Here is a 144,179-nt window from a genome sequence, read left to right on the forward strand (position 1 = left end):
TATCACTAAACTTTTTTAATTTTATTAATAACAAATTAGCCTGTATTCCTCAATAATCACCCATCTATTCATTCAACTTTACATGTGATTTTAATATTGTATCAGTCTATTCCCCCAGTGATGAAATTTTTCTACCATCCCTTTTTGAATTAGTCTATCCATGCATGAAACCATTTAGCAAGCCACCCTGAAACCATGAGTGAGGCTGTTATCCACTCACACAATCCAACCATCTATGCATCAATCCCTACATTCATCCATGATCCTAGCCAGTCACACCTGCATCTGTCAATCTAAAATACCCATATATCTGTACATGATCCACATATCCAATGTTGCATCCTGGAATCCACTCAAATTCTAACATTAGGTATCCAGCTAATTACACCTTCACTCAATGTTGAACCCATCAATCCATATGCACAACCAGTTTTTTTCCCTAAAACATTAACTGATTACAGATTCCTGCCATTTGCTCATATATATTTGCTTCCATCCGGTCTTAACATTCAGGAAATTTTGCATTCATGCATCCATTATTGTACCCTGAATTCCATAAAGCAATAAATCCTTGCATTCATCTCTCTGAATCTTCTTTCCAAATATCTGATCTTGCACTTTTAATCACTAATTCTTACAATCACATAATCTTAAATTATTATGTAGAAAATATTTACACCCTTCCATCTATCCACTCCTTCAACCAAGTTTTAAACCATCGATCCAAGTCTCCATTCTATGCATTCATCCACCAGTCCTTGAATTCTTGCATGTAATTTATCCATCTATATTAGTCAGAAGTCAAAGCAACTTTAAAACCTTACTAGCATAACAAAAACAATTATTTTTCACCCATGAAGACATCTGAGGCAAAATCACCTCCTTACCCCTTAAATAGGAATAACATATTATCTCCAAACTTCCAACAAAAATGTCAAAAGTAACACATTCATAAATTGTTTGAAAGCTAAATGTCAACTTTTTTAAGTATATAAGCTATGTTGCATAAAAAATATGATGCATCTTTCCAAAAACAAGATAGTGAAAATAAAGGTAACAAATGGAAACATTTTGTAAAAGGGAAAGAAAGGAAATATGAAAAGGTATATAAAATGTATTTAGAAGGCAAATAATAGCCAAACATTTTGTATACACACAAATAGAATGAAAATGAATTTAAGGATGAAAAAAACATTCTAGCTACAAGCTACACAGGTGACTTGTGTAAACTGAATATGCATTTGAATAGTCAGAATTATCCTGTAGCTGTTATGACATTGGGTTTCCCAACTGCAATACCAGCATTATTACACTAGCAATACACCTTTAAATACTCATTTCTTTGAAAGTTCTTTCTGTCTTTAGACTAGTACATTGATATATACTAATAATCTTTGGAAACTGATGGGACATTAAACTCATTTTTCTATAACTGATAATTAAAGGGAAAGAATCAAACATTCATCCCATGTTTTCTTTTGAATTAAGAATTTAACATAGTTGAAGAAGAAAGTTCTTATTTAAATTAAGAAACTCCTTATCAATTAAAGTAATTTTGCTCTTATTTAGAACAAATGTGCATCTATGAATGAAATAATGGATAGAGGCCACTGACTTTTTTAGGTGAAAAGCTGATGCCAAAATTAAACACTGAATGCACAAATATTCAATTGCTGAGTTGAACATTACAACTATTTTAAAAACACATTAAAAGTTTGACTAAGCATTTTTATCAAGACATATTTCATAGGTGGAACTAGGTATCCCACTGTAATGTAAGGAATTACCACATTTTCTATGTTTCAGATTATTAAAAAGATTGGTGTCCCCAAATCTTTAGGTAACAAAATACAATCAAAGGAAATTATATTAAAAAAAAAAACAACACTAGATTTTAGTTACTTCTACAATGAGAAGATGGAAAACGGAAGATGCATTATCTGGTTCTATTTGGAACATATTTTTAAGAAATCCCATGGGACAAAATCTCATGGAAAACTTAAAGCATGGTCAAACATTCTACATGAAATGAAACAAAATCAAGGTCAGGACATTGACAGCAAGTCAATTTAATAAGACTAAAGTGGTCTCTAATAGAATAATAGATACAGATCTCTAACAATCTTATAGTGAAAAGTAGTTAACAATTACTTATAGACCTCTGCACACTGGAGAATATGCATCTTTCCAAGCACCCCCCAACACATTAACAAATATAACATGTACTTCTCCTTGGTCTATATAAACATATATGCATTTATATATAGATTACAAAGGTATTTATATAGTCTTTTATATACATACACATACATATACACACACACACACACACACACACACGAGACAGAAACAGACATAGAGGTAGAGAAAATTTCAAAGCAGAAATAAATTAAACCCACTAGCTCACCAAAATGCATTCAACCCGCTAGAAATAGTGGGTAAAATAAGAATGTAACATGAAAATTAAATTCCTCCTAAATGGAATAAATTACAAAATATCAAATATTTTTAAAATGTTTAACACACATATATATAAAAGCAAGGAAAATGTTCTATATTAAAGTAAATTAAAAGAGAAGACTGGTAATAAATTAACACAAACAGCCAAAACTAAGATAAAAATGGCCTTGATAAAAATGCATGGTCCCAGGTAGGATTCAGATTTCTTCAAACTATCATGGATATCTTTGGAACAACTAACAAATTTATAAAATAATTTATTTTAAAATATATTAAGGGATTTTTAGTTAATAATAATCATAGGGATAAGATATTATAGTTACTTAAAATGTGATGTGTACATATGCAAATTCAGGATTAAAATATGGTATTCCTAATTTTCAAAATAATGGCAAAATATTGACGAGCTGTTCTAGTTGCTACATATATGTAAGTTCATTACTATGTTCTAATCTGTGTCTATGAAACTTTCCATAATGAAAATTGAACAGTTGCTCAAAAAGTTAAACATGGAATTACCATGACTCCTAGCAATTTTACTGCTAGATATACACCCAAAGAATATGAAAACACATCAGACATCTGTACACCAATATTCAGTGTAATTGTTCAGTGTGGATAGCCATAGTCATACTATTCAAACTAAAAAAGTGGCAACCTCTAAGTGTTCATCAACAGATAAAATGTGGCATATACACAAAATGAGATATTATTTAGCCATTAAAAGGAAAATAAAGTTCTGATACTTATCTTGCTTTCCAAATACTATTCCCCAAAAGAAACCAGGGATCCTAGGAGAAATGGCTGGTTTCATAACTGGAGCGAAGAAAGAATGAAATGAACCTGGATACTGTTATGTTACCAGAAAGTTAGGTGCTCGAGAAAGGATAGGGTCACAGAGGCCAATTTAAGAGACCTGAATGGCCCAATGGGTGGTAACTTAAGAGAAAAAAAAAGAGCAATGAATTTTAACCAAAAGAAAATATCCATAAGTCTACATTTAAATGAATAATTGAAAAACTGAATGGGAGATAAGGGACAACTCCAATTAATAAAATGGGAGATTGAGAATTTAAAAAAAAAAATCACGATTTGGCAAGAAACCTCAATATATGCGAAAATAGTATACAGAAGTATGATAAGACACAGTATTTGCAGTATCACCCCCAAAAGATACTTATTATTAATTACAACAGTAAGTAACAAAGTTACCATCACTAGTCATAAGACTATCAGCACTATGTGACTCCTAATGACGAACTGAGAACTACATCATTTCTATAGTGTTCTTGTCAAAAAATGTATAACCCCAAACTCAAAAAAAAAAAAAAAAAAAGACAAGCCCATACTGGGAGACAAGAATGGTTAGAGAGTTTATAGATTTTTTAAGTGTCAAAATCATGAAAGTCAAAGAAAGCTGGGCAATTGTCCCAAACAGGAGATTAAGGAGATATTGACAGCTATATGCAATGTTGGATCCCACTTTATGTCACTGGATATATAAAAGAAACAGCTACTAGTGTATCAATGGTAATTTCCTGGTTTTGGTAACTGTATCCTGCATATGAAAGATGTTAATTTAAGAAGCTGGCAAACAGCATTTAAAAACCCAAACGAACAGCAACAAAAACTACGTACTTCTTTGCAACATTTTTGTAGGCCAGAAGTTATATCAAAATAGAATTAAGAAATAAATAATTCCAATACTTAACTGTTTACAGTCTGCATTAAAAATACTCAAAACAGTTTCAATCTTGACAAAAATAGAACAAAATAAAGTTGTTTGCTTAGGAATATCATCCCAGAAGTTGCAAATAAAATTATAATGACTATAACAGGGGAGATAATAATAGAAAAATGAAGAAAATTTACTTTACTCACTGGGTGCAAAAGTATTCATTTTTAGCCTAATCAATAATTATAATGACAAGTATAATTAACTGTAATATACAAGACATTTTATTAAAATTCTCACAAAATTTGATAGAAAATTCTCAACAAAAGGAAGAAAAAATTTCCTAAAATGACTCATAAGCACTTATAAATTGTGGAAATAGAAAACCATTAATTTTGGAATTTCAGTGAAATTGCATTTAAAAAGTACACAAAAAAAGACTTTCATATATCAACAAGAAAATAAACAAGGTGTACAATTCCCATCACTACATTAACAAAACTATGAAATGTTTGGGAATGAATCAAAAATAAACTTAACTAGCAGTATCCCAACATAACAATTTCATAAAAAAAATAGAAAGACATACCTTTCTGTTGGACAGGAAGACTCAATTTTAAAGAGATCTATTCTCTCCTAATTAATCTATTAAAATTGGTGCAAATGAAATTAAAACTGAATTATTTTTTCCAACTTGCAAAGTAATTTTAAGCATCAATTGAGAGAAAAAAATGCGAGTATAGACAGGGAATATTCTGAAAAAGAAGAGAAATGAGAGAACTCAATGGAATAGGTAAGACTAAAACTCAGTTATTTCAAAGTATCAGCAGAAGGTAAGGCAAACAAATAGAAATGTAGTCAGTTATATGTCAGAAATTCTACATGGTTATGGAAGAAATGAAGAAAAGTTGTAACTGCTTAAGCCAAGGTGAAATGACTTGGATATGTGATGCTTTAAAATCACAGTCATGATTAATGGAAAGAGAAATAAAATGACAAAATATTTGGTGAAAAAAAGAAGAAAATACAAAGAATTACAATACTAATGCAACCATTTTTAAAGAAAAACACTAAATCAAAAGGGACAACGCAACATGATTATATTTCAATAAACAACCAAAATATAAAACACTATTGTAAACTGATGGTAAAAAACATGGTATTTCATTTACAACACATGACAAATGGTTAACATCCTTAGTCATAAATGAGTTCTTACAAGCCAGTAACAAAGACATCAATATTCCAAGCAAAATGAAAAAAAAAAAAAAGGAAAATGAAGTAACGCAAGTGACTAGTAAGGATTAAGCACATATGAAGATGACTGAGCTGAATAATAACAAAACAAAAGCAATTTCTTTGCATTATCATACTGCCAAAGATTAAAAATATATTAATTGTTCAGTTTTAGGGAACAGTTTCTCATCCCTAAAGACTGATGAGGACTCATCTATATAATTAGAGGGAAATCTACAGTTTGGACTCAAAACATAACTTTTCAACACCCTTACTCCTGGCAGGTCCAATTAACTGGAATTATTTCAACAAATGGTAGTCGGACAAATTACAACAATTTATATATAAACCATGTTTACTGCATAGAAAATTTGAAGCTAATGTAGGGACCCCCCCCCAAACACACTTACATATTAATTTGTTTACCAACAGACCCAAAAAGATGTGCACAAAATCTCTGTTAATAGAAGATAACATCAGGAGGAGGGGCAGGTAGAATTAGGAGGGAAAAAGGCTTTTAAGTAAAAACATTATACTTCACAAATTTCCACGATCCCTGAAATCTTGAAAAAGATGACTTTTCAGCAATTGATTTTAAATTTCCCTATGGTAAGTTAAAACTTTAAATATATGCACTTAACACTTATGGGAGCACTGAAATGAGGCAAGCCTTGCAATTACACCATCCTTGGCTTCTCTGTTGATTAATGCCTCCACCATTCAAGCTTGAGGTTTAGTCCAACAGCAACAATGAAAACAGTCAACATGCCTGGTTACAATTCTCTCCAATAAAACCCTTTAGGTCACTCTCAAACTTGAACCTTCTCAGTCCACTCTTTCTGATCTACATTGAGTGTCCACGGCAACACATCAATGAGGAGCCTCCAGACATTAAGAAGACCGTCTTTTGGTTTTGATGAAGATGGTGGCAGAAGCAATGACATCAGTTTCCTATTCAGCCATCACCTGAAAGGATACACTGGGGGGAAATGGGAAAAGGTCAGACAGGCAGGTCATGAACTCATTAGCAGGAGCTAACAAAACCTTTACGTAAAATGAAATGCAACAGCTTTTCTATTGTGAAGAACAGGTGGATTGAAATTTCTTCTGAAATTTTCTAACAAGAAGAAAGCCAGATATTGGTAATCTTTCCTCTCATGTTTTGCTTAAGGACTGATCCTTCCAACTTTCTCCTTGTGTTCAACTATGTGGTTTCTTGTACCTCTGTATCACCCTCTCATTCATGTAAGTTACTGTGCAATCTACGTAATACACCTGTACAAGAAACATAACAATGCCTCACACTGCAATGAAAATAACAAAGATCTCAGTTCATCTGACAAGAAAAACACTAACTGTACTAAAGACACAGAGGCTACGATGGAACTTAGGAAAGACTTAACTGCTAGGTAGGCACCTCCCCCCAAACCATTAATCTTCTATTTAGCTAAAATGGTTCCTAAGGAAAAAAGAAACATGTTCTGATTAAAACCTTGACTTTCAAGGTTATTCCGTGGGTAACAGGTAGGCAGGTGCCTCACGTAAGGTTCTCTGAGAAAGAATGTTTAAGGAATTTGTTAGCATTCACTCCTGGCAGCACATGCCATGAATTAACCTTCCAGAGGGTTGTAATGGGAAATGAAGGAAAAACTCTTCATGAGTTAAGAGAGGGGATTCACTATTTATAACATTATTGTCTCATCAACAACTATTCCCTCTCATTCTTTTCAGTTCCACAGCCTAAGTAGTTCTAAGACTGTACATTTCAGAATCAGCACGTTGCACCTGGGCTTTTTCTCTTTTGCATTTACCAAACTGACTTAATCCCAAGAACCATGCAATTTTTCCTTTCTCTGAACTTCTAATCTATTGCCTAATTTACTTCCAAAGTCACAAAAACAATTCAGTAGGACTTTATTCTATGCCAGGTGATGAGTAACGTGTTTGAGAACTATCTGCAAAAGATTAAGAGCATGAGAAGTGGAATACTGAAAATCAGTTTAGTAATGGAAACATTGTGAAAGAAACTGCCCCACGCCCTGCCACCAAAGAAACAAAATAAAACACTTTCTTAAGTTCCACACCTGAAGTTCTTAATTACTGCACCTTCCTTCATCTGGTCTTTCTTACAGTCTGGGTCTATAGTCACCCTGGCACTATCCCACCATGAGATGGGTTCTGGGTTAGCCATGACACTGCCTGCCAACAGAATATGGCAGAAATGATGCCACATGACTTCTGAAACTAGATGGGAAAGGCCATGCCAGTTTCACAAGTCTCTCTTCTACCACTTGTCTTTATGATTCATGTGGGAACCAGGCTGCAAGAAGGCACTCTAAACTCAGCCTTCCAAGTCATCTATGAGTGAAGAGGTATCCAGAACACTCCAGCCTTGAATCACTCCACTGGACTGTGTCTTCCCAGTTGACCCCACAGACGTTCTGGCACTGCCAGAAATCTTTACCCACAGAATGCATGAAAACTACACATTAATGCTTTATACGTTACTGAGTTTTAGGAAAATTTGTAACTCAGCGATATGTATCCTGATCAAGACCTACTAGGTGCCACCAAACATCCAACAAGCTTAAAAAAAGGCACACGATCAATTCCTGCCTAACCAAAGTGCCCCTTCCCTGAATAAAATAAGCACTCAAACTGTCCTTACAATCATTATCGCCAAGGGGTTCTCCTGGGACCAGACGGGCGTGAAGAACACCTGGAATGAGGAATCCTGCTGCTAGGATTCCTGCGATTAAAAACAAAGATGGCAAAAAGTATTTCCTCTTGGAACTATCATCTCCTGACAGGGAGAAAGAAGAAACATTATACAGTAAAATAAATGGCATTCTGACCAAAGAGCTGAAGCAGCGTGTAAGTGGAGCTCACGTTGAACTTGGTTACAAATTGCAGGTAAGGCTTAGAAACAACCCCTCACTAATCAATCCTGTCATTGATTCAACTCTCAGCTTTGAAGTGGCTTTACTCCTACTACGATTTTTCAGTATCACACCTTTTGTAAGTTTCCATGAACTTCTCCCTTTATCATATCACAAAACTATATGTGCAAAAATTTAATAAACTCAGGTCTGATATACCACTAACATCCCCCATAAAAACATGTAAGTTGCCTATGCCAACTAGAAAAAAGTATTTTAAAACAACAAAAATAGCTGGTCTATTTCCTAATTTCCAATAATTAAACTGCTAATCATTTCCTTTATAGTATTAGTTATATTGTCATGTTTTGGTCATAAATAAGTAAATTAACTGAAGGAAGATACAAATAATCACCAACATTCTTCAGGCCCTAGAAAAGCTACGTACCAGTGCTATTTTCTGAGTCTAGCAAAAACCTTCTCCTGAAACAGCATTTCTTGATCAAGAATCTTCACACCTGTGGTTTACATTTGAGACTTGTAAGTTAAGGAACTCCATAGGAAGAAGAATGTCTCTGATAATCTCAGGTATCCTCAGATTATCTGCAAGTACGTCTTCCATGTTCACCTGAGAAGTATACAAACATAGACCAGATTTAGATATAAATGAGACACCAGCAGATAGCGATTAGGGTGACTTCAGCAAGTCAGGAATAGTGAATGGAAGTAATTAAACAAGCAAATATTAACTGCCCAAAGAGATGACTTTTTAAAAAACTTTTTCACCTTTTTCAGAGCCCATTTAGCATGAATGTTGAGAATACTGAAACACTTCTCATGCTAATTCTGAATAATCTAAAAACTCATAAAGATCTATTTGAAATCCTTCTGACAGACTCAACTACTATATAAGAAAACAATCCATTCCCCAACTCTGTCCATTAAGAGTAACTCCCAACCTATCCTCTCCAACAACTTGAAGGCAGTAACCACAAAGATGGCACTGCCTTATAAAAGTACACTTTATGGACAATGTCAGCAACTCCTCATCATTCATCTGTTTGCCAACCCAAACAGAAGTGTTTAACACCTACCTCAAATCCCATGTTCTCCCTTCTTCTTTCACTGGGCAATCCAGTACTGTTTCAATGTGCAAACTCTCTGCTGCACTTGTCTCTCAATCACATGCTCTTCAGAGTCACTCAAAAACTATCCACAACAGCCACTGGGAATAAAGCTGGATACAGCATCACAACACTCCCAAGATGCTAACAGGCAGGGATGCAGACAGGCACAAACTGGTGGTATCTTTTAAATTCCCTCTGTTGTTTATATGCTGCTTTTGAAATCTCCAAAATTCCAAAGGCAGAAAGTAGCAGCAGTACCCTCTCTTCACCTCTCATTTGTACAGTAATATTAAAACTTTGCCATGTTTTTCCAGACAACTTCCTATTCAATTGATACATTCATTTTAGATTGTCATCTAGCAATATACAAATAAAATACTTAAACAGTATGTTTCAGTACTTAACTTACACATGTATAAAATTTCAAGAAGAATCCTAAAACAATCATTATCACTACTGTAACACTGGTGAGTAAACATGACTTAACTCTATTATCAGCTCAGTATCATCTCTTCCCCCAGAAACAGTAACCATTAATATTTCTGTTAGAAAAACAAGAGGCATGTGGACACACCTCTGTAAACATGAGTTATTCATTCAAAATGAGATATTTGTTCAAAAATGACATAATTTAAAAAATCAACTTAAAACATCTTTAAATACCATACATAATACTTTTTCAGCATTTGAATATTCACATGATGAATAAGCTATCATTACAATCTTTCTTTTTACTGATGTGCATTTCATACATTCAAGTTATTTGTTAAACTCAATCTATAACATACTTTTTTATGAATCTAAAAACAGGAATAGATAAAATCCCATCAGCAAGCTACTTCATTTTAAAAGTTTTACACACACAATTTGATTGTCATGACCCAACTGCTGTTCAAAAAGATAAACTGATTTATACTTCGATCGATGCTGGATAGGATCCTAAGAAATTTTCGTAGTTTATACCATAGGCAACTGAAATATAATTTTGGCATTTGTTTCTGATTATATCATAGAAATTAACTATTCACCAGAAAGTTTTAAAAATCTCTCAGAAAAGTATTCATAAGCACAGAAATTTGTTATCATATAGATGTATATGTGGAAACAGATAAAAACACAGACATGGAGCTGCTTAATCACTTTATATAAGAATTAACATTAACTTAGATAGAACGTGAAGCAGGCTTCTGTATGTTTAGGCTTACAATCAAAATATTTCCATAATTTTCAAAATCAAAAATAGAAGGTCAAGCAATAAGCTAATAAATGAGAAAGACCATCCTATCTTTACCTCTAAGACTAATTTTACATATGTATGTGTGTATATGTTTATAGTATGCATTTAAATGAATATAAATACATAAATTTGCAAATAGGTTCATATAGATAGCAGAGTAGTAATTACTTTAGCCATGTTACATAACTATGAATATATCTGTGATTTAAAGTGACAACTCCCTTCTTGTATCTTTCTTCTTCCTAGAGATAAAAATAAATCCTGGGAGCATTTTTCTCTGTTAAAAGTATACAATCTAATCTTTTCTTACACATGAGATCAATGATCTGAAGATACGGCAACAATGTGTACACTTCTTCCCCAAAACCCACTGAGAATAAACAACAAAATGTCACAAAGCCCTAAAAAGCCAACTATTAATTACCTATTTCACTACCAAAACATTCCTAGAAGCCCATTTATGATATTTTACAATGAGATTATTTACAAATTTATACTTCATGAAATCCCATGCATCTAGAAAAATTAGACTTTAAATGATGTATTTACTGTTATTTACAAAGTTGTCTTGAATATTGTCATGCAGTCCAACTACACAAATACATAATTCAAAGAGAGAATACAGTCTTACAGAATGCATTTCTTATGATTTAAATATATAATGCCCTATCAGCAATACAACTACAAATTATGACTTCCGGTTTTTTTTAATGTATAATTATCCAAGCACTAAACAATGATTAAAATGTAAAATTTTATTTTAGATGAGAATGCAAAAGTGAAAAAAATACCTTTTTAACTTTTGCTTTCCAGTAGCAACTCAATAAACAGGATCCCAATTAACTCAAGAAATCTACAACTATATGAATTTCATTGCTAACATTTGAAGAAAACAAAGAAACCATGAAATTTTACAATGAGTTATTTACAAAATTATACTTTGTGAGACTCTATGCATCTAGAAAGACTAGATGTTATTTTAAAAGCTTGTCTCTGCCTATTTACAAAGTTGTCTTGAATATTGTCATGCAACGAAGGGAACACATACAGAACTGTGTGTAGTTCCAAGAGGTAGTGTAAATCTCTTTAACAAAATCATTTAACTTGAATGTTTAAAAAAAAGAAAGAAATATAAGGGGAGGAATGAATAACCAACAGTTACAACAGTTAACCATAGTGTCAACTATGGACACTGGGTGACTTATGATGTGGTAAGTCAACATAGGTCATCAATTGTAACAAATGTACACTCTGATGAGGGATGCTGATAATAGGGTTGGATCATGTATGCGTTGGGGCGGGGGGTATATGGGAAACCTCTGTACCTTCCCCTCAACTTTGCTGTGAACCTGAAACTGCTCTCAAAAAAAGCCTTAATTAAAATAACAATATAAAAGAAACATATCGGGACTCTTGGTACACCCAGAAACACCAAACGAATTACATGGTGTAAGTTTTTTAGATATATTCACTTAATATAATGGCAAAGTCTTCTATATGTTAACAAAGTAAATGTATAACCTTGTAAATGTTTCCTCTTAAAAACCAAACCAATATATGATAAATTTTCTATAGCTACAAGAGACTATCAATGAATTTCATTGCCATGTTAATTTTAAAAGACAATGGTACTAACACATTTACAATAGAATATTTACAAAATTATACTTTTTGAGACTCTCAATATATCTAGAAATACTAGATGTTTAAAACTATTTCTCTTACTCATTATTTGCAGGAGTTTCTTGGTTATTGCCATGTAACAAGTGAACACAGAAACGTGTAGAGATATAAGATGTTTAGAAAAATGAATTGCATCATGAACCTCAGCACATGTGGAAAAATAAGTTATACCCATGTCCCCAAAATAGAAGTAAAATTCTATGTATATCAGAAATGTCTATACTGAGAAATAATGTTTATAATGTAACTATGCACAGCAGTCTAAAATCACCCTCAACAATAGTGAGTCTTAGTGTACCATTTCATTTCTACAAGTGTAAAAAAGTTTATATGTTATTAATCTTAGGTAAGCTTATGTTCAAAACTATGACAGAAATTTCTGTACACCTACAGTTATATAGTATAAAAACAAAAATCTGATCACATGCACAACTAAATATTACCACTCCTCCATACACACTAGGTGAAAACACACAGAGGTCATGTAACACTTCTATTTGTTAATAATATAAATATTATTAATTCCGGTGTGTGTGTGTGTGAGCATGCATGCATGGCAAAAGTGTTTAGTCATAAATACCTAAGAAGTTGTTATAAAAGAGCTTATCTGCTATACAGTCAAATGTGTCCTTGCTCTGTCCCGACATTTTAAAACTCCAAATTAGACTAGAGTACGAAAAATCATACAAGTTTACTATTTAAAAATATGAATGGCAGTGATTTCTAAACTTTAACAAAGAATGTCTAATTAAAAACCTCAAGAACATAAAAATGAATAAAAGGCCTCAAAAATCAAGACTAATTCATGAACAAGCTGACTCTGCTGTATCTGTGATCAAACAACTGTAACTTTAACATTTCAATGAAAAGATATTTCCAACATTACTGACAGAAATCACAAACCCAAAAAGACTATTAATAACATTTATCTTCCACATAAAAAACAAAGTAGTGGTATAATCCCCAGCAACCAACCACATCCCAAATAGCCGTGTTTTAGAAACTCAATTTACCGAAACAGTGTTTTCATCATTGTCTCAGTTTAGTACTCACAAAATATATTGCCTAATCAGCAAATCATATAAAAACTAGTATTTGTCTACCACATATCTAGCAGCCTCACAGTATCCTCCATCAACCTAAGTTTATAAACCAAAACTTCCTATATATCATCTGCCCTCACACAACCCAAAGAACATAGACTAAAGCCAAGTGATAACTGAGCCAAAAAATATTTCTACTCTATGACTTTTAGTGAACACTAGTTTTATACACACATGTGCATGTATGTATACAGATACATAAGAAATCCATATAAACCAAAGACTAAAAGACTAAAGCAAAAACTATTATGTATTCTATGTTATACACAATGATCTAACAAAACACCCCTTCAGCTGCCCAATTATTTACTCAGAGATAATCTGACAATCATTAGGGAAATTTTTCACTCTATGTATAGGTTTTTACAAAAGACGCACAAATAGTTCCTATGCTTTAAAAAATAGTATCTATTATATACACATAATACAAAAACATTCCTTTGATCAGCCACTATTTAATGAACTCAGGGCTGATATACCACTGCTAACACCCCCCCCATAAAAATGTATTAATTGCCTATGTCAACTAGAAAAAAGTATTTTAAAACAATTCATCAGTTTCATTAAAAGCTAACTTCCACTGGCAAATGAAAAATTTTCTAACACATGCTATTTTACCGCATGTAGAGATTTCTCTAAGTTACCCAAAAAGCTGCATTCTATTTGCATAAATTCACGTGAAAACCATAAACAAAGGCAGCTCAGTGGTGTTTCCACCATGATGAATCCTGTCACAAAATGACGATATATTTATCTTAGATACTATACAATATATTTCTCAAAATCTAAAAATTGAGGCTAATGATCCAATTAACATGCTGAAAGTCCAGATGGAACATCTTTGGCAAACATAAATATCGCTATCCTACTAGGTTGGCATGTACTTACAAGGATGTTTATATATGTAGAAAATTAGAGGTTAAACAAAAAATAGAATGTATAAAAATTTCCACCAGAAATGAGTTAATATTGAGAGGCAACTTAACAGTTCCACTGGAAAAAGAAAAGAATGTCTACCTCTGTTTAACACTAGAATATGTATAAAACATATGTAGATTCCAAACATCTGAGCATGGAGTAAAGCCTGCAGGATGTTCAAAAACTGTCTCTGCATATGCATAGACACACACAACCCTCCAAACTCCCTATTCTTTATCTCCTAAATTCAGCTTTTATTTGCCTAATACGAAGAGGTCCAGAAACTCCTCAGTGACCAACATTATATTCTAATAATTGAAAACTGAAATGCCCAAAATGTCAGTCATCTCTATGCTTGATAGGATGGTGTAACACAGTAGTTTTTCTATTATATAAAAAGCAATTTAAAAAAGCCCATTCAACCCTGAACATGCAAGTGTTCAGAGGTTGGTCTCTTGTGCAAAAATCCCATCATGATAAGGCAATCTCGTACTATACAAATTTTAACATAAAGAAACATTTACAAGATAAGACCTACATCTACCTAGAGCAGCCTAAATTAAAATTTCTTATGACAGCTGTATACAGAACAATCTCCTCCCTTCAAAAAGACCACAGCAATAATCCAATCAAATGATTTCAAATGTACATCATTTTCAGAGGTATTCTCAATTGTTTTCTATAACCATGTATTAAAAATAATTCTTCTACATATTTTAGCAAACTATTTGTTAGCATTTGCCAACACACTAATGTCACAAAGCAATTATATTTGGTTATTTCATACAGTATTCTCAAAATGCATTTAAACAATAACAGTGCCTTCTTTGCCTTTCTTATTGATGTTTTAAACATTCTGTGTCCATCTCTTTTCTGCTATTTGTAGACAATACCGAATTGTGTAAAGTTTACAAAATGTCCTCTGTCCTCAGAATTCCTTTCTAAGTTTCCCAGAAGACAACTTTCCCAAACATATTTTTAGAAACTTCTTTAGGAAATCAGTTCTATTATCACAACACTCATCTTTAACAGTTATCTAAGAATAGTATTTTTAAAAAAATAAACCTAGGCTTCTTTACTTGAGTGGTAGATTCCAAAACATTAAGCAAAGAATACAAAACAATAAAATTATTACATTTTGAATTTCATTCTCTTCATCTCCTAACATCCAATGAGTAGTTCACGCATATTTATCATTCACTGAGTATTTTACATTTACATTTCAGTACCACTACCCAAACACAATTTTCCTATGTATTTAAATAAATGTGTAAGCTACATATGTCCAGTAAATTAGTTAATAGGATTAGATTCTGAGTTGTTTTAAAATGTTCAAGGAAGGATAAAATCTGTTTTATCACATATGCATACAAATACCATACATATAGGGCTTTTACTGGTAAATCTTTTGAAGACCAGTTGATATTCCACAGCAAAGAAATTATTTTTTTCCTCCAAAATTCAAAGATTGCCAATGAAATGTAAACATTTGAAAGTCAAGAAGTTTAGGCCAGTATAAATCTGTATTTTGTCTGTAATTCTGTAGCTGGTGAAGCTTCTAGCTGAATTCAAGATGTGTTTTCCTTCCCTTTCTATCCACACATTCCTGTACGGTTGGGCTCATGTTTACCTGAACTCATCCACACTAGCCCAATACTTCAAGCTTTATCCAGCTGAAGTAATTTTTTCAATTCAGTAGATACCCTTCGCACACTTGCATCTGGGGGAGAAATCTGGAATGAGATGCTGTTGGACCAGGTGTGAATGAATTCTTAGTAAAAGATCTAAAGATTGTCTCTACAGGAGAGCCTTGGCCAAAGACCCATTAAACTGGCATGAAGTGGACACGTCCATGGCAGTCCATTAGCAAAACTGCTCAGGATATTCCAGAAACATCTGTGTATCTATGTTAATAGAAAAAAGGTTTGCAAAACTACCCTAAATCGTCCTGCATTGCTGTCACATTGTATCTTGCTGTGCAAATTTCTTGAGATTCTTACAGATCAAAAGGGTAAAGGAATGTCTGAAATTTATGAATCCATAAGTGCAGTGACTAAATTTCCAATTCTGACAGCAGCAAAAGATGCTCTGAGTATCAACAGTTTGTATCATCTTTGTCCTCTTCTCTGATTATTGCTTATTTCTAACACGTTAACAACACGTCAACTGTAGATTTATGGAGAACGTGATGCTGGTTGGTCATCTTTCCCAAAGACTGCTCTGGTAGACAGATGAATTCGAGACTCTGAAGCTGGAAGTAAGGGGACTGGTTAGATGTTTCATTATGAAAGGTAGATGCACACAGCCATCTAATGGAGTCTGATCAGTATCTTATTGTGTAAAACAGATTTTGCTTCTGGATGAAATACTTGTCCTTGTCCATCTTTCTTAGGCTCCATTCATGTCCATGAATGACAGCCATTTCCTCACCTTCTAGTTGGCATCATGTTTCAAATCTCTAGAAAACTGATAGTCAAATATATATTTATTATACAATGATTTAAAAAGGATGTTTATGAATTAATTTTAAAGATTTTATGCTTACTTGCCATTATCTTCTTTGAATTATCTGTACATGCATTTGTCATTTTAAAGACAATTGTTCAAAATCATTTCTTTTACAATGAATTGTAGAAAGATGTTTATAGTACATTAAAAAAAAACCCAAGTAGTAACTTATGGTGAAAAATATGAAAACAAATATATGTATGATGAAGCTTTATGTTGCACACCAGAAATTGACATACCGTAAACTTACTATACTTCAATAAAATATGTATATACAAAAAAATCCCAAAAGAAAAATAACCAATATATTTTGTCAACCTAAATAGTATCATAGATGCATTTTCATGTGCCCAAAACCCTGTCAGCCATAAACAAGTAAACTCTGTCATATGGGTCTCAATAACCATGCCCTCTGGATTTCTACGAGATTCACTCTTGGAGTAAGTTCAAATACACTTTTTTTTTTTTTAATATGGAAGATTTATTCTCCAGAGAACTAGAATCAAACAGGTAGAGGCATCCAGGTAAGAACAGACAACCTTAAGGGACACCCATTCTCTTTCCACCAAAGCCTCAGATTGAAATTTGGAACTCTCACTCCCTTAAGTAGCACCCAACTCCATGCACCCACATCGTGGCACAGTAACCTTCCTTGTGTCTTGATTCAAACCCTTACCAAAAAAAATCAGAAAACAGAGGGTTAAACTGGAAGCCAAATTTTGCCTACACTGTAAGGCAAATTTCTTGTACCTTTTATTCATTCACATACTGATTCTACCAGTAACTGTGACAACAATCAAACAGTGTAACAAAAAATTACTCCCTATCCATCAAACATCTAGTAGATGTCAATTTTCATGGTGAGCCTTGGACAGAGAATAGTTAACAGTGACACCAGGGCATCTGGTGAACCATTAACGTTTCATTCCCCTAATAAAGTCTCTCTCTCTCTCTCTCTCTATATATATATATTTATGTATAACTGAAAAATTGTGCTCTACACTGGAATTTGACACATTGTAAAATGATTATAAATCATTAAAGAATGTTAAAAAAATTTTAAAAAAAAGTCCATGTATCCTTGTAACCATTTTCCCCAAAACCTGCCACGTTATAATCTTAGACAAACAAAGATATTATTCAGTAACTTAAGGCTCTACAAAAGCTTCTTTATTGTGACTTCAGCAATTTTGGGGGGAGGTATTAATATTCCATTGTTACTTTGACAACACTTAGTGCCATTAATTTACTCAGTCAAGAAAACATCCAGTCTACCTAAAATTCAAAGCCAGTGTCCAGTCAAGTTCACTAGAGAAGGTTGCACAGTATGCAAAAGATAATCAGAAAAATGTAATGCCAGAATCTTCTGACATCCTACAAGAATAAGAAAAATCAGTATCCTTGTTATAACTTATTCTCATAATAATTATGTCACAATTTTTTAAAATACTCTGATTTCTTATTTTATTCAGTTCAAGTCACAGGAAAGAAGTCTCTCTGTTTCAAGTCTGGGTTCAGTCTTCAGTTGCTACAGCATGGGGAGTGATTGTTTTGACTTACATGTTTATATTCTTCAGCACTCACAAAACTGGAGGAATCCCAACTGATGTGATTAATTTTCAGAGTTCATAAGTAAAAGTGGATAGTCCATTATAACACTCACTCTAGAGAACCATCATTAGACAGGACTAGATTTTGATAACCAATACGCCAGAGTATTTATTTACTGCCAAGCTGTAACATATTTGATGGATTTCCCCAGAAAACAGGATTTTCTAAACTTAAAACACCCAAAAATCTGTTTGTATTGCCAGTTTATGACTCACTTAAAATGACCCAGAAGTGGATGCTTAAAAAAAAAACCATATAGGCCAAAATGCAAAGTTATTCAAGTTATGCATAGGTCAGTGACTAAAACAGAACATAAACTGTATAAAACATACCCTGAAAGTAATAGGTAGAAATTACCATGTCTAGGAAATCAACACATTATTCACTAAGATCACATCTAATCTTAAAATCTGTTTAAAACATCTATTTCCTGGGAACTTTTGTTTATTGTTCATTTTTATCCAAAGTTAATGAAAACTTGCATAGTTGATTCATTATTAGGAAAATTATCAAAAATACATGTGTTGCCTCAAAATGAGAAACACAATTTAAATGTATATTGGCAATCTGTTCTTATAAGATATATGAATTCATATTCTCAAAGAATTACAGGCATGCTTCTGTCCCCAACACATTAGATCCCAATGATTACCACTCACTTCTACTTTGTTAAAACCTGGCAAGAAAAAATACAGTATTCTGCAATGATTATTATATAAGATAACCACTTTTTTCAAAATTCCCCGCTCATTTCCGTATTTGTAAACATTCTGTAACATTGTATTTCATCATGTTACCCATATACACTAGCAGTCACATAACAGCACTTTCAGAAAATGAGTATTTTCATTTTCGACAAAACCCAACCATCCTCTATGTGTGGTGCCTAAACCAGCAGCTTCTGCCAACTTCTCAGACACAGACCTACTAAATCAGAAACACTGACTCGTACTCCAGGAGATCCTGACGTGTACCTAAGTTTGAGAGAGTTTATTTAAGTTACTTAGAAATATATAACTCTCTACCCATTCCAATAACCACAGCAGGAACAGACAGCTGATCAGTACATCTTGCCAGTCACAATAATCTCAAGACAATATGGCCTAAATAGTTGTCTCAGGACAGGGCAAAAAACTCACAATGGCAAACCTGGCTGAGACCCACACACTGAAGTTAAAAGTAGCAGGTAAATGGTAATTCTGACTCCTAACCTACCCGCACTGTTTTAATATTCAAACAGGACAGCTTTCAGATCACGAACAACTGAAACAGTCCAGACAATGTGGTCAATTTACATATCCCCCTTCACACTTCGGCAACACAAGGACATGTTACAATCACTTTATACCCTGTCTTTTTCATTGTATCTTCCTTTCATCCACCACTGCACTCGCCATCTACTGCTAACTAATTCCTTCCACTACTCTTCTCACCAAATTGATCCCATTGTAAGGTCGCTTGGCTGGACCTTGGATTCTGCTCACAGGAATAAAGCTGTCATCAGGTTCAAGAAATAATGAGTCTGATCATCAAGCCAACCCTCCCACCTTCAAAACAAAAACAAAACCCCCAAAACCTGATTGTCTTCCAGGGATTTATATTTACAAGGAATTTTCTTGAGGTCATCTATAAAGAAGCATCACTTCAAGAATAAGGACTATTCGGATGGGGCTGAACCAGTAACTACCCCTGCATCTTTTCACCCTGTAATAACTGACAACGCTCAGTTGCACCAAACATCCAAGGTGAAATGGTCCTCAGTCAGCACTACACCTCAACAGACCCCAAACTCATTCTTTCCCTTTCTCACTCAGCTATGCTTCTAATCTAATTAAGTCTGTAGGAAAGGTAGCTCATTCCTCTCAATTCACACAGCATATTCCATCCCTACAAGCCAGGATCAGGACACCAAGGGAAACCAATCTGAGGTTATAAATCTACTAAAATTTCTGGCAGGGAATCAGGGACTTGATAAGGGAGGAAACTTTAAAGGGACTTGTCTACCTCACTTTAAGAAGAATGTAAATTAATTATTTTGAATCCCAACAGCCTTTCACTACAAACTATTCACCTGCCACAGTGTCAACACCCACATCATTTATTCATACACACATACCCTCAACAAATTAACAAATTAAGATGACTGTTAACAGATAAGATCTTGGTATATTCAACTGTCCACGGTACCTCTTTTGTATAGTTATTTTTTTCTACGTTACTTGTTAAATTACTACTCAACCCGCATTATAGCTACTATAAACAAAGCACATGGACCTAATCACAGATAACGGAAGATTCATTAATCATAAAGTAAATATAAATATCAAAGAATAATGACATTAAAAGTGATTAAATGCATTGTTTAGTAAATCAGCTCCTCTCTAGGGCCCAGCATCAGCAACTGCAAAAGGCCAAGTTCATTTCCTTGAATTACGAGGGTCAGAACTTAGAAATTTCCATCTGTGTCTTTCCAAGATACAGAAAGTGGTAATTTATTGGGAAGAATTGGAATAACTAAACTAAACAAGAGAGGTACTCTCACCCCTATGAACTCAAACAACACTTTTTTATTTTCAGTTTTGACCAATAATGACTAAAATGTGTCCCTATAAATACCTGTAGACCTCATGATAAGGCATTTAGCTTCCCTAAAACAAGCCCTGGTGTACATGAAATAGCTATTCCTACGTAGGGGCCAAGCTCACTACGGTAAAGTATTAAGAGTATGAAATTAAACAGCCTTAGTTCTAATCACAGACATTCCACTAAAAGAAGTAACTGTAAAGTATCTAATATCATTAAAAAAAAATCAGCAACGCCCTATTTTTTTAACCATCCCCCTGGTATTGCCGTACTTCTTAAACATCACTGTGTGATAGGTTCTATACCCACTGATCAACTGCAGACAACTAAGGAAAAAAATTGTCCTTAAACACCAACAGTGTCTGTGAGGACACTTACCACACTCACTGTGCTTCATAAAGTACGTTCCCATTCTTTCTGGACATCACTCAGACACATACAACTGTGTCACTCAACGTTTGATCCAAGATGTGGCAGTCCCCTTCACACACATCCTTGTTTCCATCTCACCACCTGTGTGCCTTCTGAGATCCAAGCCAGAGCTTCCGTTGTGGGGTTGAACAGTGTGTGTGTGAGTACACACACACACACACACACACACACACATACACACATATTTATATAGAGAGAAAGAGTAAAACAGAAAGAAAAAAATTAGCTCACAAAATCTATGGAAAAAAACAAAGAAAACTGGAGGAACTGGCAAAGTGTACTACCACACCTGCCATTTCTAACTACTCAGTTTTCACAGATCAAGCCAACATATTCAGTCAAGAATGTTCTCTGCAAAGTATAGTGAGGCACATTGACTGGATTTCAGTGTCATTTCAAGCTCCAACTTTGAAATCAGCATGTTCAGACAAGGTCCCGTGTCATCATAAACCTAGCCAAGGCCTCTGTAATACACTATTATTTTCTTTTTCTTACAAGGTTTTACTTTTACCTTGAGTAGTTTGTTTGTCTTAATTGCAGCTAATACGATTTTCTGCCTCCTGGCAACACTACTGGTAGAATCCACACTGACATTTCAGAAAATCCAGTGATCAAATTCTCTCTTCCTTTCAGAGTCATCAACTATGTGGGCAAAAATGCATTGCGTAAGACTGATAAAATTTCAAGACAGAAAAACAACATGCATCGCTTTACTTAAGAAAATTCAAATACTGAGCATTATTACATGTGTGACCAGTTCCAAGGGAATGAGCAAAACAGAATCTGGTAATGATTTATAAACTGAGTAACATATATCTGAAAATTTCATGATGGATCAGAAACTTGGAACTGACTACTTGCCAAAATCAGTAAAAGATTTTTTTTAAATTTTCAAATTTTTATTTATTTTTAGGAGGAGTAATTAGGTTTTTATTTATTTATTTTTATTGGAGGTACTGGGGATTGAACCCAGGACCTTGTGTATGTTAAGCATGCACTCTACCGCTGAGCTATACCCTCCTCCCCAGTAAAATATTTATTTGAAATCAACACAATTGTGTTTTTATTCTCATCTTTGAAACAAGATTTTGAAAACTCTAGACAAGTATTACCATTTTCACATAATTCCATAAATTACTTCTACAAGCAAAGACCCAGAAGAAACAAAACATCAGTTCTGTTTACAAAAGACTGAAGACTTCTGATTTCAGTTTTATGTGGAATCTAAAAAGCCTGAACTCATAGATACAGAACAGAATGGGGGTTGTTGCCAGGGGGGAGGGTATGGGAAAATGGGGAGATGCTGATTTAAGGGTATAAACTTTCAATTACAAGATTAGTAAGTTCTAAGGATCTAACGTACTATAGTTAACAATATACTGTACACTTAATATCTGCTAAGACAGTAGATTTTTAAATATTTTCACCACATTAAAAAAACAAATGGGGGTAAACGGTATAGCTCAAGTGGTAGAATGCATGCTTAGCATGCATGGGGTACTGGGTTCAATCCCCAGTACTTCCTCCAAATATAATAAATACATCTAATTACCTCCCCCTCATAAAACAAACAAACAAAACAAATGATAACTCCATAAAGTGATGGACACGTCAACTAACCTTATCGTGGTAACCTTTTCACAATACACACACCTGACATCATGTTGTACATCTTAAAATTAAATAATGTTATTTATCACTTACATACCAATGAACATGGAAAAATTACAGGGCTTCTAAAATTTGATGTGATTACATGATTAACCACCAGCGAGTTTATGAGGGCAGGGAGCTACGACATGCTTTTATACCAAGCCCAGTTTACCAATCACATAAACACAGAATACCACAAACAACTCAAAACTGTAAGTGCTTATTTAAGGTAGCACAACTATTAAATCCCAGAATTCTACCTTCAATTAAAAAAACCATAAAGAAAATGTATGCTACTAAGTAATATGGATGTATTTATGGAGTCATAGTTAAGAAGTGTGACCAGGAAACCAGGAAGTTCTTCAACCATGCTTTAGATGAAACACGTATTCATTTGAATACAGGAATGTAGGAAAAATTCTTAGGTAAGTATTTCTATGAATGTCTGAAAACTGACATGTCGGTATGTGTCCCAAATGGAACTCCATAAAAGCTCAGATCTAGCAATCCATAACAAAATAGCCACACATTATCTTACACCCTTCTACACACACCTTATACCTTACATGCCATTATATGAATTATTTGTCCCAAGTTGTCTGTGTTCCACAATTAGAGTTCTCAAAAACTTCAAGGAAGTCCTAGGCAGAGAAAAATAGTATCATCACCAATGAAAAATAGCCATTAGAAAAAAGCATTCTGCAGAATCTTAAAGTTGTTGCCACTCACCTTTAACTTGCAAAGAGGCCATCTTTACTTATGAAAATATTAGAGAACAAGCCTTCTTCAAATATGCTGCATAACCATTCATGACAAATCTGAAGGCCATCCTAACCAGCAGATCGCATTTCCCTCCAAAAGCAGAAGTACCACGAATTATTCTCAGTTGATCCAGATAGCACACTGCTCAGAAAATAAGGCTACTTACATATCCATCTCCGCTTTTAGAGAAAAAGTATCCATTATCTATCAGAGTCAGTTTTACCCTAACAGAATGTCTTTGCCTGTAGACCTCACATAAAGGACTTTCCCTGGGGCTCTGGTAACTACAAAGTTTCATTCACAAACTCTGAACAGAAGTATCACATCAGCATTATAAAAATCTCCCAAACCAAGGAAGCCTTGGCTGCTGCATGTCCCTTACCAGACAGTGGTCGTTAAGCTTAGAAACTACTTTGGCGTAAACCCTGTCAAGTCAGTGCCAGGAACTGTAGTCATTCTGAAGGCCCCTTTGCTTTGGGAGGCTATTACTTGAAAGGTCATGATTTGAAAACTGGACAAAGTGACAGGCACACCTCTGCTGATAAAATCACAGGAGAAGACACCATCTACCAGCTTTAAGTTATTAAGGAGCTATCACCAGTCCAACTGTGGTACTTTACAAGGTAGCTCCTACAACCAATTTAAGGACTCGGTTACTGTCTAGTTGATGCCTTAGCCATTTAACCTAAAGCCTCCTCCCTCTTCCTTTTAAAAATGATTTCATCCTCCCATAACTAATTGAAACTGGACTTAGACACATGGGCATCCCTTAACTGGGAGAGATTGTCTACTCCTCCGAACACTACCAGTCCATCACTAAGTGATGCTGTTGGACATAATCACAATTTGTATGTAAGAGTGTCAACTATATTTAAGAATGTTGTTATCTTTAAGTAACTCAAATTGTCTCAAATATGCAATTACCCCCATCTCCCAGGACCCAGGCTGTGCCATTCATTCAAAAATGTGTAACACTTACTCATTGGTAGGGGACGATGAGTATTCCAGGGTCGCACCATCTCTGATCACACAGACACAAGGGCACTGTAAAAAGCTGATCAACTGAGGTAACCTTGGAAGGAAAAGGAGCACCCTCCTATTGAAAATGCTTTGATTTAATGAACAAAGTGATTCAGTACCTGTTTCCTTCTATAGGTGGCCTTACAAGGTCATTCATCACAACCCCACTTTCTTTCGAGTATGTGTGGCATAGTAGAGGGGCCACGTGTGAGTCTCAGGTCAACCACTCAACCCCCATGACCTGGTCAGAAGTTTCCTGATGTGTAAAGTTTATTAACTGACATGAGTCAGGGCGCAAAGTCAATGTTAGGAAGCTGAAACAAGTATCACAACCATTTATCCAAAGAATTAAAGAGAATTATTAGATGAGCTGCTTAACAGGATTTACTTCATCCACAGTAACTTCAAGACCAGAAAAATCCCAGTCTTAACTCTGACCTCAAAAATATCAGTAGGCAAAAAAAAATGTACAACAGTACCCTCACAGTTTAATTGCTCTATGCATTTATTAGCTAATATTAATGCAGCAAAGAGGGGACAAAAGCTCACGAACACTGCACACATTTCACAAGACGCATTGCAGGAAAAAAGTGACTTAAGAAGGATCAACAGTATCCTAGGGCCTTGGTGGACGCATTCCTGGGGGAGGTGGACCTGGAAAAGAAAAAGCAAAATTCCATAAGGCCATAGAGGGGGAAAAAAAAACATGTAACTATTCAGGGCCTTGGTTAGCACCATTGGGAACACATGTACCCACTCACCTCTAATTCCTGGTGGAGGGGGTCTCATCCCTGGAGGGGGCATGCCTATTGGTGTCCCTCGACTAGGGGGAAGCCCAATTGGTGGGCCCATGGGTGGTCTCATACCAGGTGGAGGAGCCATAATTCCTAGAAAGGTAAATGGCAGAAACAAGGCCTCATAAATCAGCTCAGCTATGATGGTAGCATTAAACATGGTAGTATTTTAAAAAATAAGCCCAGCAGAGAGTTGAAAATCTTCTCCTTGATCACTGACATGTAGGTCATCCTGAACTCAAAAAAAAAAAAAAAGAGTCCACAGTGTTTCATTAAATCAGTGTCTAAAGTGAAAAACATACTGAGTTCCTAGTTAGACAGTTAGGCTGAGTCTTAATTCATCTTAATTCAATCTTCTTAAGAGTAATTTTAGTCATTACTTCCTATAGATGATGCGATTCCTTCATAGACCCACAACTATATCTAAGATTCAACCCTTTACCTCTAGTTCATCAATCCCTTACCTGGAGGTGGGGTTGCTCGACCAACAGGAGTGGGTGGGGTCCCCCGCCCCGGCGGGTACTGAGTCGGGGCTCCAGCGATGCTGGCCGTAGCAGCAACAGCAGCAGCAGCCACAGTGCCTCTTCCTTGTGGGGTCATCACCTGGGAGGGAAGGGTCAGACCACGGGAGAGGTAAGGCATGCCCTCACCTCCCCAAATACAGAAAGTAAAAGGTGGATCATGGCCTATTAAACACAAAATAATTAAAGCAATTCTGCGCTTCTGCCATTATTCTCATTTAAAAAGAAATTCAGCACTCTTGCATTCCCCTTTAAACGGAATATGCCCCCACCTTTAAACCTAGTAAGCCCCTCTGCGTTTCCTCAACTCTAGTTTTTCCATCCACCTTTCTCTTCACTCACCAGTGGTGGTGAGTTACTCTTACCTTGGTGGCTTTAATCTGTTCCCTTCCTAGTGGACACCTGTCCCTCATGTCCCTCTACAGCATATGCTACTTACACAGAAAAGGATGTACACCCAGGTTTTTAAATCTCCTCAGCCTCAGGCTCTAGGCACTTTCTCCCAACAATACAGAGTCTTCTCCTGGTTCCTCACCTGTTGGGATGGCCCCCCAACCCCTCGGACAGGGCCTGCTAAGCCGGCAGGAGCCTGGGGAATTGGAACACCAGCGGGTACACCTCTGCCAGCTGCCCTGCCAACCCCAGGGCCTCCTGCAGCTCCGGCAAGTGGTACCCGGGCAATGCCAGTCTGAAAGAAGAAAAATTATAGCTTGAAATAAATGATCCAACGTTACCAATAACCCTATTCCTAAAAGTAGATTACCCCTTCCCACCAACTTCCCACATCACCTATCTTGTATTAGTTCTGAATGCCAAAGAATAAAGGGACCAGTGCACCACAGAGGCATCCTGCAAATTAAATGTACATTTGTCAAACAGTGAGTGCGTGTGTCTTCATGACCCTACCAAGAGAAAATAAATCAGCAATCCCTTCCCTCATCTAGGTGTACTCAGAACATGGCATAACCCAACACGAAACCCTTAACCTCTAAGTACAGACAAGCAAGAACTGACACCAAGGGCCGGGCACATCTCACTTGACAAAGGTATACTATCCTGTGCCTCTGGTGCACCCTGATTCAGCAAATCTCTCAAATAACGTGATGTCCTTCCACATCAGTGTTCCGCCCTGTCCTACACCTTCCTTACATCTTTGGGGGGTGGTCCCTCCACAGTCATGGAAACCAAGTTCTCCCCACGCAGCAACACCAGACCCAAAACCCGCTTTTCTTCACGCTCAGGCTGCTTTGCATTCTTTGGCCTATAAATTAGAAAAAAAAAATTAAGCTATGGCTCATTCACTCGCTAGAATATTACAGGACATTAAGTATCAATTAAGACAACAACTGATGCCAAGATGCTCTGTTCACACAGTTAATGAGTTGTGACAAAAACAAAACTACATTTAGCTGTTGAAAGGGTGAAAGGCAAAGCTCTTTTCCAATCCTCAATCTGTCAGAACGTTTCCTTAATGTTATACTACAGCAAAACTAACTTCTCTCTGAAACACAGATACAAACAACATTGCTAAGAACTTTTTTTAAAATAGTACTGATTTTAAAGCTTGTATTTTTCCTCCCAGTTGTATTGAGATATAACAGACACACAGCACTATATACATTTTAGGTGGAAAGCATTATGATTTGACTTATATACTCATGATTATCACAATTAAGTTTAGTGGACATCCAACATGGCTTACAGATACAAAAGAAAAAGAAAAAAATGTTTTGCCATATAATGAAAACTCCCATGATTTAGTTTCTTAGCAACTTTTATATATAACATACAGGAGCATTTATCACGTTCATCCTGTTGTACATTACATCCCTAGTACCTTTTTCTCTTTTAACTGGAAGTTCATACCTTTGACCCTTTCATTCAACTCATCTTCCCCCACCTCGTGCCTCTGGAAGCCACAAATCTGATCTCTTTCTGTGAGTTTGTGTCTGAAGTGTAAGTGACCTACAACACTTTTAGTTGTGGGTGTACAATACTGATGCAGTATTTCTGTACGTTATAAAATGATCACCACTGACTAAGACTCTGAAGACAGGCAAAACTGAAACCTCAAGTTTTCATGTTAAGATGGGATGTAAATCATTATTTAGGTTAAATTATCCTATTAACTTAGTGAAGAGTGAAGCAGAATTAAATATGCCTAAAGCTCTCATCATATGCCATTAGTATTCATCAACATCCTAAAGTTTTTTTATTCTTTTCAGAAATAGATGATATATACAAAAAAATAAGACTGAAGCATTCATCATCCTAGAATTTCTGAAATGATCCAAACTGGTATGCAGAAAGAAGACTAATAAAGGAAGAGGGAAGGACTATGTTATGAATTCTATTCAGATTTAAGAACAGACTTAAGACCATAGCAGACAGGAGAAGCTGCTTATCATCTTTCTCTTCATATTTGAAATCCCTAAGTGAAGCGTTCAAATTAAACTTCTGAACAGTAAAGCATTAACTGTGGTAAGAGAAGATATCAAGCCAAGAGTCAAGGGTGAAGCCTTGTAAATTCTGCTTCAAGGTAAGAGACTGAAGCAAAATCTTGAACCTCTAGAGAGATTACAAGCACCGATCTAAATACTCTTCTGAATGAAAAGTCATCTGAGTGGGAGCAGAACGCTACTAGGATCCACCAGCTGGTGTGTGCCCTTGCTGTGGGCAGTCCAACAGTGCCCTGCCAAAGGAAGCTCCCCAAAGTCAGGTAGATAGAGGGTGGCCGCATATGGGAAGGCACAACCACATGGGGTTATTCTGGAAGAAGGGCCAAGGGCAAGTCACAGAGAAATAAGCAAGGGAGGTTAGGGACTGATGCCAGATCAACACTGATCATGATGATTCACACACAAAACAAGGGGCATAACAGAGGCTGGCTGAACACATGCTAGACCTGGCCTGGAGAGTTCTATTCACATCCCAATTCCTAGACCATTAAGAGTAACTGTTATTCTTAAGAGTTCTTCAATCTGAAGGAATGTTACAGAAGCCAACCTATCAACATTTCTCAAGTTTTCCAAATAAATATAACTTGGTCTTTTGATCACACTATATACAGTTTTATTCCTAGTTAAGTTCATAACTGTATTTCCGAACATAAAACAGTAGTGTGAATACATAAGGTTGGGTGATCTGTCCTATTCAGAGATGAGGCCAGGTCATTAGACAAGAGGCCAGTCCTGGCTCATTTTCCCTACCTCCTTCAGTCACCCTCTGTAAACCATTACTGGTGGCCAGATGCTCCCTCATATCCTAGTACCCAAACCCAAAGTGGTCTCCTTACTTGATCTTCCTGAACTCATCACAGTCACAGAGGATCAAGTTCATATGCTTGTCAAAAGCCTTAAAGGTGCCGATGAAGATCCGGCCATCTTGCAGGATGCATCTCATCCTATAGTCAATGTGCTGCAGCATCTTGCTGCTCTTTCCCACCGTCTGGAAGGAGTAAGAGAAGACCCAGTCATTAGCCTTCCTGCAGCTACTTTCTAACCCTCTCTGGCTTCCTCACTCCTTTACCAATCCAAACCTTAACAAAAATAGCACGCCTCCCACCTTTTCTCCATCCCTTTAATACACCAGACCAGGACCACTTACAGTCCCCCTGTGGAACCCTCTACTTCTCAGAATCCACCCCCATACAGTTCCCCTAAATATATTTCTTCCCCAGAAGATCCCCAAACCCAGTTCTTCCTTTTAGTACTCCATCATTCTAATTCCTGCCTTTCCCAATTCTAATCCCAAATTCCACCCTCCTACAGAATACTTGACTGTAGACTGTTTCTTCTACCCCTGACATCTAGGCAAATGGTGGGCGATTCCTACTTCCATCCAAAAGTTTGCAACTCCACCAATACAATGCAAATACAGTGCACTATTTTTCAGTTCCCTAAAGGCCTCTGTCCCAGGTTCCACCACACCCCACATTCCGTATCGTTCAAAACTTGGATCAGTGTTTCCCAAACTTTTTCTATTTCATTTTTGTCCCACTAGGCACCCTTTCAAAAGATTTTCATTCTAATTTGCCCAGTCTTCTGACATTGTAACATGCAGAAATACAATATCTCTATTTACAGACACCCTTTGGAATACCACGAACCCATGGTAAGATTCTCCCTAACTTATCAAGAACTAACTTTTGCCCCCTTGGCATATCCTCCCACTGAGAATACACACTCTTGATCAGCTTAAATGTAAATGGAAACAAAAAACTGAGACGATGCCCTCTGTCCCTCACTACAGACTGCTTTCCTTTGTACTGATCAAACCCCAAAGCCCCAAAGCCCTGCATTTTTTAGGTAGATTTTTTGTCTACTAGAACCTGACCTCAGAGTCCCCCATCTACAGGATGGTCCCTTTCTACTCTAATGATGAACAACTCTCTTCTGTATTTCCTCACAAGATCTCTTTCCAAACCACATTCCCACTGCAGCAGGACGACAGACACAACACAGCTCTCCTCCAGTTACTATTTTCCATGCAGTAAGGTATCATTTCCATACATTAATTCTTTATTTCTAACATGAAGAGCCTCCAAACACCCCACATTCTGGCAATCCATTATACTGGGCCCTCACAGTAGCTTCTCATCCCTCTGCCCCAACACGCATCTTACCATGATTGCTGTTCCACCAAGTCCAATGTCCACAGGAAAAGTTTCAGGATCCTTAAGACCTAAGGGAAGGCTACAGATAAAGGTATGACGCAGGTTCTCCTACAAACAATGCAAGCTGGGGCAGAAGCTTCAGATAGCAGATGGAGCCTGCAGAGGAAAGCACGATCTACTAGCTGCACTGCAATCTACCACGTTGTAAAACAGGCAGACAATTTTGCACGAAAATCACTGTAACAGATATTCAAAAACAGCCCCCCTCAAGCTCTCATACCCACCAAGTAAACACTAAGTTTCACTATTCCCTCATCTTAACCCCTGCTGTCTACATACCTATGGTTATGAGTTTGATGAATTTTATACAGAAATTATTAAACACGTCAAAAATAAGCTTTATTTTTCATTCCCAAAGTGTAGTATTTTCTCTTTCCATTCCTATTTAACATACATTGTGTTTCATTCTCTAGTCCTAAACTAATACCAAGTCATCTCAACTTCAACACTTTGGTATCCTTAAGTTTCTCCATCTGAATTACTCCTGAGTTAGTCCAAACTTTTGCCCCTTGGCTGAACCACATAAATGTTTTCAACCTCAATGTTCCCTTCCCCAAGCCAAAGTCCCTTCAAAATAATGCTAGGAAACTTTTCCTCGCCAAGAACCAAATACATTTTCATGTACCTGCTTAAGATGTCCTTTGTTAAAAGGGGACTTAAAACTACTGAATGCTTTTATAAATATAAGGTTTACTTTCTTAGTAAACAGTGGAATATGGATTAGAACAGTATTATCATTTTCTTGATGTAATTAAGAAAATGATTCTAACAAGTATATGAGAACCAAATCTAGCCAAGTCTGGCAAAGGGTCTCAAACTTCTAATTATATTCATTAAAAAGGAAACACAAATTATGTTACTTTTGAATGGGAATTTGGATTTACACATAAAAGTAACTCAGTATCATAAACAAAATGTGGTATGATTGCACTTTTAACAATGCAAATATTTCCACTAAGAATGTTCTCCACTATTTTCAGTGGAGAAAATTGCCAACAGTAAAATAAACTGGTCAGGTACATTTAAAATCATCTATTTTAGTATGCGAAAATGAACTCACTTGAATGATGGTTATGAACTAAAGCAAAATCAAAATGATAAAGTAAAAGAAACTACAGTCTTCTACATGGACCTGTAACACTAGATCAAAAGGTAACATAATTGTATAAAATAAACAGTTCAGTTAAGTGGGGGCATCATCTTGTCTAAAGAAATACACTCCTGATCGTTACTGTGAATGTCTTGTCTCCTAAGCTTTGTCTTCCATGTGCAAACTGCCACACATCCTTTGCGCAGTTTTCCATGGAGGACAACCTTCCCCCCATAAATACAGTTTCTAACCCAAACTCACGTGAGAAGTTTAAACCCTGTAATTCAGATGTTCTAAATTCTAACAGGATTCTCTATAAGGCAGAGTCTAAATTCAGGAATACTTGGTGTATGTTTGAATCATTAGTGATTTCCTTTTTTATAATAGTGTATCTAAGATTAAGGATCTTCAGCAATCCATAGCGATAGAAAGTAAATTAAGTGGCTGTCTGAAATAGGGTGGTGGAAATGGGGGATGAATTAAATGGGAATGAGGGAGCTTCCTCAGGTAATGGAAAATCCTAAGAGTACACATAGCAATGGCTGCAAAATTCTGTAAATTTACTAAAAATCACTGGTTTATAACTGGGTGAATTCTATGGTATATAAAGTATACACCAAAATAAAGCTGTTTTTAAAAAGAAAAATGTCAGGACCTTCAAATAATGTTCAAAGTTCATAATATAATTACTTTTTATATGGTCATTGGTGCCCCTCAAAACAAAAAGAAAGCTAAACATTCAACAAGACCCTATTATTGGAGAACGCTCCCTTACCAACAATGGAGACATGCTACCAATGAGCCAAAAAACAGTGATTACTAAGGGAAAAAAAGCAGGGCTGCATGCAGCTTTTCAAAATTTCATGTAAAGGAAAAAAGTGTAATCACAAAAAAAGTTTCCGATATAGATTAGCATAATGAGAACTAGGATTAAATGTGCATTAAAGGTGGGAATTTGTAGTCAGTCACCTCTGCAGTGAAAGTTTAAAATTCAGAGACAAAATTTTTCCTTTCAATTGTCAAAAAAGATTATTTAGGGTACAGAGTTCCCAGTCTGGCCTGTTTCAAATATTTTATTCCACGTGGCATTTCTGAACACATATCTTATCAGCCCTAGTTTAGAGTTTAGCTATTAAGAAACCAACAAGTTCAAACAAGATTTCCTGCTGTGGTGAATTAGAACAAAAAAGGAAGGCCAGTCAGTCCTGTGTCTGTCCATCCAACCTATCTGAGGTCCCAAACCCCTCCCACATCCACAATGTTGCTAATTCAGTTATCAAATATAAAAATGCACCTGGGGATTTGAGTCATGAGCTAAAGACCTGGAGATGTACAGAACTAGGGATATAAACATGTAATGTGTGTGTGTATGTTATGTATATGTGTATGTGTATATGTGTGTGTATATATGTGTATATATGTATGTGTACGTGTATATGTGTGTGTATATATATGTACACATATACACACACACACACACACACACACACACATATAATCTAACAGACAATAAATACATTTCACTCAGAATTCAGAACAGGGGTTGACTGAAGAGGTTCGGAAAGGCTTTCCCTTAATGAGATGGATTTGAAATTTAGGAGTAATTATCTCTTCTCTCTAAATTTAGCACACCATCATCATTAACCCTTGTAAGGGAAATGAGGCATCACTTTGTAGAAAGATCAAATGCATCTCTGCAGCAGAGAACAAAATGCTTGATGAAGAAGATGACAGCAGTAGCACATGTCACCCTGTACTAAGGAATCTCTTACCAAAATGCACATAAACCAATGGATGGCCCAGAGTCCAACTCAAACATCCTGGGATCCCTCACAGGAGGAACAGTTCTCAAACTACTGGAAAATGTAGACTTTCAAATTATTAAACTACATAAATACGCAAAGCATCTTTAAACAAGATACGATGGCCAGACTTGGCCAACGTACATATAAGGCACGAGAAGTCACAGAACGGTAATGTATTGGTGCTCATTCATACCTGATAAAGTACCAACCTTCAGGAAAAAAATGTGCAAAAAAGTTTAACAGGAAAAAACATGAGTAAGTGGAAAATATTTATCCACAAAGCAATGCCAGTTAAAACCAGAGGAAAACAATTTCCCCTTCTTGGAACTGTTTGTCAAAGGAAAAAACAGACCCCAAAAGGCGGTACTAAGAAACTGTCACTCTAGTTATTGTTCTTGAGGACAATCACCACTGCTTATGATGCTGTTAGCAACAGAACAAAACATTTATGAGTCACACTAATATTTGTACCCTGCAGCCCAAACTTGGATCCTTATCCTGATACATTTAAAGTACCAATTACATCTTAAAACTAATAGAACTAATATTCATAACAGCACAGCAAACTAGGGGAAAAAACACAAGTACAAGGGAAAAGTGCATCACGAATGGACCATCATTTATTCATTACAAATGATAACTGTGAGGACTGTGTAATAAAATGAAGAAACATTAACGATACACATTTAAGTTGAATAAAATTAAGTAACTTTAAAAGCATGATTACGACTGACTACATTTTCAAAAGAAAATGAAAGAAAATTCAACCTTATGCTATGATTTAAACATGAGTATCTGAAGTCTTTCATTTACTTTCCAATTTTTCTTGGTTATCACTCACATACTTTAGAGTATTATCATGAAAAAAACACCATTATCAATTGTTAAAGGACTTAGAAGAGTATGTGAACTGCACTGAAGAGCCAAAAAATTCTTGATTAAAAAAAATCAATTGTGTGCCCTTACGCATTTTAAAATGCCCTTAACTCAGGGGAACAGCTGAGGACAATGATCAGATTCCACTGTCTGAAATCAATTCCACTGTCTTGCAATCAATTCCAGGCAATTCCTGGACAATGCAGGGTAAAGGTCAGCAGGGGAGGATTTTTCCTGTTTTAAAATTCAAAATGCTGGCCATAAGCAGGTCTAGTTAATGTGAATTGAGGGTAATATTTCAAAACAGAAATCAAAAAAAATCTCGATGAAAACTCATCTATAAACTCCCTTTCTCTCTTAGTTTCTAATAAGTACATATAAAATCCTTTGGATTAAAGTCCTTCTAAAATATAATAAAAGGAAAAATAAATTATTAAATCAAAATCAACTTAATAGCTTTTTCCTTAAAATGCAAGCAACCAACATAAAGACAGACTGTCAATAAATCTATGTCACATTGAAAAATAATGGATAATAGCTTTATTACATTGTCAGAGGATTCAAATACATTGGTAAAAAAGTGAGAAAAAGACAACAAAAAAGGAGTAATTAGTAAATAAGTATGGAGAAATATTAAGCTTCTCATTTGCTAATGGTGTGATGTGTATTTATAATTCAACAGACACAACTGATATGTAATTAAAATAACCAATGCAGATGGAAGTGTATTGTAACTGGCGATATATTTTTTCAAGGTGATAAAGACTGACTAATGTTTTGTAATTAAATTTAAAAAAATTCATATTCCTTGATTCAATTTTTACATTTGCATATCCAAGGAAATTATTCTATCTAATGTCTTATGTAAAGCAATTCACTGAAGCTTTATTTAAACCATCAGCAGAAGAAAATGAAATTTTTCACAATAGGGAATTAGAAAATATATTAGCAGGGTAACTCAACAGCCATTTATAATGAATTATTTTTTCATATATTAGGCTGAAAATTAGTACAAGTTAAGTATGAATAAAACTACCTAGAAAGCAAAGACTACAATGGCTGGAAATACATGACAAGTGTCATCAGGATAAAAGCATTAAGGTCCTGCTTTTACTTTTTTAAACTTTCTGCAATGTGTTTATTTGTATGGAGCCTTTAAGGAAAAAAAAAATCTTTCAACATATCCCAAATAATTACGTGACCTCCAAACACCCTCCTCTTTCACTAGTTCTTTATTCTTGATCATGAATGCATCAGCTCTAACCTGTTATTTCTTTCTGCTTGCAATCAGCTACCTGGCTGCTCCAACACTGGCTTTAACCACCTCTTGGCGTCTCAGCTAAGAATGCCTGTCTCAGCTCCGCCTGGAAGTCCACCACAGGCACTTGCTGGGGCTGCTGCTGCTGTGACCGCCTCGGGTACAGGTGACACCTACGACAAGAGCATGGTACGTAAAACGGAAAGACATTTTGCCCATATAGACAATAATTTATGGAATAAAATGTACAGACTCTTTTGCTTAAGATCGTCATTGAGGGTCAGAGTACACCACTGCCTCATGAAGAAACTACAAAACAAGGAGCCTCTCTGCACACAGGGATGTGCAAGGAACTGGGCCATACTTACCCAAGCTGGGGATACTACCAAGGAATCATTTAAAAAAAAAAAAAAAAAAAAAAAAAAAGCTCTTTTGGCTTAAAATGTCCTGCGAAAGTACCATCAGTACAATATCCATTACTTACTTTCCAATCTGGAAACAATTCTTTAACCCCTAGGGAGGGAGGTGGGCATTTTTAAGGCATTTCCAGTGAGATACTAAGGCTGTGAACCATGCTGTCCTCCCAAGAAATCACTACCTAAAACAAACAACTTCCAGCATACATACACTCAACACTATGTAACTCGACCATCTTTCAGTTAGAAGGGAATTCTGGAGAAAAGCATTCAACACGTCCCTACATGTCAGTCACCTGGCTCTGAATCTGATCCTGAGGATAAGGAAGAGATACAGCAAGTTACACAGGTTACTGGCTAACAAGGTAAGTGTGAAAATTCTGCCCTGTATACATACATAAGAATATTCAACAGCAGTTGGATTTTAAAATGGGTCTTTGTTAAGAGGTTTTTCCAGTATTTTCTGTAGTTTCTAAGTAACATTTTTCAACATTCTGTTATATAATAATGAATTATGCTGGACTTTGTCCATGGTTCCTAGGAGGTAACCTCTAGTCCTTTGCATTTAATAAGTGGTAGAAGTGTCTCTGTTTTTCATGGTGGGCCCCCTGGATCACACCAGAGTTAACTCTAACAGGATGTCTCAGGACAGGGGCTGGGCAGGCCTCATGTAGACCAATCACGTGATTAGAGGGGTGGGGCTTTGAGCCTGACCTCCTGGGAAGGATGGGAGCTGGAAACTGAAACTGAGGTCAATTACATGGCATTGATTCATCAACCATGCCTATTTAATGAAATCCTAATCATTAAAATCTAGACACCTAAAGCTGTGGTGTGCTTCCTGGCTGGTGATATACACTGATGTACTGAGACTAAAATATCCTGAGGACATAGAAGCTTCAGGTCTTGTCCTATCGAGTCCCTCCATGTGGCTTAAAGTATAGTGTTTTTGAGTTCAGAGTCATTCTAACAAATTATGGAACTCGAGGGAGTAGTGGAAACCCTCAATCTGTATCCAGCTATTAAGAAACTACAGGTGGCCCACAAATTCTAGAGCGTGCAGCTGGTATCTCGGCAGAGGGTCATCTTATGGAGGGCCTGTGCCCTTACCCTGTCAGAATCTGCACTAATCCAAGGAGTAAGGATCAGAACTACACTGCTCACACCTCTAAGTTTCCCCATTTCAATCACAGAATAATTAAACCTTTATTTGGGCATTCTCAGTTTCAATCCTTTCATTACCAAACAGCAACTAAGTCTTGACCTAACAAGATTCTAACTCATTTTTAAGCCAAAAAGAAAAAAAAAAAAAAACCTTTTTGTTTTTTGCTTCTTGCAACTCCTACTGTAGTGTTCCTCCTGGGTTTAATGTAAGACTAAGGTAAGAAAAAGAAAATAAGATGCAGTACATACAATATGTGCTTCATAAATGCAAAATATAAATTCAGGAATAATGAATTCAGAAGACTCTCTAGCCCCAATCTCTAATTTCTCTCAAACTCACAATACATCAAGAAATAGGGAAGACATGTACCAGCCCCAAAGAACTAGTTGATTTGGTGACGTATCTATTAGAAGACAGAACAACCATCAATTCTAGGAGTGTAAATCAGTGACATTCTATTAATACTTACTGTTGGTTAGTGGGACGGTGTGTGCATCGTGTTTTGGTTTTTATTCAATTTTGTTTTGTATCTGTTGGATGGAATACTAACAATAATCCTTTACTGATCTTTACAATTGGTATCCACACAATTCCTCAGGAATACTGACTCTCAGTACTTGTGGTTTGGGAAAAGGTGGAAGAGATTGATAGATTGTAATTAAAATGAACACTCAGACTACATCAAGTGTCCCAATCTTGAGAGAATCTTGAGTATATGTATCATTAAGCAGAGGTTAGAGTATCAATACTGCTTACCCATTCCTATAATCTACCTACTCTCAAAGAGGAAAAAGGTGGCTGGCGAAATTACACTGTTCCCCTAACTCAAAACTCCCCTCAGATTCTTCCCTTATTGCTGCACCCTATAATATTTATACATAATATATAAAACAGAGGTCCGGAAAATAGTTATTTCTTCTTTGAAAGCTACGAAATGTTTCTATTGATATGGACAAATTAATGACACCTAAAGCAGGTTTTTACAAGATTAGGATATGATCACCTGTTAAACTGGTCCACAATGATGCTGCATAAGATAAACACTCTAATAAAATATAGCAAATATGATAGAACCTTTACCCACTAATAAAGATCCTCCCCTAAAATATGCCCCCCTACCCATACTTCTACCACGTAGATGAAAAATGTTAACAAGTAATGTTTCGAGCCTATAGCCACTGCAGCTGCCCCAAACTGTGCACCCTGTGGGGATCAGGATGGAGAAAAGCAGGATACTGGCCCTAGATAGATAAGGTGCAGATCAAAGAAACGGTTTCACAGTAATGAGTTCAGTGAGCTCAGACACTTGCATCTTCCTATACATAGAAAAGCACTAAATTCATTAACTTGAGATGTCTGGCTTTCTTTAATTAACAGTAATCTTTTGACATTTTGACTAACTGGTTTTTGTTACAAAACTTCTATGTATCCTGGCTCCTTCCCTACTTCTTTTGAGTAGTCCCTCAAGAGCTACCCGAGAGGCTGTCTTCCCAGCTTAAGTCCTCAGTTTTGTCTACTAAATAAAACATAATTCTCAACCTTTAGGTGGTACGTATTTTTTTCAGTTGACAATCACAATCTGTATACTATCTCAAGATATTTCTAGAGATTCTGGGGGAAAAAATGGCAATTTTGAAAATTCTCAAGTTACAAAAGACTAAAAGGGGAAAAATTATCATATAAAAGAAATTAATAGGCAAATACTTATTATAACAAATTATATAAAATATTCACTCATAAAATTATCCCTTTCAAAGTAATCTCCAAAATAAAAATGTAATAAAGAATAATGAACTCTGAATAAATAGTCTCACTAGTAATTAAAATGTGCAACTACATGGAAATTTTTCCACATATAAAATGAGCAAATAACAAAAATAAGACCCAAAATGCTACCTACTCCTTACAACTTTTTAAAGAAGCTTTAGATGTGAAAAAGTGAAATAAAATGCAAATAAACATTAATAACTACATTTGACCCTTGAACAACATGAGTTTGAATTGTATGGGTCTATTTATATATGGATATTTTTCCAGTAAACATATTGGAAACTTTTTTGGAGATTTGTGACAATTTGAAAAAACAACCTGCAGATAAACCAGAGAGACTAGAAATATGGGAAAAAATTAAGTTATATATAAAATATACGTAATATATATGTAATATAAAAATGTGTTAATTGACTATTGGTTATCAGTGAGGCTTCTGGTCAATACTAGGCTGTTTGCAGTTAAGTCTGGGGGCAGTTAAGTTATTAGGCGGTTTTTGCTGTCTGGGGGGTTGGTGCCCCAACACCCTCATTGCTCAAGGGGTAACTGTAATATTAGCTTCCAGACTGACTGCTTTTATCGTCATTGCATAAGAAATGCAAACAACCTCAATATCCATGAGTAAGCTAATGCTAAGTTATACTGCAGGACCCATACTCTGTAATTTGTAAAATGAGGTAGATTTATAAGCACTGACATGGAAAGATTCCCTACAGCATATTGTTTCAAAATAAATCTCATGTATGTCAATAAACAAATCACAAATATGCCTCCCCTACCCCATATGGGTATACATGTGAATGCACAGGAAAAGGTCTAAAATGATAGCCATCCAAGTGCCTTAGGATTATCTCTGGGGAGGGAAGGGGAATGGACTAGTGGTATCTTAAAGTACATACCTGCTTTTTGAACTCAAAATAACACAAAATTAAATATGTAAATTAACATCCCTTCAATACACAGAACATTTTGCAAGTACAGAAGTGATTTAGCAACAACATAAGAAATAATTGTAATATAAACATTATTTACTTAATTACATATTATATATTATATAATTTATATGTAATTACATGTAATACATTATATTTGTTAAAAGTATGTATAAAAATACATAAAATAATATGAAAAATAAAGTAAAAGTAACTAATTATATGTAACATTTTATATATAGAAAATTCGTATAAATATGTTGAAAGATGTAGAGTTTTATGAAGATAACACCCACCTACATACATATGGAAAAAAAGGAAATACATTTATTAAAATTTTAATAAAAGTTGAGTTAACTTAGGACATGGTTAAGGATGATTATTTGTTTTTTTTTTTACTTCATCTATAGAATATGCATATGCTTCTTGCATTAATTAAATTCAGGTCAATTCCCTGATCCCAGGATACTTTGCTCTCATCTGAAAATGGATTCTGCCCTAAAATGGTTCTCAACCCAGACTGTACTCACTCCTGGTTGCTCAGTGAGGCTGTCCTTCTGCGTTTGACTTGGACTTCCACCTCTGGTACGTGTTGTTCTGTAGTCCGTCTCAGGTGTAAGCGGTCCCTGAAGCAGAAAGAGTATTTGTTTCATAGACTTCAATTTATTAAACAACTACTTATTTAAAGGTTATATTTAGAGCTAGATTTAATATGGAGTTTTTAAAGTGCTCATAATCTAACTAAAATAATGCCAACTATATCTCAATAAATCTGAGAATAAATAGTAGAAGTAAAATGTTAGAAGCTTTTTATCCTGAAGTAGTCAGAATCTATCCTAAAACTACTTTTTCCCTTTAGCATCTCCTTGACATCAGAAAATTTGGGGGGAAATACCAAAAAATTAAGCAAAAATGTGTATGTGTGTGTACTTACACTCAGATACAGATATAAATCTATACACTTACAGAGATGTATTTATACACAAACATATTATCCATATCTACATATCCTTGAAAAAATAGCAATGTTGAGTCTAAAAATAGTTTGAAAAAATCATTATGATAGATCCTTTTGTATAGTGGAATAAAGTATAAAACTTAAATTACGAAATGTCTATACAGGCAACCTCTTGTGCAGATGCTTTCCTAGGATTTGCAAAACAAGAAACAAAAAGAATGTTTAAGAATAATAAAAAAAACAATTACAACCATATTATAATCTTTGGAACAGCTCACAAAATGGCTGCTCAAGGGATGGGAACAGGAAGTCTACTTGGGTCATCAAGATTAGAAATGATAGGAATCACTCACAAAACTGAAAATTTAAAATGTCAAACTAGAAAGGAAAGAAAAAACAATATTCCACGTCATACAATGTAATGTTTCCAGAAGAGGCAGAATTCAAAGGACACATCCCAAAAGATAATTCCCTGAACTCTTGCTATTTTAAAATTCATGTTAGATTATGCAAAGTAACAACCAAAATAGCTTACTGATAACCCTGAATTGTTTTATTGTTTTAAAAACTTTAATGTGACTGGTATACATAAAATAAACAAGTTTATACTGTATAGCACATGGAAATGTATTCAATATCTTGTAGTAGCTAATGGTGAAAAATATGAAAATGCATATATGTATATTCATGTATGACTGAAGCATTATGCTGCACACCAGAAACTGAGACAATATTGTAAACTGACTATAACTCAATAAAATATACAGGAAAAAAACTTTAATGTTCTAATCAAGCAATAGAAAAGACCACTTAAAAATCACACACCAGATTTTTAAATGGTAAAAGTACTGTATATACTTTGCTAATCTCCTTGACCTTTGATTAGGCAATGGTTTCTTAGATATGACACCCAAAGTACCTAATGAGGGAAGAATCCATAAATAGGATTTCATCAAAAGTGAAACAGTCTTTGCTTCAAAAGGTATTAAGTGAAAGACAATTAATTCACAAAATGGGAGAAAACATATGCTAATCATAAAGCTGATAAAAGCCTTGTATACACAATATCTTAACTCCTACAACTCAGTAATAAATAACAAAACTCAGTAAAATGGGTAAAGGATTTGAATAGATTGCTCTCCAAAGCTACACAATTTCCCCTTAAGCACAAGATGCTAAATAAGAGTCATCAGGAAAACACAAATCAAATCACAAACATACCACTTCACACCACAGGAGTAGGATGTGGAGAGACTGCTAGTAGAAATGTAAAGTGGTACAACCTCTGGCACGTCTTAAAAATGTTAACCACGTTGTTAACATGTGACCCAGTATTTCCACTACTAGCTGGAGTAAAATAAAAACACATGAACTTGAGCGTGAATGTTCTTAGCAACATTAACCTTTAGAATCAAAAAAGCAGAAACGACCTAACGTACAACTGAGGATGGATAAACAAAATATAGCATGGTATGGTATATTGGTACAATGAATGCCATTCAATTATAAAAAGGACTGACATACAGATGTATTAGACGGTGGCTTCACAAATAAATATATTTACTAACATATTAATACAATAAAACAGATTATCATGGACCTGTGCTTTGTCATAGTTCATCCATTATGATGGGTCTAATAGTATAATTCAGCACACCCCATAACCTCCCCCCAAAAATAATCTTCTGTTCCTTTATGTAACCTTCATCAGCTGCTCAGGTCTGATTTCAGCTGAGAAAAAAACCAGCATACAAAGATAATTTTTTCCATTTTTGACATCTTTTTTTAATTACATGCAAAATCTTCTATGAGCATCTTTTAAGTTTGTTCTAAACAAACATGTGCAATTATAATGTCCCTAACTGCATTCCCAAACCATAAACCAGTATTTCAGAAAATTTAAGCATTTAAGGGAAAGTTATTATATGTACACAATATTAACTTTTTGCTCCAAAATCACTTTCATTAAAAAGTAATAATAATCTAGAAATACACTAGAAAGCAAAATGTGATGAGATCACACAGTATTTTTCCTAACTGCCTAATATTCTATCAAATATTTAGGGTGCCTTATACTAAATCCCAAAAAAACCTTATTAAAAACTCAATTACACCCACCAGTAAGCAAGGTATTTTCAGTTCCCTATGAAACCATTTATTCTAAATTGTCAAATCTTTCCCCATAGTTCTTTGAGATCATCACTACCCATGTTTTTCAAGCATATTTTTCTGAAAATAAAATGGTTCTGAATTTTAAAAAAAACCTCAATTACTAAGATCACAAGAGTGAAAAATAAAAATAAAAACCACAAAGATAATGTGAGGTAACCCTGTTTGTAATCTTCCCACAAACATAAGAAAATCAGTGTGTCCAAAAACAAAACCTATAGAATCATCAAAGAGAATTCTGAGCCAGCCTGTATTCAGGACCTAGAAAACAAAAGAAATTAACTCCCTTGTCCAATCTTTACTAGCGTGAAGGATGTTGCCTTAACCATCAACAACTCTTATGCAAAGCTCCTGGTCATGGGCCACCAAAGTGGAGGGGACAGACGGGACCAGCAATAAAGTTCTAACTTACAACAAAGAAAGATTACAAACCTCACTGTCCCTGTCATGTGGAGGCAGTACTCACACCGTTCTTACTTCAAGGGTTCTTCCTAAAAGCTAAGTAGCAGAGTGCAGTGTCAAAGAGTTAACTTACAGGCCTTAGCATCTTAAACAAAAAGAAGGGAAAAGGAGGAATAAAGATGTAACATATCCATATACAGGGGAAATACTTAAGCAATGAAACACTGGTCAGACTAGAGAAACCAATATAATAGAAAATAAAACTATGAATAAACGCAAACCTGACAGTACCTTGCCTTAGACAGCAACACAACAGTCCTTTGACTAAGTGCCCTTGCTCTAAACTTCAGGAAGGGCTCCTGTTCCTTCCCCAGTCTCAAAAAGCCTTGGTACTAAGCTAGATATTCATGGGACAGGACAGAGGCCTCCAAACTTGGGAGGTCTTTCCACAGGGCCTGCCACACTGAGATGCTGAGCCTGAGGGAAGGACCACAAAATGGCGACCAGGACGCTGCAGCTCATCTTGCAAAGGGCCAAAGGATCAGAAGTTCATGTTTGAAGCAGTATCTTCCTACAAGCAGGAAAAAATGTACAGATCGTAAGTATCACAAAATACCACACTCCTGCTATTTCTCAAACTACTCGAAAACAAACAATTCCAGAGCAGAGCTTTCCAAGCTCCTGAATTTACATTTTCCTTAATTACATTCCAACTCAGCACACAAGACAGACTGGCTATGACGGATGGGAAAAAGAAAAAAACAGGCAAGCACATCAAAATTCTGCAAAGAAAATACTTAAAAATGCTGCCCCCCCATCAAGCTAGTGGAATATAGAATACAGAAATAGTTACTTTGTTAATTATCCTTTCTCACCAAATATTTACAGCAGCTCCAAATTTTTAAATGATAGATCAAAAGCATTAATTTAAAATCTGACTAAGGACAAGAATTCACTAATCCCATGTATACCCACAAATCTGTTTCTCTCCTCTGTTCCTCTCCTTAAACACAACTTATAGCCCTCAGTTTCTAGGAGCCCTAGAGGAGCCCCCAATTCCCCAACTTTAGAGAAATTATCCATAAAGATGGCATCACCAATGGAATATCCAGGGATTAAGAAATACTACACTTAAAGTTGAGATGCAGCTGTGCAGTTACATAATCTGGAAAACGGAAATCAAAGGTTATATGAAGGGAAGCTGTCTAAAGGGTTACTGGGTCCACTTGAACATGGCAAACAATTAAAATTACTCACAATACAACTTAGGGAGAATCTAAGAAATTAAAAAGCTCCAGGACCACTGCCGGAGGCTGTCTTAAGCAGCACAGGGGATCCTTGAATGTCCTCGCCTTCCTGAGCCTCCAGGCCCCCACCTCTCCCTTCTGCGTAAGAAAACCAAGGGCACAGCACAGGTGCCCTGCCATTCCAGGTAGACAGAGTGAACACATCGCCCCCAGTATGAATCTCTGGCCTCACCACCTTCCCCATCCCACTGCGGCACTGCGGGTAGGGGTTGAACGCAAGGCCGAGAGGCTGAGCAAACCCTTGTCCTTCCTCCTCCCTTCCCGCACTGCAGCCCAGCAGGGGAGGGTCAGTAACTGCGCAAACATGTGAAGAGGGTGGCTGGCAGTCCCACACAATGGAGACTGTGCAAACGCCCAGCCTCAGCCCCACTGCAGGTTGGAGGTGGTGTCATCTCTGCAGCACTTGCGCGCCCCAAACCCACACCTTCCTGACTGCGGCACTAGGGCAGGGGCAGCCGCCCACCCAGGCCTGCCTCCTCCCAGCAGCACTGCGCTCTGGGGAGGGAGGTGCCCATACTCCTGCTAGGCAGCAGCCGCAAGGCCGCCCCCTCCCCCACTGCGGCACTGGGGGAGGGGGCGGCCGCCCCCACCCCGCCGCGCCTGCGCAGACCCGCACCTCTGCGGCAGCAGCCATCTTTGTGGAGCTGCACAATGGCTGTGACGCGGCCGCCAGACCCCCGTGCACTCCCGAGCCGGCCTACAAAAATCTAATTACAAATGCAGAGGAAAATCAGTGCCAACAAGGGACGCCCCTAGACGTCGCATCCCAAAATGCGGCAGGTCTCTCACAAGATGCGTTAAGCAGGCTCAGGACATCACATCCCTAATCTTACACCCAAAGCCACAAGTGCGAGGGATTATAAAGAAGTTAAATGCGTAACGACCCTATACTCCTGCAGCCATCCCTTCGGCTGGGAGGTTCGCCACAACATGCAGACTCTAAGACCACTGTTGGTCACGGAATATTGAACGTTCTCCGCTTTCTGCAAAAATAGACGCGCCCCTCCCCCACCTGCCCGTCGCCTCCGCCCCCGCCCCTCCACCTCCCCCCGTCCGCCTCACAGCCACTCCGCCGAGACCCCCACCCCGTTACGGCCCCCTCTACCATCGCGCTATCCGCTCCCGTCACCGTCATCACGTACCACTCAGGCCCCCTGCCAGTCCCCCTGCCGCTCCTGTGAACCACGCCGCTGCGGTCACCACGCCGCTGCGGTCACCACGGTCACCCGCCTCCCCTCCACTCCGCCATAGTGACCCCCCTCCCCTCAACCACCCCTTCCCACCACAGCCACACCCGACCGCCTCCGCCCCTGTCGCCCACCCCACCGCTGCGGACACTCCTTTGACCCACCCAGTCTTCCTTCACCGCCCTACGCACCAGCTACCGTGCTGTCACCGTGCTCATGGCCTCAGATCCCAGGGACAAAGGGCCACCCAAAAAAGGATCTGATGGGGTACACAGGATGGTGCAGACGGACAAATGCGTCACAAAACGCAGACAGGATACCATCCGAGGGGGGTCAGCTAAGCCCCAAGCCTCCAAAAGGTGTCCCATCTGGTCATCCAGACAAAGAACTGGAACCCCCAGACCCCCACCAAATACTACAATACTCCGAGTTCCGCAACCTTCGACTATCAAAACAAGCAGAAATGTTCCCCACGCTGTCTCTGAGTGAAGACACCGCACCGCTGACCTGGCCCGCTCCATTGCGCCGCTGGCCGCTCCTCAGAACAGAACGTCACGCATCTCCAATGGCTGCTCCACTCTGCGCTGGACTCGCCGCGGCGGCACCAACTAATCGCGGCCGCTCGGCCTGCGCACGCGCGGCAATCTACCGCGCCGCCGCGCGCGCCCCCCAACCTGCCTTGGCCGCGCATGCGCATCCCCTTGCCGCAGTGCCGAGGTGATGCCACAATACCCGCGCCCCTCCAGACCTGAAAAACGGGGGGATGGTATCTACCGGACCCGCAGGGGTTAAGGCACCTGGGCTTTGGGATGGGGACTCCAGGGACCACCATCAGCCTGGGGCTAATGGCTCTTAGTATCACACTAAATAGTACTTGGTACTTCCCAGGGTAGTGGAAATTGGGTATTTTTGTTGTTGTTGTTGTTAACTTTAAAAAGTCCTTATTCAGATTTCCTGTTTTTCCCCTCAGTGTCCTTTTCCTCCTGCAAGATTGCACACATATTATATCAGTGATATGTCTCTTTAAAAATCTTGGCTATGGCAACTTAGATTTTTTTTTTTAAATGTTTACCATGTTTATTTTTTTAGTGATCATTAATTTTAGAATTAAAAAAATAAGTATTAAGATAAAATAATTGTACTTAATTCTAAACTCTAATGGACTTGACTGTCAGTTTCTTGACCCATCTTCCACTCTTTTCTAGCCTGCACTTTTTGACAACTCTGTCCACTCTCATAATTTCCTGGCTGCTCCACAGTATTAAAGAAGCTGGCTTTGGATACCGTAGAAGGCATGATTAAGGCTCCTTGAGACTTACAGACAGTCCACAGAGAGCAGCCATTTTGGCACACTAATCTAAAAGAGACAACATTTTAAATCAGTTTATAAGCCTGAATGAGCATATCCTGCAAATGGGAAGTGAATATACAGAAAGGGAGACTTCACCAGGAAACTACGCTGTAGGGACTTTGCTGCTAGAAACTGATATCTCCCAACCATTCCCTTTTTTCCAAAGTCTAGACTTACCCTCAAGTCAAACACTCAAGGGCTTAAAGGGCTTTAAATAAGCTTAAAGGACACCAAATCTGGACTAAAACAATTCTGTGTGTAACTGAAGCTGCAGAATTTGCAAATAAACTGATTTGAACTCCTACATCACACCATATACAAAAATCAACTCAAAATGGATCAAAGATCTACATGTAAGAGTTGAAAATGTAAATCTCTTAGGAGAAAACGTGGATATAAACCTGTGTGACTTGCCTTAAGCAATACTTTCTTAGTTATGACACTGAATGCACAAGCAACCAAAAAATAAAAGGATAAATTGGACTTCATCACAATTGCTTAAGTTTTTACATCAAATATCACTATTAAGAAAATGAAAAGACAAGCAGCAGAACAGTGAAAAATACTTGTAAATCATATACTATAAAGAAAGTCTTACTTTTCAACAATAAAAAGACAAAAAAATTTAAAAGGGCAGAGGATTTGAATAGACAATTCACCAAAAAATGGCAGACAAATGGCCAATCAGCACATGAAAAGATGCCCAGCATCTTTAGTCATTAAGGAAATGCAAATGAATAGCTCAATGAGATGCCACTTCACACCCACTAATCAAAAAGACAATAACAAGAGTTATGGAGGATATGGAGAAAACGGAGCCTTCCTCCATTGCTTAAAGGAATGCAAAATAGTATAGTGATTTGGGAAAACAGTTTGGGAGTAGCTAAAAATTTAACAGTAAAGTTACCCTACAACCCCCTACAGTTCTGCTTCTAAAAAGTATGTAACACACAATAAATGAAACCATGCATCTATGCAAAGCAGCATTATCGTAACAGTCAAAAAGTGGAAACAACCCAAATGTCTATCAACTGATATGCGGATAAACAAAAATCGTGGTATGACATATCTGTACCATGGAGTAGCATTTGGCCTTAAAAATGAATGAAGTATTGATTCAAGATACAAAATGGACAAACTCTGAAAATATTACGCTACGTGAAAGGCCACATTTTGTATGAGTCCATTTATATGAATTGTTCAAAATAGGCAAATCCATAGAGTCAGAAGCTGATTAGTAATTGTCAGGGAATAGGGGAAAGGCAAATGGAGAGTGACTGCTAATGTGTACAGTGTTTCTTTATAGAATGATGAAATGTTCTGGAATTAGCAGGAATAGTTGTAAAACATTGTGAATATACTAAACAGCACTGATATGTGCAGTTTTTAAAAAGGTAGATTTTTCTGGTATATGCATTGTTAATCAATTTTTTTTTAATCCAAATTGAGGGACATCCTATAAAATACCTGACAAATGATCCCCAAAACTGTCAAGTGCATCAAAAACAAAGTGAGCAACTTTCTAAGTCTTGTCACAACCAACAAAAGCCTTGGGACAGGAGTATTAAATGTAATATATTATCCTGAATGAGATCCTGGAACACAAAAGGGACATTATGGGGAAACTGAGGACATCTGAACAAAGTGTACACTTCTGTTAATAATGTACCAGTATTGGTTCATTAATTGTAACAGATGTACCATACTACGTGAGACATTAATAGGGGAATGTATGTACGAGGTATGGGTGGTTGAACCCAGATTCAAGCCCAGCACTCTGCTTCCCATGCCCCTGACCTTAACCAATATTGTATCTTTTGATGACTGTCTAGTATGGGCAATGACACTCTTTATTATAATTTTAATTCCACAGCGTGTGTGTACAAATCCGTATGTATGAGCCACAACCCAAGCAGAAAGCTGTGTGAAAAGACAAAATGGCGGAAAAGTCCCAAAACTGCCCCTGTAGGCTCCTTACTTAAGGCACTGGGTGGCAGTCTTTCACTACATGCACAGTTGGTTCAGAAGAAAGCTGAATAGGGGAGAGAAATCATTGCTGTAGGCTCCCTCCCCCACCCTGGGGCACAGCAGGAGGAAGATTCTCCTATTAGCAGTCTTCCTAGAAAATCCCAGGGCCAACTCAGGAAGAGGCCGAGCAGGGGAAGAAAGTACCCCCCTCCTCTTGAGAATGGTCATACAGGACGGACACAAGCTACAAAAAAGGCACTCCTCCACCCACAGTTTTAGCGCATTCTCTCTATGTCCCCAGGCTTTGGGGCAAGAATAGTCTAGGCTGTCAGACAACTATACCAAATCCCACCTACAGCCTGTGCATTTTTTTAAATGGTTGGGAGGTAATAAAAGGAAAGACTATTTTATGACACAAGAAAATTATATGAAATTAAAATTGCCATATCCATAAATTAAATATACTTAGAAAACAGCTGACTAGAAAAGCCCAGTTTTTCCCAACTGAGTGGGGAAAACTCCAGGTTGCTAACTTTTGTGTTTCTCCTTTAGCTTCACTCAATTACCACATTCATATAAAATACTTCTGACACTTTCGTCACCAAATGCGGGGGGAGGGAGTTCTCTACACCAAGCAATTATCCATGACACCAGCTGGTTGTCTTACAATTTAACTCAGTTCTAACACTATCTACGTGTATACAGCATCAGATACCACAGGTCAAGGGCATATTCCCACAAGACTGCTCCCACCCCACCTCAGATGCCAAATGCAAGTAGTTAAGTCCCCAGGTTACCCACAACTTCTGTGGAGGAAAATGTCGCCTGCCATATCCGTAAACAAAGGAAGTTGAGGCCATCAAACCATCAGCCGCTGCAGCTGCCCCCAGCTATGCACCCTGAGGGGATTCAGGATGGAGAACAGCAATATACTGGCCCTACGTAGAGAAGGTGCATATCAAAGGAATCATTTCAGTGAGCCCAGATTCTTGTATCTTCCCATACAAAGAAAAGTGGTAAATTCATTAACTTGAGATGTCTGGTTTTTATCTTTTGATGTTCTCACTACCTTTTTTTGTTGTTGTTGTTATTTTTTTTTTTTTTTTTGCAAAAACTCTATATATCCTGGCTCCTCCCTTACCTCTGCAAAACAGAGCTGTCTGATAGCCTGCCTTCTGGACTTAAGGTCTCAGAAAATCCACCAAATAAAACAGAATTCTCAACTTTTATATGTGCATTTTTTTTTTCAGTCGACACTGCTGTCTAGTTTGGCTGTAAATTGGAGGTTTCTATGCCCTCCTCCCACTTTGGGTTCATTTTTACTTACATTTCCAGTTTATTAAAGGATATGGCAGAGAATACAGATGAACAGCCTGATGAAGAGATACTTACGGTGAGGTCTAGGAGGGTCCAAAGTGCAGGAACTTTTGTCCCATGAAGCTGGGGTGCATTACCCTCCCAGTGAGTAGATATGTTCACCAACCCAGAAGCTCTCTGAATCCCATACTTTGGGGATTTTTTAATGGAGGCCTCCTCACGTAGGCATGATCAATAATTAACTCTATTTCCAGCCCTTCTCCCCTCTCTAGAGAAGTGAGGGGCAGGGCTGAAAAATTCCAAGCTTCTAAGCAAAGGTTGGTGTTTCTGGTCACCAGGAGCCATCCAGAATCCTACCCAGAGTTGCCTCATTAAAACAAAAGATGCTTCTAGTGTTCTTACCACCAAGAACATTAAGAAGGTTTTAGGAACTCTGTGCCAGGAACTGGGAGCAGAGACCAATGTATATTTTTATTATCTCACAACAGCCTTGCACATATCTTTACATACTAACTATGGCTACAACTGCACAGTTGAGTAGTTGGAATTGATGAGATTCAGGGCATACTACCACAAAATATGGCACCCTGGCATATTGAATATTTTAAGGTGAAGGAGATTGAGAAAATGGCACAAACAGGAAGGTCACTTTGATCTTCTCCCAACCCTTCTCTTCTGAAATAAGTCATACAGGCCTCAGGTGAGAGGTGCCCTCCCTATATCCAGAGGGCGGGACCATCCTTATTTCCAAAGACAAAAGGATGCCAAGAAGAATCAGAATAGGTTTTGACAAATTTCCCACAGTTTACTACATGAACCCCTTCCTCTCTGACCTATCATATTCCTACATAACTGCCTATTCTTCATCAAACCTATCATAAAAATACTCAAGGTCTGTTCTGATGGGTCACATAAAACTCACATTATGTGAAATTTGAGTTTCACATGAAGGCTCCCATGTCACATGAAACTCATATTAAAATAAATTTACATGCCTTTGCCAGTTTAATTTTCTGACCCAGCCAGGGGGAGGGTTGAGGAAAGCTTTTTCCTCCACTAAACAGCAGAAAACATTTGGTCCTCAAAGCCAAACGTACTTAATATTGGGCTGTGATGGTAATTTCATGTGTCAAATTGACTAGGTCACAGTACTTAGATATTTGGTCAAATACCACTGGTATGTTGCTGTGAAAATATTCTTTAAGTGGGATTAACATTTAAATCAGTAGATTTAGAATAAAAAGCAGGTCACCTGCCATAATATAGCAGACTGCCTTTGGATTCAAGTTGTAACAGCAACACTTCCCTGTGTCTCCAACCTGCTAGCTTAACCTGCAGGTTTTGGATTTGCCAGCCTCCAGAATCACATGAGTCAATTTCTAAAACTAAAAAAACTGTAATAGTTAAAACATGCCACCAGGGCTTCCTGACAGCTCACAAGATATGGAGCTCCAGCCCTGAAGGTGAGACTCTTACTGCTGGGGAACTGGACATCAGTTATATTGTGACTTATAATAAATACACATTTGGTCTTCATCCCCCTTTCTGGAACAGAGCTCCTAAAACCCTTAGAATGTTCTGTGCTGAGATTGAAAAATGTATCTTTTGTTATGTTAATAAGGTGACTTTGGAAGTCAGGGAAGGATGAGGGCTGATTTGGTTGACAGGATAACCAAGTGATAAGAGGGCTGAAACTTTCAGTCCCATCCCCCAGACCTCTGAGGAGGGCGGAATGGCTGAAAATGGAATCAATCTCCAGTGGCCAAAGATTTAATCAATAATGCCCATATAATGAAGCCTCCATAAAAACCATGAAGCCTCCATAAAAACCCAAAAGGACTTTGGGGCTGGTGAACCAGAACACTACCACATGCCACTGTGTTGGGCTCAAACTCCACAGGGATAGGAGTTCCTTTGTTTGGGTCTTTGCTCTAGATATCTGTTCACATCACCATTGATTCTTAAACTTTAACATCCCTCGTAATAAACTGGTAATCTCATGAGTAAACTGGTTTTCTAAGTCCTGTGAGCCACTCTAGCAAATTAATTGAACCCAAGAGGGAATCATAGGAATGTCTGATTTAGAGTCAGTTGGTCAGAAGCACCAGTGACAACCTGAACTTGCAATTGACATCTGAAGGGGGAGAGGGCATTTTCTGTGGGACTGAGCCCTTAACCCATGGAGTCTGAGCTGTCTGAGTAGATAGTGTCAGAATTGAATTGATTTGCAGGACACCTAGCTGGTGTCAGAGCATTGGTTGCTAGTGTGAGGGAAAACTTCCCACATGTTAGAACTGGGTGCAGAAAACTTAATACCTGAAGTCCAGCCAGGCCTCAAGCACCACTCTTATCCAGCTCCTGTAACATAGCCAGCTCCAGAAACCCACTGGATAGGAGGGGAAGCTGAAGGGGTGGGGAATCAAGGAAACTAATTAACTTGTGGGCCTCCCTTCAGGTACTCCAAACATGTCTTCTTGCCTGAGCTTCTTTATTCTCTAGCAAAGTGACAAGGAAATTGAGGAACAGATAATTTAAAGACTTGCCCAAAGTCCAAGACCTATTCAAAATTATCAAAAGGCTAAGAAAATCACAAGGAGAAGCCAATAAATCAGCAAGATCTAGATGCAGACTGTGCTACAGTTGTGGAAGATGCTACAGATGCTGAAGAACTTACTAAAGAATGTGAAGAAATATGGAATGATCTGGAAGAATGTCAGAGTAAATTATCGCTTGTTGGAACTGAGACATTCACTGATTCAAGTGCTCAGTTATTATTAGTTATGCCAGTGAAATGTTTGACTATTGGAGTTAGTCAATGGCAGAAAGAAACTCCTGAATTAATTCCACTGACTGAAGATGTCCTGGTAACTGTAGAAAAGGAAGAGTTCCAAAATTTGAGACATGATCTTGAATGGTACTGTCTACTATTCAAGAAATTAAAAGTTAAAGGAGGACTTAGACATGTAACAACAATAGTTGGAGGAAAAACAAGAAATACTGAAATCTCTTAATGTACTACACAAACATCATGAAATGACTTTTTCTTTTTTTAAAATTGAGAACCTTTAATAAACTGAAAACAGAAATGCTAAATAAGAAGGAATATAAGAATAAATGCTTAATTAACTTGGGTAATTCCTAGAAGACCATTTTCCTGTACCTGATAGAAATTTGAAAAAGAGTAACATTGTATATTCTTGCCTTTTTATTGTAGATTAATTGATCATGACTGTGTGGGTTTATTTTGGGCTCTCCATTCTGTTCCACTGATCTATGGTTTTGTTTCAGTACCATACTGTTTTGATTACTGTAGCTTGATAGTACAGTCTGACATCAGGAAGTGTGATTCCTCCAGCTCTGTTCTTTCTCAAGATAGTTTTGGCTATGTGGGATCTTTTGTGTTTCCATACAAATTTCTAACTTATTTGTTCTATTTCTGAGATTGTACCTTTCCAAGAATTTATCCATTTCTTCTAGGTTGCTCATTTTAGTGGCATAAGTGGTTCTGGGAAAACTGGACAACTATGTGTAAAAGAATTAAATTAGAACATTCTCTAACACCATATACAAAAATAAACTCAAAATGGATACACAAAAACAAACTCAAAATGGATTAAAGACCTAAATTAAGACATAAATGTAAGACAGGATATTATAAAACTCCTAGAGGAAAACATAGGCAGAACACTGTGACACAATTTATACCAATATATTTTTTTGTCTGTCTCCAAAAGTAAAAGAAATAAAAGCAAAATAAATAAATAGGACCTAACTAAACTTAAAAGTTATTACAGAGTAAAGGAGACCATCAACAAGAAGACAATCTACTGAATGGGAGAAAATATTTGCAAAAGATATGACCAATAAGGGATTAATATCCAACATATATAAATGGCTCATACAATTCAACATAAAAAAAAAACTTGATTAAAAATGTAAAGAAGAATTGAATAAACCTTCTTCCAAAGGGGGGAAATGCAGGTGGCCAAGAGACACATGAAAAGATGCTCAACATTGCTACATCATCAGGGAAATGCAAATCAAAAGCAATAAGATATCACCTCCCACCTACCAGAATGGATATCATCAAACACACACACACACACACACACACATACATAACAAATGTTGGCAAGTATGTGGAGAAAAGGGAACCCTCCTACACTGTTGGTGGGAATGTAATTGGTGCAGTACGGAGGTTTCTCAAAAAAACTAAGGACAGAACAACTGTATGACCCAGCAATTTCACTGTGGGTATATATCCAAAAAAACCAAAAACACTAATTTGAAAAGATACATGTGCCCCAGTGTTCATAGCAGCATTACTTACAATAGCAAAGATGTGGATGCAAACTAAGTGTCTATCAACAGATGAACTGATAAAGAAGATATGGTGTATAGATATATATACACATATATGTACATATACATATATACACGTATATATAGAATAGTACTCAGTCACAAAAATAATGAAATTTTGCCATTTGCAGCAACATGGATGGATTTAGAGGACATTATGCTAAGTGAAGCAAGTCAGGGAAAGACAAATACAGTATGCTATCACTTGCATGGAGGAATCTAAAAAATACAACAAACTTGTGAATATAACAAAAAAGAAGCAGACTTACAAACAGAGAACAAACTAATGGTTACGATTGGGGAGAAGGAAGGGGGAGCAATATGGGGTAGGAGATTAAGAGGTAAAAACTATTAAATATAAAATAAGCTACAAGGACACATTATACAATACAGAAATACAGTCAATATTTTATAATAACGATAAATGGAGTATAACCTTTAAACATTGTGAATTACTAAATTGTACACTTATATAATATTGTACAGCAACTATACTTCAATTAAAATAAAAAACAAAAATAAAAGTATGGAGAAAAAGAAAAACACTTAAAAATCAACTGTATAACTGATAGCACTACATGAAATTTTAGAGATTCATATAAATAGGTTATATGATGTCCTACATGATCTGTATGTCAAAATTAGTGATTACTTTTGATCACCTTATAAAGAGCTGCTGTTACTTAATGGAATTGCCTTGAAATATCCAGAAGATCCAACTCAAATAAGTTTAGAATTCTTCAAAATGGATGGTCTTTTTGCAGGGGAGGGTATAGCTCAAGTGGTAGAGTGCATGCCTCGCATGCATGAGGTCCTGGGCTCAATCCCCAGTACTTCCTTAAAGAATAAGTAAATCTAATTATCTACCCCCAACTAGAAAAAAAAAAGGATGGTCTTTTTTCCCTACACAGTACTCAAAGAATCCTGTTTGTTAGTCAAGGATCATGGAAATGCTGAGGACTACTTAAAAGAAGAACAGAAAATCAAAGCACATAGTCCATCTTCCTTTCATTCTTAAAAAGGACATATGCTGCAATCTTACTCATTTTAAAATGGTTCTCTCATTCAAATCAGTGCCACAGTGTTTTAAACTATATGAACAAGAATGCAAGTAAAAAAATTCTAGACTTAATCATTACAAAACGTTTAACGTACCTTCATGCAATAGCCCTTAAAAATATTCTTCATTAATTTATGATATTGGCAATGCAATATTTTCCATTCACATTTATGACTATTATATGTCTTTTGGGTTCTATTTGGTGCTTAATTCATTTATTTAGAAATTATAATGGACAGGCCATTTTATTTGAAGATGGTTCTAAAATTGAAGTAGCATCTGATATAGAAGACAGCAAAATTTTAAACTGTTTAGCAAATCCATTTTATGTATACTGTCTTATTTTTAAATTTGTTAAAAATGGAATATAAATAAATTTATATTAACTAAAATTAGCATGAAAACTATTTGAATGAAGTTAACATGAAAACTATTTTAATGTATATTATATACCAAGTGATATTATATATTAAACTACTATTGATTCTGTTAATTATTAACAAAAAATTGTGTTCATAAAATTGTATTGATCGTCTATGACTTTTATGCAAATAAAATTCTTTCATTTAAAAACAAAAGCAGCACAGAGGAAGCAAAACTAATGGTGCAGTTCCTGGTAATCAAAGCCCATGCAATTTTAATTAAAATAAATTAATAAAATTAAATTTAAAAATTAGCTTGTAGCAATGTACTTTCAGTTACAAAACAACTTTTTAAAATTTGCTCAAACTCAGTTTCAATCATGTACAGATAGAACAGGAAATAGATTCATAGATTTCTGGAGACAATGACCATCTTCTATGAATTTAAACTAAGGACATAGGCACAATAAAATAAAATTGTCTATCTATGCATAAATATCTATTCCTCTCTTAAATAAAATAGTTGGCCATTCCACCATGGAAACTTGAAAAACCAATAAATCACCAGTTCAACATTTACATAGAAACCTGCTTACTTGGAGCCCAACCACAGTGAAAGTCCAATTTTAAAGTAGATGGAAACTTTAAAAAAACCAATAAATCACCTGTTTAATATTTACATAGAAACCTACTTACTCAGAGCCCCAACCACAGTGAAAGTCCAATTTTAAAGTAGATGGAAACTTTAAAAAAAAAAAAACAATAAATCACCTGTTTAATATTTACATAGAAACCTACTTACTTGGAGCCCCAACTATAGTGAAAGTTCAATTTTAAAGTAGACAGAAACTTTAAAACGACCAATAAATCACCTGATTAATATTTACAAGAAACCTACTTACTTGGAGCCCCAACTACAGTGAAAGTTCAATTTTAAAGTAGATGGAAACTTTAAAACGACCAATAAATCACCTGATTAATAATTACATAGAAACCTACTTACTCGGAGCCCCAACTACAGTGAAAGTTCAATTTTAAAGTAGATGGAAACTTTAAAACAACCAATAAATCACCTGTTTAATATTTACATAGAAACCTACCTACTCAGAGCCCCTGAGATTGTCAGCCCATTACCTTCTTTCTGGAGCACAGCCTCTGGGTTAAAACTACTGTAAAGACAATGTCAGGGAGAAGTTTGGGGGTTATTTAGCCCAAAAGCAGTAAGGGAGAGAAAGCACAATGCAGAATTTCTTAGAAAGAATCACCAGTTTTACCACTAGGGAAGTTAGTTCATTTCCCACTTTTTCAAATGTTCAATTTTAAAGTAGGTTTTGGATTTTCTTTTTTAGGCAAACTTGTCATCTCCTTCATTCAATATTACTTGAAAAAAATATGATTTTTCTGCTGTTGCAGAGACTGGTGCTGACAGAAAAATCACCACATGGACCCTGACCTCACGCCCACTATCCAACAAGAAATGTTGGACCCAACTTGGAAGACAAATGCCTACCTGCCTTTCATAGGAAATTGTGTGGCAGCCCCACGGAGGCTGGACTCAGCCCAGGGTCCAAGGCTGCATAGGCCATTCAGCGCTCAGGCAGACAGGCTGCAGGGAGGGAGGTCTAAGGTCCCTGCAGCTTCCCCTGAGCCAAGGTTACTGAGGCCCTGGGTGCCTACAAGTATTCCTCATCCACTTGGATTAAGCCCCTATCACTTTCCAGGAGCATGTTTGCATTTTCTGTGACATTTTTAAAAGTCTGATATTAAATCTGTGATGCCTGCATTGTGCCCCTCTGGTCTGGAAAAGAATGGGAGGGAAGGGGGACAGGTGAGAGGAAAGGGGGAAGAGAGGACAGGAGAGATGACAAACTGGGAAAGAGAGTTGTCAACATGGAAGTGTTAGAGCAGGCAGATTGCTAGATATGAGCAGAGAGCAGATGCAGGCCAAATGGCAGGAATTGGGCAGAAAGGAGGGGCACAGGGCCAAATGCAGGAAACTCTACATTGTGTAAACAACAGGGGTCCTTGGGCACCGAAAGAAAACCAAGAACCTCTGAGATGATAAGAGATCACACATTTTGGGGTGACAAGTGGGGAGGGTGACAAAAAAGGTGGGAAAAGGCAGGAATCTCCAGCGTCTGAATGTAAGCCTTTTGCTCATTATGCCCTCATTACAATAAAATTAGCCTTGCAGATTAGAAGTACCCATCGTGCACCGATGCCATGACACTTCTAATTCAGATTAAATAAGAACAAAAATCCCTCCAGGTGGAGTTGGGATGAAAATCTGAGAATATGACCCCAAACCAGTCCCTCCCCAATGAATATTCTGCCCATTCATTTTTACACTCTGTGTAACCAACTTGCCAAAAAAACCTCAGGGCAGCTGCTCACCTGAGCCTGCCTGCTCTCCCCTTGTGAGCGTACTGTCTATCTCTTAATAAATCCTCACTTCAAGGGGGAAGGGTATAGCTCAAGAGCTAGAGTGCAGGCTTAGCATTCATGAGGTCCTGGGTTCAATACCAAGTACCTCCTCCAAAAATAAATTAAACCTGTTACCTTCCCCCGGCCAAAATAAAAGTTAAATAATACAGTTAAAAAAGACACCAAAAATAAATAGATCTTCACTTTACTTTCTTGATCTTCATGTCTCATCTCTGAATTCTTTCTGCTAAGAGACACGAACCTAGTCACTGGCAACATCAGGTGCTAATACAAACAGGGAATGGAAGGCAAGAAAACAAATCTGTGGGACTGAATTGGAATTGAACACATTACAAATAGATGAAAAAAATCCACACATGCAATTTTATACATCCATATACAGTTACATACAAGTAAATATAGTTATATATACACATAGTTATAGTTTTATACATACTATGTCTATATATCTGAAAGGATCTAAAAGCAGTAATAAATTAGTAGCACTGCGACTGGTTTCTAAATACCTTTCTCCATTATAAGAAATGAGTCGGGGGCGAGATGGCAGGGTAGGTGGAGAAAGGTCCTTTCTTAACAACAGAACGTCAACTACGAAATACTGGAGGAAAGATGTAGTTATAAGGCATCATTCTGGACCAGGATAGTACACAATGTTGTGTCATACTAACCAAAAAGACATCACTGTATTTAATACAGTCTTGAGGATGTTTCAGACAGACCTACAAAGAGGGCATTGTATACAGTAAGTGGCATGTATGCTTCAAAAATAATAACCACATGAAAAGCAAAGAAGACTAAGGAACCATTCCAGATTAAAGACTACTTTAAAAAGGCATAGCAGCATGACAGGGTCTATAGTCCTGAACTAGGAACTAAACTTTAACAGAAAACAAATGCTATAAAGAAAATTATTGGGACAGCTGGAGAAATTCAAATATAGGCTATAGATTAGAAGAACTACATAAAGGTTAAATTTCCTGAATGCATAACTACACTGTGGTTATCTAAATGTATATTCCTGTTCCTAGAAAATACATGTGTAGCATGGTGTCTGCAACCTTCTCTCTAATTGGTCAGAACAAAAAAGTTTACACATAGTGGGAAAGGGGGACATGACAAATCAGATGTGGCAAACTATTTAAAATTAGTGCGTCTGGGTAACAGGTAAATTAGAGTTCTTTTTAATATTATTATAATTTCTATAATTTTAAGTTACTTTCAAAATAAAAGTTAATTAAAAATAGCATGTTTAAAATACGTAATTAAGCCTAATTACCTCCCCTACCAAAAAAAGGGGGGGGTCTTAAAAATTTGGTGAGCAAATGACAAAGAAAGTACAATTTTTTTAAAGTTGATATTATTGATAGCAAGAGCACTGAATGCATCAGACAAAACAGAAAACAAAACCACCACCAAGAGCAACAACAACAAAATGTTTAAGATTAAAATTAAAGCCTATTTGATTTAGGTTTTATATAAATTTCAATGTCATTGAGCAAGCTGACTTACAAATAAATGTATCTAACAAAAAAATAGCATGGTTACAGTACACCCATTTATTTAGTACATGTGCTGCCAAAGTGAATACGACACCCATTTGTTTAAAAAATTTTAAGTACACAGAATATGTATTTAGTTACATATGTATTAAAGTATTTTTATTGTGTAAAAAATTATTTTATGATGGGAAAACGTTGGATTCTGAAACAAGCACAGACATTCAGCTTTATACTTTTGGTTTTCTCATAGAACAGAGCTACCTAATTCTTTCAGTAGCTACTTTATATTCCATGGCAAGGATATTCCAATAATTCAGCCAGTTCTTGATGTTTACTATATTTATGAATATTTAAGTGGTTCCTTATCTAATTATATTTATGTATTTGAATAGTTAATATGTTTACATAGTTAAAAAAAATCAAATGCACAAAATGACATACAGTGAAAAGTCTGCTTTCAACCCCTGATGACCATATATCCCTATTTTTCTGGTAAAGACTGAGTTTACAATGATTGTCTTGGAATGATTACAAATAGCCCCTGCTTTCTCTCAGAATTACGCTAGGTTGAATGATACACTCTACTTAGATCCCTGTTCCCTTACCATGTTGCCACCCTAAGACTTACAGAAGCACCTGTATTATCAGTGTCTGTGTACACTCCTGGAGGAATTTGATGTATATATAAGTTTAAATAATTTTTTTAATTTTTAAACAAATGAATATATTCATGCTATTATTTAACTTTCATTTGAAACAATCCCAACTGCAAGAATATTAAAAACAATTCTCATTTACTCCTTACCTGGATTCACTAATTTTAAATATTTTGCATCATTAGTTGTATCATGGTCCAAGGCACCAGTTTCACCTGGATTACAGCTTCCAGCCCTCATCCTCTGTCAACCCTCCTTCTAAATTATTTGGGAAAATTAATAAGCAAAGGAAGACTCCAGGAGGACGATATTGAAAACTTCACAGGGTACCTCTGCAGAAATGGTGGCACAGGAAAGGGGGTGTGGAGGCAGTGGAGTGTGCAGGTGCATAATTTTGAAAATCAAAGGATCACAAAATCTGCAGGCATATAGTTGCTTTTCCTATGATTTACATAAAACACCTGAAGCCTCCTTTTCCCCAGGAGCCCTTTATAAACGAATAACTAACACATGTACCATATGCTTGGTGGCATATGCGAATAGGAAAAGAAAGGCTGAAATTTTAGCTTTTCCTGCATTAATCTTAAATAATGTCAGCATAAGCCTTCATACACAATTCTCTTTAGGTCAACAAAGAAAATAATCATATGAATTTTGCCCTTATTGTGTTCACAGTCTAATAAAGAGATAGAAGGAACTAACAGAATTTGTATTTAAGTAGCTAGAAAATCCCCACAGCCAATCCATAGGCCCCAATCCCTCAATCTCCACCAAAACCTCCTGCTAGACATGTAGGTATTTACTAACAATTGTCATTTGTCAGTTTTCCCATTGCTAAGTGCAAGAGTCTGGTCTACTCTCTTACATTTAAGTGTCAGGGTCTAAGGATACACATACTTAGACGTTCAAGGCAGCAGTGTTGGTGAAAACTGCAGGCTACACATGACCCAAACCGTCAGGTACAGAAGGGGCACATCCACTGTGGGATGTAGATATAATGCTGTCATTCATACATGCATCTAACATTACTATATATACACAAATAATGTATAAGTGTATACAAGTGTGTATATATATATTTTATATATATACAAATACAGTAGTATTAGATATAGATATGGTGGTGATATAGGTGGATAATGATAGAATACCACCTGGAGATGAAAATGAACAACTGTAGCTACATATAAATGGATAAATACTAAAAACATAATATTAAGTGAAAAGAGACAAAACATACACAGTTAAGAGCAGGCAAAACTATATAAACTGTATTCCTATAGCTTAAATATGTAATCACAAGGGATACATTTGTAAGGAGAAGCATAGAGGATTCATCTCTGTCAGAAGAGGAGGCCCAGATCAGGGAGAGATACCCCGTAGTCTGGGGAGAGACACAGACCTTCTACTTCTTCATTTGAATATGTGCCTGAATAGGGCTTTTAACCACTTTGTATGACATTTTTATCACCCATAAAATGGAATACTCCATGCAAAACAAGGACAACAGTGGCCAATACAAAATGAATACTCAACAGATGCAGGCTGATACTGGTTGCATTCACATATCCTCTGTTATACTCAAGCCCCGACAATCCTAGGTTCTGCTCAAAAATGCAACAGTTTTAACGGGCCAAGGAGGAATACTGTGAGTTGGTATGGACTGCTGTGCCCAACTTCTTTTCAGCCTTGGTTACCTGACCGGAAAATAGAAGCAAGTCCTGAGTCTCAGTTCTGACACAATCACACGCACAGGGCTGAGTATACAGATCATTTACCAGGTCCTAGGCTACTCACTTCCCTTGGAATTCAGCTCACCTCTTTGGCTGGATCCCTTTAACCACAGGCTGACCTGGAAAAACTGACCCTGCATGTTGCCTGGATTTACCGTCAAACCTCATGCTTTCAGATTCTGCATCATTGTTGCTCTTACCTGAATAATCAGTTGGGCTGTCCCTCAACTAGTAGGAGGAAGACTCTTCTTGAGTGCAGCAGACATGATTCCCAGCTTACTCTGCAGTAGTATCCTCCAGGTGGGTCTACAACACCTTCAGGACCTGCGTTTTTGAAGCATATAAAAGCATGCACCTGTTTCTTTACTGACTCCCGAGTAAGCCTCAGGGAAAACTCTGTTCACCTGCTTAATGACCATCTTCTTCAACACCCGGCTTCAGAATACTTCACAAAGCTGAACCTTCAAGTCTAGCTCCAATTCCATTGCCTTTGGGCCAGATCCAGGCATGCATTAAGGTGAATCTGTCAGAAGAGCCTTGGACAGTTGGGATATTGTAACTGTCTTTGGATCTATGCCATTCCCAGAATTTATGAGTATCTCCACCAGGCAAATCATGGGATGTCTCAAACCTGTCAGTTAGAAGTTGTTGAGGGGTAGAAAGGGAAGACAGTATACCTCTAGGGCATGTCCTTTAAACCCCCCACCTACTTGGAGAGGTCCCACACCCGCATAACTCTCCAAAACAAATCTTAACTAGTAGATGACTTAGAACATAACTAAAAAGCATTAGCCACCCAAATGCTCTCTGAGCTGAGCTCTGCTTGAGATTTGGGAGGCAATCTAGTGCTTTCCAAACTATAAAGAACATAGGAATTACTGGAGATCTTGTTATATTTCGATAGTGATTCAGAAGGCCTGGGGTGGGAGCTGAGATTTGCATTTCTAACAAGACCCCAGGTGATGCCAGTGCTACTGGTTCAAGACCTCACTTGAGTAACAAATGTCTATCATACTGCTTAAGGGCTTACTTGTTAGGGAGGTATATATAGATAGAATCTTAATTTTAACTAAACTGTTGTGGGATCTTGAACAACTCTTTCCCTCCAGAGTTGAGTTTATGTCTCTCCTTCCTCCCCTATTTTCCTTGAGGGAGTTTGAGTATGTAAAGCACACTCAATTTTTTTTCAATAAGAATTCCATAACTTATTCTTTTTTTATATAAAAAGTCATCCAAATGCTAACAAAATGTCTTCTAAGAAGAATTATATTATTTCAGATCATAAATAATCAGCAAAGATACAAATGATTCACAACTAAAGAAAAAACCAACACTAGTGCTTTCCATCAGTGCTGAAAACAGACCTGCTTGGGATGTATTAATAAAACATCACAGTATTCAACCACAACAACTGAAGTAGTTGGTTCTTAGAGGAACCAAAGGAGGGATACTAATGTTCGTGAAGGCAGCCCACCTACACAAAATAAATAAGGTATGAGTATGTGTTGTCAATGAATAGTAATACTGGTAGGTATGTCAAATATGAAGTTTCTTTAAAATACAGGGACAAGCAAAAGGATGGGCTTACACACTGAAGCCCAATATTAAACTGGGCTTCAGCTCTGCAGTCTCAGATGTGGCACACTTCAGTGATTTTCTCCAGCACTGGTTGGGCTGTTACTTCTCTCAAAGTGTAGTGCTGAGCTCAACCCTGACACTTGTTAGAAATACAAATTCTCAGGCCCCAGACCAGACCTAGTGAATTAGAAAACCTTGGGTGGGAGATAGCATTGTTTTAAAAAAGCCCTCAGGTGATGCTCATGCACACTCAAGCAGGGGAATCAACTGCTTTGCCAGAAAGATACAGCAGAAGTCAAGCAAAACCACTAGGGAAAAAAGGGAAATATCCAAAAAAGAGGAAAGGGGTAAATAGTGCAATTAAATTTTAACTGAAAATATGATTGCTTTAGCAATGTGAAAAGTGAAAAAAAGTTTTGTAAGCATGTGTAACAGAGAGGAGGTCGTGGACCAGACAGGGTGTGCATACAGATGGAGGGTAATGAGAGGCTAGAGATCTTTAAGGTTTCTACTTAAATCAGAGAAAGTACCTTCCACGACTAGTAGAAGGAGCAGCAAAACCTCGAGAGGAAGTTCTAAGCTCAGCTTCATATGCTGAGTTGAGAATTACAAAGAGAAAAGATATGTATCAGGTCGTTCAAAATACAAGTGTATGAATCTTAAAGTAATGCGAAAATGTGCTGTGTCCCTTGGAAAGAGGAGCTGGAGAGGGAAGTTTATATTTGATTTCCTCCATTTTCACACACACACACACACACACAAGAAACTGAAACAAACAACTATGTATTGATAGGATGTGCAATACCATATGACCTTTCAAGATAAAGCAGGTGGCACTGTGGCTACTTTAAGAAGCCCTTGTCTCTGCCTTATGCAAGTATGAATACTTCCGCGTAAGTGACAGATTGACAGAATCAAACGTAAACTCTGAATACTTCTTTAAATAAAAGGAGTCTTATTAAAACAAAAGAATAAACTACCAAACTTACTGAAAAACTTTTCGGCAAGTACACTAAAAACAGCACAAAATAATATTTTAAAAGGAAGACACAAAAACAAATTTGCTCACAGGTGATTTCTGCAGCAACAGAATCAATGCAAAAATATTTTCATACAGTTCTGTATAAAATCCATAGCTCTCGTTAAACCACATTAGTAAAGCCCGAACCAAAGGAAGAAAGTAAAAGATAAACAGGACAAATCTGACCTTTTAAAATTTGTATTACATAGCATACATTTCTAAGAGTGTAGGGGCGAACTCATGTTTTAAAAAACCAAATCCTAAACAGCATAACAAAAGTAAAAAAAAAAAAAAAAAAACCCAATTATGAAACCTCTTGGTTTCCCCGCGCATTGGAGACGGAAACGAAAAGGACAGAGACGCCGACTGCAGAGCCGCCGCGCCGCGCAGGCGCAAACGGGCTCCACCGGCGCAGATCGCCCCGCACCTTGCCAGCTACGTCACCTTCCCAGAGTGCCCCGCGGACAAGCCAGCCGCGCCGCACATGCGCAGACAGGATTCATCGCCGCAGGCCTCCCCTCACCCTGCCGGCTACGTGACCTTCCCAAGGTGCCCCGCGGGCAACCCAGCCGCGCCGGGTGATGGCGTATTTCCGGCGGGCTGCAGTTCCGGGAGGGCTCGCTGAGACAGGCTCGCGCGGGAAGGGCTTAGTCCGCGCGGAAATTCGAGTGAAACTTTCTGTGATTTTAGTTTTCGAAACCGGCTACCGTGGCCAGAAACAAATGATCGGAATTACCCGTTACTTAAGTTCACTCTGTGAAAATAGTCAAAAAATTTTAAGTTTTAAAGTTAAGACAACACGACCGTAAAGCATATGTCCCTTTAAGAAGTGATTGATTCAGAAGGAATTGAATCATTGACCAAAAGGGGGGAAAAAAAAGGCACCATATATTTCAAAGGAAATTTTCCTTATATTCCTATTTTTCGGAAATGTGCACCTTTCAAACGTTGGTTCATAATTTAAAACCCTAAACTTGGCTTTTACCACATCCTGATCAAATACATGCTGCCGCTGGCTGAATTTGAAAATGTTACCATTATATGATAATATAATTCAAATACACGAATACAATGAAGCATGCTTAGAGACATTCAATGAAGGCGTTTCTTAATTTGAATAGAAATAAAAATGCAGATGCTGAAAGGTGTAACTAAGCAACATAGAAGGCTGATGTGGACTTTAACTCCCTAATTTTTAAATTGGTTATTCTTCAATTTGTAACATCAGCACTTCTTAAAAAATAAAGTCAACATGGCAAGAAAATATATATAGGCATGTCTCTTATTATTTAAAAAAATAGCAAAGACTATAAATATTTGAAGATCATTCCTAAGTCTGACATTAGTAGTTTTATTCCGTTGGAATTGTTTCCTGTCTCCCCCTTAACTTTTCCAATACTCCTAATATTTTCTATGATGACATAAAACATTTTAAAGTCAACTTCCAAATAATTAACAACAAGGAAAAAGGAAATAAGGAATTCATAATTTTGCAGTAGTTTGGAGAATTGATTTATGTTGTGGAATGCAACAGAGAAAAGTTTCTGCCATTGTTTTGTAAAACAAAATGAAGCTGGAAGGAGACCAGCACTGGGGAAATGGATCCATTGGATAAAAATGTTTAGCTGAGGCAGAAAAATGAGCTCCAGAGCAAGCTGGTGAGAGGGAGAAATGGGAGCAGTGATGCATACCGCAGAGGTGAAAATAAAGTTCAGTAGCTACTTTGAAAAGAATCCTGACTTATTTATTTCAGAAGTTTGCAAGGCACACAAAAAGTTGTCAAAGTAAGAACATTTTTAATAGTCAAAATTCACAGCTATTTTTCACATAAATCTTGAAACACAGGTAAAAGTTTGTCCTATCCAAGCAAATACTCTTGAATTAGTTTGACGGGTTTTTTTTTTTTTTAAACAAAGGAAAATACCAAAGAATGCAAGAAAAAACCTAAATCTTAACTGTATTAAAATGGCATTCCCAATTAACATTCTGGAGACCAATGAAATTCGACAAAAGAGAAATAAAAACAATATTATAAATAAGTTTATAAGTGGCTTTGTACAGATAATAATTATAAGACAAAAACATGGCAATAAAAATTGCACTTTATTTTTTTTTTCTAAGTAAAGGCTAATTATATGCTAAAATCCTGAATTCACAACACATGGTGGTCTCAGTCTCCGCGGAGCAAGCTGCTGATGGAAATTTCCCCCAAGATTCCCTCAGAAGCCTAGAAGACAGAGGAGGGAGGCAGAGGGAAGTCTCACCTGGCTCACCCCCCAGCTCCGCTTTCGCTCACGCATCGCCCCAGCCGCCCTCCGGGAGTGTCGCTGGACCTTCTCAGCTGCCCAGCTACCCAGTTTGTAGAACGATGGAGCTTTTCCTTCTTGCGGCAGTGCCAGGTCCAGGCGCTGATGAACCCAGGGCCACAGCTGCTGCCCTTTGTGCTTCGGGACGGTGGCAACATAGTCTCTGGTTTCCCACTCTCCGATATCCTGCAGACCGTTCACAAATAGGAATTTCAAATTAACACAAAATTCAAAATCGAAGTACCATAAATTCGAATCTTCCCAAAAAAGCGTTATGAATTAAAACTCAATATGTACCAACATGCTGAAACCAAATCACGGGTTTCAAGATGGTTTTGTCCTCTTTTAAGTTTTCAAATGCTGTGCAAATTAAGATGGACAGATTTTAATTAAAATCTCAACTAAATCTCTGCATAATAAGCCTATTCAGCTGGTTGAGTGTGTGTGCACGTGCTCGTGTGTGTGTGTGTGTGTGTGTGTAAATACCCAAGACTTATTTCCAAGAGAATAAAATAGCTTAGTTAAATCAAAAGTTATAATTTCAGTACAAAGAATCTTATTTTCATACCCAAGAGTACGTTGTCAAGCATGATAGGAAATCTGATAATTTTGACTCTATAACAAATATTTTGAAAAGCAATAGAGAAAAAGTAGATAAAGAAAAGCCTGGAATAATAAAATGCTAACAAAACTTCAGGTATTAGAATTCTATTCAGAAGAATTCAAATTTGGTAACTAGACCCCTTCAAATGAAATATTAGCAAAATAAGAACATCAATTATGAGAATATAATTCACTTAGAGAAACTGCAACAAGGTGAAAAGAAAGTGATTTTTTTTCTCAGATTGGAATTTTAAAAAAAACAAAACAATTTACCAAGGATTTAGGCTATGAAATTTAATTCCTCTTATGAACTCCTACAACTCATGAGGAAATGACATACATAACACACACACACACACTTACAGAAGGATGAATTTAACACATGACAAACACAGCAGGTTTAATAATAAAATATGACCTATGTATGTGTATCCATGAAAACACATTCCTGTATGCCCATGTTTGTAAATGAAATCAGTTAGCCTAATATGGTTCACACCGACCTTGTCAACAGTTAACTATAGTAGGTGGCATTATGGTTTGGAGCTAGGCTTCCCTGAATTTTTACCGTAATTTATTCTGAATTGTGTGTTTTCCCCCAGAAGCAGAACATAGGATTGTGTTTCAGTTTTGAAATAAAGATAAAAAAAAAAAAGATGCTTGCTCAAATGAACACAGTTATTTTTGGTTCTTATACTCATATTTTCCTTGCTCTGACTATTCCTTCTTTCAGCCTTCTGAGACTTTATTCCTCCCATCATAGCTCAGTATTACCCCCAGCAGCTACTGTTAACCTTCTGTGAGCTTTTTAATGAGGCTGCCTTTGGCTTCTCATTTTCTTGATGCTAGATGGCGCTGGTACTCCTACAAACCAAGTGAAGTTCCCATTTCTGAAACAAGCTATGAAGGCACGAAAATAACTTGTACATGGAATATTCACGGACTGATTTGGGATTCCCCCACAAGAAAGTCTAAGTGAATGAAGAGAATGGTGCAAGCTATAAACCATAATCCCTTGTGACCTCTCCTTTGGCCTTTAGGATTTTTTTTTTTTCCTCTGCCAAACCCTCTACCCTCTTGCCTGCACAGACTCTTTCTCTAAAACAAAGGATTTGCTTTAACAAATTTTCAGACACCAAAAAACCAACATTTTTCAATTTACAGTCACATCAATGGCATTCCTATTAGGAAGATGTCAAATGTGACTAATGAATGCATAAGAGAAGAACCACAAATAAAACCAAGTAATTGAAGTGTCATTAAATGCCCTCAAAATCCAGTCCCAGCATACATGTTCCTGTTGAATCAGGCAGATGAATATTCTCTACCTATAGTAGCTCAGATATTTTGTCATTTGTTCATAACCGGTTACCTGCCTTGAACAGAAATTCTATTTTTGTCTTCCTTAAGTTTCTACTAATTATCCTTTATGTCTCTAGTCATACTTTACTTCCTTCAAGCAGCCTTTGCTGACCACTTAAATCTAGGCTACATGCTCACACATCCCCTTAAATCCTCCACTGCTTTGCACAATTCAAGCCACAGCATTTCTACTGCAGATAAGAAAAAAAATCTTTTTCTGTTCACCCTTTTATGTTTTTTTGACTGGGGTTCTGTAACAAAAGACAGATTAACAAGAGAAAAGTATACAAATGTATTTAAGCTTTTCATGACACAGGAGTATTCGTAGGGAAATAAGGATGCATAGTTAAACCTGAGTGTTTTTATAGGAGGTTTGATGAAGAGTGTAAAGTCGTGGGAGAATGTGATAGGACAAAGGGTATGAGTTAAGTGTGTAAACTGATGGAAAGTTAGCAAGGCCTATTAATTCAGATTCCTCTTGGCGGCGCACTTTCTTCAGAAATGAGGGTGCCCCCTTCCTCTGAGTACAGAGAGGGCAACTCTCACTTGAGACTTCTTATCACTTCCTTCATGGAAGAATGTCAGAGTCCTTCCAGCACCTTCCCCTTCTCAAATCACTTGAGCTTAAAATACTAAATGTGCCAAGGTACCATCATTTGGGGTAGTGTATTCTGAACCCTGTCATTACCCAAAATTTAGTTGCCTATTCATTTATCTGAATTCCCATGCCATTGATGTCAACTACAGGAGGAAATCTTTATTTTTCATACACTCGTCCATCCGCTACATGTAACAAAGTACATACCGCATGGTTACCATTTAATTTTGTTTGTATATGTGCAGGTATTTCCTTATAGCCATCTTCCCTTTCCCAAAGTAAACACAATTTAGCACTTAAGTAGCACCCCCCTAAAGTTCAAAAATATTATTAGACTTTACCCTACATTAGGATTCCTCAGTTTATCCTAATTGCATAGAGATAAAATGACCTCAGTCCACTCTACTTGTTTGGTCTCATCTCCTCCTCCAAGTCTTCATTGACAACTCTATGAAAAGGGCATTTTGATTTCTTTGTAATTTGTCTATGTGCCATGCTCCTCCTGGTTTCCTTACACTCATTCTTCTGATTGGTTGGTGGTGAGATAATCAGGAGTCAACATCATCAACCTTCTGGTCACAACTAGTTTGGGGTCTATGTGCTTATGGTCAGTGTAGAGTTAACTTCTTCCACCTGATGGGAGTTTCAGTCTCTGTAAAACAGCTCAATGGATGTGGCTCAGAATATTATCTATAGCCCTTGAGGAGGGATGAAAGGTCTATGATTTTGTTTAATGGCTAAACCATTATTATTTGGTCTTACTTGACTATTTTCCTTTGTTTCTGCATTTTCTCACTTCTCTGATAAATTTATTCTTTGGAACCCAGGGAAGACCTAAAAGGCTAAAATATTTCTACAAACAAGAAACAGACAGAGGACATGAGAGTGTCTGCCCTGGGAAGGCCCTCTGGGGTTCTGTTCAGTTCCACTTGCAGCTTCAAGACATAGTCAATTCACAGACTCAGAGTGGTATTAAATACCCCATGAAAGGAACACTTGTTTATAGTATGAGAGCTGAAACAAGAAGGCAAATTGTTGCCTTGTTTGACTGTATCTGACAACATGCTCTCAACTGGAGACTCAAATTTTCCCCTGCTCTTCACTTGTATGTAAATGACCACAGAAATGCTACAGTATTGATTTGGGAGTTACAAATAAATTTTAGTGAGTAGGTGGACTTGCAAATACTGAATCCACAAATAATGAGGATCAACTGCCTTTTAAAACAAGATGAGGTATGAACATCAGTGTCTGAAGTAAGATAATGAGTGAGTTAATTCTTAAAAGGTGAATACAGATTTCAATTGTACAGAACAAGGAAAGGAAGAAGGCTATTATCTTCAAATAGTAAAGTGAAACTACTTCACTGGTAAGAAAGGCTCAGAGTGACTTTATGTTTCCAGATTATTAGTTTCAGCTTAGTCCAAGCAGATATCTCCATTCCAAGTCTCAGGATCTCATTCTTTTTTTTAAATTTTATTTTATTGAGTTATAGTCAGTTTACAATGTTGTGTCTATTTCCAGTGAAGAGCACAATTTTCCAGTTATACATGAATATACATATATTCATCATCACATTCTTTTTCAGTGTGAGCTACCACAAGATCTTGTATATATTTCCCTGTGCTATACAGTATAATCTTGTTTATCTATTCTATATATACCTGTCAGCATCCACAAGTTTTGAACTCCCAGTCTGTCCCTTCCCACCCTCCTCCTCCCCGGCAACCACAAGTTTGTATTCTATGTCTATGAGTCTGTTTCGGTTTTATATTTATGTTCATTTGTCTTTTTCTTTTCTTTTCTTTTCTTTTCTTTTCTTTTCTTTTCTTTTCTTTTCTTTTCGATTCCACATATAAGCAATCTCATATGATATTTTTCTTTCTCTCTCTGGCTTACTTCCCTTAGAATGACATTCTCCAGGGACATCCATGTTGCTGCAAATGGCATTATGTTGTCTTTTTTTATTGTTGAGTAGTATTCCATTGTATAAATATGCTACATCTTCTTTATCCAGTCAACTGTCAATGGACATATAGGTTGTTTCCATGCCTTTGCTATCGTAAATAGTGCTGCTATGAATACTGGGGTGCAGGTGTCTTTTTGAAGTAGGGTTTCAAGATCTCATCCTTTATTAATGTTCACATGAAAAAATGTAGTGAAAGTGTGTAATTAAATTTTTTTTGAGCTCATACAGCTCAACATCAAAACAAACAGACAGACAAAAAAACCTGATTAAAAAAAATAAGCAGAACTAAAGAGACATTTTTCCAAAGGGGAAATGCAGATGGCTAAGAGACTCATGAAAAGATGCTCAGCATTGCTAATCATCAAAGAAATGCAAATCCAAACCACAGTGAGATACCACTGCACACCTGCTAGAATGGCTACCACCAAGCAGAATACAAATAACAAATGTTGGTGAGGATGCGGAGAAAAGGGAACCCTCATACACTGTTGGTGGTAATGTAAGTTGGTGCAGTCACTGTCTAAAACAGTAAGGAGTTTTCTCAAAAAACTAAAAATAGAACTACCTTGTGACCCAGCAATTCCAATCCTGGGTGTATATCCAAAAAACAAAAATAAAATAAAAACAGTAATTTGAAAAGATACATGCTCCTCAGTGTTCATAGTGGCATTGTTTACAGTTGCCAAGATACAGAAGCAGCCTAAGTGTCAGTCAACAGATGAATGAATACACACACACACACACACACACACTTGGAATGTACCTCAGCCATAAAAAATAACAAATTTTTGCCATTTTCAGCAACATGGATGGACGTGGAGGGTATTATGTTAAATGAAATAATTCAGACAGAAATACACTGTATGATATTACTTATATGTGGAATATAAAAAAATACAACAAACTAGTGAATATAACAAAAAAAAGCAGACTCACAGATACAGAGAGCAAACTAGTGGTTACCAGTGGGGAGAGGGCAGGGGGAAGAGAAATATAGGCATGGGGATTAAGAGGTACAAATTATTAGGTATAAACTAAGCTACAAAGATATATTGTACAACATGGGGAATATAGCCAATATTATATAATGACTATAAATGTAATATAACCCTTAGAAATTGTGAGTCCCTATATTGTACACCTGAAACTTACATAATATTGTACAACTAACTATAATAAAAATATTTGAAATTGATACATGAAAGAATAACTTCAAGAATTACCTGTGGGGAGGTAGCTAGGTATGTGAAAGATAAACAAGGTTAGATGCTAGGATAAGGACAGAGTTTAGTCATAAATACACTATTGTGATAGAGAAAAGAATCCATTGTTGAACTGAACTCAACTTGAATTTGTTCAGAGGTGACTGGATGTTTTAAAGGGAAAATGAGGAAATAAGGAGGGGCATGAGTGGGGGATCAGTAGAATCAGGGAAGTAAAGAATTACAAAAAGCAGGAAGGGGGGTTGGTCCATGTGAAACCCATCTGAGTTTAACCAGCACTCTTTTTAAAAATTTTTATTTATTTTTTAATTTTTAATTTTTTGAAATTTTCTCTTCTATATTTTTTTATTGAAGTATAGTCAGTTTACAGTGGTGTACAACATAATGTTTCAGTCATACATATACATATATATATTCATTTTCATATTTTTTCATTATAGGTTATGATAAGATATTGAATATAGTTCCCTGTGCTACACAGAAAAAAACTTGTTGTTTGTCTATTTTATATTATAATAGTATCTGCAAATCTCGAACTCCCAATTTATCCCTTCTTGCCCACTTTACCTCTTGGCAACCATAAGTTTTTAACTAGCACTCTTGTCTTCCCATGGAGACTGGGAGGCTGGGACCTTGTCTTCAGGTGTTGGCTGGAACAGACAGTAAATTCTTTTGGTAGACTTGAGGTTTCTCAGGCAGGCACTTTAAGGGGCTTTAGGATCTCACAAGAATGCTGCCTTGACCTGTTAGGAACTATATCTGTAATTTTTCAAGTCTTTGTGGGCCAAGTTCCAGACTTAGTAGAGAAGTGGGTTCAGAGGAACCTGGATAGAGTTTGGTCAGGAGAGAATCTCTGTTAGTAGCTCCTGCTCACTGAGACATTCTTCTTTCTTCTGAATAATATGTCCATTTCTCTTTCATGCACCTTTTGTTTATTAAGGACAAGTTGAACCTTATGTTTACACTTTGTAGTAGAGGATGTTTGATGGATGGTATGAGTGGTCAGACACTGAATGAGAGTGTCTATATGAACATGAAAAGGGAAAAAAGATTAATCTTTGGAGCAGATAATAAACCCAGTATTTGAGTCCAGAGGGCATCCAGTTGAGAAGATTTTTAGACACTGATCTCTAAGCATCTTTAGATGGTGCAGTGAGAACAACACTGGCAATCTGATGGATTTCTCAGTTTATAGTTTGAATGTTTGTGATGATGGCATAAACATCAGTGTCACAGTCATGCTTGCTTGTTTTCTGGAACAGAGTATGGAAGACGTAGAAGTTCAAGTGGACTTTGGAGTGGCCCATGTAGCAGCAGCTTTAGGCATAGAGGTTACCAATACATGATTTGTTGTATTGATGAGTTATTTGAAGTTTATATCAAGATGTTCAGCTTCTGCTTGCAGGACTTTTTCACATCCTGGGGGGAAGAAGAGGTGCAGGACCTCCTGAGTCACAAGAAGGATCTTGGCATAAGGTTTTAGTTCTTGGTGATGCTGAGACAGCAAGGAGGTGGAAAAATTGGAAACATAAATTTTGAGAGCTGTAGCCAAATCTTGAGGGAAAATAGAAAGACAGGATTTGGTAACAACTGAAAAAATGTGTAAGATGGAAGAATTCTGTTCTACTTACAGGTAGATAATAAAACCTCAAATGAAATAAATGGAATTAGAATCTAATTATCCACAAGGGTGTGTTATACATTTTTTAATTTAAATGTAAAGAAAGAAAGAAATGCTCTGATTTGCAACAGCATGGATAAAAGTGTAGGACATTATGCTTGAAATAAGCCACACACCAAAAGACAAATATTGTATACTCTCACTTATATGTTGAATCTAAAAAGTTGACTCAGGAACAGAGAGTAGATTGGTAGTTGTCAGAGGCTGTGGGGTGGGGGAATTGGGGAGATGTTGGTCAAAGGATGCAAACTTTCAGTTATAAGATAAATAAGTTCCAGGAATCTAATGTACACCATAGTGACTACAGTCAGCAATATTGTATTGTATTCTTGAAATTTGGTAAGAGAATAGATCCTAAGTGTTCTCACAACAAAAAAATGGTAACTATGAAAAAACTAAGATTTATCTCCATAGTCACCCATTTTGATCAAATATAATCAAAATAAAAATTTTCTTGATTAAAAAATAATTTTAGTTTCATTAAGCTTGGTGTGATTATTTGCATAAGTTCAGTAAGAATGGTTGCCTATAGAGGCCTTTCAAATTTGCTTTGTGGAACTTTTTATAAGGCATCTCAGATTGGACTTTTAAAGGCCTCTCAAAGCTAGGAAGCCAAGCAAATAATTGTCAGTCAGATTTCACCTGCTGTACCTATAAATCTGAGTGAATTTTCTCTTCCTGAGGTCCCCAAAATATCCTAAATTTCCTGGGCCTGTAAAAGTGATCTCCCTAACTCATTTGTAAAGACAGGGACTCTGCATGCCAAGTAGCAAGCCATATATCTCGAGAAGGCTTTGTAGACATTAGCTCCATAAAGTAAAACCTAATTCTTTTTAAACTGTCTGGTCATATCTGATTTTGCGCATCGTTTTAAAACATGACATGTTAGTCAAAGCCTTGGAAATAAAACCATTGTTTCCAACTGTGTCCTATTACAATAGAGTCTTCTTGAACCTATGAAAGTAACTATATGCTATGAAAATAAGAATATTAATAATAGTTTCTGGATTTTGGAGAAATCAGGCAGGGAGAAAGAGATAAATGTTTCAATCTTATTTACAAAAATATAATTTACTAGATTGTTATGAGTCATAGATAGCTTAAGAGAAACGGAAAAGGGCCTTTTTTATACCCAGAAAATAGAACTTTAAAGAGTCGGTGATATTTCAAACCAAGGTCATAACAAATATAATTATATGGAAACAATAAGTAAAACAAAATGACAACCTACAGAATGGGAGAAAATTTTTGCAAATGATGAAACCAACAAAGGGTTGATCTCCAGAATATATAAGCAGCTCATACAACACAATAAGAAAAGAACAAACAACCCAATCCAAAAATGGACAGAAGACCTAAACAAGCAATTCTCCAAGGAAGACATACAAATGATCAATAGGCACATGGAAAAATGCTGAATATCACTAATTATCAGAGAAGTGCAAATCAAAACTACAATGAGGTATCACCTCACACCAGCCAGAATGACCATCATTCAAAAGTCCACAAATGACAAATGCTGGAAAGGCTGTGGAGAAAAGGGAACCCTGCTACACTGCTGGGAGGCATGCAGTTTGGTGTAGCCACTGTGGAAAACAGTATGGAGATTCCTCAAAAGACTAGGAATAGACTTACCATATGACCCAGGAATCCCACTCCTGGGTATATATCCAGAAGGAACCCTACTTCAAAAAGACACCTGCACCCCAATATTCATAGCAGCACTCTTTACAATAGCCAAGACATGGAAATAGCCTAAATGTCCATCCACAGATGACTGGATAAAGTAGAAGTGGTATATTTATACAATGGAATACTATTCAGCCATAAAATGACAATATAACGCCATTTGCAGCAACATGGATGATCCTGGAGGTTGTCATTCTAAGTGAAGTAAGCCAGAAAGAGAAAGAAAAATACTATATGAGATCACTGTTAAGTGGAATCTAAAAAAAAACAACAAAAAAAACAAAACAACAACAAAAAAGCCCCATAAATATGAAACAGAAACAGACTCATAGACATAGAATACAAACTTGTAGTTGCTAAGGGGGCAGGGGGTGGGAAGGGACAGACTGGGATTTCAAAATTTGTAGATACTGACAGGCATATGCAGAATAGATAAACAAGATTATACTGTATAGCACAGGGAAATATATACAACATCTTGTAGTAGCTCACAGAGAAAAAAATGAATATATGTATGTTCATGTATAATTGAAAAATTGTACTCTTCACTGGAATTTGACACAATATTGTAAAATGACTATAACTCAATAAAGAATATTTTTAAAAAGGACCAGAAAAAATATATTTTGTCAATTTATCTAGTCTCATGTAATTAATTTTCTCTCACTTGATCTTAGGTTAGCAGCTTTATGAATCTATGAGCTGTTTTATATTAGAGTTTTGGAAATTCTGACTTAGCCAATTGCTATGATATCAAATTTATTTAAATAATTCTGTCAAAGCCTGTAAACCAGCATACCTGGTATAGTTCTTTTCCTTTGGTTTCTAGGGCTGTTTCTTTTCTTCTTCTTTTTTTTTTTTTTTTGGATAATTTCTTTTTTTTTTTAACATTTTTTATTGACTTATAATCATTTTACAATATTGTGTCAAATTCCAGTGTAGAGCACAATTTTTCAGTTATACATAAACATATATATATTCATTGTCACATTTTTTTCTCTGTGAGCTACCATAAGATCTTGTATATATTTCCCTGTGCTATACAGTATAATCTTGTTTATCTATTTTACAATTTTGAAATCCCAGTCTATCTCTTCCCACCCCATGCCCCTTGGCAACCAGAAGTTTGTATTCTATGTCTGTGAGTCTATTTCTGTTTTGTATTTATGCTTTGTTTGTTTGTTTGTTTGTTTTAGATTCCACATATGAGTGATCTCATATGGTATTTTTCTTTCTCTTTCTGGCTTACTTCACTTAGAATGACATTCTCCAGGAGCATCCATGTTGCTGCAAATGGCGTTATGTTGTCAGTTTTTATGGCTGAGTAGTATTCCATTGTATAAATATACCACATCTTCTTTATCCAGTCATCTGTTGATGGACATTTAGACTTAATAAGAAAAAAATAAACAACCCAATCCAAAAATGGGCAAAAGACCTAAACAAGCAATCCTCCAAGACATACAAATGATCAATAGGCACATGGAAAAATGCTCAATAACACTACTTATCATAGAAATGCAAATCAAAACTACAATGAGGTATCACCTCACACCATTCAGAATGGCCATCATTCAAAAATACACAAATGACAAATGCTGGAGAGGCTGTGAAAAGGGAACCCTCTTTCACTGCTGGTGGGAATGCAGTTTGGTGCAGCCACTGTGGAAAACAGTATGGAGATTCTTCAAAAGACTAGGAATAGGCTTACCATATGATCCAGGAATCCCGCTCCTGGGCATCTATCCAGAAGGAACCCTACTTCAGGATGACACCTGCACCCCAATGTTCATAGCAGCATTATTTACAATAGCCAAGACATAGGGCAGTTTCTTTTTGTTGAAGTAGTCTAACTTGTAGCTAGGTGACTCTACCAGATGTTGGAAAAGCATCAGATTAGAACAACATACTCTGTGAGAGACAAAAGACTTGAAGTGGCCATAGTTAAAGATCTGATGAGAGTCCATTTTCAAAATAACACAATTGACAAGGAAATTTTATTGTTTTGTGATACATATTTAAATACTTGAAATTATGATTGATAACATTATATGAGGATATATCATAGATAGGACATTGATATATTTATAGGAATTTTATAAAAATTTCAAAAATAGTAACATTTTACCCATATAAATGTAACATAAGAAAGTTTAAGTCTTTCTTTGACACTGCTTCCCATGCAATTTAGTATATCAAATAAATCTAAATAGTTTAATATCTCTCTTATTATAAGATGAGATAACAAACCCTTTGAATTCTTCCACAGGCCCTATAGGAAATCTCAAAGTCAATTAAAGGTAAATAAGACTTTATTTAGAGTTTTATTTTGGAAAGTTGTCTTAAAAATGCCAAAATGTTTGAATATTTAATTAAATAGATTCATAGGTGTGATGTTTAACTTTATGTGTTAATTTGACTGGGCTAAGGAATGCCCAGATAGGTGGTAAAACATTTTTTTCTAAGTAAGTCTGGAGGGTGTTTCTGTAAAAAATTAGCATTTAGTTAAGTAGTCTGCATAAAGACAACTCCTTTCACCAGTGGGCAGATATCATCCAATGCCTTGAGGGCCCGACTAGAGCAAATGGCTAAGGAAGGGTGGCTTTTTTTGAGATGGAACTTCCATATTTTCCTGACTTCATATCAGAGCTCCTGACTATTAGGCCTTCTAACTAGAACTGAATTCAACCACTGACTTTGTTGGTTCTCCATCTTGTCGATGGCAGATTATGGACAACTTGGCCTCCATAACCTCCTGAGACAAACCAAAAATAAATCTCTTTTTTTGGAAATCTCTCTCTCTCTATCTATCTGTGTGTGTGTGTGTGTGTGTGTGTGTGTGTGTATTTCTCTGGAGGAGCCTTACTAATATAGATTTTGGCATGGAGAGTTTTAGAGGCACATAATTTTAAGGAAGAGTTTTCTAAATTTGTTCTAGGACTCTGGAAGTGACTCTATAATTATGATTAGATTTAAAGACACTAGTAATTGTTTTTAGCAGTTAGCAGAACATTGATATTTCATAGTTTGAACATAGTTTACACAAATATTATCATTGGATAATCCTAATCAGCCACTTATAGAAGCAAGGAGTTAAATATCTCTGTATATGACACTTTTGAACATTTTGGAAATCTAAAGAACATGATGACATTTGTTGATTTCTCCTAATGTCTTTGGATAAAGTGGTCAGATAAAAGGATAAGCTCAGAGATTCAAATTCTAAGCCCAAGTAATGCATATGACTTAATGTTGCCGAGTCCAAACTCATTCTGCTCACCACACAACAGGCCAATGAATCAGGAAATGAGGTGTTGGGGCAAGGAATAGTGACTTTATTCGGAAAGCCTGCAGACCGAGAGGATGGCAGACTAATGTCCTGCTCTAGTAAGAATACAGGCTCCTTTTATACAAAAAACAAAAACAAAAACAAAAACAAAAACAAAAACAAGGGAGGGGATTTGGTTGGTTGTTGCAATCTTCTTGCTGCAGGCATTCTTTGTTTCTTGCAGCCATCCCTGTGGGCCAGGTCATGGTGTCCCTGTAAACCTGCAATAAAACAAAGGTTATTCTCTACTACATTAAGAGATTGTCAGTGTGCCCTGTTAGAGACCTTTATTGCTGGCAGGGGTAAAACTGCTAAAAATCAAACTGTAATTGACTGAATTTCAAGACAAGCTGAACTCCCATCCTCTTTGAGTATCTTCTGTTAAAGTGAAGGCATTGACTGGGAAAGGGTGGGATCCTTTAATATGGGATGGGGATGTGTGGAAAGACCCTGAAGAAGCTAGGGACATTAAGCCCCTAAGTTCTGATGAGTTTCCTTTGCCAGTGGAAGCAGTCTCCTCAAACTCAGTGCAGCAGTATGCCAACTCCAAGTGGGTAGCCACATCCCTGTGCAAGAAGAATAGGGCTGTCTACCTCAATTTGAGAGGATTAACCCTGCAAAGCCAGAGAAAATCATAAAGGTCTTCCCTGAGGCAATTGAATTGCCACCAATGACTAAAGTCCCAGAAGCTCCCTAAATGTGAGAAACAAAGTGTAACCCTTGAGAATATGTACTATAATCCAAAGGAACTCCTTGAATTTTCTAATTTTATAAGCAAAAAACTGTGGAGTAAGTGTGGAGATGGTTAACAGTGTAGGATAAAGCTGGGTCAGGTCAGATTTATTGATTTCGGCCAACCAGACAGAGATTCTGCATTTATTGTTGCAGCTCAGGTCATTAGAAAGGGCTCTATCAGTTTGCTGGTATGAATGGCTGAAGCATGGATCAAAAGGTGGCCCACTATGAGTGAAATGTAAATATCACATCTCCTTTGGTTTATGTAGAGAAAAGGATTCAGAGCTTAGGGAGATTAGAATATTAGAGTGGGTTTGTCAATTAAGTTCTACCCATCACTCTGGGAGGGTCCAGAAGACATGCCTTTCACCAATACACTGAGAAATATATTTGTGAGTGGAATGCCAGCATCCTTGAAGAGCTCCATGATTGTTCTTTTCTGTAGGCCAGAACTTACAGTGGGAATTGCAACCACTCACTTGGAAAATCCAAATGTGACAGAAGTAGTCTGATCCAAGGGTAGCAGGGGCCAAGGGCCTTTGCCAAACCATTAAACTCTAGGTAGATATAGTTACTCCATACAAAGTCAAAAGCAAATACAAATTTACTCTGCACAAAGAGCAAAGTCAAAGTAGCAATCAGAATAGCCTGACTTGCACAGATTTATGGTGTTGGAAAGTAAATCATGTTGTCATATTAGGTGAAAAAGATAGCAAGTCTACTGAATTCTTACTTGATTTGTCTAAACAGAAAGCTTCTAAGTCAAATAAATAATGGTGCATTTTGAATCATAAAAATATAAAGCCAGCCCCTTAACCAGAAATCAGACTTGACTCAGTTTACAGACCCAGAATCCCTTGGGTGAAGGGAGGCCAGATCCACTTGAGGAAAGACCCTGAATCTACCAAAAGTTATACTGTTAATCTTACTGCCAGTCTTCCCCCAAAGGACTGATAGCCTTTTACTAGGGTGACTGTGTATTGGGGGAAAGGAAATGATCAGACAGTTCAGGGACTACAGGTCACTGGACCTGAACTGACATCATTTCTGGGAGCCCCAAAATGTGACTGTGGCCCTATACTCAGAGAAGGGGCTTTTGAGAGTCAAGTTATCAATAGAGCTTTAGCTCATGTCTGTCTCACATTGTGTTCAGTTGGTCCCCAGACCCATCCTGTGGTTATTTCCATAGTTCTAGAATGTGTAAGTGTAATAGACATACTTAGCAGTTGAGAAAATCACCACACTGGTTCCCTGACCTGAGAATTTGGGGCTAATATGATGAGAAAGGCTAAATAGAAAGAAGCCATTTGATCCATTTTGAGTTTATTTTTGTGTATGGTGTAAGGGAGTGTTCTAGCTTCATTGTTTTACATGCTGCTGTCCAGTTTTCCCAACACCATTTGCTGAAGAGACTGTCTTTATTCCATTGTATATTCTTGCCTCCTTTGTCAAAAATTAGTTGACCAAACATTTGTGGGTTCACTTCTGGGCTCTCTATTCTGTTCCATTGGTCTATATGTCTGTTTTTGTACCAATACCATGCTGTCTTGATGACTGTAGCTCCATAGTATTGTTTGAAGTCTGGGAGAGTTATTCCACCAGCCTCTTTCTTTCTCTTCAGTAATGCTTTGCCAATTGTAGGTCTTTGATGGTTCCATATAAATTTTATTATGATTTATTCTAGTTCTGTGAAATATGTCCTGGGTAATTTGACAGGGATTGCACTGAATCTGTAGATTGCCTTGGGCAGTGTGACCATTTTAAGAATATTGATTGTTCGAGTCCAAGAGCATGGGATATCTTTCCATTTTTTAAAGTCTTCTTTAATTTCCTTCATCAATGGTTTATAGTTTTCTGTGTATAAGTCTTTCACCTCCTTGGTTAGATTTATTCCTAGGTATTTTATTACTTTGGGTGCTATTTTAAAGGGGATTGTTTGTTTATTTTCTATTTCTGTTGATTAATCATTAGTGTAAAGAAATGCAACTGATTCTTGAACGTTAATCTTGTAACCAGCTACTTTACTGAATTCTTCAATCAGCTCTTGTAGTTTTTATGTGGACCTTTTAGGGTTTTCTATGCATAGTAACATGTCGTTGGCATATAGTGACACTTTTACCTCTTCTTTTCCAATTTGGATCCCTTTTATTTCTCTCTCTTGCCTGATTGCTGTGGCTAGGATTTCCATGACTATATTGAATAGGAGTGGTGATAGTGGGAAGCCTTGTCTTGTCCCGGATTTTAGTGGGAAGCTTTTGCTGGCTGTAGGTTTGTCATATAGAGCTTTTATTATGTTGAGATATGTTCCCTCTATACCCACTTTGGTGAGACTTTTTATCATAAATAGGTGTTGAATTTTATCAAATTCTTTTTCTGCATCTATTGAGATGATCATATGGTTTTGGTCCTTTCTCTTGTTGATGTGATGTATTACATTAATTGATTTGCATATATTGAACAACCCTTATGTCCCTGGGATTAACCCCAGTTGGTTATGATGTATAATCTTTTTATGTGATGTTGGATTCTATTTGCTAATATTTTGGTGAGGATTTTTGCATCCATGTTCATCAGTGATATTGGCCAATAATTCTTTTTTGGTTGTGTCTTTGCCTGGTTTTGGTATCAGGGTGATGGTGGCTTCATAGAATGAGTTTGGGAGTATTCCCTCCTTTTCAATCTTCTGGAAGAGTTTGAGAAGGACTGGTATGAGTTCTTCTTTGTATGTTTGGTAGAATTCCCCAGTGAAGCCATCCAGTCCTGGACTTTTATTTGTAGGGAGGTTTTTTATTGTTATCTCGATTTCATTTCTAGTGATTGGCTTGTTCAAGTTGTCAGTTTCTTCTTGGTTCAGTCTTGGTGGACTGTGTGTTTCCAGAAATTTGTCCATCTCCTCTAGGTTACCCATTTGGTTTCCATATAGTTTTTCATAATATTCTCATATGATATTCTGTATTTCTCTGTTATTTGTTGTAATTTCTCCATTTTCCTGTCTTATCTTGCTTATTTGTGCTCTTTCTCTTTTCTTCTATGTGAGTTTAGCCAGAGGTTTGTCGATTTTATTTACTTTTTCAAAAAACCACCTTTTGGTTTGGTTGATTTTTTCTATGGTTTTTTAAATCTCTATTTTATTTATTTCCTGCTTAATCTTTATAATTTTCTTCCTTCTGCTGCCTTTTGGGTTTTTTTGTTCCTCTTTTTCTAGTTCATTCAGCTGGTGGGTTAAATTGTTTATTTGAGGTTGTTCTTTTTTGAGGAAGGCCTATATTGCTATAAACTTCCCTCTTAGCACTGCCTTTGCTGTGTCCCATTAATTTTGTGTGGTTGTGCTTTCATTGTCATTTATCTCAAGGTATTTTTTAATTTCAGCTTTGATTTCCTCATTGACCCATTGTTTTTTTTAATAACATATTGTTTAATCTCCATGGTTTCCTTTTTGCCCCCTTTGTTTCTCTGTTGTTGAATTCTAGTTTCATGGCATTGTGGTCAGTAAAGATGCTTGAGGTAATTTCTATCTTCTTAAAATTGTTGAGGTTCTTCTGTGCCCAAGTACATGATGAATCCTGGAAAATGTTCCATATGCACTTGAAAAGAATGTATAACCTATTTTTGGTGGGTGTAATGCTCTGAAAATAGCCACCAAATCTAATTTTTCTACTGTATCATTTAATTTCTCTGTTACCTTATTTATTATCTGTCTATAAGATCTGTCTAGTGATGTTAATGCGGTATTGAAATCTCCAGCTATGATTGTATTCCCATCGATATCCCCCTTTATCTCTGTTAGTAATTGTTTTATGTACTTAGGTGCTCCTATATTGGGTGCATATATATTAACGAGTGTAATATCCTCACCTTGTATCACTCCTTTAATCATTACAAAATGTCCTTTATCTTTCTTTATGGCCTTTGTTTCAAAGTCTATTTTGTCTGAAATCAGTACTGCTACATCTGCTTCTTTGGCTTTTCATTTGCATGGAATATCATTTTCCTTCCTTTCACTCTCAATGTATATGTGTTCTTCTCCCGAAAGTGGGTCTCTTGTATGCAGCATATTGAAGGCTTTTGTTTTATTATCCAGTCTGCCATTCTATGGCTTTTGATTGGAGCATTTAGTCCATTAACATTCACAGTAATTAATGATAGGTGTGTGTTTATTGCCACTTTGAACTTATTTTCGCAGTTGATTTGGTATTTCCCCTGTGTTCATTTTTTTTCTTCTTTTTGTGGCTTGGTAATTTTCCTTTGTATTATCGTGTATTTATTTAGTTTTTGTGAGTCACTTGCAAGTTTTTGGCTTGTGGTTACCCTTTTTTGTAAGTCTTTTAACTCATTACTAAAACTGTTTTTATTAGACTGATAGTAATATAATCTCGAAGCCATCCTACTGAGAACAAAACATTTAAAAAAGAAAGAAAAAAAAATACTCTATATTTCCTTGTTACCTTCTCCCACGCTTAATGATTTAGATGTCTTCTTTTACAATTTAGTGTATATTTTATTTAATTCATGAGTTATCACCTTTCCAGTTATGAGTTTCTCATTTCTATAGCATCCTGCTGCTTTTCTATTTAGAGTAGAACTTTCAGTATTTCTTTTAGCATGGGTTTAGTGTTACTAAACTCTTGTAGTTTTTGCTTGTCTGTGAAACTCTTTATGTCTCATTCTATCCTAAAGGATAGCCTTGCTGAATAAAGTATTCTAGGCTGCATCTGTTTTTCATTCAGGACTTTGAATATATCTTGCCACTCCCTTCTGGCCTATACTCTTTGTGTAGAAAAATCAGCGGAGAGCCTCATGGAGGTTCCCTTGTAACTCACTCTTTTCTTTTATCTTGATGCCTTTAAGATCATTTCTTTATCCTTGATTCTGGCCATCTTGATTATGATATGTCTTGGTGTGGGTCTATTTGGGTTCTTCCTGTTTGGGACTCTGTGAGCTTCCTGTACCTGGATATCTGATTCCTTCTTTAAGTTTGGGAGGTTTTCAGTCATCATTTCTTCCAATACCTTTTTAATCCCCTCCAATCTTTCTTCCCCTTCTGGAACCCCTATTATGTGTAGATTGGCACACTTTGTATTATCCCATAGTTCCCTAATGTTGTTTTCATTGGTTTTTGTTTGTTTATCTCATAGCAGTTCTGATTGGGTGCTTTCTGTTGTACTGTCTTCTAGGTCACTTATTCATTCCTCTGCATTATATAGTCTACTTTAGACAGTCTGTAGATCAGTTATCATCACAGCCAATGAGTTTACCACTTCTACTTGGCTCTTTATAGCACCAATTTCATTTTTGACATAGTTTATATCTCTAAACATTATCTCTTTTAGTTCCTTCAGTACTTTGATCACACCTTTTTTGAAATCTTGATCTAGTAGGCTATCAAGGTCTATTTCATTTATCATTCTTTCAGGGGATTTATCTTGTTCTTTTAATTGGGAATGGTTCCTTTGCTTCTTCATCTTGCTCCTATCTCTCTGGCACTGTGGTTTATGAAGTATCAGTTATCTATTGTGGTCCTTAAGGAGTTTATTTATTTATCTATCTAATGCCTATGTAGAAATAAAACTTAATAAGAGAGAGAGAGAGAGAAAGAGAATTTTAAAAGAAGAAAGAAAAAAGTTTTGAAAACAGTGTATAATCAATAGTAGAAGAGCAATTTGAATCAGACTAGCAATCGAGTTGAAATATCTTTTTAAAAACCCTTAAAAGAAAGGAAAAATGATCAAAAAACAATATTTGAAATCTGTGTATAATCAATAACAGGAGATCAAAACCAAAAGAAATGAAAATGAAATCAGGTGGATTTTTAAAAATGAGAATAATGGAAATTCTTTAAAAGAAAAAATTTAAAGGGATTAAAACTAGAAACATATACAATTGTTTGGAAAGTAGAAATTAAAAAGTTAATAGAAAATAGAACAGATAAAAAAGACAAAGAGAGAATTTTAAAAGAAGGGGAAAAAAAGGTTTCAAAACAGTGTCTAATAAATAATAGAAGAACAAGTTGAAGCAAAATGACAATTGGGTTGAGACGTCTTTTAAAAACCTTTAAGAAAGGAGAAAAGAGGAAAAAAAAATTTTGAAACCTGTGTATAATCAATAACAAGAGATCAAAACCAAGAGAAATCAAATGAAATCAGGTGGGTTTTTAACAATAATAATAATAAAAAATATTTTAAAAGGAATATTTAGAAGAGATTAAAACTGAAAGCATATATAATTGTTTTAAAAATAAAATTTAAGAAGATAATAGAAAATAGAACAGGTAAAAACAGATTAAAAAAAGGGGAGGTTGTTCTCCTGGAGACTGTGCACTCTTAATGAGAAGTCTTTCTGTCTTCACCCTATTTCATGAACTCAGCTTGCTGTTTCCAGAGGCCCTCCATTGGCACCCTTGTTTGTGCTGTTCCCAGTACCTGTTGGCAAGCAGATTGTGCCCCCTCCCAACACTGGGTCAGGTGCCTCTCTCCTTCGCTGTGGGCAGGCAAATCATTCTTCCTCCTGATGCTGCAGTCAGATGCTGCAGACTGGCCCGGTAGGTGTGTGGATCGTGCCCCCTTCCAGCGTCGCAGTCAGGTGCTGTGTTCATACCAGGAAGGCAGGTGACCACCCTCCCTCTCCCGGCGCTGGTCGCTCTGCTACTCTGTGCCGTTGCCCGCTCTGCCTCGGGTCTGCACTCTGTAGGCTGGCTTGGGGAAGACCGTGGAAAAGCCCCACCTCTGCTCTGTGCTAAAACCCAGCTCCTTGTTTGTCTTGGTGGTGCTAATTCTCTGAGGGACCAGGGCAGAAGGATCCTATCTGCCTCTGGCTGTAAACAAGCCTCTGTTTGGCCTTTGAGGCTGCTAAGCCCTTATGGCCTTTGAGGCTGCTAAGCCCTTAGTTATGGATTCAGGTTTCCACCCCCCCCCCGCCTGGGTGCTAAGTGCCAGAGGATATGGCAGCTGTGCCTGAGCCCCGTCTCTCTTCACCCAAAAACCTTCCATGGGTTTTCAGAGATGGGGATATGGTACCCTTCCCCCTAGGGCACATCAGCCATGTTGTTTTACGGAGGGCCCCGTTTGTTCTGCACTGTGAACCCACTCATCCACGGCACACAGCACCCGGGGCTGCCTCAGTGCAGCTACCCCAGTCCTCTGCCTGGCTTGGGCAGCCTGTCCTGGCCCCCAGCTGCTGGCTCGTTTCTCTGGCTGTGTGTTGCAGGGACCCTCTGTGCCCGTTTAACTTAGTTCTGTCAGTCAAGAGGTTCTCCATACAGATCTGAGCCTTGGAGGCTCCCCCTCCATCCTGCTGGCCTCTCCGTTGGAGAGGGGAGACCCAGCGAATGAGCACTAGTCCTCCTTTGCTGCTCCCTCCCCATGGCACCAGTCCCGCACTGTTTTGCTTTTTCTTATTTATTTTTTCCTTTTCTCCTATCAGATTTTTGGTGTTTTTGTCTTTTGAAGAGGGTGATGTTCTGTTGGAGTTCTGCAGGTGCTCTGGTTTGCTGACTGGTTCCATGGATATGAGTCTTGGTGTATTTGTGGGAGAGGGTGAGCTGTGATCGTCCTTCTACTCTTCCATCTTGGCCTCTCTCTGTTCTCTATATTGTTGTTGTGGTCTTTGGGCACAGTGTTCTGCTCTATGGGCCAGGGTCCCTGAGACCTAGGGGGTGGAATGTCAGCAGTCTTAAGTGAGTAGGTCATGGGACCAAGGTCAAATTTCACAATAACTTGCATGTGTATGAGGTAAGAAATAAATGTATGCATGCACTTGAGTAAGTATTATGAACAATACACATGCACCAATAGCATGAGTAAGCATTATGAACAATACGCATATGCAGGCATAAGGAAAGGACAAGTGTGTAAACTTGAGTGTGTGCGCCACCCGCTTGTACTGCAATAAAGTACTGTTTTTTCTCCATGTTGTCTCCTCATGCATTATGTCAGCTCCTTGTGCCTTCTTCCATTTGGGCAGCCCTTCTCCTCAAATCCCTCTTCAGCATCTGTCGGCTGATGGCTCTGCAACAGTTCGAGAATTATGGCTGTATATTCCAGCACATCCATGGTTCTTAAAGTTTTATTGGCAAATAGAGATGCTGCTTGGGACTTTGGCAGCCCCTATAAATGAATGACTTCATAAGTATTTAGGATTTTGGAGTAGGTCCTGCTATCATGCAAAGATAGATATACTCACTTTTAAGAAACAACTCTAGGCTTACTGGGCTTATAGGACTGAATACTTGAAAATAAGCTACTAAGTTTCCATATGACCTGTGCTGCTCATTATGACTGAATGTTATCTTACCCATGAAGACATAAAGTTGGTCCTGTACAGCAAATCTCCATCACCTGGAAGATATGACCACCTTCTTCACTCCTTTTCTTATTTTAAAAAACACCTTTTATTTCTTGCATACAGAAGTTTAATTCTTAACTTTATTAGTCACAGTAGTGTCATTACATATATTGATTAGAACTTTTATTTATTATTATTTTTCTATAGAGGTATAGTCAGTTTACAATGTTGTGTCAATTTCTGGCATACAGCACAAAGCTTCAGTCATATATGAATATACATATATTCATTTTCTTATTCTTTTTCACCATGAGCTACTGCAAGGTATTGAATATATTTCCCTGTGCTATACAGTATGAACTTGTTTATCTATTTTACAGTCAGTATCTGCAAATCTCAAACTCCCATTTTATCCCTTCCCAGCCTGCTCCCCCCTGGTAACCACAAGTCTGTATTCTATGTCTGTGAGTCAGTTTCTGTTTTATATATGTTCATTTGTCTTTTTTTTTGTTTTGATTCCACATATGAGTGATGTCATATGGTATATTTCTTTCTCTTTCTGCCTTACTTCACTTAGAATGACATTCTTGAAGACCATCCATGTTGCTGCAAATGGCACTATTTTATCATTTTTATGGCTGCATAGTATTCCATTGTATAAACATATCACAACTTCTTTATCCAGTTATCTGTCAATAGACATTTACATTGTTTTCATGTCCTTGCTATTGTAAATAGTGCTGTTATGAACATTGGGTAATAGGTGTCTTTTTGAATTAGGGTTTCTTCTGGCTACATGCCCAGAGGTGGGGTTTCTGGGTCATATGGTAAGTCTCTTTTAGCCTTTTGAGGTAACTCCATAATGTTTTCCACAATGGCGGCATCAACCTGCATGCCCACCAACTAAAGGCAGGCCCCTCAAGGTGACATACAAAAATGTGACCCATGAGGATTTGCACTACACTCCAAAAGAACTTCTACAGTTTTCTAATTTATACAAGCAGTATAAGTGTGGGGATGGATATTAAAGATGTGGCAATAAATTTGGACCAGTCTGAGTTATTGATAGGGGACCACAATTCACAGATTCCACATTTAATGTTGCTGCACAGGGAATTAGAAAGTATACTAACACTTTCCAAGGATGGTTGGCTTAGACATAGATCAAAAGATGTCCACAATGAGTAAAATAAAAATGCCCAGTCTCCCTTGGTCTAATGTAGAGGAAGGTATTTAAAAGTTTAAATGTTGCTGAGCCCAAACTTATTCTGCTTGCTGCACAACAGGCCACTAAATCAGGACTCAAGGTGTTGGGGCAAGGAATAGTGACTTTATACAAAAACCCAGCAGACTGAGAGGATGGCAGACTACTGTCTTGGAGAACCATCCTACTCTAGTCAGAATACAGGCTTCATTTATATATATACAAAAACAACAAGGGAAAGGGTGTGGTTGGTTTTTGAAAACTTCTTGCTGCAGGCATTTTTTGTTCTTGCAGCTGTCCACATGGGCCAGGTCATGGTATCCCTGTAAACTTCCAACAAAACAAAGGTTATTCTCTACTTCAATTCCCCACTGTCAATGTCCATTCCACAATCTTGTGGGAAAAGGGGTGATGACAGCTCTGGCTGCATCCTGCTGAAAAGGGGTGATGGGGGTTTGTTATGGAATGGAATTGATCAGCCTTGGTCAGGGAACATTCCTGGGCACCATTAGTCAGCAGTATAGTCTCTCTCTTTTTTACTCTTTCTCTTTATTTACAACTATTTGATCCTGATAAAACTCCTTGGTTCTTTGTTGAACTTGGAGTTTTGGTTCCAGTTCCCCATACATATCTATTAATGTTATTTTTTTCCACTGTACCATAATTACACTAGATTCTTGTGCTATTTAGTTCATCTGAAGACTTAGAATGGCATCATGATGCTTCCAGGCTACCAGTTCTATAGAGGCTACAGGTTGTCACTCTTTCCATCTCTTTATCTTATAAGCACCCAAGGTGTGGTCTCCTTGATAATTCAGGCTATTTTGTAAGGTTAAATCCTGTGACCTTCTCCCTGGAGATCAACTCAGAAACCAAGCATGAATATAGCTTTTGATTACTGGAATAAAGTAGAAACAGTAAGATCAATAGCTTTAGTTTTGACAATGGGCCTGGAACTGTGAGTAGCAACCGATAGTCAGGTCAGTTGACCATTTTAATGGCAAGCATAAGAATAAGCAATCTGTTAGCCTAAGTGCAGCCATTTTATTAAGCCTCCTTCAAAATCCCCACTGTCAGTTTTTCTCATTCCATTTCTGTGGAAATAGGGAGATAGGCATCATATTCCTTCTGAATGGGGGCATCATTTGGGAGCCCTTGAAGTGGAATGAGCGAACCTGATCTTGCCATGTAGCTGGGGGTTCAGAAAGAGCCTTGGCTGCTCATTTCCCACATATTAGACTACGGAAAACAGTCTAAATGAGACAGGGGGGAGGGGGCACAGTACAGCCACTCAAAAAATGACAGCAATTTAACACCAAAATGGTGGAAGATTCAACTCCCATTTGGCCTTGAGAATTAAGAATTTTGACTTCTAGTAGACCTTGAGCTTCATTATATGCTCACTGTAACAGCATGGTAAATGACATGTGCCATGACAGTCCGAAGGATAACTGCAAAAGGCCAAAGAATGGGCAGTGGCCCAATTCCTGAGAATCTCAGGCCCTTCCCCAGGGCAGTTGAAATGGTCCCATCTGTAGGCCTGTGAAGCTACTGAGCCCATAAAAACTCACAACACCACGCCTAGTGGCTTTTCCACTCCCTCCCCTTCAGAGATGGCCCACACTCTGTCTTTGGAGTGTGTACCTACTTTTACTTTAACCTCAGCACCCAATTCCCACACCTCTTTCCTTGCCTTTCTCTTGTATCTCTCTAAATAAATCTACATTTACTCAACTGTGGCTCACACTTGAATTCTTTCCTGTGTGAAGCCAAGGACACACACTTGGTGGGGTATGTCCCAGGGGTTCAACTGAAGCCTGGGACATGGTCCTCCTCATGCCCCACATCTGTTTTCCTGCATTATCTCTGGCTCCCAATGTGGGGCATTTACATAAAGAAATAGGGCTCAAAGGGGATAATCTTGATTCGCCTATTGGGCTACAGCTCCCCTCTCTTCAGAGGGTGGCAGGGGATTTCTCCTGCACTGTGCAGATTCAAGTAGCCCTTTAGGTGGTGGCTAAAACTGCCTGAAGGATCTGGCAAAGACCAGCTCTCTAGCTGAGAAGGAGCCCACCGAGCCCAAGGCTTTTCTCCTCTGGATCTTTTCTCACTCTTTCCTCTATTGCTCTATCTCTTTGGACTCAAGAAGATCCACCAAGGCAACCACTCTGACATCCAAATTAAGACTATGTGGCAAGTAATTGGCAAAGTGATTGGGTGAGCTTCCCTTCCATGGCTCTTTTAGCCCAATTTCACCTCTATACACGGTTTTGGTCTGGTTCCTAGATGCCAAAACTGAAAAAGGGGGCCCAAATTAAGAGACTCTGGGAGTTCCCCTTTAGAAATTTTTGTCCCCACCCTCCCCAACTGCCCTCAGGCATAAGACCTCATTGCATCCACAGAAGGGAGTCGCGGGTGGGCAATTTCTTTGCGGATCATGAGTTTTGCATCCCTGAATGAGAGTTGCTGGTGAGTGCTCTGTTCATGGGTCACAGGTTTTCACACCCCTTGGTGAGGTTGCAAGTTTTAGCACCCCTGAGTGAGAGATACCGGCAAGCACTCTCTTCACGGGTCACAGATTTTTGCACCCCTGGGTGGGGTTGCAGGTTACATGGTCTTGGTCCAGTTCCAGGATACCAGAACTGTGAAAGGGGGCACAAATTAGGGGACTCTGGGAGTTCCCACTTAAAAATTTGTGGCCTGGCCCTCCCCAATTACCCTTGGGGCTTACGGCCTCATTGCATCCAGAGGCAGGAGTTGCAGGCAGGAACTCCCCTTGTGGATCACAGGTTTTAGCACCCTTGGGTGGGATCTTGGGTTTAAGCACCCCTTGGTGGGGTCGCAGGTTATAGTACCCCTGAGTGGGAGTCGCAGGCGGACACTCCCTTAGTAAGGCTGCAGATCTCTGGTTTAAGAAGCATTGTGGCTATAGCATTCCCTTTTCATTCTAGATTTCTATCTTTTGATGCTATTTGTTTCTCTTTCACAAAACGTAATTTGCTTAGTTGACTCAGGACCTTGGTCTCCTCCTTCCCTCTAAAGGATTTAGACTCTGGGACTCTAGTTACCTTTGCTCCCTCTGGCCCTTGCTCCTTTTCTTGACTAGTCCAAAGGAGCCACCTCAGGCTTATGGATAGGACATCTTAACCAAAATGGGGACAACTACAAGTATCCCAAAGGACTCTCCATTAGGATGCATATTAATTGGAAAAAGTTCAAAAAAGATAGTTCGAAGAAAAAGGAAATAATTTTCCCTTTTAATACTGCATGGCCCCAATACAAATTAGGGGATGAAGAGTTCTGGCCAAAGAATGGATCATTAAATTACAATACCGTCTTGCAGCTAGGCCTATTTTGTAAAAGAAGAGGTAAATTGGGGAAAGTCCCATGTGTCCAAATATTCCTGACCCTATACCAAAACCCAGGTCTAAGGAAATACTGCTGGATATTCCTGGCCTAAGTCCCCTCAAATCATATCCTCCCACAGGAGCTTGATGTTCTAGATGACCCCCTTATGAGTCCAGCTCCCCAAGGACCACAGCCAGGAATTCCTACTTCCCCCAACTCTGAGGGGGAACAGTCTTCCCCACCATCTTCCTCATTGGAGGAAAGTCCTGTCAGTACAACTCAAAGTGGAACTACCTACCAACCTCCTACTACCAAATTCTGCTCTTTAAGAGAAGTGTCAGCTGGTGGTGGAGGAACAATCAGATTTCCTGTCCCCTTTTCTATGACTGATTTGGCTACTTACAAGGAGAAATTTTGATGTTTCTCTGAGGACCCCAGTAGGTTCATGGAACAATTTGCCAGGCTGACAATGGCCCTTGAGCTTACCTGGATGGAACTACAGGTCCTCCTTTCAACCTGCTGCACTTTTGAGGAAAACAGCTGGATCCTCAGTGCAGCCCAAGTGTATGCTGATGAACTGGCTGCCCACATCCAGGGACACATAATCTACCTTACTGGGGGAGATCAATCCCTGACCAAGACCCCCAGTGGAACTACCAACAGGGAGGTAGAAGGTTGAACACAGAAACTATACGGTAACTTGCCTCATAGAGGGGATGAAAAAGTGTATTGTTAAGCCCATCATCTATGAAAAACTCTGGGAAGTAACACAGGGGAAAGATGAGAATCCAGCCCTCATCCAGGGCTGCTTAGTGGAGGCCTTTAAAAAGTATATTTCAATCAGCTCTAGTAGTTTTTGTGTGGACCTTTTAGGGTTTTCCATATATAGTAACATGCCATTGGCATATAGTGACACTTTTACCACTTCTTTTCCAATTTGGATCCCTTTTATTTCTCTCTCTTGCCTGATTGCTGTGGCTAGGACTTCCAGAACTTAACCAAGGAGGTGAAAGAAATATACACAGAAAACTATAAACCACTGATGAAGGAAATTAAAGAAGACTTTAAAAAATGGTAAGATATCCCATGCTCTTGGATTCGAAGAATCAATATTGTTAAAATGGTCACACTGCCCAAGGCAATCTACAGATTTAATGCAATCCCTATCAAATTACCCAGGACATATTTCACAGAACTAGGATAAATCATAAAATTTATATGGAACCATCAAAGACCTACAATTGGCAAAGCATTACTGAAGAGAAAGAAAGAGGCTGGTGGAATAACTCTCCCAGACTTCAAACAATACTATGGAGCTACAGTCATCAAGACAGCATGGTATTGGTACAAAAACAGACATATAGACTAATGGAACAGAATAGAGAGCCCAGAAGTGAACCCACAAACATTTGGTCAACTAATTTTTGACAAAGGAGGCAAGAATATAGAATGGAATAAAACAGTCTCTTCAGCTAATGGTGTTGGGAAAACTGGACAGCAGCATGTAAAGCAATGAAGCTAGAACACTCCCTTACACCATACACAAACATCAACTGAAAATGGATCAAAGACTTAAACATAAGACAAGATACAATAAACCTCCTAGAAGAAAATATAGGCAAAACATTATCTGACATACATCTCAAAAATGTTCTCCTATGGCAGTCTACCCAAGCAATAGAAATAAAAGCAAGAATAAACAAATGGGACCTAATGAAACTTACAAGCTTCTTCACAGCAAAGGAAACCCATAAGTAAAACAGAAAGATAACCGACAGAATGGGAAAAAGTTTTTGCAAATGAAACCAACAAAGGCTTGATATCCAGAATATATAAGCAGCTCATATGACTCAGTAAGAAGAAAATAAACCACCCAATCCAAAAATGGGCAGAAGGCCTAAACAAGCAATCCTCCAAGGAAGACATACAAATGATCAATAGACACATGAAAAAATGCTCAATTTCACTAATCAGAGAAATGCAAATCAAAACTACAATGAGGTATCACCTCACACCAGTCAGAATGGCCGTCATTCAAAAATCCACAAATGACAAATGCTGGAGAGGCTGTAGAGGAAAGGGAACCATCCTACACTGCCAGTGGGAATTGAGTTTGGTGCAGCCACTGTGGAAAACAGTATGGAGATTCCACAAAAGACTAGGAATAGCCTTACCATATGACCCAGGAATCCTGCTCCTGGGTATTTATCCAGAAGAAACCCTACTTCATGATGACACCTGCACCCCAATGTTCATAGCAGCAGTATTTACAACAGCCAAGATATGGAAATAGTCTAAATGTCCATCAACAAGTGACTGGATAAAGTAGAAGTTGTATATTTATACAATGGAATATTACTGAGCCATAAAAACAGACAACATAACGCCATTTGCAGCAACATGGATGCTCCTGGAGAATGTCATTCTAAGTGAAGTAAGCCAGAAAGAGAAAGAAAAATACCATATGAGATCTCTCATATGTGGAATCTAAAAACAAACAAACAAACACAAACCCCCCAAAAACCCCAACAACAACAACAACAACAACAAAAACAAAGCATAAGTACAGGACAGAAATAGATTCATAGACATAGAATACAGACTTGTGGTTGCCAAGGGGGTGAGGGGTGGGAAGAGATAGACTCGGATTTCAAAACTACAGAATAGATAAAGAAGAGTATACTGTATATCACAGGGAAATATATACAAGATCTTATGGTAACTCACAGAGAAAGGAATGTGACAGTGAATATATATATATGTTCATGTATAATTGAAAAATTGTGCTCTACACTGGAATTTGACAGAACAGTGTAAAATGATTATAAATCAATAAAAAAATGTTAAAAAAAGAAACAAAAAAGTAAAAAGTATACTAATATTAACCCCAAAACCCCCGGGGGGGAAGTCCTGGTAAACACCCATTTTATCACTCAATCAGCCCCAGGCATTAGGAGAAAATTACAAAAGGCAGCTCTGGGACCCCAGATCCCCATGAATCAGCTCATGGATCTGGCGTTTGGAGTATTTAACAATACAGACAGTGTTGAAGAGGCCAGAAGGATTCAGGGAAAACAGTGAAAGGCACAATTCTTAGCAGCAGCCCTAACCCCTGTGCCACCTCAGGGTTTTCCTCTTTCAAGAAGACTCATGGAGAAGACAGGATCCAGATCACCTGGATCAAAGCCACTGTCTTGCCATAAGGAGACCTGCTTAACGTCCAGCCAGGAGGACCACTGGGAGAACAAATGCCCCACATTTGAAAAGGTCCACGGGGACCCTGCCTGATATGCAAACAAAAAGGCCACTTGAAACAGGACTGCCCCCAGTCCTGATGGGGACTTGGGGCTCCCAAACCAATGATGACTGAGATGACTGAAGACCGATGGGGCCCAAGGCCCTCCCTGGTTCCCACAGGACACTTGGTCATTTCTCTGGAGGAGCTTTGGGTAACACTTGACATGGTAGGCAGAAAAGTTGCTTTCTTATTAGTTATGGGAGCCGCCTACCCTATGCTGACTGATTTCCCTGGACGCTTATCCTCCCAATCCTGTGTAATAATGGGGACTGCTCACTGTAACAGCATGGTAAATAACATGCCTGAGGGTGCCATGATAGCCCCAAGGCTAACTGCAAAAGGCCAAAGAATGGGTGGTGGCCCAATTCCTGGGAATCTCAGCCCCTTCCCCAGGGAAGTGGGAATGGTCCCACTGTAGGCTTGTGAAGCTACAGAGCCCATAAAAACTGACAACACCACACCTAGAGGACTTTTTTGCTCCTTCCCCTTTGGAAATGTCCTGCATTCTGGGGAAAGTGTACCTACTTTTACTTTAACCTGAGCACCCAATTCCCACACCTCTTTCCTTGCCTTTATCTTGCCTTACACTATGCAGTACATATCTCTCTAAATAAATCTACCTTTACTCAATGGTGGCTCTCACTTGAATTCTTTTCTGCATGAAGCCAAGGACCCACATTTAGTGGGACACATCCCAGGGGCTCAACCAAGACCTGGGACATGGCCTTTCTTATGCCCCACATCCATTTTCCTGAATCATAAATATTAGATATATACCAACTCCTGTTAACAGATGTGATAACAGAAACTGTAGAATTCCCATAAGAATGGATTTGAGACCTTGGGGTATCCATGAAAAGAGACCAGAAAACCAGCTGTTAACTTGAGTTAAAACTTTTTGCACATATGCATCTGAATCCCCTATATTATGTATTTGTTGTTTTATGTCCTCCAGAGCAGTTATTATGTTCCTGGATTTATCTGGTTGGAAAGTATAACAGGCAGTATGAATCCAGAAACTCAATAACCACAAGAGGAGAACTTAAACTCATGAGGTTGTAGCTACAAATTGCCAGCAGACACTGCTTTGAGAACAGCTGGTGGCATTCTAATTTTGACACCACTCAGAAAACTCAAGTTCTCAGCAATACAGAAACTTGTCTGAAATCACATCTACACTGGTTACCTACTTTTACCTTGGATGTCTGAACTACAGTTATTCCATCTTGATTTTCAAATGCATTTTTCTCCTTAGTGGCCAAAGCAGATGTTACCGTTAATGACTTTTGTGCTTGTTTAGATATGAGGAGATGCAAGTATTTGGGCTCATAAAATATTTTCCTGAAAATGTCTATCTGAAGGCCTGTTCAGCCAGTTTTCCCAGAGCACATAGTGCCTCATTCCTGATCTCCATCCTGAATTCCTTTCAGGGTGTGTTGGAGGTCAGTGGTTGCAGTGGCTCATGATTTAATCCAAGCAGAGGTAGATGGCAAGTGCCAACATGATTCCATCCTTGTAGAGGCTGATGGTGAGTGTCCTCATGGTCATTATTTGACCATGGTTTGTCATGACCATTTCATCCCATGGTGCTAGAAATGCTTATTCCTAGGTCAGGCAAGGATTTTACTGACAAGCCACTTAATGTGCTATTATGGGACTAGGCCTTAACAGTAGTGAAAATGTCTCTGGACCACTTGTCTTACTAGCCTGTTATGATCCAGGAAAATATTCCTTCTTGTTGCTTCTTCCCATATCTAGAGTCAAAGTATTACAATCATTGGTCTCATACAGAAGTATATATCTGGTGTACTGTTTCAAGTTGCCTAGTCATTATTTTACCAGAGGCTCAGCCACATATTTGGTAATACAAGAATCATCAATTTTGTAAAACAGGCAAAATATAAATAATATAGTTAGCAGTATTAGTAAGGTCATAAGTAAGAATTTAAGCCAAGAACTTCATTAGGTGTGGCTCAGTGTATCCCCGGGTCATCTGACTTAGTCTGTTCTGTACCAATCCTTATCTTTAAGGAAAATGTTATACAGGCATTGTTCATAAGTAAAGATATGAGCAATTATCAAAGTAATTGGTATACAGGCCTGGCCCAGTGTCTTATTCCAGCTGTCTACCTCAGACGTCATCTTCTTCTCATCCTGGTCTGGTATCTTCTCCATTTGAGCATTGTTTTAATGTGAGCAGTCCTCTATAGGCCAGTCCAGTGCAAGGGCTCTTTCTGACTGGAAAGTAATCCAAAGGTCAATTTCTTTAGATTTTGCTGTGTACTGTCTAGTTAAAAGTACCTGATAAAGGGTCCTTCCATTCAGGTTGGAGATAGCTCTTTAAGTCATGTCTATTCCAGAATGTATAATCCCCTGATTGCAGGTGATGGGGTATTGGGCCTTCATCCAAGGATAGATTACTGAGCTTCAGAAACAAACCTAGAGTGTCCTTTTAATAATTCAATTAAACTTTGCAACGATGTAACATAACAGCAAGGAATGTTCTGGAAGTGAGTCTTAGTAAATATAGACCTCAATTAACAAAACTAGAATTTAATATCCACTAAAATATAATACTTTTTTTCTCTAAAGTTACCTTCTTTTTTTTAAATATAGCCAAATTAAGGTTAATTGTTTACAAGTTAAGTCTGATTATTTGATCATATAGTCTCTTTTAAATTGGCTGTGTTAGAACTTTTAATAAGGATCCTCAGGCTAGAATTTTAATAAGGTTTCCTAAGGGCAGGAAAGCCACATCAAGGGCTTGTCATAGACTTTTGTCTTACAGATTTAGGTGAATTCTTTCCTCTTTATTGTCCTCAAAATATCTTGAGATTCCTAGGAGGTAATTTTCCTAATTTATCTGATAAAGCCACTGGGAACCTAAAAGTTTCCAGTCTCTGGAGGGATGAGATAGTTACAAAGGTATAGTTTACTAAACTGCTGTAAGTCATAATTAGCTTGAGAAGAAGGACTTCTTTATATCTGGAGAACACAGATTAAAAGCCAGTAATATTTCAGATAAAACCAAAAATTATAGCCATATTCATCAGTTTACTCAGTCCCAAGTAAATAATCCTTTTTTTTGTTAACAGTTTTATGAAATCAGTTTCCATCAGACTTTTAAAATTTCTTACCCAGTTTAGTTCAGTGCTATAGTTTGAAATTTATTAGAAACCAGTAAATCTCCTTGAAGAAGAAGCATTTTGCAAAAGCATCAGAATAAAATAACAATTGTCTATAAATCACAAAAGACTTCAAAGCATTGTTAAGCACATAGTTACACTGTAATTGATAAAGAGACCTGGTCACAATAACCAGAATTATGACTGGTAACATTTCAGACATATCAGATTTTTAGGGATTCCATATAATTTCTAGAATATCTATATTAATATTTTTTTCATACAATATAACCTAGGAAGATTTATTATTCATTTGACAATACTTCCCATGTTGTTTAACACACCAAATGAAACTTACTAGTTTAAAATCTCTCTTTGGGTGTTCCTGAGGCCCTCTGATGCATCTCAGATTTAGCTGGAGGTCAAAATAATTCTGATTATTTTCATGAGTTCTGAAAATTTGGGAAGCTTATTAAAAAGTTTCAAGATACCTGCTCAGATAAAAGTATAGTTCACTGAAACAGTACTTATTCATTAACAATAAAATATTTCAAGGGTAAATACAGAACAGATTACTTTAGGGATAAAAGAAACTTTACAGTCTGTTACTAAAAGCATTTTAAGATAACTCTGTTCTCTCATTAGAGAGAAAGAGTACCAAAACTAGTCATCTTGTGCCAGCTTACTTTTAAGATTTATTTAATCAAATAAATTTATTTTAAGCTTAGCCAATCCCAACCATGTACAAAACCTTTCCCCCCACTTAGGATTCCTCTTTCACAAACCTTCCACAACTTTCTGTATCCATATTATTTTGTCCCTTATTTTCTTCATTCAGAAGCAACTAGCTTTAGGACAAAGTCACTCTTTTTTCATTAACAAAATATAATTTCATTCCTTATACAGTCTTTCACTGAAAACATTCATCTTACTTTCCTAGCATACTGAGATGTTTCCCTTAGTAGTAGAGAATATTTTAGGGTGGCACCAAACAATTGTTAATATTTATTTCTAAATTTCTTTAGTTTCTCTATAAGAGAAAGTCATTATTCAGCAATTAATGTTTTGATATTTTATCTGAAAATAGACTAGCTATTTAATAAACTTCCATCATTTAACTTAATTTAGGAAAACTCTAAAATTTTAAGTTACCAAATATCTGGGGAGATCATTTGAGCAGACATTCCTAAAATATTCATTTCTAAAGAATTTACCCAAAAGCTCTTTCTCATTTGCATTTAAGTTACTTACAAGAATATTATACCAGTTCGTTTTTCTTGCTGACAAATTTGTAACAGATATGAAAATATCTTATTGTGCTTCTATTAAACCTAAGTACAATAGTAGTTTTATGTTTAACATTAAAAAAATCTAAAGACATGTCTATATTAATCATACCGATAGGCTTAAGCTAGCTTCAAATACCAAGTATCAATTAAGTACTGAATTTTTTTAGATCACACAAACCTGATTTTCATTCTGGCCAGTTTTTTTTTTTTTTTAATATTCCCAGTATTTATATAAGCATTTAATTTTCTTTAAGCAAATTAAATAGAGCTCTTTTACAAATTAACTTTGGCAATGCCACATATCTACAACACACGTATAGGTACGTACAAACACACAAATGCAGAGACTTCATAGTTCCCATTTCAAGATTTTAGCCATGAATCAGGTACAACAATATAAGACTCATCAGCTACAAGAGGTTGAATCCAAATTGGGTTTCTGGCAGATGGAACAAATCAAAGTTGCCTGACTAGATAGCTAAACATTTTTCATAACTTCTATGGAAGACATTTAAGATTTCTATTTGTTTCCAAATTACCCTCTTTCTCGAAATTTGCATTCTAGAGGTCATATCAGCTGTTGAGTCATTGGTATTGGGATAGAAGTTTAGAAGTTACAAAGTCCCCTAGTTGAGACCCCATTGTCAGTTGTACCTAAGAATCTTGGGTGGTAATTGTTATAGGGGTCTTTAAAATGGCTAAGAGCCCAGGGCCATGTCAGTCATTACCTTCCTCATTATAGGATTTCATAAAGTCTTGTATATATGGTATTTCTTCCTATTTGCCTTTTATCTGGCAAAATCGTTCTAACTGGAGAATGGTTTACTAATTTAACAACCCATTTTCAGGCCAGTGTTCCCCAGAGCCTAAAGTGTACACTACTCAAGCAGTATTACAGTAAAATACCATCGTTTTCTTTGTCATAGGCTCACAGATATATTTCTCCCATTTATTTAAGATATGACCCAAAGGGCTTTCCTTAGGGACATATGGAGTATTTCCCATATCTATAAGTTTAAGAACAATAAGACACTAAAAGCACAAACCCCAATACCAAAAACACAAACAAAGCATAACATGACTAAACACAAAACTGAAGTCATCTTTCTCTTAGGCATGGGTTCATAACTGTATGTAATCAGACCACTTATTCAAAATGTGCCTCAAAGAAACTTCTTTAGGAATAGTTGAAATGTTCCGTATTTTTTTGTGAGGGCAGGAATACAATACAAACAAAACACAAATGATGCACACAAATGCTAGCATCCAAAGAAACAAATGAACTCGTTTGAAAATCTGGTAAAAGTCCAATAACTATTTCCTCTCATCAACAGTGTACCTCACTAAAACAAATTGGCTTATTCCAGAGAAAAAGCCCAAATGGAGAGGAATAAAGTTCCTGGCTGTACACACCAGAGCGACTTGTTCTACTTTATGGAGCCCATTGGCCCCAAATGTCAATTCCTTGTTCCAACTGCCAAGCATTGGGGCAGCCTGTGCCACTTCAGGGAATTTTGAAAGGAAGATCCTCAGGACAAGTTGTCCTGGATGCTGCTAGGGCCTTACCTGAAAATTCCCCGAATGGGGATGGCTGGCCACGAACAGTCCTGGCTAGTTTCTCCAAAATTGTTGCTGAGTCCAAACTCATTCTGCTAACCACACGACAGGCTAATAAATTGGGAGATGAGGTGTTGGGGCAAAGAATAGTGACTTTATTCAGAAAGCCAGCAGATGGAGGGCATGGCAGACTAATGTCTTGGAGAACCATCCTGCTCTAGTCAGAATACAGGCTCCTTTTATACAAACAAACAAACCAATAAGGGAGTGGGTGTGGTTGGTTTTTGAAAACTTCTTGCTCCAGGCATTCTTTGTTCATGTAGCTGTCCATGTGGGTCAGTTGGAACCCCAGCACTTTTGAGAAGCTCTATGATTCCTCTTCTATTGAGGCAATAACTTACAGTGTGAACCATAGCAACTCAAAGGGAAAATTGAAATGCAGTGGAAATAATGGGATGCTTCCATGTGTGGGCTAACATCTTCCCTCAACCAGAAAGGCAAGGTAGGTGTATTTACTTAATGGGAAGCAGAGTCAAAGCAATGATCAGAATAGTCTAACTTGCACAGACCCACATGGTTGGTTATTTAATCATGTTGTTACTAGAAATGAAAAATATAAATAGCCTATTAAATTCTTATTTTGTCTGTATAAGCAGAAAACTTCTAGATCAAGTGAACAAAAGTCTAACTTGATAATAACAGAGTCACAGACCCTCAATCAATTCACCAACTTGAGCCAGTTTACAGACCCAGAATTCCTTGAATGAAGAGGGAGGCAAGGCATCCTTGAGGAAGGACCCTGACACTATAATTGCAAAGATTAAATGGAGGCCATTAGAACAGCCTGTACTGAGGAAAAAAAAAAAAAAGGAACACAAAATATTACTGCTCTGTTTACTATTGCAAATACAGTTATTAGAATTCTTATATCTAATCAGATTAAAGAACCAATTCCAGAGGATATAATTCAGAAAACTCATCTTTAAAGTATATACTCCTAGAACTACTTTTGGTACTAATATCTACTTTAATTAGTATCTCCAGTAAAATAGAACCAAGAAACAGCTATACATAACTGAGGGGCAGAAAGAGAGGGAAAAAAAGGGAGAGCAAGAAAGAGAAGAAATTTAATATAATAATTTCTTAAGTTATTTATTGAGGACAATAATTCCCACAATGAAGCCTTCACCAAACTTGAGAATAAGAAAGCAGGTACAGGTATTTCAGCTGAAGTTCAAATGTCTAAAACCAAGGGATCCCATGATGTAACTCTAAGCCCACTCATTACTAGTCTTGCTTGGATAAGGCTGTTGTAGCTTTTCATGGTTCTCCATCACAGGGAATGGTAAAACCAAGACAAATCCTAAGGGATACCCTTTATACCAGCCATAGTCTTCCTTACCTCCATTGCAGAGTATTTGTGCAATTTCTCTCTGGTAGTGACATAGATTCTTTGCTTCAGCAACCTTTAGACATGCTTCTGAACCTTCTCCCTGGAACATCTGTGCAGAATGTCCTTAGCAAGAACCCTGCTAAATCAGTTTATCAAGAATCTCTCACTGGAATTTGACAAGACATTGTAAAATTATTATAAATCAATAAAAAATGTTAAAAAACACTAAAACTAAAAAAATCTCTCATCCTCCATATCTGAGATCTCTCAATATCTATTGAGGGTTCTTATCCCCCATCATCCACAGGTGATGTCTGTCAGCCTGCCCTTTCAGCAAGAATCCTGTTGGATCACTGAGAATCCCACTCCTGGGCATATATCCAGAAGGAACCCTACTTCAGGATGACACCTGCACCCCAATGTTCATAGCAGCACTATTTACAATAGCCAAGATATGGAAACAGCCTAAATGTCCATTAACAGATGACTGGATAAAGAAGATGTGGTACATTTATACAATGGAATACTATTCAGCCATAAAAATGACAACATAACACCATTTGCAGCAACATGGATGTCCCTGGAGAATGTCATTCTAAGTGAAGTAAGTCAGAAAGAGAAAGAGAAAGAAAAATACCATATGAGAGTGCTCATATATGGAATCTAAAAAAACCCCACAAATACAAAACAGAAACAAACTGATAGACATAGAATACAAACTTGTGGTTGCCAAGGGGGCAGAGAGTGGGAAGGGACAGACTAGGATTTCAAAATCTGTAGATACTGACAGGCATATGCAGAATAGACAAACAAGATTACACTGTATAGCATAGGGAAATATATACAAGATCTTGTGGTAGCTCACGGCAAAAAAAAAAAAAAATGTGACAATGAATACATGTATGTTCATGTGCAACTGAAAAATTGTGCTCTGCACTGGAATTTTATACAACATTGTAAAATGACCATAACTCAATAAAAACATGATAAAAGTAAAGTAATAAATGACTGAATGAATGACTGACTGTCTGAATAAATAAATAAATAAATAAATAAATAAATAAATAAATAAATAAATAAATAAAGATTAAAAAATAAATAGTCCTGTTGGGTCACTTTAAGGAGATTGCCTTTTACCCTTGGTGTTTTCTTTTAGCAATTTTATATCCACTTACCCCCACCAGGCTCCTTGCCTATGTCTCTTGCTCATATTGTATTTGGAATTCAGCCTGGTCCTATAATAATACATATTTCTCCTTAATGAATATTCTGCAAAAAATCTGTCTTTCCTGCTTTACTATCTACCCCTGGTTTATATTTGATAGTTACGGTGCCACAACTTGGACAGGATAAGATTCATCATTGTACAGCAGGATGTCACCCAGGGAGAGTCCAACTTTGAAGACTTTGTTTCCACTCTTACTTGGGGATCCATTTATGATTCTGACTCTTAAACCATTACTCCAGACAAATGTCCCTTGAAGCTGATAGGCAGAGAGTTTTCTTCTCAAAATTTTGATTTTACCATAAAAACTAGGCTAGAGTTCCAGATAAACAGAGGCTGGGTTAGTGCCCCAAGTTCTCAGTTCAGAAGTGTAAAGGCTCTATTAGTTGAGAATATGAGAGTGTCTCAGTGGACTGAGAGCCCCATTTTTAAACCCTCCAACTGTATGTTTCTTTCTTGTTGGCATGATTTTACTAAAGATAATCAGATACTTCAATGGATTTTTTGGGAAATTTATGATCTTCTCACACTGGATTCTCTAAAACATCTCTCTTCTCATTATCTTTACTCTTCCTTCCTCTTTTCACTTCTTTGATTATTATGCTGTTATCTTGAATCCTTGATATGTCTCCCTCCCTCAAACTCCCACCTCCTCCATCCCTCAGTATACCAGTTAGAACTCTACCTTTACATTTCAATCCTTCAGTTCTTTTCAGTCACTTGAACTTTAAGGACCCTACACTTCATCCAGGGCCTTCAAAGGACTAAAAGCCCTCAAAAGCAATTACTTAAGATTGATAGAAGATAAAAATCTTTTAAGGAACAGAACTGGATGTTCTGTCCAGTCAGATGGATTTTGGAGATAAACAGACATCTACTAGATGTCTCTTTAGTTGATGACCTAAAATTTAGCCCTCAGCCTTCATCAGACTACTTGTCAGGGCAAAAGAAAATCTTATGTTTCCTCCACAAATATTGGTAGACAAGTAGCATTAATTTGTCTTACTAGCTAAAACCAAAATTCAGATAGAATAAAGTGGAGAGGAACCGTAAGATTGTATTACTATATTTTACTAAATTTTAGGTAAATTTTAGATGGAAGGCTATCAAATATGTCTTCATCTGTCTGTATACTGATGTAAGTTTCATTCTTTTTGTTTTTAATGCCTGTATGCTATGCACACATGACATTTTTCTACCTCAGATAATATTACCAAACTAATTTATAAAATCTTTAAAGGAGTTCTTTCCAAATTTAGAGATAAACGAGCATTTCTAAAAGTTAAGTATTCCTAAATCTCTCAGAAATATATAAACTGTTCCATTTTGTAAATTCACATGGTCTGGAATAAAGTTTGGTAACAATTGTCAAAAAATTGAAACATCCATGTATTCAGAGTTGTCTATATTAACTATAATACAGACACAATTTTTTTCTAGCCTATGTACACGTCAAAAATGTTATGTTATCTCTACTAGATGTGTAAGATTATAAAACTAAAATCCAACCTAAAAAAACTATGCAACAAAAATGAATTGTCTGATGAATATCAAGTTCAGTAGGATAAATAAATATTTTTAAAGAATCATGTTTAATTTTTTATTGAAGCATAAATGGAATACATTGTATTAATTTTCAGTGTACAATATAATAATTTGACATTTGTATACAAAGTATTCTCCATAATAAATCTACTTACAAATCTACTTAGCACCTGGAACTACACATAGTTACAAAAATCTTTTCCTTGATATAAGAAATGTAAGACCTACTGTTTTAGCAACTTTAAAATATGCAATACTGTTACAGCAAAGTATTACAGCATAGTGTTATAGCAGAGTGTTACAGCAACCTGGATCCTGGCAATAGACAAAGCGACACTTGGAGGGTTGGAGAACTCAGGTTTATTTTGCTGGCAGACCCAGAGGAGTTAATACTCCAAGCTCTGTACAGACCCCATCTGTAGGTTTACACAGGCTTTTATAAGTTACAAGTCAAGACTTCACAGCATTTTGTAACATCACATGCAGAGTAAGTGTAAGAAATGGACCAATCAGGAGTGGCTTTACCCAAATGAGATATTACAAATGGACCAATCAGGAGTGAGCTTTGGGAGCCAATAGAATCTTAGGGTAATTTTTGCTTTCCTAGAAGCAAGCCGTTTTACAGAAACACAAAAGCGAGATAATGCCGCCGGGCCAGGGAACCATATGGTGCTGGAGGAAAAGTAGTGGTCCTGCCTGGGGCTCCTGCCAGTATTTTCATGAGTCTTCCCACCTCATTCCCCTCTTCTGATGCTCTCTATAACATCTGGAGTGAGCATCAACCTTAAAAGTGGTGCCCATTACTCACCATCAGGCTCTTCCTGGTCCAGGGGCCTGTACTTAGTAACCAGTAGCTGTAGCTTTATTGACTCTATTCGTGAACTGATAAAATGGGTAATGATATTAAGGATGCAGGGACCAAACAGCAGTGCTAGAAGAATCATAAGGAGGGGGCCTGCTAGGGGGAGGAGCCAGGAGGCCCAACTCCAGAGGTTATTCATTGTGCCCAGGAATTTGCTAATTCCTGTCTCCTGTGTTCAGCTCAGTCTCATACTTTTTGGACCATATTTCTGACAATCCATGATTGATTCACATAGAAACAGCATTCCTCACTTAGGAAGAGACAGAGCCCCCCATTTTTGGCTGTGAGCAGGTCTAAACCCCTCCTGTTCTGTAGGACTATTGCCACTAGGGAGTCTAACTGGTTTTGTAGGGTCATTAAGGACTCAGCCACTTGTTTTAAGTCTTCAGTGACCTCAGCAGATAACTGCTGGTAATAGTAGGATGATGAGGCTATTCCTCCTACTCCTGTGCCCACTCAAGTTGCTATTTCCAGCCCAGTGAGCAGTGGTATTAGTTGGATGGCCCTTTTTGATCAATTATGAGATGTCAGGGGCATGGGGAAGCTCTGGTTATTAGGTATATGTTCATCTGAGGGGTAAGGAAGGCCAATGTGCAAGTACCTGTTCAATTGGCTGGCAGGTACTGATAGGCATGCATTCCACACACGAAACAGATTCCTGGGCTCGGTGTGCACCAAGGCTTGACAGACATACAGCCATCAACAGCCGTGCAGTTATGGTTTTGGGCACACTGGGCAATGACCAGATTTCCCACATAATGCTTTGTCCCCAGGCTGTAGATGCAGTCAGGAGCTGAATGGGCAAACTGTACATTAATTGACTCTGTGGAGTCTGGGCCCACCCAGGGATGCCATTAAACTTGTTTAGATCTGAGAGACCTATCAGGCTGGCTACATGCTGGAGGGGGCTGGGATGCAGTCAGAGCCAGCAATCACTTGCTAGTTGAAGGTTAGTAGCATTCAGAAGGTGATGGACCTTGCTTAATAAGGGACTTAATGGGGGGTCCCAGTTATGTGGTGTGGACCTAGATCTATTTTTTCCTACCCAGTCTGCCCCAGGTCTATAGAAGGGTCCTATAGAGCATTTGGGCCAGGGTGTTTGCCTGGGGTGGGGGTCCCCACTGGAGGCGAATCAAAGAGCGTGCCTAAGTAAGGTCCCTGTCATTGAAAGAGGTATGCCAACAATTACTTTTACAAGTAACAAAAGGGTTTGGGGTTTCATTCTTTCTAACTGGGAAGTATGGTTACTAGAGCAGACTCTGTATTACCATTAGGCTTCCCACTGTAGAGAGATAGAGTACAGCTAGTATTAGTCTCTGCTATGTTCCAATCCTGGGGTGTGGTCATCATCAGTCCTAGAGTCAGCAATACAATAACAATACTGATAAGTAAAATGAAATGAGTGGCAGAGAGAATTCATTTATCTCCTGATTGGTGGTTCCTCAGGTTTCCACCATACGTTGACTAGCCAGCTTCCAGGTGTGACTAGAGCAAGGCTTAGTGCTCTCTGGAAGGTGAGGAGGGCATCTCTGGATCCTGATTCCAAGTGGCTCCTTGGGGACCTGGTTGACTCTCCAGATGTTGCCTTCACTGCTGTCTTTACTCTGGTGTGATGAATCCATGGGGTGATACCTTCAACTTTAAGAGCTGTTGGGGTGGTTAATATAATTGGGTAGCGACACTTCCAAGTGGGTTTAAGAGGCTCCTTTTTCCATTCCTTTACCCATACTTGATCTCCAGGTTTATATGGATGTAACTCTGTTCCCAGTGAGACTAGGATCCTGTCAGTCACCCACCTATGGACTTGTTCCACAGTCTTTCCAAGGCCCTGTATTTGCCTATAAAGTTCTAAGCTTCCCACTTCCTTAATATTTTCTCCTAGTCTAATCAGAGGAGGTGGTTTCCCATACAGGATTTCAAAAGGGAAGAATCCTATCTTGGTCTGAGGGGCACAGTGTACCCACAGGAGAGCCAGGGGAAAAATGTCAGTCCAAGGTAGTTGAGTTTCTGGACTAAATTTGGCCACAATCGGCTTTAGAGTTCATTTCATGTGCTCTACTTTCCCTGAACTCTGGAGCCTGTAGACCGCATGCAGATTCCAGCAGGTGTTTAGCACTTTTGCCACTTGTTCTCTTTCTGACACAAATGGGGATCCATTGTCTGACCCTATGATCAATGACATCCTGAATCTGGGAATAATGTCTCTGAGTAAGTTCTTTGTTACTTATCTTGCTTTCTCAGTCGGTGTCAGTTATGCCTCTACCCATCCTAAAAAGGGGCAGACAAAAACCTGCAAGTACTTGTATCCTCTGCTGGGCTGTATTTCCTTGAAATCCACTTCCATATCTTCCAAAGGAGCCTGGCCACAGTGCTGGATTCCCCTTGGTTAAGTTGGCCTCTATTTTGCATTGTTCTGGGAACATATGAGGCAGGGCTCTGAGACTGAGGCACAGAGGGATGAAAGTCAAGTGATCGGGTAGTACTGCTCCAGCAGGGCCTCTAAAGCAGTCTTTCCCAGGTGGATGAGCTCATGTTGTGCAAGGACCATCTGATGCGCTAATTATTTAGGTATGTATATTCATTTGTTAGTCATCAGCCACCATCCTTCCTTTCCTTTAGTTCCTCCTTCAGTTTTGGCCCATAGGTTTTCCTCTTGGCTGTATTCTGGAGGTGTTGGTAGCTTGGGTGCTAGTAGAATTTTTGCAATGGTCCCAGGATCTCTGGCATGGTCTGACTGACTTGCTGCTTCTCACACAACCTGATCTGCTAGTTGGTTTTCTCTACTTACCGGGTCATTTCCCTTTTGGTGTCCTTTGCAGTGGATGACCGACACCTCTGCAGACTCCCAAACTGCCTCTAACAGTTGTAATATCTCACCTTTATTTTTGATTTCTTTTCCTTTGGCTGTTAATAGACCTCTTTTGTTATATGTGGCACCTTGTATGTGCAGGGTAGCAAAAGCGTACTTAGAGTCTGTACAAATGTTGACTCTATTTCCTTTTCCCTCTTGCAACACCTGGATGAGTGCCCATATTTCTGCATCTGTGCTGACCAGCCCTGCAATAGGGGTTCAGCCTTTATTATCTCATGCACCATGGTCACCACATATCCTGCTCTATGCTGTCCAACCTGCATGTAGATACTCCCATCTATAAAAAGTTCAAGTTCAAGGTTTTGAAACAGACTTTCAGACAGATCAGTCCTGCTTGAGTAGACTTTCTCTGTCCCTTAGTCATGGTCAGGTGGGGCCTTTCCCTTGGGCAGGAAGGTGGCTGGGTTCAATGTTCAGACCATCTCCAGGCAGATCCTGGGGTTTTCACAAAGGAGTACTTGGTGTGTCATTCTAGTATTGGCCATCCATCAATACCCCTAGCTGTTCATCAAGGTGGTGACTGCGTGTGGAAATTTCACGTTGACAGTCTGTCCAAGGGTGAGCATGTCTGCTTCTTTGACCAGTTACTGTTGCAGCCAACGTCCATAGGCATGGTGGCCACCCTGAAGCTACTGGGTCCAAATGCTTTGACAAATAGACCACAGGCCACTGCCAGGGCCCCACTGCTTGGGTGAGAACCCCTAGGGCTGCATGATTCTTCTAATGGATGAAGAAGCTGTATTCTCTCCTTAAGCCTGATAGTCCCAGGGCTGGGGCCCAGGTCAACAGTCTTTTGATCTCATTGAATGCTTCTTCCTGCTTGGGTCCCCAGCCCAATGGTTCCTTCCCAGATCCTGCAGTGACTTCATACAGGGGCCTGGCTATGTTTGAGAAACCAGGGATCCAGATTTGGCAGAACCCTGCTGCGCCCAGGAATTCTTGGATCTCTTTCTTGGTGCCTGGCCGTGGTATAGCACAAATGGCTTGTTTTTCCTCCAGGCCCAGAATTCGGTGTCCTTCCAAGACAATGAACCCAAGATACTTGACTGTCTCTTTATAAATATGTGACTTTTCCCAAGAGACTCTATAGCCAGCATCCAATTGCAGGGATAACAGGGCCTGAGTTCTCTTCCAAAAGTCTTCTTCATTGGAGCTGCCCAATAACAGGTTGTCTACATACTGAAGCAGGGTGCAGTTTAGAGCTTCTCCCAGGAAAGCAGTCAAGTCTGTGGCAAGAGCTTCCCCAAACAAGGTGGGTGAGTTTTTAAAACCTTGTGGTAGGTTAGTTCAGGTCAACTGATTTTTCCTGCCCATGTTGGGGTTCCTCCCATTCGAAGGCAAATGTTGGTTGACTGACTGGTGCCGGCCTGAAACAGAAGAAAGCATCTTTGAGGTCTAGGCAGGTGAACCATTTGGCTCAGGCCAGAAGGAGGCTCAGAAGTGTGTATGGATTCAGGAACACTGGGTGTATCATGGTCACAGCATTGTTGACAAATTGCAGATCCTTCACTGGCCTATAGTCTTTTCCTTCCACCTTTTTGATGGGCAGGAGGGGCGTGTTCTATGGAGACTGGTACTCTGAGAATTCCTTCATTGCACAGGCTCTGGATGTGCTTCTGAATTCCCAGTATTCTCTAGGTATAGGGTACTGTCACATCCTGGCCGGGGTTGAACATGGTTGTAGGATTATTACCTGTGGTGCATAATTTTGGGCCAGCCTGGGGGGTCTCCCTTCTGCCCAGATGGAGGGGAATTACTCCCACAGAGAGTCAGGGTTTGTCTGAGAGGTTTCCATTTGGTATAGGAGCCAATCTTTCCCTCAGGTCACAGTCACCATCATAAGCAAAACTTCCTTACCTCTCAGAGTCAAAAGTGTTTGTTCCTAGGAGAGAACATTATCTGAGCCTCCAGTTGATGAAGTAAGTCTCTTCCCAAGCAGGAGATGGGACATTCTGGCAGGTATAGAAATTCATAAGTGACTAAATGTCCTCCCAGCCGGCATGATCTCAAATGGAAAAACAGGTGAGCAACTTGGTAATCAGTAGTTCCTATGATAATTGTCCATTTCTCAGTCAAAAGGGCCACAAGTTTGGTCACCACTGAAGGTCCTGTGCCTGTGTATACCATAAATTTCATCTTTTTATTTAATAATATTTAGTGATTTATAATCATTTTACAATGTTGTGTCAAATTCCAGTGTAGAGCAAAGTTTTTCAATTATACATGAACATGTATATATTCATTGTCACATTCCTTTCTCTGTGAGCTACCATAAGATCTTGTGTATATTTCCCTGTGCAATACAGTATAATCTTGTTTATCTATTTTACAAATTTGAAATCCCAGTCTATCTCTTCCCACCACCCACCCACTTGGCAACCACAAGTCTGTATTCTATGTCTATGAGTCTATTTCTGTTCTGTATTTATGCTCTGTGTTTTTTTTTTTTAAGATTCCACATATGAGTGATCTCATATGGTATTTTTCTTTCTTCTTCTGGCTTACTTCACTTAGAATGACATTCTCCAGGAGCATCCATGTTGCTGCAAATGGTGTTATGTGTCGGTTTTTATGGCTGAGTAGTATTCCAATGTATAAATATACTATATCTTCTTTATCCAGTAACCTGTTGATGGACATTTAGGCTCTTTCCATATCTTGGCTATTGTAAATAGTGCTGCTATGAACATTGGGGTGCAGGTGTCATCCTGAAGTAGGGTTCCTTCTGGATATAAGCCAGGAGTGGGATTCCTGGGTCATATGGTCAGTCTATTCCTAGCCTTTTGAGGAATCTCCATACAGTTTTCCACAGTGGCTGCACCAAACTCAATTCCCACTGGCAGTGTAGGATGGTTCCCTTTCCTCCACAGCCTCTCCAGCATTTGCCATTTGTGGATTTTTGAATGATGGCCATTCTGACTGGTGTGAGGTGATACCTCATTGTAGTTTTGATTTGCATTTCTCTGATAATTAGTGAAATTGAGCATTTTTTCGTGTGTCTATTGATCATTTGTATGTCTTCCTTGGAGGATTGCTTGTATAGGTCTTCTGCCCATTTTTGGATTGGGTTGTTTATTTTCTTCTTACTGACTTGTATGAACTGCTTCTATATTCTGGAGATCAAGCCTTTGTTGGTTTCATTTGCAAAAACTTTCTCCCATTCCATTGGTTGTCTTTCTGTTTTACTTATGGTTTCCTTTGCTGTGCAGAAGCTTGTAAGTTTCATTAGGTCCCATTTGTTTATTCTTGCTTTTATTTCTATTGCTTGGGTAGACTGCCATAGCAGAACATTTTTGAGATGTATGTCAGATAATGTTTTGCCTATATTTTCTTCTAGGAGGTTTATTGTATCTTGTCTTATGTTTAAGTCTTTGATCCATTTTCAGTTGATGTTTGTGTATGGTGTAAGGGAGTGTTCTAGCTTCATTGCCTTACATGCTGCTGTCCAGTTTTCCCAACACCATTTGCTGAAGAGACTGTCTTTATTCCATTGTATATTCTTGCTTCCTTTGTCAAAATTAGTTGACCAAAAATTTGTGGGTTCATTTCTGGCTCTCTATTCTGTTCCATTGGCCCATACGTCTGTTTTTGTACCAATACCATGCTATCTTGATGACTGTAGCTCCACAGTATTGTCTGAAGTCAGGGAGAGTTATTTCTACAGCCTCTTTCTTTCTCTTCAGTAATGCTTTTGCAATTCTAGGTCTTTTGTAGTTCCCTATAAATTTTATTATGATTTGTTCTAGTTCTATGAAACATGCCCTGGGTAATTTCACAGGGATTGCATTCAATCTGTAGATTGCCTTGGGCAGTGTGACCATTTTAAGAATATTGATTCTTCGAATCCAGGAACACTGAATATCTTTCCATTTTTTTAAGTCTTCTTTAATTTCCTGCATCAATGATTTATACTTTTCTGTGTATAATTCTTTTACTTCCTTGGTTAGATTTATTCATAGGTATATTATTAATTTGGATGTTATTTTAAAGAGGTTTGTTTCTTTACTTTCTTTTTCTGTTGATTCACCATTAATGTAAAGAAATGCAATTGATTTTTGAACGTTAATCTTGTAATCAGCTACCTTGCTGAATTCTTCCAGTAAATCTAGCAGTTTTTGTGTGGGCCTTTAAGGGTTTTCTATATATAGTAACATGTCATTGACATATAGTGAAAATTTTACCTCTTATTTTCCAATTTGGATCCCTTTTATTATTCCCTCTTGCCTCATTGCTGTGTCTAGGACTTCCAAGACTATGTTGAGTGGGAGTGGTGATATGGACAGCCTTGTCTTGTCCCAGATTTTAGTGGGAAGCTTTTGAGTTTTTCACCATTGAGTATTATGCTGGCTGTAGGTTTGTCTTATATAGTGTTTATTATGTTGGGATATGTTCCCTCTATACCCACTTTGGTGAGACTATTTATCATAAATGGTGCTGAATGTTATCAAATGCTTTTTCTGCATCTATTGAGATGATCATATGGTTTTTGTCCTTTCTCTTGTTGGTGTGATGTATTACATTAAAGATTTGCATAGGTTGAACCACCCTTGTGTCCCTGGGATGAACTTGATCATGATGTATAATCTTTTTTATGTGCTGTTGGATGCTACTTGCTAATAGTTTGGTGAGGATTTTTGCATGTATGTCCATCAGTGATATTGGCCTGTAATGCTCTTTCGGCAGTGTCTTTGCCTGGCTTTGGTATCAGGCTGATGGTGGCTTCACAGAATGATTTTGGGAGTATTCCCTCCTTTTCAATCACCTGGAAGAATTTCAGAAGGGCTGGTATGAGTTCTTCTTTGTATGTTTGGTAGAATTCCACTGTGAAGTCGTCCGGTCCTAGACTTTTTTTTGCAGGAAGGTTTTTTTTTATTGCTAATTTCATTTCATTTCTAGAAATCCGTCTATTTAAGTGTGAATTCCTTCTTGGTCAAATATTGGTGAACTCTGTTTCCAGAAACTTGTCCATCTCCTCCAGATTATCCAAATCTTACAAGTGAGTGACAAAAACTAAATAAAACCCATGATAATGCAAAGGAAAATTACTGAACCACAAAATGAAGAAGAAAGGAAAAAAGAGGAAATAACCAATTAACAGTAAAAATAAGTTCAAAATGGCAATAAAGACACATCTATCATTAACTACTGTAAATGTTAACGAACTAAATGTTCCAATCAAAAGCCATAGAGGGAAGACTGAATAATAAAGCAAGAAACTTCAATATGCTGCATACAAGAGACCCACTTTAGGGAGAAGGACACATATAGATTGAGAGTAAAAGAATGAAAAAACAAATTTCATGCAAGTGGAAAAGACTAAAAATCAGGTGTAGCAGTACTGATTTCAGTCAAAACAGACTTGAAACAAAGGCCTTAAATAAAGATAAAGAAGGACATTTTATAATGATGAAAGGAGTAATGCAAGATGAGGATATTGCACTCTTTAATATATATGCACACAATATAGGAGCACATAAGTACATAAAACAATTATTAACAGAGATAAAGGGAGTTATTGATGGGATTACAATCATTGTTGGAGATTTTAACACTGCATTAACATCATTAGACAGATCTTCCAGACAGAAAATGAATAAGGCAATAGAGAAATTAAATAATACAGAAAAATAGATCTGTGGCTATTTTCAGAGCATTACACTCCCCAAAAATAGGATACACATTCTTTTCAACTGCAATGGAACATTTTCTAGGATTGATCATGCACTTGCACACAAAAGAAGCCTCAACAAATTTAAGAAGATAGAAAGTATCTGAAGCATATTTACTGACCACAATGCCATGAAACTAGAAATCAACTGCAGAAAAACACAGGAGGAAAAAAGGAAAGCATGGAGATTAAACAACATGCTATGAAAAAACCAATGGGTCAACAATGAAATCAAAGTTGAAATTAAAAAATACCTTGAGACAAATGATAATGAAAACACAATGACACAAAACTTATGGGATGCAACAAAGGTAGTGCTAAGAGGGAAGTTTATTGTGATACAGCCCTTCATCAAAAAAGAAGAACAATCTCAAATAAACAATCAAACACACCAGCTGAAACAATTAGAAAATAAAGAGTAAAAAACCCCAAATGGCAGCAGAAGGAAGGAAATTATAAAGATCAGGGAGGAAACAAATAAAATAGTGATTTAAAAAACAATAGAAAAATCAATCAAACCAAAAATGGGGCTTATGAAAAAGTAAACAAAATTGACAAGCTTCTGGCCAAACTCACTAGAAGAAAAAATAAAGAGCACACATTAGCAAAATAAGACAGGAAAATGGAGAAATTACAACAAATAACAGAAATATAGAATATCCTATGAGAATATTATGAAAAACTGTATGGAAACAAAAAGAATAACTTAGAGGAGATGGACAAGTTTCTGGAAACATAGAGTTCACCAAGACTGAATAAAGAAGAAACTGAACAATTGAACAATCCGATCACTAGAAAGGAAATAGAAATACCAATTAAAAACTTCCTTACAAATAAAAGTCCAGGACCAGACGGCTTCCCACTATTCAGAACTTCAGGCAGTCAGTGAACCTGCTTGTGCATATTGTTTGAAAGACAAAATGGCCTGAAGTGTGATTATATAATGATTTTGGGCTGTAGGAAATGGTTTGGCTTGATGGTCAGGCCAAAGGGACTTTAAAGGAACATAATTGGAAAACTGGTAACAATGAACTTTGGGGAAGAGTTATGTGGATATACTTCTCTCAATTGGCAGAAAAAACAATAAGATATGTGTGTCCCATGTAATGCTCACCAGGTTTTGAACCCAGAAGAGGAAGATTTCAACAATCAAGCAGAGAGGATGACACATTCTGTGCATATCAGTCAACCTCTTACCCTGCCATACCAGTCCTTGCCCAGAGGGCTCATGGAAAAGGTGGCTGTGGTGGCAGTGATGGAGGTCATGCATGTGCTTATCGGTATGGGCTTCCTTTCACCATGGCTAAGTGCCTGCTCTGCCAAAAGTGGGCAGCAGCACTGGGTCGCTCATGTGGCATGTTCCAGGGGGTCTTCAGACAGACCCCTGATGGCATGTTGGTTACATAAGGATGCTTTCATCATGGAAGGGGCATCATTTTAGCCTTGTTGAAACAGACACTTACTGTGGGCCTCAATTTGCTTGGACTGCCTGCATACTGTTGCCAAAACTACAGTGTGGACTTAAAGATGCTTTATCTGTTCTCATAGTATTCCATGTAGGATTGCTTCTGTTCAAGGAACTTGCCTCACAGCAAAAGAAGTGAGGCAAGGGGTGCACGCCCATTGAATCCACCATCTCATCCTGTTCACCACTATCCTGAAGCAGCTGGATAGATACAATGGGGGAAGGGCCCTTTGAAGACTCAGTCTCAGTGGCACTCAGGAAGGTGGCAGTATATTGCAGGGCTGTGGAAAGTTTCTTCAGGAGGTTGTCTGTGTCCTGAATCAGCTTCCAGTAACGGGGCTGTTAATAGGTCCAGAAATGAGGGAATGAAAATGGTAGGGGCATCACATTCTGTAGTACTCTTAGAAATATTTTTTTTCCCTTTCATGACATTAAAATCTGCTGACCTAGACTTTGTAGTTCCAGGTGAAGGGATGTTTCTGCTAGGAGACAGAACAACGATTCTTCTGAGTGGAGATTAAGACTGACACCCAGCCACATTGTGCTCCACACGCCTCTGTGTCAACAGGCAAAAAGGGGAGTTACTGCACTATATTGCGTGATTCTTATTACTGTCACAGGACAGCCATACCTGAAGAGTATTTAATGTGGTAAAAACATATTTATTCAGAACTATATTAATAATGAAAAAGAGACCTCAATATAGAGCTTGGCTTAATGAAGAATAGAGAATTGGGAAGAGGGAATTTATATCAGAGGAGCTCAGTGGGGGGTCACTGGATGGTGTATTACTAATAGGAACCACCAAGGACAAGGGAATTTCTTCATAAACCGACATATGGGATTTTTGCTGAAGATGAGTCAGACTGATCAGACATTACCTGCTGGTGGGGAGGGAATATGAGAAACCTAATGAGATATCGAGGGTGATCAGACCTGGGGGATGAAGGACTCATGCAAAACTCTCTCAGCAGAATTTTTGCTGGGGATTTTACAAGGAGGTACCCATATGGGCCTAGGAGAAATTTCAAGGGTCTGATTAAAGTTTGGTCAACCAACTTATCCTTATCAGGCCTCTTCTTTGTAATTTTTTAAACAGATAATACTTCATTCAAATCCATCAGAGAACTGGATAGATTGTCTCTGTAACAAAGCATTGTGTTTTAAAGCATAGATCAGTAATTCTATATGAGGATATACACTGCTACATACAAATTAACTGATCAGATCACAACTCTTCAACATTTAAAACAGAATAAGCTTCCCTGTAAAACCAGCACCTTTGTTATATTTTAACTTTACTATTCCTTCCCTTCTTCTTCTCCCTCTCCTTCAATAGAATCTACACCAACTTCTTCATAATCCTTCTCAAAGGCAGCCATGTCCTCATGAGCCTCAGAAAACTCTCCTTCCTCCGTGCCCTCACTCACGTACCAGTGAACAAATGCATGCTTGGCTTACATCAGGTCAGATTTGTGGTCCAGGTGAACTCAGACCTCAGCCATGGCTGTGGTCTTGCTGAGCATGCACACAGCTTGCTGTACTTTGGGCAGATCTTCACCAGGTACCACTGTTGGAGGCTAGTAATTAATGATAACTTTAAAGCCACTGGGGCACCAGTCCACAAACTAGTTGGTTTGTTTGGTCTTGATGGTGGCAGTGACAGCATTGTCATATTTGTGAGCCACATCACCATGGTACAACAGGCAGCAAGCCACCTATTTACCATGGTGATGGTCACAGTTCACCATCTGGATGGCTGGCTCAAAAAAGTAAGCACTGGTGATCTCTGATACAGAAAGCTGTTCATTGTAGGTTTTCTCAGCAGAGATGACAGTGGCATATGGGGACAGAAGGAAGTGAATGTGAGGACAGGGCACCAGGTTGGCCTGGAATTCTGTCAGATCAACATTCAGGGCACCATCAAATCTCAGGGAAGCAGTGAAAGAGGACACAACTTGACCTATCAGCATATGCAGGTTAGTGTAGGTTTGGAGTTCGATATCATGGTTTCTATCACAGATGTTGTAGATGGCCTCATTTTCTACAATGAAGGCACAATCAGAGTGCTCCAGGGTGGTGTGGGTGGTGAGGATGGAGTTGTAGGTCTCATCTACAGCTGTGATAACCTCGGGGGCTTTGTACATGGGGAACTCCAGTTTGGACTTCTTGTCATAATTGACAGAGAGAATTCCCATCAGCAGGGAGGTGAATCCAGAACCAGTTCCCCCACTGAAGCTGTGGAAAACCAAGAAGCCCTGAAGGCCTGTGCACTAGTCAGCCATTTTCCAAATTTGGTCCAAGACGAGGTCAATGATCTCCTTGCCAATGGTATAGTGACCATGGGCATAGTTATTGACAGCATCTTCTTTGCCTATGATGAGCTGCTCAGGGTGGAAGACCTGGTGGCAGGTGCCAGTGTGAACTTCATCAATGACTGTGGGTTCTAGGTCTACAAACACTGCCCTGAGCACATGCTTGCCAGCACCTGTTTCACTGAAGAAGGTATTGAAGGAGTCATCTCCTCCCACAACGGTCTTGTCACTTGGCATCTGGCCATTGGGCTGAATGTCATGTTCCATGCAGTAGAGCTCCCAGCAGGCATTGCCAATCTGGACACCAGCCTGGCCAACATGGATGGAGATGCGCTCAGGAAAAGTTGCTCTTTTGCAGCTGCTGAGCAGATAGCAGAGAGGAAGAAGTTTGTTGCTTCTTACAGCGTGACTCTTAGGCAATCAATGTAAGAGAACCTGCCTGTAATAATTTTTTTTTAACTGAAGTATAGTCAATTTACAATGCTGTTAATTTCTGGTGTACAGCATAGGGATTCAGGTATATACATACATATGTGTATATATATATTTTCTCATTATATTTTATTACAAGTTATTGCATATAGTTCCCTGTGCTATACAGTAGAAACATGTTGTTTATCTATTTTATATATAGTAGTTAGTATCTACAAATCCCGAACTCCCAATTTATCCATCCCCGCCTCCTTCCCCACCCAGGTAACCTTAAGCTTGTTTTAAATGTCTGTGAGTCAGTCTCTGTTTTGTAAATAAGTTCATTTGTATCCTTTTTATTTCTTTTTGGGCAGTTTTACTTCACAATGATTCCTAGTCATAAGGGAAAAGAATTGGAAATGCTAATTTGGAGAGTTTTAGTCAGATTTTGAGGAAACTACAATAAAGCATTTGTCAAGGACTGCCAAGAAGTGATTGATCAGACCCAGAAGTGTACATCATGGTTTTCCATTGAAACAAAATTTTACCTCTATTGTCACCACCTCTTCTATCAGAGAGAATCATAGACAAATTTGTTTGCAAAATAAGCCCAGTCTCATTAAATTTAGTCTGATTATTTATGTAAGTACAGCAAGAATAATGACTGACCACATGGTCTCTAGAGTTTGCTTTGCTGAAACTTTTCATAAGGAGCCTGAGATTAGACTTTTAAAAGCCTCTGGATGCTATGAAGCCAAACCAGGAGTTTAAACTTGATTTTGTCTACAATACCTGTTGATTGAGGTGAATTCCACTTTTGTGTACATTCCTCAAATATTCTTTTTTTAATAGATTTTATATTTTAGAGCAGTTATATTCCTGTCAGTATCTACAAATCTCAAACTTCCAATCTATCCCTTTCTACCCTGCTCTACCCTGGCAACCATAAGTTTATATTCTATGTCTGTGAGACTGTTTCTGTTTTATATTTAGGTTCATTCCACTCATCTGTCTTCTAGCTCATTGGTCCGTTTTTCTAAGAGCCTCATTTAGTCTATTCTTGGTTACTTCTAGTGTGTTATTTATTTCAACTCTGGATATTCTTTATATTTTCCAACTCTTTGCTCAAAACCTTCGTTCTGTGCATCTATACTCCTCTTGAGTTCTCTGAACATCTTCAACATCATTACTTTAAACTCTTTCTTAAATAAATTGCTTATCTCTTCATCACTTGTTTCTTCTTCTGGGATTTTATATTGTGCCTTAAACTGGGAGATATTCTTCTGCTGCCTCATATCATCTATCTTTCTATGTGTTTGTGGATTCCTTACACAGGCATTGGGATTGTTGTTTTCTTATTTCTGGTATCTGTCCCAGTTGACAATGTTGGAATAGAGGCTTATGCAGGTTTCCTAGTAGGAGGAGCCAATGCCTACCCACTGCTGTGTGAAACGTGGTCCCGGACCTCTGGTGGGTAGGGTTGTATCTAGAGGCCTTTGTGGCCTAGGAAGTATGCTGATGGGTGTGGCTGTGTCCCCACCCTGTATTTTGCTTGGCCTGAGGCTTCCCTACAGGCTGTTGGGTGTGGCTCCATCTTGGAGCTAATGATTCAATCAAGATGTCATTCTCCAGGAAAGCTCATATAGGTGAATACTCCCAGAATGTCTGCCACTAGCTTTTGTGTCCCCTGGGTGAGCCCCAGACATCCCCCAAGTCCCCAGGAGATCTATCATATCCAGCAGGTAGGTCTGGCACAGGTTCCTATGAAATCACTGCCTCTGCTCTTGAACCTGATGCATGTGAGTTTCCACATATGCTTCCCAAGTGAATGGAGTCTCTGTTTCTCCCAGTCCTGTGGGGCTCCCAGAGCCAAGCCCCCCTGGTCTTGAAAATCAGATGTCCTGGGGTCTCCTTCTCTTCCCAATGCCAGGACCTGAGCTGGGAAGACTGTCAGGGGGCTTAGAGATCTCACTCCTGTGGGATGGCCTCTGCAACTTAACAAATCTTCAGTTTGTTGGTCACCCACTTAGAGGATATGGGGCCCAATTATATCTTGAGCACACCCCTCCTACCATCCTACTGTATTTCCCCCTTTATGTTTCCAGTTGCAGAAAATCTTTTTTGCTAGATTAAAGTCTTTTTTTTTTTGATGTTTGTTCAACATTCAGTTGTGGTTTTGTTGTAGTCAAGAGGAGAAGCGAGTTTGAGGACTGGCCACTCTGCCATCTTGACCAGTTTCCTGAACTTGCCTACATTACCCACATATTCTGTGGTTCCTGGGCCTTCCTGAAAGTGACTCTCCTTACTGACTTCTAACTTGTGAAACCCTATAAGCCAAGTTCAGGCCAGATTTTCCAAGGGTCACTTTGTAAGAATTGGGTCCTTAAAGTTAACTTAGTTCCTTAAAGTTCTTAGATCACATCTGGTTTGATGCATAACAATTTCAAATATGGCAATCCAGTCATAGCCTTGATATTATAATAAATGTTTCCAATTTTGTCCTATTGCAAGAAGAAGAGAATGCTGTGTTATTGGGGAAAATGTAATAAAAACTACCTCGTTCTTAATCACCTGAAAACAAAACAAAACAAAAAAAAATTTTTGAAGAGAGACAAAAAGCGTGATATAAGAAATATTTTTTCATTAGTGAAGTAAAAAAATAAAAAAAGTGGGAGACAGTATACTCCCAAAAATTGGGAACAGGCCAACTCAAGAGAGGAAAAATGGTGCTGTTCCTTTGTTTTTCCTGTTTTATATCCTTGTTTTGTGATTGATTGATTGATTAATTGACAACTCAGGTTCCCTGTGCTCTGGATTATTCATTTCCCCTTCTTCTCCCCCTGCCCAGTGCTCATTTACATCTAAGCTACCTAACATTAACCCCTCTAGTCATAGGACTCCAAATTTTGGGGATGTAGAGGGCAACAGCTGCTCTAGCTACTTCCTGCTGACCTGGGGTGATGTTGGGGCTCATTAGGGTCCCAGACTTACTGGATGTCACTGGGAAGGTGGTGAGCAAAGGGTCAGTGTACATCGAGGGGCTTGTATAAAAGCTATCTTGGCTGATTGGTTGATTACCTTGTTGTATAGCTGTATGAAGATTGAATTGGAGTGTTGCTTGAAAAGCAGTCTCAGATTCCTAAGAGGTTCACGAGAATATGTGGCTGCCATCGGTGAACCAGATATCATCAAGGTTTTCCAGGGCTTAGTCAGTGAGATCTGTTCTAGCTCCTAGAGAAATGGATAGGATCTCATGGCATAGGTGAAAGGGAAGATACCCACCTGGTGATGATAATAGTGTGGCAGAATTGAGTGTCCCACAAACGGAGACAGTGGCATCTGAGTTTTTGAGTGTTTGAGAGCCAGAAATGACCCTTGCCTTTTAAAAGATCAGAAACTTTGTGGTTAGCGTATACTTGTATAGAGATCCACAGATTTAACTTAAAATCTTCCTCCAGGAGAGTGGAGAGGGCTCCCAACACTCTTAGGCAGGAAGCCCAGCCTTGAGCAGTGGGATCTAGCTGCTTTGAGAGGTATCCCATGGGCTGTTGGGTATGACCCAGCCTTTGGGTGTGGGGCCCCAAGTCTATTCCTCCTCTCTCATGAACATATAACTGGAAGGGTCTTGTGGGATCTGGAAGCTCCAAGGCTGGGGATATTACTAGGAGATTTTTAAATTTTTCCATTGTTTCCTGTTGAGAAGGACCCCACTGGAGAGGTACTGAGTCATCCTTACTCTTTAAGCTGTCATATAGTGGTTGAGCTATAGACCAAAGCCTACAGTAACCTGTTAGTCCAAGAAATATCCTGAGCTGTTTTTGAGTAGTGGGATTAGGGAGTTCTAAGATTCCCTGAATTTGTTCAGGGGAAATGCCATGGTTTCCAGGAGTCAGAACAACTGCTAAATAAGTTACATCTTGTATGACCATTTTGGCCATTGACCTGGAAACTTTATATCCTGGCTAGATCAAGAAGTCAAGAGTTTGGATTGTATGCTGAATGGCCTGTTATTGAGTAAGGGAACAGATAAGTAAGTCATCTACATGTTGGAGAATAGTTCCTTTTTTGAGCTGTAATTCCTGTAATTCTTGGGCCAAAGCTTCTAAAAGAGGGGAGGACTGCCTCTAAATCCCTGTGGTAGTACTGTCCAGGTTAGCTCTGGCATTGATACAAATTGGGTGAGTCCCACTGAAAGGCAAATAAATATTGGGACTGGGGACTAAGGGGTATACAAAAGAAAGCATCTTTGAGATCTAAGGTAGTGTACAACTGGGTTCCTGGAGGTATGTCCCCCAGTAATACATAGGGGTTTGGAACCACTGGATGAAGAGGTAATACTGCCTCATTTATGATTCATAAATCCTGGACCAAGCTATAGGTCCTATCTTTTTAATGACTAGAAGGATATGTGTATTGCAAAGGGAGAAATTATCTCCCCAATCAGCCAAGAAGTCATAAGTTTGGATTGCATTTTGGATGGCCTGTTCTTGAGTAACAGAGCAGAAAAGTAGGTCATCTACATATTGGAGAATAGTTCCTTTTTCAAGCTGTAAGTTCTGTAAATTTTGGGCCAAAGCTGGGCCAAAGCTATCCCAAAGAGATGAAGGCTGTGTGATAATGCCAAACCCCTGTGATAATGCTGCCCAGGTCAGCTGACATTGATACCCATCAAGTGAGTCCCACTGAAAGACAAATAATTATTGGGATTGGGCACTATGGTGTATACAGAAGAAAGCATCTTTAGATCTAACGCAGTGTACCACTGGGCTCCTGGAGGTATGTTTTTAGTAATACGCAGGGATTTGGAACCACTGGATGAAGCGGCACTACAGCCTCCTTTATGATTTTTAAATTTTGGACTAGTCTGTAGGTCCCATCCTTCTTAATGACCAGAAGGATAGGTGTGTTGTAGGATCTGGAGGAGAAGGATCTGGAGGAGACAGTCAGGACTGAGTAGGTGGCCCCAGTATCCAAAAACAAACTTATTGTCCTACCTGCCACATCCATTTGTCCCCATGGCTCTATCCCAATGGTGAAGATCTCTTGCACTAGGGCTGATTGAGGGAGCTTCTTTAGTCCTGGACAATCATCTGCAGGTTGCAGGCTGGTTCTCCCCAACAGGCTGTTTGGCTTGAGGGACAGAGGGCCACCCAATGACCTTTCTTATTACACCAAATGTAGGTAGACCTTGGAGGTTTGTCCTTATGGGGATATTTCTTGGCCCATTGACCAGATCTGTGACTGATATTGTATTTATCATCAGACTTGTCTGAGGCTGCTTCAGACTGAGGAATTAGGGGTGGTGGCTGCCTTTAAAGGGCTGTAATCATTTGGGCATATCTGGCCTCTTTCCTTCATTCTTCCTCTGACCCTCAGTCTCTTGTACATGATAAAAATAAAATAAAAAAAACCTGTGGCAGCAATGGTTAGCATTTATCAAGAGTTAATCTGGGTTCCTGGATTGCCTTTTGGAGTTTTTGTCTAATATCAGGGGCAGATTGGGTGAGAAATTTATCAAGGGGTATATGGTAATGAGAGGAGGGAAGTAGGTACATTTAAGGGAGTCCCTCTCAAAGAGGTGTTGGGGACAGCAGGTTGCTAATAGTAACCAAGGTCAAGGTGGTCATTTTGTATTTCTTTAAGAGATAATTGTTGTCCCTCAGCAAATAAAAGATCTGGATAGATGGTATTTTAGACCATTTTTCTTGTGTATTGTAGAAGAGATTAAACTGGATCAAGGTCTTTAATTATGGGCCAAGATTTTAGCTAAATTATAGCCCAGGGGAGTCCCAGTGGGGATCAACTGTTGGCTTTCCATCTGAAGGGGAGGATACTGGGGAAAGGGGTGTTTCAGAGCTCAAGTTCCCAAGGTGAATCCCACAGGCTATAGTCTGATGTTTCAGTCTTCTGCCTTTAGTGAAGAATACACTGAAGCCATGGACAAAACAGCCTGGTGTCCCAGGGTCATTGGTCTGCAGAAGGTGTACCTGGCATCCAGCCTCCTCTCTGAATGGGAAAAGTGACCACAGTCTTACTATTAGCTGGGAGTCCCCACAGTCTAAATGGTCAGTTTTAACCACACAGGTTGTCAATGACAAAGGAGCAGGAGAGCTGCTCAACTGGGATAACCAGAGAAAGGGGGAGCAAAATAGAGGAGTGGGTTAGGGTTAGAGTGTCCCTATGGAAGCTCCTGAATGGGGAAGGCAGTAGGAGAGGAGAACTTAAACTAAAACTCCAGAAGCTCACTTTTCTAAGGCAGAGATATTTTCTTGCCTGAGCAAGAGTCCCCAGAGGGATATGAAGCCAGAGAGAAGTCAGAGACATTGCAGCCCATGATTGCTGTCCATGGTGTTGTTTTCTAGAACAGGACACCAGGGACAATGTTACTCAAGCCATGTATGAAAGAGGTGGGCAAATACTTGCTGGCCAGTGAATAAAGCAAACAGGGTATGGTTATAAGAGATCCCAGGCACCATAGGTTAAAATAGTGGCAACAATTGCATGGCCCCTGCTGTATTACAGAACTGAGAGTTTTCTTTTAGGTAGGAGAGTAAGTTAATAATAACCCAATAGGGAGACACCCTTGCCGGAGTGATTGGAACTTGCAGTAACCAGTGGGAAAAAGAGAATTAGAGATTGAAGGAGGGTGTTTTTTAGAGAACTCAATAGCAGAGATCAGAAAACAAACAAGGATCCACAGCAAAGGCTAGAGACCAGTATATAAAAGTGTGAGTGATAACGTAATTGGTATACAGGTCTGGTGTGGTGTCTTGGGTCACCTGTCTACCTCACATGTCATCTTCTTTTCCTAGTTTGGTAGCTTCTCCTTTGTTTGAACATTGTTTTAAAGTGGTCAGTACTCTTATCCATAGGCCAGTCCAGTGTAAGTGCCAGAAGTGATTAGTTTACTCTGGTTCTGGATTAAGCCTTGTTATCTCCACTTGGAGCTCCATGGCTGGCAGGGCTGGTGGGGGCAGAGTTCACTAGGGCAGGCTTGCATGTGGCTAGGCATAGGGAAAGGCAGCACATGGCCTTGGTACCCTCACACTGCAACTGGCCCAGCACAGGGGACAAAATGTACAACTCACTGCCTGATCAGCCCAGCAGTGCTTGGAGTTCCATGCCCTGTATCCTCCCTTCACCCTCCACAGCCTGGCCCAGGTGCTTGTGATCCACTGCTCTCTGGGAGGCAGGGGAAAGTGAAGGAAGACAGATTAGGTTTAAGGATGCCATCTGACTCACAGCCCCAAAATTTGTTACCAGGGAAAGAGAAATAAGAACTTCCTCAGTTTTTACTCACTCAAAAAAATAAATAAATAAATAAAGACATGTGACAAGAGACAAAAAGTGTGATAACAAGATTGTTTATTAGTGAAGTTAAAAAAAAAACGTGAAAGATAGTACACTCCAAAAAATTGGGAAAAGGCCAATCAAAGAGAGCAAAAATGGAACCATTCATTAGTTTTCCCTATATTATATACTTGTTCATTTTTTTCTTTCAGTTTTCTTTATTGAGTTATAGACATTTTACAATGTTGTGTCAAATTTCAGTGTAGAGCAAAATTTTTACTTATGCCTAAACATGTATATAATCATTGTCACATTTCTTTTCAGCTGGGAGCTAACACCAGATTTTGTATATATTACAATGTGATACATAGTATAATCTTATTTATCTATTCTACATTTTGAAATCCAATCTGTCCCTTCCAAACACATGCCCCCTTGACAACCACAAGTTTGTATTCTGTGTCTATCAGATGAATTCTGTTTTCTATTTTCATATATTTCTTTTTTTTTCTCTTAGTTTCCACATATGATTGATCACATATCATATTTTTATTTCATCCACTGGCTTATTTCACAGACAATAATGATCTGCAGGTAAATCAACACTGCAAATCATGTTATGTTGTCAGTTTTATAGCTGAATAGAATACCATTGTATAAATATACCACATCTTCTTTATCCACTCACCTGTTGATGGACATTTAGGCTCTTTCCATATCTTGGCTATTGTAAATAGTGCTGCTATGAACATTGGGGTGCAGGTGTCATCCTGAAGTAGGGTTCCTTCTGGATATAAGCCAGGAGTGGGATTCCTGGGTCATATGGTCAGTCTATTCCTAGCCTTTTGAGGAATCTCCATACAGTTTTCCACAGTGGCTGCACCAAACTCAATTCCCACTGGCAGTGTAGGATGGTTCCCTTTCCTCCACAGCCTCTCCAGCACTTGCCATTTGTAGATTTTTGAATGATGGCCATTCTGACTGGTGTGAGGTGATACCTTATTGTAGTTTTGATTTACATTTCTCTGATAATTAGTGAAGTTGAGCATTTTTTCGTGTGTCTATTGATCATTTGTATCTCTTCCTTGGAGGATTGCTTGTTTAGGTCTTCTTCCCATTTTTGGATTGGTTTGTTTATTTTCTTCTTAGTGAGTCGTATGAACTGCTTCTATATTCTGGAGATCAAGCCTTTGTTGTTTTCATTTGCAAGAGTTTTTTTTCCCATTCCTTCGGTTGTCTTTCTGTTTTACTTATTTTTTCCTTTGCTGTGCAGAAGCTTGTAAGTTTCATTAGGTTCCCATTTGTTTATTCTTGCTTTTATTTCTATTACTTGGGTAGACTGCCATAGGAGAACATTTTTGAGATGTATGTCAGATAATGTTTTGCCTATATTTTCTTCAAGGAGGTTTATGGTATCTTGTCTTATGTTTAAGTCTTTTGTCCATTTTGAGTTGATTTTTGTGTATGGTGTAAGGGAGTGTTCTAGCTTCATTGCTTTACATGCTGCTGTCCAGTTTTCCCAACACCATTTGCTGAAGAGACTGTCTTTATTCCGTTGTATATTTTTGCTTCCTTTTTCAAAGATTAGTTGACCTAAACTTTGTGGGTTCATTCCTGGGCTATCTATTCTGTTCTATTGGTCTATATGTGTGTTTTTGTACCAATACCATGCTGTCTTGATGACTGTAGCTCTGTAGTATTCTCTGAAGCCTGGGAGAGTTATTTCTCCAGTCTTTTCTTTACTTTAGTAATGCTTTGGCAATTCTAGGTCTTTTGTTGTTCCCTATAAATTTTATTATGATTTTTTCTAGTTCTGTGAAATACATCCTGGGTCTTTTGATATGGATTGTATTCAATCTGTAGATTGCCTTGGGCAGTGTGATCATTTTAACAATACTGATTCTTCCAATCCAACAGCATGGGGTGCCTTTCCATGTTTTAAAGTCTTCTCTAATTTCCTTCTTCAATGGTTTATACTTCTCTGTGTATAATTCTTTCAGCTCCTCGGTTAGATTTATTCCTTGATATTTTATTACTTTGAGTGCTATTTTAAAGGGGATTGTTTCATTACTTTCATTTTCTGTTATTTACTCATTAGTGTAAAGAAATGCAACTGATTTTTGAACATTAATCTTGTAACCTACTACCTTGCTGAATTCTTTGATCATCTCTTGTATTTTTTGTGTGGACCTTTTAAGGTTTTGTATATATAGTAGTATGTCATCGGCATATAGTGACACTTTATTTCTTCTTTTCCAATTTGGATCACTTTTATTCTTCTTGCCTGATTGCTGTGGCTAGGGCTTCCAAGTCTTTGTTGAATAGGAGTGGTGATAGTGTGCAGCCTTGTCTTGTCCCAGATTTCAGTGGAAATATTTTGAGGTTTTACTGTTGAGTACTATGCTGGCTGTAGGTTTGTCATATATAGCTTTTATGATGCTTTTATGATGCTGAGATAGATTCCCTCTATACCCAGTTTGGTGAGAATTTTTATCATAAATGGGTGTTGAATTATTCAAATGCTTTTTTCTCCATCTATTGAGATCATCATGTGGTGTTGGCCCTTTTTCTTGTTGATGTGATATATTGCATTGATTGATTTGCGTATGTTGAAGCACCCCTGTGTCCCTGGGATGAACCCCACTTGGTCATAATGTGTATCTTTTTTTTGTGCTGTTGGATTCTATTTGCTAATATTTGGTGAGGATTTTTTCATCTATGTTCATCAATGTTATTGGCTTCTAATTTTCTTTTTTGGTAGTGTCTTTGCCTCATTTTGGTATCAGGTGATGGTGGCTTCATAGAATAGGTTTGGGAGTATTCCCTCGTTTTAAATCTTCTGGAAGTGTTTGAGAATGACTGGTATGATTTGTTGTTTGTATGTTTGATGAAATTTCATGGTGAAGCCGTCCAGTCCTTGACTTTTATTTGTTGGAAGACTTTTTATTTCTAATTTGATTTCATTTCTAGTGATCAGTTTGTTCAAGTGGTCAGTTACTTCTTGGTTCAGTCTTGGAGCACTGTATGTTTCCAGAAATCTGTCCATTGCCTTTAGGTTATCCATTTTGGTTCATATAATTTTTCATAATATTCTTGCATGATATTCTGTATTTTTATTTAATTTGTTGTAGTTTCTCAATTTTCCTTTCTTATTTTGCTAATTTGTGCTTTCTCTTTTTTCTTCTTTGTGAGTTTGGCTGGAGATTTGTCGATTTTATTTACTTTTTCAGAAGAACAGCTATTGGTTTGATTGATTTTTTCTATGGTTTTTTAAATCTCAATTTTATTTATTTCCTCCCTGATCTTTATAATTTCCTTCCTTCTGCTGCCTTTTGTGGTTTATTGTTGTTCTTCTTCTAATTCTTTTAGCTGGTGGGTTAAATTGTTTATTTGAGATTGTTCTGTTTTGAAGAAGGCCTGTATTACTATAAACTTCCCTCTTAGCACTGCCTTTTCTGTGTCCCATTAATTTTGTGTGGTTATGTTTTCATTTTCATTTGTATCAAGGTATTTTTTAATTTCAACTTTGATTTCATAATTAATCCTCTGGTTTTTTAATAGCATGTTGCTTAATCTACATGCTTTCCTTTTTTCTTCTTTATTTCTCTGTAGTTGATTTCTATTTTAATGGCATTGTGGTCAGTAAAGTTGCTTGAGATAATTTCTATCTTCTTAAAATTGTTGAGGTTTCTTTTGTGCCCAAGTACATGATCAATCTTAGGTAATGTTCCATGTGCACTTGAAAAGAATGCATATCCTTTTTTGGGGGGTTGTAATGTTCTGAAAGTATCCACCAAATCTAATTTTTCTATTGTATCATTTAATTTCTCTGTTGTCTTATTTATTTTCTGTCTGGAAGATCTCTCTAGTGATGTTAGTGTGTTGTTAAAATCTCTGACAATGGTTGTATTCCCATCAATATCCCCTTTATCTCTGTTAGTAATTATTTTATGTACTTAGATGCTCCTATATTAGCTGCAAATATATTAATGAGTGTAATATCCTCATTTTGTACTACTCCTTTAAGCAGTATATAATGTCCTTCTTTATCTTTCTTTATGGCCTTTGTTTTAAAATCTATTTTGTCTGAAATCAGTACTGCTACAGCTGATTTTTTGGTTTTTCCATTTGCATGAAATATGTTTTTCCATTCTTTCACTGTCAATCTATATGTGTCCTTCTCCCTACAGCGGGTCTCTTGTATGCAGCATATTGAAGATTCTTGCTGTATTATCCAGTCTGCCACTCTATGTCTTTTGGCTGGAGCATTTAGTCCATTAACTTTTACAGTAATTAATGATAGATTTGTGTTTATTGCCATTTTGAACTCATATTTAAAGTTGATTGGTTATTTCCTCTTTGTTCCTTTCTTCTTCCTTTTGTGGTTTGGTAATTTTCCTTTGTATTATCATGGATTTTTTTGTGACTCACTTGTAAGTTTTTAGCTTTTGATTACCCTTTCTGTAAGTCTATTCACCCATTAATATAGCTGCTTTTATTAAACTGATTGTAATATAATCTTAAATCCATTCTACTGATAACCAGAAATTAAAAAAAAAGAATTACTCTATATTTTCTTGTCCTCTCTCCCACTCTTTTTGCTTTATAAATGTTTAATTGATTTATAATAATTTTACAATGCTTTGCCAAATTCCAGTGTAGAGTACAATTTTTCCATTATACATGAACCTATATATATTCATTGGTAACATTTTTCTCTCTGTTAGCTACCATAAGGTCTTGTTTATATTTCCCTGTGTTATACAGTATAATCCTGTTTATCTATTCTACATTTTGAAATTCCAGTCTGTCCCATCCCACCCCCCACCCCCTTGGCAACGACAAGTTTGTATTCTATGTCTATGAGCATGTTTCTGTTTTGTATTTATTTATTTATTTATTTATTTATTTATTTAGATGCCACATATGAGTGATCTCATATGGTATTTTTCTTTCCCTTTCTGGCTTACTTCACTTAGAATGATATTCTCCAGAAACATCCTTGTTGCTGCAAATGGCATTATGTTGTCAGTTTTTATGGCTGAATAGTATTCCACTTTATAAACATACCACAACTTCTTTATCCAGTCATCTGCTGATGGACATTTAGGCTGTTTCCATGTCTTATTGTAAATAGTGCTGCTATGAACATCGGGGTGCAGGTGTCATTTTGAAGTAGGATTCTTTCTCAATAGATGCCCAGGAGTGGGATTCCTGGGTCATATGGTAAGCCTATTCCTAGTCTTTTGGGAATCTCCATACTGTTTTCCACAGTGGCTGTGCCAAACTGCACAGTCTCTTCAGCAAATCGTGTTGGGAAAACTGGACAGCAGCATGTAAATCAATGAAGCTAAAACACTCCCTTACACCACATACAAAAATAAACTCAAAATACATCAAAGACTTAAACATAAGAGAAGATACAATATACCTCCTAGAAGAAAATATAGTCAAAACATTATCTGACATACATCTCAAAAATGTTCTCCTTGGACAGTCTACCCAAGCAGTAGAAGTAAAAGCATGAATAAAGAAATGTGACCTAACTAAACTTAGAAGCTTCTGCACAGGAAAGGAAACCATAAGTAAACAAAAAGACAACCTATGGTATGGGAGAAAATATTTGCAAATGAAACTGACAAAGACTTGATCTCCAGTATATAGAAGCAGCTCATACATCTTAATATGAAAAAAAAAAAAAAAAAACTGACCCAATCCAAAAATGGGCAGAAGGCCTAAACAAGCTTTTCTAAAGGAAGAAATACAAATGTTCCATAGACACTTTAAGAAATGCTCAATATCACTAATTATCAGAGAATTGCAAATAAAAATTACAGTGAGATATCACTTCACATCAGTCAGAATGGACATCATTCAAAAATCCACAAAAGACAAATGCTGGAGAGGCTGTGGAGAAAAAGGGACCCTCCTACATGCTAGTGGGAATGCAGTTTGGTATACCCTCTCTCACTCTTAATGGTTTAGATTTCTTCTTTTACAATTTCATGTTTATTTTATTTGTAATTCATGAGTTATCACCTTTCCAGTTGTGAGTTTCTTATTTCTGTAGCATAGTGCTGCTTTTCTATTTAGAGTAGAGCTTTCAATATTTCTTTTAGCATGGGTTTAGTGTTACTAAACATTTTGTTTTTGCTTGTCTGTGAAATTCTCTATCTCTCCTTTCCTAAAGGATAGCCTTGCTGGATAAATTATCCTAGGCTGCATCTTTTTTTTATTCAGGACTTTGAATATATCTTGCCACTCCCTTCTGGCCTATAGTGTTTGTGTAGAGAAATCAGCTGAGAGCCTTATGGGGGTTCCCTTGTAACTCACTCTTTGCTTTTCTCTTGGTGCTTTTAGGACCATTTCTTTATCCTTGATTCTTGCCATCTTGATTATGATGTCTTGGTGTGGGTCTATTTGGATTCATCTTGTTTGGGACTCTGTGAGCTTCTTGTACTTGGATATCTGATTCCTTCTTTATGTTTAGGAAGTTTCCACTCACGATTTCTTCAAATACCTTTTCAATCCCCTTTGATATTTCTTTCTGTCTGGAACCATATCATGCTTAGATTGGCATGCTTTATATTATCCCATATGTCCCTTATGTTGTTTTCATATGTTTTTATTTATTTATCTCTCAGCTGTACTGATTGGGTGCTTTCTGTTGTCCTGTCTTCTAGATCACTTATGTGTTCCTTTGCATTATCTCTTCTGCTTTGCACAGCCTTTAGATCAGTTCTCATCTCAGCCAATGAGTTTACCAATTCTACTTAGCTCTTCTTTATAGCTTCCATTTCATTTTGGACATATTTTATATATCTAAACACTATCTCTTTTAGTTCCTTCAGTACTTTGATCACTCCTTTTTTGAAATCTTGATCTAGTAGGCTTTCAATGTCTATTTCATTGATCATTCTTTCAGGGGATTTCTCTTGTTCTTTTAATTGGGAGTGGTTCCTCTGCTTCTTCATCTTGCTGCTATCTCTCTGGTACTATTCCTTATGGAATATCAGTCATCTATTATGGTCCTTAAGGAGTTTATTTATTTATCTATCTAACGCCTATGTAAGAATAAAATTTGAAAAGATAGAGAGTGAAAGAATTTTACAAGAAGGGAGAAAAGAAGATTCAAAAACAGGTATAATCAATTATAGAACAGGAATTTGAATCAGACTAGCAATCGAGTTGAGATGTCTTTTTAAAAACTCTTAAAAAAAGGAAAAAAGATCAAAAAAACATTTGAAACCCCTGTATAATCAGTAATAGGCGATCAAAACCAAGAGAAATGAAAATGAAATCATGTGGATTTTTAAAAATAATAATAATATAACTACTTAAAAGAAAAATTTTAAAGGAATTAAAACTAGAAGCATATACAATTGTTTAGAAAGTAGAATTTTAAAAAGTAATAGAAAATAGAACAGATAAGGAAGATAAAATAGAGAGATAATTTTAAAAGATGTGAGGATAAAGTTTGTAAACAGTGTATAATGAATAAAGAACAGCAAGTTGAAGCAGAATAGCAATCAGTTGAGATGTCTTTTAAAAACCTTTAAAAAAGGAGAAAAGAGGAAAACAATATTTGATACCATGTATAGTCAATAATAGGAGTTCAAAACCAAGAGAAATAAAACTGAAATGGCGTGGATTTTTTAAAAATAATAATAATAAAAAAATTTTTTAAAAAAATTTAAAAGGGATTAAAACTGGAAGCATATATAATTGTTTAAAAAGTAAAAATTAATAAGGTAATAGAAAATAGAACAGGTAAAAACAGATTTTTTTTTAAAAAGGGTGGAGACCATGTGCTCTTAATGAGAAATTTTTCCGTCTTTGCCCTGTTTTGCCAACTCATGTTGCTGTTTCCAAAGGCCCTCCATTGGCGCCCTCGTCTGTGCTGCTCCCAGTGCCTGTCAGCAAGCAGATCATGCTCCCTCCAAATGCTGGGTCAGGTGTAGCTCTCCTTCGCTGTGGACAGACGGGTCATTCCCCCTCCCGATGCCGCAGTCAGATGTTGCAGACTGGCTAGGTAGGCGGGCTGATCATGCCCCCTCCCAGAATCGCAGTCATGTTCTGCGTTCCTGCGGGGAAGGCTGGTGGCTACCCACCCTCTCCGGTCGTTCCGTAGCTCTGTGCTACTGTATGTTCCTCCTCGGGTCCGTGCTCTGTAGGAGGACTGGGGAAGACTGTAGAACAGCCCTGCCCCTGCTCCGTGCCAAGTCTCAGCTCCCTGTTTGTCTTGGCTGCATGAGTTCTCTGAGGTACCTGGGCAGAGAGTTCCTATCTACCTCGGGCTGTAGACAAGTCTCCGTCTGGCCTTTGAGGCTGCTAAGCCCTTCGGTGTGAATTTAGGTTTTGACCTCACCCCTGCCTCTGTGCTAAGCCCTAGAGATTATGGCGTCTGTGCTTTAGCCCCACCTCTATTCACCTGAAAACCTTCCGTGAGTTTTCAGAGATGGGGTTATGCACCCTTCCCCCCAGGGCACATCAATCGAGTTGTTTTATGGAGGGCCCAGATTGTTCTGCCCTATGTACCCACTCAGCCACAGCGTGCAGCACCCTGACATCCCCAGGTGCTGCCTCAGTACAGCTGCCTCAGTCCTCCGCCCGGTTCAGGCAGCCTGGCCCGGCCCCCAGCTGCTGGCTCACGTCTCAGGCTGGGTATCGCAGGGACACTCTCTGGCCATTTAACTTAGTTCTGTCAGTCAAGGGGTGCTCCATACAGGTCTGAGCCTCAGAGGCTCCCCTTCCATCCCGCTGGCCGTTGGAGAGGGGGAGACCCAGTGAATGAGCGCTAGTCCTCCTTTGCCACTCCCTCACCATGGGACCAGTCCCACACTGTTTTGCCTTTTCTTCTTTCTTTGTTTCCTTTTCTCCTACCAGATTTTTGGTGTCTTTGTCTTTTGAAGAGGGTGATGTTCTGTCGGAGTTCTGCCGGTGCCGTGGATGACTGAGTGGGTCCGTGGATGTGAGTCTTGGTGTATTTGTGGGAGAGAGTTAGCTATGAGCATCTTAGTACTCCTCTGCCATCTTGGCCTGTTGAACTACTTATCTATCTGCATCACTTTAAACATATCATGCCACTGCCTTCTGGCCTGTGGAGTTCTTCTGAAATGAAGCTGGTAACCTTGTTGGAGTTCCCTTGTATCTTAGTTGTTACTTTTTTTTTTTTTTGCTAATTTTAATATTTTCTCCTTATCCTTAATTACTGTCAATTTGATGGCTATGTGCCTTGGTGTGTTCCTCTTTGGGTTGATTCTGTCTGGTACTCTCTGTGCTTCCAGGACATGGGTGACTATTTCCTTTCCCAAGTTGGGGAAGTTTTTGGTTAGTATCTCAAAAAAATTTCTCAGGTCCTTTCTCTCTCTTCTCTTTCTGGGACCTTTATAATGTGAATATTAGAGCACTTCATGTTGTCCCAGCATTCTCTTAAACTATCCTCATTCCTTTGTATTCTTTTTCTCTTTTTTCTCTTCTGAAGTAGTCATTTTCACAATTTGTCTTCTAGTTTACTGATACATTCTTCTGCCTCATTTAGTCTATTCTTGGTTCCTTCTAGTGTATTGTTCATTTCAGTGATTTTATCCTTCAACTCTGTTTGGGTGTTCTTTATATTTTCCAACTCTTTGCTAAAAACTTGACTCTGTGCATCTATACTTCTCTTGAGTTCTCTAACATCTTGGCCATCATTACTTTAAACTCTTTGTCAGATAAATTACCTATCTCTTTATCATTTATTTCTTCTTCTGGCATTTTATCTTGTGCCTTGGCCTGGGAGCTATTCCTTTGCCACTTCATACTGTGTGTCTTTCTATGTGTTTGTAGATTCCTTCCAAAGAATTTGGCTTGTTTTCTTATTTCTGGTATCTGCCTCTGGTGCATGAGGCTGGAAAAGAGACTTATATAGGGTTCCTGGCAGGAGGAGCAGGTGCCTGCCCACTGCTGGGTGAAGCTTGGTCCTGGACCTCTGTTGCATAGGGCTGTGTCTAGAGGCCTTTTTGGGTTAGGAAGTCTGATGATGGGTGTGGCTTTTTTCCCACTCTGTATGTTGTTTGGCCTGAGGCTTCCCTACAGGCTGTTGAGTGGGGCTAGGTCTTGGAGCTAATGATCCAATCAAGATGCGAACCTCCAGGAAAGCTCATTTAGATTAACACTCCTGGAATGTCAGCCACCAGTTTTATGTCCCCTGAGTGAGCCACAGCAGTACCCCTTGTCCCCAGGAGACCCTCCAAATCCAGCAGGAAGGTCTGGCACAGGTTCCTCTGAAATCACTGCCTCTGCCCTTGGACCTGGTGCACATGAGTTTTGATGTTTGCTTCTCAAGCTAATGGAGTCTGTTTCCCCCTGTCCTGTGGGGCTTTTGGAGCCAAGCACGCCTGGCCTTAAAAATCAGATGTCCTTATGTGTTTCTCTTCCCAATGCTGGAACTCAAGCTGGGGAGACTGACTTAGGGCTTTGAGCTCTCACTCCTGTGGGAGGGCCTCTGTGACTTAACAAATCTTCACCTTGTGGGTCACCCACCTGGGGGGTATGGGGCTCAATTATATCATGAGCACACCCATCATACCATCCTGCTCTGGTTCCTTCTTTATGTTTTCAGTTGCAGAAGATCTTTTTTTGCTAGCCCTTTTTCTATGCTTATTTAGCATTCAGTCCTGATTTCATTGTAGTCACGAGTAGAGGTGAGCTTATGGTCCTACTGCTCCACCATCTTGACCAGAACCCTCCCATTTGGGTCCATTTTCAAATGTGAGAAGTTATACTATGAAAAAGGCACCTGCATCTAGAAAGCTATAAGTGATTTATCAATAAATTAGCTACCAAATTATAATATGTGCCAGTTAACAATTGCTTACATCTCAATTTTCTCTTTAAAAGTAAGGTGGTTAATGGTTACATTTTTAAGTCAAAATTTATAAATGATACTACCAGGACTAATAAGGTAAAAAAAAATTCTGTATGCAGGAAAAGTAACACATGATTTTTTTTTTTAAATTGAAGTGTAGTTGATTTACAACGTTGTGTTAGTTTCAAGTGTACAGTAAAGTGATTCAGATATGGATTTTTTTGCTATATAAGATATATGGGAAGTGAATCTTGAAAAGGCTTCTTTTGTGATCAATGCTAAGATTGGAAGAATTATTTATAAGGTTTTTAAAGCTCTGTCTTAGAATTAATAGCACCAACAAACAGAACTCGAATTTGGTTTTCTTTCTCTGCTAAAACAACAAAGATTACTTAGCTTCATAATGTGCTCTTGATAAGAAATTGTAAGAAAAGTTTATTCCTTAGGTTTTAAGTGTTTGCCTGGGAATCTAATGTTTATATATTAATGTTTTCCTGTAATTCAGATTGTCTTTATCAGATCCTTGATTACTTAAAGAAAACTGAGTTCTTGATATTAACAGAGCCAGATATTTTGCAACTATATAACTTTACATATTTTCCTTTGAAATATTTTGTCAGTTGGGTTAGATGAACTTACTGTTTCACAGTGACTGGTTATCCTATTTAGTGAAATGTTCAACTTTTTGACATTTTGGCAGCTCCTCAAAAGTAGACTCTAAATACAGTCTTTTTGACCTCAAACTAATTTTGAAATTTTCTAGATGGCCCCTGGAAAATCTCAAAGTATTTGTATCTTATCTTATAAAAGATAGATGCTAAACTAATTTGGTTTATTTTGTATGTAAAATTACCTGGGATCCATTGTCAAATGAGAAGTGATAGATTTGTCAACAACTTGGTTTTCAGATTACCATAGTAAAATGTTTCATGCCACAGAAATAACTAATATTCCTCATCAAATAAACTATATCAGAATTTTAACCATGGACATTTTATTTGAAACTGTGTTCTTTTTTAAAAATTTTGTTTTCTGGGCTGAAGGAAATGTCCCTTAACCTATCTGTATCGTACACCAATTTGGTAAGGTATCCTTTTGGAAACAAAGATGTGACAATTGATTTTTTCACCCTTCTTGATCCCTCCATAATTTGAATGCTTATATGTATGACACTATGGTAATTTGCATAAGCAATAAAATATCTTCTAATTATAATAGGACACAGTTGGAAACATTGGTTACATTACAATGAATTTGACTAGAATTTTATATTTGAGAGTGTTGCGCATCCAATCAGATATGGCCTGAGAGCTTTAAGGAAGTTAGATGGACTTTAAGGAGCCAATACTTAAAAGTCTGTCTTTCAGCTTTTCTATTTGGCATGGGCAGAAGACAAATGCATAGAAGGATGGGAGTAGATTGTTGGGAAATTAACATACTGATGCAACTGCTGTACTAAGTGTGGTTTTATTGATACAGGGAATTCACATGTACTCTGATACTCAGCAGTGAGCTGTTGACCTGGCAAATGCCTCCCTCACCTTAGTGCCTACAAGATGCATTTTCCTTACAGGTGAGAGGCCAGTAATTCACCTTCACTATCCTACCTCCTCAGGGATGTATCAACTGTCCATCCTTTGTCACATTTTAGTTTGCAGGGATGTTGATCACCTCTTTCACCCACAAAATGTCACAATGTTCCATTATTTTGATGCATTACATTATGATGTTATGCTGCTTGGACCTAGAGAAGAGGACCAGCAACTACCCTAGACTTAGTGGTAAGGCATTTGCATGTCAGAGGGTGGAGACTGAATTCAAATAAAAGTCAAGGAGCTTCTGCTTCAGTGCCATCTCTAGGGAGCCAAAGCTGTGGGGCATGTCAGATAAATTTTTTAAGGTAAAGTGTAGATTGTGGTATCTGCATCCCTTCTTAAACCTAAAAGGCACAACACCCAGTGGGCATGTTGATTTTGGAGGCAACATATTCCTCATTTGGGTTTGTTAGCCTGTCCCACGTATCAAGAGACAAGAAGCTACTAGTTATTAGGGAAGGTGGTGGGGGGAGAAGAGAAGGCTCTGTAATGGGTCCAGTATGCTGTGCAAGGCATTCTACCACTTGGACCACATAACCCAGCAGACGGAATGGTTCTTGAAGTTACATTGGTTGACAGGGATACTATTTGAAGCCTTTGGCAGCCCATAGGTAAATCACAGCACTTGTATTTAGAATTTTAGAGCAAGGTTCATCTGTCAACCTCCAAATGATACTCTCCTTTTGGGAAACAAATCATGCTCTGTGACTGAACCTCATCAAGACTGAATATTAAACAATGAGCTACCAAGACATTATTTTACTGGAGTTGCCTGAGTTTTATCTGACCCAACAAGTCTTAAAGTTGGGCAGGCACAGCAGCACTCCTATGTCAAGTGGGGGTGGTACATATATGATTCAGCCCAGACAGGCCAGGAAGTTACATGTAAGTAACAAGAAGAAGTGCCCTCTCCCATCCATAGCAGCATCCCATAATGTGGAGTTCTCTTCAGCCCCTTGTCACAGGAGGAAAAGCTGCAAGCCTGGTTACTGATGGCTTTGCACCATGTGGAGGTGTAATCTGAAAGTGGAGAGCTGTGGTACTACAGTACCTACCTGGGGCTTCACTGAAGGACAGCCAGGATGGACATTGAACATCCCACCATTGAGAACTTCAGGCAGTCAGTGCACCTGATTGTGCATATTGTTTGAAAGATAAAAAGGCCTGAAGTGTGATTATATAATGATTTGGGGCTATAGGCAATGGTTTGGCTTGATGGTCAGGGACTTTAAAGAAACATAATTGAAAAACTGGTAAAAATGAAATTTGGGTAAGAGTTATGTGGATAGACATCTCTCAATGGGGGAAAAATGATGCATGTGTCCCATGTCAATGTTTACCTAGGTTTGACCCCAGAAGTGGAAGATCTCAACAATCAAGCAGAGAGGATGACACATTCTGTGAGTATCAGTCAGCCTCTTTGCCTGCCATGCCAGTAGTTGCCCAGAGGGCTCATTAACAAAGTGGCTGTGGTGGCAGTGACGGAGGTCAAGCATATGCTCATCAACATGAGCTTCCATTCCCCATGGCTGAGTGCCTGATCTGCCAAAAGTGGGCAGCAGCACTGGGTCGCTCATGTAGCACATTCCAGGAAGTCTTCAGACAGACCCCTGCTGGCATGTTGATTAGATCAGAATGCTTTAATCATGGAAGGGGAGTAATTTTACCCTTGTTGAAACAGACACCTACTGAGGGTCTCGATTTGCCTTGACTGTATGCATGCTGTTGCCAAAACTACAGTGTGGACTTAAAGATGCTTTATCTGTTCTCCACAGTTTTCTATGAAGGATTGCTTCAGTTCAAGGAACTCACTTCACAGCAAAAGAAGTGAGGCTAAGGGCGCATGCCCATTGAATCCACTATCTCACCCTGTTCACCACCATCCTGAAGCAGCTGGTTGGATACAAAAGGAAAAGAGCCTTTAGAAGACTCAGTTTCAGTTACACTCAGGAAAGTGGCAGTATATTGCAGGGCTGTGGAAAATTTCTTCAGGAGATTGTCTATGTCCTAAATCAGCTTCCAGTAATGGTGCTGTTAATAGGTCCAGGAATGAAGGGGTGGAAATGGTAGGGACGTCAGATTCTATATTACCCTTAGAAACTATTTCTTTCCTTCTCTCAAAACATTAAGCTCCACCGACATACACTTTGTAGTTCCAGGTGAAGGAGTGTTTCTGCCAGGAGACAGAACAATGATACTTCCGAGTGGAGGTTAAGACTGACACCTGGCCACTTTGGACTCCACACTCCTCTGTGTCAACAGGCAAAGAGGTGAGTTACTGCACTGTATGGGGTGATTCTGATTACTGTCACAGGACAGCCATACCTGGAGAGTACTTAATGTGGTAAAAACATGTTTAATCAGAACTATAGTAATAAAGAAAAAGAGACTGCAAAACAGAATGGGGCTCAATGAAGAACAGAGAATTAGGAAGAGGGAATTTATATTAAAGGAGCTAGTCGAGGTCACTGGATGCTGTATTACTAATAGAAAACAACAAGGACCAGGGAATTTCTTTCTTTTTTTCAAGTTATTTTTTACTTTTAACATTTTTATTGATTTATAACCATTTTAAAATGTTATGTCAAATTCTAGTGTAAAGCACAATTTTTCAGTTATACATGAACATATATATATTCATAGTCACATTTTTTTCTCTGTGAGCTACCTTAAAACCTTGTATATATTTTCCTGTGCTATACAGTATAATCTTGTTTATCTATTCTACACTTTGAAATCCCAGTCTAACCCTTCCCTCCCCAGGCCCCCTTGGAAACCACAAGCTTGAATTCTATGTTTATGAGTCTGTTTCTGTTTTGTATTTATGTTTTCTTTGTTTGTTTGTTTCTTTTTTTTTTTTTTTTAGATGCCACATATGAGTGATCTCATATGGTATTTTTCTTTCTGTTTCTGGCTAACTTGACTCAGAATGACATTCTCCAGGACATCCATATTGCTGCAAATGGCATTATGTTGTCGGTTTTTAAGGCTGAATAGTATTCCACTATATAAATATACGACACCTTCTATATCTAATCTTTGGTCGATGGAGATTTAGGCTGTTTCCATGTCTTGGCTATTCTAAATATTGCTGTTAAGAATATTGGGGTACAGGTGTCATTTTGGGGTAGGATTCCTTCTGGATATATGCCCAGGAGTGGGATTCCTGGGTCGTATGGTTAGTCTATTTCTAGTCTTTTGAGGAATCTCCATACTGTTTTCCACAGTGGCTGCACCAAACTGCATTCCCACCAGCAGTGTAGGAGGGTTCCCTTTTCTCTACAGCCTCTCCAGCATTTGTCATTTGTGAATTTTTGAATGATGGCCATTCTGACTGATGTGAGGTGATCCCTCACTGTAGTTTTGATTTGCATTTCTCTGATAATTAGTGATATTGAGCATTTTTTCATGTGCTTTTTGATCATTTGTATGTCTTCCTTGTAGAATTGCTTGTTTAGGTCTACTGACCATTTTTGGATAGAGTTGTTTGTTTTTTTCTTATTAAGTCATATGAGCTGCTTCTATATTCT

At 38.0% G+C, this 144,179-nt stretch overlaps 2 protein-coding genes, 3 non-coding genes and 2 pseudogenes across 17 annotated transcripts; 2 read left to right on the top strand and 5 right to left on the bottom strand.

The window, feature by feature from the left end:
• Positions 1-5,213: 5,213 nt before the first annotated feature.
• On the bottom strand, positions 5,214-35,994 carry SNRPN (small nuclear ribonucleoprotein polypeptide N). Of its 13 annotated transcripts, none has more exons than XM_074354153.1 (13): positions 30,827-30,967; positions 29,498-29,649; positions 27,352-27,463; positions 26,738-26,890; positions 26,146-26,284; positions 25,649-25,774; positions 23,835-25,541; positions 23,672-23,746; positions 21,399-22,094; positions 9,345-16,569; positions 8,699-8,878; positions 8,040-8,174; positions 5,214-6,350 (listed from the first exon to the last, which is right to left on the bottom strand). In XM_074354153.1, the coding sequence occupies exons 1-7, from the start codon at positions 30,827-30,829 to the stop codon at positions 25,504-25,506; spliced, it is 723 nt and encodes a 240-aa protein (XP_074210254.1). In that variant the 5' UTR covers positions 30,830-30,967; the 3' UTR covers positions 5,214-6,350; positions 8,040-8,174; positions 8,699-8,878; positions 9,345-16,569; positions 21,399-22,094; positions 23,672-23,746; positions 23,835-25,503. The 13 variants fall into 13 exon arrangements, with proteins under 13 accessions (XP_074210254.1, XP_074210255.1, XP_074210251.1 ...); XM_074354154.1 differs by having other exon boundaries at positions 23,667-23,746; XM_074354150.1 differs by having other exon boundaries at positions 23,660-23,746.
• On the bottom strand, positions 19,903-19,972 carry LOC123614420 (small nucleolar RNA SNORD108). The gene has a single exon (XR_006721771.2). It is a non-coding gene; the product is annotated as a small nucleolar RNA SNORD108 (small nucleolar RNA).
• On the bottom strand, positions 21,833-21,904 carry LOC123614421 (small nucleolar RNA SNORD107). Its single transcript, XR_006721772.1, has one exon. It is a non-coding gene; the product is annotated as a small nucleolar RNA SNORD107 (small nucleolar RNA).
• SNURF (SNRPN upstream open reading frame) lies at positions 35,174-46,873 on the bottom strand. Its single transcript, XM_010946270.3, has 3 exons — positions 46,720-46,873; positions 40,720-40,815; positions 35,174-36,079 (listed from the first exon to the last, which is right to left on the bottom strand). Exons 1-3 carry the CDS (start codon positions 46,731-46,733, stop codon positions 35,965-35,967), a joined length of 225 nt encoding a protein of 74 aa, XP_010944572.1. The 5' UTR covers positions 46,734-46,873; the 3' UTR covers positions 35,174-35,964.
• Positions 46,874-52,920: 6,047 nt separating this feature from the next.
• LOC105062105 (centromere protein K-like) lies at positions 52,921-62,933 on the top strand (annotated as a pseudogene).
• Positions 55,976-56,049, top strand: TRNAA-CGC (transfer RNA alanine (anticodon CGC)). Its single transcript has one exon. It is a non-coding gene; the product is annotated as a tRNA-Ala (tRNA).
• A 56,557-nt stretch (positions 62,934-119,490) lies between the features above and the next one.
• LOC105075213 (tubulin alpha-1A chain-like) lies at positions 119,491-121,742 on the bottom strand (annotated as a pseudogene).
• Between the last annotated feature and the right edge of the window lie 22,437 nt (positions 121,743-144,179).

Source organism: Camelus bactrianus, chromosome 27 (assembly GCF_048773025.1).
Source record: "Camelus bactrianus isolate YW-2024 breed Bactrian camel chromosome 27, ASM4877302v1, whole genome shotgun sequence".
Lineage (NCBI taxonomy): Eukaryota > Metazoa > Chordata > Mammalia > Artiodactyla > Camelidae > Camelus > Camelus bactrianus.

Coding starts and splice junctions, on each gene's coding strand:
- SNRPN (XM_010946267.3), bottom strand. Junction 25,775..26,145: donor TCGAGCAACCCCACCTCCAG/GTAAGGGATTGA, acceptor TTACCTTTCTAG/GAATTATGGCTCCTCCACCT. Junction 25,542..25,648: donor CCCTCCACCAGGAATTAGAG/GTGAGTGGGTAC, acceptor TTTCTTTTCCAG/GTCCACCTCCCCCAGGAATG.
- SNURF (XM_010946270.3), bottom strand. Junction 36,080..40,719: donor GCCTCACTGAGCAACCAGGA/GTGAGTACAGTC, acceptor CTCTTGTCGTAG/GTGTCACCTGTACCCGAGGC.